Source organism: Acomys minous, assembly GCF_964271855.1.
Source record: "Acomys minous genome assembly, chromosome: 13".
In the NCBI taxonomy this organism is placed as follows: Eukaryota; Metazoa; Chordata; class Mammalia; order Rodentia; family Muridae; genus Acomys; species Acomys minous.
Genome location: NC_140495.1, coordinates 112,851,028 through 112,994,644, shown reverse-complemented (window position 1 = coordinate 112,994,644; position 143,617 = coordinate 112,851,028). Strand labels below are relative to the sequence as shown.

The 143,617-nt window shown below is 43.8% G+C and overlaps 8 protein-coding genes and 3 pseudogenes across 18 annotated transcripts in view; 7 read left to right on the top strand and 4 right to left on the bottom strand.

The window, feature by feature from the left end:
• Positions 1-683, top strand: part of LOC311580353 (CD99 antigen-like) — a 2,895-nt gene extending 2,212 nt beyond the window's left edge. For all 6 annotated transcript variants that reach the window (XM_084751844.1, XM_084751842.1, XM_084751840.1 and 3 more), the window contains 3 exons: positions 73-132; positions 262-381; positions 467-683. In XM_084751844.1, coding sequence (XP_084607970.1) covers positions 73-132; positions 262-381; positions 467-483 — 197 coding nt within the window. In that variant the 3' untranslated portion in view covers positions 484-683. The remainder of the gene's footprint in view (positions 1-72; positions 133-261; positions 382-466) is intronic.
• Positions 684-772: 89 nt separating this feature from the next.
• On the top strand, positions 773-3,644 carry LOC311580355 (glycoprotein Xg-like). Its single transcript, XM_084751846.1, has 8 exons — positions 773-989; positions 2,075-2,116; positions 2,209-2,232; positions 2,307-2,444; positions 2,868-2,894; positions 3,022-3,060; positions 3,292-3,423; positions 3,532-3,644. The coding sequence occupies exons 1-8, from the start codon at positions 911-913 to the stop codon at positions 3,549-3,551; spliced, it is 501 nt and encodes a 166-aa protein (XP_084607972.1). The 5' UTR covers positions 773-910; the 3' UTR covers positions 3,552-3,644.
• LOC311580352 (olfactory receptor 2G3-like) lies at positions 2,684-18,478 on the top strand (annotated as a pseudogene). Its single transcript, XR_014783553.1, has 4 exons — positions 2,684-2,808; positions 8,477-8,594; positions 9,575-9,645; positions 14,334-18,478. The product of XR_014783553.1 is annotated as an olfactory receptor 2G3-like (transcript).
• A 12,650-nt stretch (positions 18,479-31,128) lies between these two features.
• On the top strand, positions 31,129-32,132 carry LOC311581849 (olfactory receptor 12D3-like; the record flags this gene model as incomplete). Its single annotated transcript, XM_084754366.1, is given in 2 exon segments — positions 31,129-31,861; positions 31,864-32,132. Coding segments are annotated over 2 exon segments (1,002 nt in total).
• A 4,891-nt stretch (positions 32,133-37,023) lies between these two features.
• LOC311581848 (saoe class I histocompatibility antigen, A alpha chain-like) lies at positions 37,024-40,640 on the bottom strand. The gene is given in 7 exon segments (XM_084754365.1): positions 37,024-37,474; positions 38,407-38,508; positions 38,628-38,724; positions 38,728-38,903; positions 39,531-39,806; positions 40,034-40,303; positions 40,495-40,640. Coding segments are annotated over 7 exon segments (1,026 nt in total). The 5' UTR covers positions 40,568-40,640; the 3' UTR covers positions 37,024-37,442.
• Positions 40,641-53,363: 12,723 nt separating this feature from the next.
• On the top strand, positions 53,364-53,912 carry LOC311581847 (olfactory receptor 5V1-like; the record flags this gene model as incomplete). Its single annotated transcript, XM_084754364.1, has 1 exon — positions 53,364-53,912. One exon carries the CDS (start codon positions 53,364-53,366, stop codon positions 53,910-53,912), a length of 549 nt encoding a protein of 182 aa, XP_084610490.1.
• A 15,537-nt stretch (positions 53,913-69,449) lies between these two features.
• Positions 69,450-71,987, bottom strand: LOC311581846 (olfactory receptor 12D1-like; annotated as a pseudogene). The gene is made up of 2 exons: positions 71,957-71,987; positions 69,450-70,475 (listed from the first exon to the last, which is right to left on the bottom strand). The product of its transcript is annotated as an olfactory receptor 12D1-like (transcript).
• A 9,025-nt stretch (positions 71,988-81,012) lies between these two features.
• On the bottom strand, positions 81,013-81,939 carry LOC311580573 (olfactory receptor 12D1-like; the record flags this gene model as incomplete). The annotated part of the gene is made up of 1 exon (XM_084752216.1): positions 81,013-81,939. One exon carries the CDS (start codon positions 81,937-81,939, stop codon positions 81,013-81,015), a length of 927 nt encoding a protein of 308 aa, XP_084608342.1.
• A 16,588-nt stretch (positions 81,940-98,527) lies between these two features.
• Positions 98,528-99,454, top strand: LOC311581930 (olfactory receptor 12D1-like; the record flags this gene model as incomplete). Its single annotated transcript, XM_084754463.1, has 1 exon — positions 98,528-99,454. The coding sequence occupies one exon, from the start codon at positions 98,528-98,530 to the stop codon at positions 99,452-99,454; it is 927 nt and encodes a 308-aa protein (XP_084610589.1).
• Positions 99,455-100,240: 786 nt separating this feature from the next.
• On the top strand, positions 100,241-107,488 carry LOC311581634 (olfactory receptor 2H2-like; annotated as a pseudogene). Its single transcript has 2 exons — positions 100,241-100,355; positions 100,894-107,488. The product of its transcript is annotated as an olfactory receptor 2H2-like (transcript).
• A 1,416-nt stretch (positions 107,489-108,904) lies between these two features.
• On the bottom strand, positions 108,905-138,760 carry GABBR1 (gamma-aminobutyric acid type B receptor subunit 1). 3 transcript variants are annotated; one of them, XM_084754084.1, is made up of 23 exons: positions 138,487-138,760; positions 137,997-138,240; positions 137,149-137,352; positions 136,203-136,388; positions 135,038-135,058; positions 133,713-133,873; positions 130,614-130,748; positions 130,023-130,193; positions 128,792-128,893; positions 128,406-128,471; positions 127,779-127,970; positions 121,961-122,203; positions 121,144-121,207; positions 119,923-120,000; positions 117,448-117,598; positions 116,905-117,037; positions 114,866-114,982; positions 114,671-114,778; positions 114,020-114,113; positions 113,147-113,274; positions 111,122-111,250; positions 110,790-111,002; positions 108,905-110,386 (listed from the first exon to the last, which is right to left on the bottom strand). In XM_084754084.1, exons 2-23 carry the CDS (start codon positions 138,079-138,081, stop codon positions 110,213-110,215), a joined length of 2,955 nt encoding a protein of 984 aa, XP_084610210.1. In that variant the 5' UTR covers positions 138,082-138,240; positions 138,487-138,760; the 3' UTR covers positions 108,905-110,212. The 3 variants fall into 3 exon arrangements, with proteins under 3 accessions (XP_084610210.1, XP_084610212.1, XP_084610211.1); XM_084754086.1 differs by having other exon boundaries at positions 137,997-138,081; XM_084754085.1 differs by having other exon boundaries at positions 110,790-110,933; positions 138,487-138,754.
• Positions 138,761-143,617: the final 4,857 nt, after the last annotated feature.

The following is a 143,617-nucleotide window of genomic DNA, read 5'->3' as shown; positions in this document are numbered from 1 at the left end:
TCTGGCTCCACCCTCCCCAGGCCCTGGGGTCAGTGAGTCTGTGATGTCAGCAGTGGCCATCTTGTCTTCCAGGAGGAGGAGGGGGCGGGGCCAAGAGGGACCATGGCAGCGGAAGTGGTGACCCAGAAGCAGGTGAGCATGGCCACGTCCAGCCAGGAGCGCTGAACACAAGCCCCGCCCTCTCAAGTGACGTCACTCCTCCACCCTGCCCCTCAGACTCGCCCCTCCCCACGTGACCACGCCCCCTGCCGCCCCCCACAGGCCCCGCCCAGCCCCAGGGCCTGGTCCCCGGAGTTGTGGCAGCTGTCGTAGCAGCGGTCGTGGGTGCCGTGTCCAGCTTCGTGGCCTATCAGCGGAAGCGCCTGTGCTTCCGGGAGCATGGTGAGTGGGGGTGGGACTTCCTGTGTCGTCACTGGGGCAGGACTTCCTGTCAGACGTTCTCACCACCCCATGTTATTCCCTGCAGAGTCCTCTGTGGTCTAGGGCAGGACCCTGGGTCATTCCCATGATGCTCCTCGTGATGTCACACGATGCCGGAAGGGCCCTGCTGAGATGACTGAGTGATGTCACCTCTGGTCCTGCACCCAATTGCAGTGCCTTATGGGAAGGAAGGAGACTCTGGGGTGGGGGAGGGATGGGGAGGAGCATAACCAGGAACTTGAATAAAACCACCTCATTCCCCCCACATGTCTCTTTCCTCTATCAATTGAACTGCTGAGGTGTGGGCGGGGCTTCTGACATGATGTCACCATGACATCATCTCACGCGGGGAGTACCCAGCACCCAGTTGCTGGCCCTGCTGACTCAGTCCCAGCACCCACCCCAGGCCTGGCCTGACCGGTCTGAGCAGCCTGCGCACAGCACCCGCCTCCCACTGGCTCGGTCTTTCCTCAGTCGGCGTCGTGAGGCCATGGCAGAGACTCCGACGGCCCCGGGGGCCCGGGTGCTGCTACCTGTGCTTGTGCTGGGGCTCGCGGTGCTCGGGGGCGGTGAGTGCGGGCAAGGCAGTTCCAGCCGGTTTTATTTGTTTTTGTCCTGTTCCGGCCATTTGGATCAAGTTTGATGCAGTCCGATCCTGTTTCTGTCAGGGATAGACAGTGGCGGGGAGAGGGGAGGAGAAGACAGGGGTTGGGGAGCAAGGGGGGCATGTGATAACGTCACAGGTGTGGTGGGGTGTGGCAGTCACTTGGGGGCATTGGGGTTCCCAGGTTGACAGTTTCAGGGCCCTCGGGCGGGAGGATGGAGGAGCATGGGTGTTGGGGTGGGAAGAATGGTGTTAGGGAGCCGCCCTGAACCGGTTCAAATCGGTTTCTGGGATGTGGATGAGAAATTAGATTTTCCTCTTCTTGGGAGACTTGGGGGGGGGCGTAGTTGGCCCCGGGGTGCAGGTGTATGTGACTGTGAGAGGCTTGTGCCCAGGGGTGGGGCCACACCAGGAAGGATGCACCCAGGAAGTAAACTGAGGCAAAATTAACGCCAAGGGAGTTGAGATGGTGCCAGTCAGGGCAGGGATGATGGGCAGAGGCTTTGGCTTCGCACTGAGGGTGTGGTCAGGGACGGGTAATGATTGACAGGGTCAGGAGGAAGTCCCGCCCCCTCAGGGAGTGGGATCAGGAAATCCACCCCCCCCCCCCCCGCCCCGCTTCCTGTCTCGCTGGTAATACAGAGATCGTTGTTAAAGCCCCTTGGCGGAGGGGCGGGACTTCCCGTCTGAGGTGTGATCGGCAGGGACAGGCGGCCGCCTGGTTCCACCTCTTGTCTGCACAGGAAACAGCATTCACAGGCCGGGTGGGGCAAGATGGAAAACCCTCCGCTGAAAACTAGGAGAACTAGGGCAGCGGGCGGGACTTCCTGTTCCAGGAGTGACTGGCAACCGGACATCGCCCCCTTGGTCCCACTCCTTCCTGTCCGCGGCAGAGAACAGAAAAAACCAAACCGGAAGTGAAACATTTAATTAAAAAAAAAAAACGGGAACAGCAGATTGGGTGGGGGGCGGGACCTCCCGTGCACGTTATGCGATGGCGCCCGCTGCGGTATGACATCACCGCCGCTCCCGCCCCTTCCCCCCACACAGGAGACGACGGAGACTTCGACCTTGCGGACGCCCTGGATCCCGGTAAGAGTGGTGGTGGGCGGGGCTTCCTATGTGTTGGGGGCGGAGTCACGGGGGCGTGAGGAATGCATCATGGGAGCTTTTTCCCTTTCCAGACCCAACGCAGAAGCCCAGCGGGGGTGAGTGACATCACGCGGGGGCTGTGGGGGGGGAGACTGAGCCAGGCCCCGCCCCTCACGCCCCCTCCCCGCAGGTCTCTACCCGAAGCTCCCGGAGGATCCGTTTGGCGGCGGCGGAGGGGGCGGGGGTGGGAACATCTACCCGCCACCCAGGCCCCGCCCCCCGCAGCCCCGCCCCCCGCAGCACGGCGGTGGGTACGAGGGGTTCGGAGGTGAGGACGAAGGTGCAGCGAGTGGGCGGGGTCTGAGCGGGTGGGCGGGGCCCCGAGCGGGTGGGAGGGGTCTGAGCGGGCGGGCGGGGCCCCGAGCGAGTGGGCGGGGTCTGAGCGAGAGGGTGGGGCCCCGAGCGAGAGGGCGGGGTCTGAGCGGGCGGGCGGGGCCCCGAGCGGGTGGGCGGGGTCTGAGCGGGCGGGCGGGGCCCCGAGGAGCAGCATCATCCCGATTCCCCCACCTGGTGCTGCTCCGCGTCTTGATTTGTACCCAGGATCCATAAGTAAAGTGAAATGGAGATGGGCTGCAAGGCCGCACAGGATCTGTGGGGCCCCGTGGAAACTGACAGTTATGATAAATACCCAGGTAGGGCGTCCGTGCTTCCTGTGGGCGGAGCCACCTGACCCGTCCCGTCTCCCCCACAGGTAGCAGCAGCTACGAGGATTCCCACGGTGAGGCCAGGTGGTTCAGGGGGTGGGGCTGGGCTCCCCACTTTTGGTTCCTGTCTCTGCTCGTCTCTGGGGGCGGGACTTCTGGTGACGACACCCACCACTAACCTATCCCACCCCAACCACACAGGCGGGAACCGACCCGCGGACCACAGTGGCGGTGACCACGGTGAGTGTGGCGCGTGGGGCGGGCGGCGTCCACCTCAGTGCCCAGTGTGGGGCAGTGGAAGCCCCAGGAAGCGCGTGGGCGGCGAGAACTGGGGGCAAACAGGCACGCCCGACCTCTGCCTCCCGTGGGTGACAGGGTAAACTGGAAGGTCCGGAAGCGAGACACCCGTGGGTAAACCGAGGCACAGTGGGTGTATGGTGTGGGGTAACCCGAGCCCCGTGGACCACGCAGGGAGCAGCGGAAGCGGCACCGTCGCCTCCATAGTGTCGCCCATCGTGTCAGTGTTAGTCCTGGGCCTGCTGGGCGCTGGCGTCAGCTACTTCCGGTCCTCTGGCCGCGGAGGGCGGTGTCTACGGGGGCGCGGTGAGTCCCGGCCACCCCCACTCACTCCTCCCTGCCTGTCAGTCGGGTGTGCTGGTGGGCGGGACTAACTGCTTCCTGCACTGATTTGTTTCCTTGCTTTCTCCACAGAGACCTCTGAGCCTGTGTGATGTCAGGACCCAAAGCGGAAGCCCCGCCCTTCCCACCCAGGCTCTTTGCTATCCTCATGGTGTCACTTCCGCCACCTCCCCATGGACTATGATGTCAGCACCTGGGCTTTGGTGGGAACCGTGGGTGGGAGTGGAGGAGGAGTGGGGTCACGGGCAGGTGACATCAGAGTGTGTGACCACGCCCACCCCCAACCCCCCGACCCATGACCCTGGAGATGAACTCTGAGATCAGGTGCCACCCATGTTCCTTCCTCCATTTTTGACATAGAAAAATCCTCTGGGCCGGGCGTGGTGGCGCAACCAGTGATCCCAGCTCTCAGGAGGCAGAGGCAGGAGGATCGCTGTGAGTTCGAGGTCAGCCTGGTCTACAAAGGGAGTCCAGGACAGTCAAGGCTACACAGTGAAACCTTGTCTTGGAAAACCAAAAATAAAGAAAAACAAATCTTTGTCATCTCAGAGCGTCTCCCTGTCAGATGCCTGCGGCCTCCCGGGCTCCTACCCCCCCAACCCTCTAACCTCTAACCCCCTAACCCTACCCCTACCCCCCTACCCCACCAGAAGTCTCTGGATCCACAGCGATCCTCCTGCTTCCACCTCCCAAGAGCTGGGGTCACAGGCTGAGTCACTGCACCTATTTCTTTAAGGAACAGAGCTAGGGATCTGCCCAGTTTGTTTCTCACTTTCTCTCCTAACACGGCTGCCACGCAGATAACCAGGGGTCAGGGGTCTGAGTCAGGAGTCACGGTCAGGCAGCCTACAGAGGACACCAGAGCAAACAGCTTCCAGCCGCATCACTGCCCATCACAGCTGTGCTTCCCTTTTCTGTGTCCGCCCTGGGAGTCAGACCAGTCAATGTCTGCTGTTCTGTCTTCTGATAGGATCTAATATAATCTGATATAATCTAATAGAATCTGGCGTAAATTTCTCTCATGTTTTCCTGAGTCCTTTCTGCTTCAAGACACTGAAGTTTTGAACAGGACAACCTGATAGACTCTAATTCAGTGGTTTGTGTTTATTTTGACGATTTCTCTTAGAGCAGGAAGATGCTCCTAGCCTTGCAATTATTTGTTGTGTAAATCCTTCTAGTTTAGTAAACAAATTCCAGTGTCTGACTGGAGGAGTCTTATGTACAAAGTTTCTCAGATTTAGATGTCGTGTCCCCGCCTGACATTTGTTCTCCAGCCTTAGGGCTGTTTGTGCACTGAACTGTAACAGCTAGTTCTCAGGGCAGTGGTGTGTTAGCCTTTGCTCTATGTACCAGTAGATCAGTCCGTATTCCAGGCTTTGGGCACCCAGGGCCTAGAATTATTGGCACAGGAATAGCTACCCCCATATGATTCCCCTAGGTGGGTAAAGGAACATCATAATCTCAGATAAACACACACATAAATATAAATATATTTATGTTACATATAAGTATTGAAAAGATCAAGAGACAAGACTGAAATGTCAGAATATGTGTGGAGTGGGACCAGTCAGCATTCCACCTGAGTTTTCTGTCCGTGTGAAGTGGGTATGTAAGTCATGAAAGACGAATGCAAAAGGTCAGCTGGGGAAAGGGGATTGCATTCTTGTTGTCATTCACTAAGAAAACAAACCAGAGCTCCTTTATCAAAGATAAAGCAAAAGACCCTGGGTTTCACAAAGCACATGCAGTCCTCTGAAAAACACACCAGAGCCAACACGAAGGAGCTTTCAATGGCCAAAAACTGAGGCAATTTGAGCAGCAAAATAATTAATGGTAGAAACTGTTATGATCCATAACATTAAATGAGTAACTTGAGTCTAGTGCATAATGAAATTCCAATTAAGTGTGCAGAAAGTTTGGAGGAATTAAATTACACTAAAATTGCAATTAGTAACTGTTGCAGGCCTGATTCACCAAAGCCAAAGCAGAGGGGCTGTAGGTGTCCACTCCTCAGACATGTTGTTCTGACCTGCTTACAGGCAGTAGTAACCACTGACGCAGAAGTGTGGGGGAAATTCACTTAGGTACTCTGTACTTAGGTACAATGCGTAAAGTTTTGAAGAGACAGAATATTGTTATAGTCTAAGTATTTCTCATATGACTTCCATTAGTTTAAAAGCAAATACAAAAGGAAAATGCTTTAAAACAATTTCCTTGCTGCTTAAGTGATTGAGGCACAATGCACGCTCCCTAATGCTGAGCTGAGATAAGCAAAACAGGAAGTGCTTGTAGTGTTTGTGCTAAATATGGGCAAATTTGATCCAAAAAGTGAGAAATTACTAGACAAAACAACAAATTCAGACATCCGAGAAAAAATACGCGATGATGTCTCTTCGCTTGTGGGGTCACAGAAGATAAATACTAATAAGCTATCACAGACTAGACTTAACTGAATCCTGGAATGTACTAGAAATATTATTGTAGTTATAATTAGGTCTATGTATCATGGGGCTTTTAGTATTGTACTTTTTTCAATTTTCTGATTTTGATAATTAGTAATACAGATTACAGAATATAAAATTCAGAATTTTGGGTAAAACATAAAACATCAGTTTTGTTTCCTATAAATTAAATCTGACTTTTCTGTACAGTTTCATTAATTCCTTCTTTTAAAAAAATCGAACAGGGGGAGGGGACAAGATGGCAGAGCACAGTATGTACCATGTCTAGAGGGCAGAGAAGCAGAGGCTGGGAAATGGATTTAAGGGAACCGGTTCAGAAGGCACAAACTTCGAGCACCCTGCGCTCTTCCAAATACACGAGAAAGCCAGAGCCACTGGGGAACAGAGGGTCTGTGGTGGCAGCAGATGGCGGCAGCTCAGCGCAGCTACTATCCAAAACACAGTCATGGAGAGTTCTCAGACTGAACAATTGGGAAGGTTCAGAAGAAACCTCTCCCCATCCCATCATGGCTCCACTTCCCCTGGGTTTGAGAGTCACAAACCCTGAGCACCCTGCACTCCTCCAATACTGGAAGGAGTGTAGATCCCCTGAGGAACAGAGATTCAGAGGCTCAACAATACCCTGACTGAACTGGATGCTGACCCAAACCACAGTCTCGGGGACTTCTCAGACTAAGCAAGTGGGGAGGACAAGAAGAAGCTCCCCAACACTCCGATCCCAACCGCTGGCTGGGAGCCACAAACTCCAAGCACACTGCATGATTTTGAGTACTGGAGGAGCATAGGTCCCTGCAGAACAAAGTATCAACACAGTGGAAGAAACACAGCATTCTGGCATCTAAGCCACTGCCCTACTCTGGCTGATTCCTCTGAGAACAAGTAGTCAGAGGAACCCTAAGACATGGAGTGGGAGAGCGGGCCCTGCCCTGAGGACAAGGGAGTGGGTGAGCCAGCCCTGCCCTGATGGCATAATTTAAAGAAGCTAGCATCAAGAGGTTGTTAAATTTATCTGCCTACTTTTATTTAGGAGTTTTGGCTATAAAGGAAAAGAAAATATATAGTTATATTATGTCTAACAATCTCCAAACCCTGAAATATTGTGAGAGACTGTCTTATTTCTCCTTAACTTGGATCTCTGGTCATGAACCTTTTTATTGCCCAACTAAATTTTTTGTTTCTTTTTCTTGTTGTTTGTTTATTTTAGTTTATCAAGACAGGGTTTCTTTGTATAGCCTTGGCTGTCCTGGACTTACTTTGTAGACCAGGCTGGCCTTGAACTCACAGAGATCCACCTGCCTCTTTATTGCCCATGTAAATTTTGTTTCTTGAGGAGTAGTAGATCATAAGATTAACTGAGGGTGTCACTACTGTGTAGAGAAGTGAGAAAGTGAGAAAGATTCTGTCCTTGTATATATTTGCTCTTGGGTGCATGTAAACAGAAGCATCAGATGGGACCCACTGCTACCAAATGCTTTCTTCCTCACATCCATGAACTTTATATTCAGTACACTATTAACAATGAAAGCAATAAGCTGATCCCCTTGATAAGCCACTGCCTAGAAGAAAGTAAATGCTGAGACTTGTCTAGGGGTGTTGCGTCTATGCAAGTAATTTCCGCTAGGGCAGACTCATCACACATAAAAATCATCTACTCTGTGGTGGCTGAACAGAGGTAGTTGGAAAACCAAAGTGATTTGAATTATGGACACTTCAAAACCACAAGTCCAGGCCACAATAGCCATCCTCCAGTAAAACTTTTGGTGCATGAGAACCACATATAGATCAGGGGTTGGCAGACAGCAATGATAGGGTCATAAATCATCAGTATCAGGACAAGTTCTGTGGAGCCAGTCACTGTGTAATGTAGAGATGGATCACCCAGCATAGCTGATTGTCTTCTTTGAGTCCTTAAACTTCTAGACCATCTAGAACCACACTTGTCATGTAACAGGCCTAGAAGAAATTCGGATGGAAGAAGCACATAGGTGTGCTGACATTGGAATTAAAAAATAACACATATATGTAGGCTACTTTTTTCTTAACAAATAAATTTTATTACGAACTTATTAACTGAGCATACGTCCCTTATAACCCGACTAATTGAAACAGTAGGAAAAGAGGATTAAAGAATAACAAAACCGTAGGGATATCAGTTCTGAGGAACGATTCTCCTGGCATAATCAGCAGGATTTCTTCTGCTGGAACCTGGAGTAACCAGAACCCAGAATCTCAGCAGGAGCCGGATCCCGGAAGCCTTCCCTAGAGCGGTTCTCTCTCTAGGAGCATCTCAAAGTGGAGTGATGAACAGTCCAAAACTATCCCAAGTCTCCCAAGGCCCTGCCTCCTGTTCTGGGCTCATTTATATATCTCCTCCCAGAGTCTGTTCACAGGTCTTTTCAGCTGGCAATAATCAAGTTGCCACACAAGGTGGTTTGTCTTCTAGTGGATTAACCTCACCTGCTCTCTCACAAGACTGTTCCGATCCCACACTTGGGATCTTAACAAAAGCAGATTTATCTCTCCTTCACATATATGATCATTGTGTTTTCTGTCAGTGTAACAGTGTCAGTGACAGAGGCGGCCAGAAGAGAGCTGAGTGGCCTGAAGCTGGCATAGAGGCCTGGTAAGCTGAAACATGCTGGGATGCAAAAATTGGACCCTGTCCTTGTTTCTGTGAGTCATCTTTCTTAATAATTCTGATTTTATTAATGTAAGAAGAAATTTAGATAGTATAATCAAAGAGAACAGTCTGAAGAAACTGTTTTAGCACTGCACTTAAAGGAGAAAAGCAAAATATAGATGTAAAATAATACAAAACATTTAATGACCCACTACATGAAATAAAAGGTATATGCAAACTGTGGACACAGCAAAGTCAAAGTGTTTAAATTAGATTCATGTAAATATGTGATTGGTAGGGATTGCACTGAAGCTGTAGATTGCTTTTAGTAAAGTGGCTATTTTCAGAACACTAGCCACACCAACCCATGGACATGGAAGGTCTTTCCATCTGCTGGGAGCTTCTTCAATTTTGTTCTTCAGCATCTTAAAATTTTCATTGATAAATCATTCGCTTTTTTATACTTATTGCAAGATACTTTAAAAACTATTGTGAATGAGGAATATCTATGAATAGTCAATGCTTCTTATTGGTTACAGAATACATGTAATTTAGGACTATATGCCGTTCTTCATATGACACGAATGAAGATTTGCAGATCTCTTTCTTCTGCTCATGCAAAGATCAGAGAACTACCCTTAATTGTTATGTGCACCATGCACACCTCATACGCTCATAATTTTAGGATGGTATAATGCTTGTGAGAAATTATATGTTTTCAAAACAAAAGAACCGGACTTTAAAGCTGGATCAGACCTGACAGGATTCATTCCTCTCAGCATGCTGGACGCTGACATCCTGCATCCTTCATGTTCCAGCACCAAGTGCTTCAGCTGCTGTTCCCCGTCAGAACCCGACAGCTCCCAGGACAGCTTTGAAGAATGCTCCTGTACCCAATTGGTCCAGCATTTCAGACTGTTACACACAGGACTTTTATTAAGCCTAGAAGTTCTCAACATTTAGAAACTTGACCACAAATGCTATTCCTAGCTTGTTTAACCATTTTCCTCAATTTATTTTGGCCCCTACAAAGGTATAATTTGTCCAAAATCAGCTGGAAGAAACCTTAAGAGAACAATGCCTGTATCCCTTGAGAGGGGTTGGGTAGGTTTTTAGATGCTTTCTTGGGCTTTAGGTGTGTATTTTCACTGGGAGTTGGTTATAAGTTACTATTGGTCTTACCCGGAGAGAAAAGAGGTTGGACTCAGGGTTGTCTCTTTGTTACTTTATCATTCTTTCTTGGGTTTGGAGATGGGGAATGAAAAGAGAGAAGAGGGAATGTGGTGACGCATGGGGAAGTTAAGATAAAAGGTGGATTGCTGTTAAGGCCTTAACTGTGCACACAATGTTGGTTTTAATTCATTGGTATAAAAATTTATATGTTGATGCAAAATAAGTACCATATTTTCTTTATCCTTTCCTCAGTTGAGGGACATCTAGATTGTTTCCACTTTCCGGCTATTATGAGTAAAGCTGCTATGAACATAATTGAGCAAATGTCCTTGTTGTGTGGTGGGGCATCTTTTGGGTGTATCCCCAGAAGTAGTATAGCTGGGTCTTGAGACAATTCTATTTCCAACTTTCTGAAAAAGCACCAGATTGATTTCCAAAGTGGCTGAACAAGTTTGCACTCCCACAAGCAATGGAGGAGTGTTTCCCTTGCTCCACATCCTCACCAGCATGTGCTGTCACTTGAATTTTTGATCTTAGCCATTCTGACAGGTGTAAGATAGAATTTCAGAGTCATTTTGATTTGCATTTCCCTGATGACTCAGATGTTGAGCATTTCTTTAAGTGCTTCTTGACCATTCAAGATTCCTCTCTTGAGAACCATGTTTAACTCTACCTCGTTTTTAATTGGATTATCTCTAGAGGTACCTCCACCCTGACCTCAAACTACTACAGAGAAATATAAAAGTTCCATGGTATTGGCATAAAAACATACAGGTTGATCAATGAAATCAAACTGAAGACCCATACATAAATCCATACGCCTATGGACATCTAATTTTTCTTTTATAAAGAAGCCAGACATACACAATGGAAAAAAGAAAGCATCTTCAACAAATGGTTCTGGTCTAACTGGATGTCAACATGTAGAAAAATGCAAATAGATCCATATTTATCACCCTGCACAAAACTCACATTCAAGTGGATCAAGGACCTTCACATAAAACCAAGAACACTAAATGTATTAGAAGAGAGAGTGGGAAGAGTCTTGAACTCATTGGCCCAGCAGACAACTTCGTGAACAGAACAGAATAGCTTAGGCTCTAAGACTGACAATTAATAAATGGGGCCCTATGAAACTGAAAAGCTTCTGTAAGGTGAAGGACATTGTCAACAAAACAAAACAGCAGCTTACAGATTGGCAAAAGATCTTCACCAACCCTACATATGACAAAGGGATAATATCCAAAGTATATAAAGAACTCAAGAAATTAAATACATATTAATTTTCAACCATAATAGCCATCACAAATGTTAGAGGAAAAAGAGCACAAGGAATATTAATTAATTTGACTTGTCTGACTTCGTCCTACTATATCAGTTTATATCCCCACAAATTTTACTTTATCCTATGTGATCATTAAGGGACACCTGCTAGTCTGTTACTAAAAAAGAAAAAGAAAAACTTTTTCACCAGCTATTGCCCTTCTACACTCTCCTTCTATGTTTTCAAAGCTAAAACTTAGTTTCCTAAAAAATAAATTTAGGAAAGTCTAGAGACACTAAATTCTCCTCATGACCCAGAAAAGACAAACTAGTCAACTACCTTGGTCATCAGGGGTGTGTAAATGAGGATTTTTTAGCATGATGCCCTTTGCACACTATCAAAATACTGAAATTAAAAAGGCAGAGTACTAAGTGTGACCCAGATGCTGGGCATCTACCTGCAGAGTGTCAATGTGATCTGTAATAGAGGTGACACTAGTTCCCATAAATTTATCAACTCTAGATACACACATAATTTGTGACAACAATCCTATGCCAAAAGCTACTACCAAAATACTCAACATTTTATTTGCTCAAAAATACATGCAAAAATATCCAGAGCAGCATTCTTTATTAAAGACAAAATTCAGAAACACAAAATAGCCATTAGCCTCATAGTAGATAAATGGTTTATGTCATATTAAAACAGCAATATCAAGTTTGGGGTGGAGGTTGTACCCTTCTGTTAACATGGGCCAAAATGAATGATTCTCAGAAAGATGGTGTTAAATTAATGGTGGCAGAGATAAACATAACAATATCCAATTTTGTTTGTACCTGGTTAAATTCATAGCAATAGCTACAGAGGGCTTGGTAAAATGTTTGCAAATGTTCTAGAGTAGATATGAAGAAAAGATGTAATAATACAAAATTTAGTTATGGTCAAATGAATTTGAAATTATCTGCAGGATAAACACATACACACATATGCTAAATAAATTATTGATAGATATTTAGCATGAAGATAACTAAAATTTATACTATTCCATATAGGTGGGTTATGAAGACAAAAGTTATTAGCTTCAGTGTTTTTCCTTATATTTACATAACTGACAGATCAGAGAATCAACAGAACCTCCCTCTGAATGGCCTTCTGGGAAAGTTTGGCTTTGGATGCAGTGTAGCATGAGGTTAATTGCCATAACGGGAGCATTTCCAGCACAGTGGCCTGTACCTTTGCACAATGTCTCCTGATTTGCTGGTCTTCAGAGAATTACAGCCTCAAATAGTAGCCCCTACAGCAGCACAGGTGGAGACACTGATTGTCATTCAAGGCAATAACACTGAGCACTGAGGCTCAGGCTTCATCTATTCTCCATGTGAAAGAGTGAGCAGCATTATCTTCTGTCACTGGTTTTCTACCACATGACTTGGCTTGTGTCTATACCTGTGTGTGATTCTTAGCAATACTTGGGCTTGAGAAAAACAATTCTTCTAAAAACCAAAGATAGGCATATTCTAAAAAATAGAGAATGTGCTCATGGCTGTTAGCGTGTTTTGTCACACTCTCAGGAGGATGCCTGTGTTTCTGAGTGCCTGCGGAGTGGTGTAGGATGCTTCCTTTGACCAAGTGGGTGTGATGCGATGAGCAGGAGTAGACTAGAAGTGGTGCCTGCCCTCAGTCCATTCCTTCGATGGCAACAAAGTGAGAAAACGATGCCCATCTATTATGCTTCTTGGGGTGCATATCTTTGTAACTGCAAGTGCATGTATTAGGATTCGAAATATATATTCTACGTATGTTATGATTATTATAAGATAATGCAATATATGTGTGTACATATTATGTCTATTCACATATAGAGTGATGTCTACGTGTATATGTCCAGATGTGTGCATATTATTAGTAAATGTGTGTCTATGCACACACAAGATGGTTGGCTCCTTCACATTCTGTTTTTATCACCGTGTCTTCCTCTTCCTACTTCCCAGTCATCACTCACATTAATACTTCACATTGATTTTTGTTCCTGCCTGTCTAGATCCCTTATCTGACCCTCGCTAACTTAATTTTCACTAGTTCTGAAGTCATTTTACATGGCAAATGAAATTTGTTAATAGTTAAGAATTATTTTATATTGGTTACATACACAATTAGTCTTTTTTCAAAAAATAAAATAAATACAGGATGTGAAATTGCAATTAAGGAAGAATTTTAAGGCCTGAGAGATTGTACTGATATCAGGTACCAACTGCGTTACACATGGCATAGTAGTTACAGTCTTTGAGCACAAAAGGAAGCAGCCACCTTAGATGCTTGTATTTGTAAATATTTCAAGTTTCTTGAAGTTGTTTCTTTAATCTTCTTGAGGAAAAATTAATGATGATTAGGTACACAGTGAAGCAGCTTCTTTCATCTGCCTGAAGAGCCCAGTTATACAGGCAAATATGCCCTACAGTCAGAGTCAGTCACCTTCTTATTCAACATATAAAACCATAAAGCCAGTAACTCCACCAACCACCACACAGCTGAGGAGGGAGCTGTGTAAATGCACTGTCTAACTCAGTTCGCCACCAGCTGGTAGCTGGTAGGCTGGATGCACTAATGATTCCCATAGGAAATATGTTTCTGAACTCATGTATGCATAAATTTGAAAATCCTGAAATAAATGGTAATACAGTTTTATCAATACAAAAATGTTTGGAGTATTACATCAAAAGTAGCCTTTGTAATTTCCAGAACCCGTTGTTCATTTTTTTTTTTTAACAAGTGAAAAAAATGCTTAGTTTAAGACTTGTAGTTGGGGCTGGAGAGATGGCTCAGTGGTTAAGAGCACTGCCTGCTCTTCCAAAGGACCCAGGTTCAATTCCCAGCACCCACATGGCAGCTCACAAGATCTGTAACGCCAAGATCTGACACCCTCACACTAACACACACAAATTAAAATTAAATAAAAGTTTTTAAAAAAGTTGTAGTTGAAGAAACTAAAATTTTTTATGATTAATATTGTACTAAACATCAAATACACTAAACTTTTTATTAAAGTTCAATGAGTTATTGCTAATTATAAATGAATAAAATATATTTATTCCTTTGAAGTGTTTTCTTCTGTGACAAACTGTCTCAGCTTCTAATAGCTCCTATTCAGGCAACGACTTTGCTTCTACAGTAGCCTCTTTGTGCCTCATAAAGACTCATATCCTTCCTGTAACAAAATCTACTTCAGCTTCTACAGGACCCTGCGCCATAAGTCACTGTAAAGTTTTTTAAGTATCAGTAGTTTTAATTATTTTTATGGACATTGATATTGTGACCTTCTCATAATTTGTAATATTTTCTTTCTTGTCTACACCAGGTGCCAGGGATGATTAACAGCAGTGTCAAAAGTGACTTCATTCTGGTCGGTTTCTTCGACCAGCCCCAGCTGGAAAGAGCACTCTTTATAGTTGTTTTCATTTCCTATCTTCTCACTCTAGTGGGAAATACAATAATCATTCTGATCTCTTTAATAGATCCTAAACTCAAAACCCCTATGTACTTTTTTCTTACTCACCTCTCATTCGTTGACATCTGTTTCACCACCAGTATTGTACCCAGCTGCTGTGGAACCTGAAAGGACCAGCCAAGACTATCCCAGCTGCTGGCTGTGCAGTGCAGCTCTCCGTCTCTCCTAGGCTCTGCTGAGTGCATTCTCCTGGCAGTAATGGCTTTTGACCATTACGCTGCTGTCGCAAACCTCTCCACTATGTAGCCGTGATGAATCCACAGCTCTGCCGGGCTCTAGCAGGAATCTCGTGGCTCAGTGGACTAGGAAATGCTCTCATCCAGGGAATGGTCACTCTTTGGCTCCCCCGTTGTGGCCACCTGTGGCTCCACCATTTCTTCTGTGAGGTCCCCTCCATGATCAAGCTTGCCTGTGTGGACACTCACACCAATGGGGTCCCGCTCTTTGTGGCCTCGTTGGTCTTGCTGCGCTTACCCTTAGCGTTGATACTGATGTCTTATGGACTTATAGCCAAGGCCGTTATAAGAATCAAACCATCCCAGCCATGGCGCAGAGCCCTGGGCACATGTGGATCCCACTTGATGGTGGTGTCCCTCTTCTACGGGAGCATCACAGCCATCTACATCCAGCCGAACAGTTCATATGCCCACACCCACGGGAAGTTCATTTCTCTCTTCTACACTGTCATGACTCCAACACTTAACCCTCTCATCTACACACTGAGGAATAAGGAGGTGAAAGGGGCTCTGGGACGTCTCTTTAATGGAGACTCTGGAGTGTGCAAGTGAAGCAGAGCACGTGGTGAAAGCGTTTTTATGACTAGAGGATCCTGAACATATAATCCTGCACTGGCATCTTCTTGGCCTAAGAGTCTCATTATAAGCTTTACCAGGGTAACATCGCACATGGTCTTGGGTCTCTCTTCTCAATATCTTCCCAGGATGCTTTGGGGCCCAGGAGAGGCAACATTTCCTCTACATCCCTGGAAGTCCATGACTCTTCTCTTTCTTGCCCTCTCCTCATTCTCCATTCCTTTCTTTTTTTCTCCTTCACGTATGAACTCACCAACATTACCATGATGCCCCACAGCAAGTCCCTCCCCAGGAATATTCTAATAATCCTAGAAAGCAGCTTTCCCTGCTTTTACAGCAAACCCCCACCATCAATACTGCAGAGAGCAGTGGAAAAGTTAAACTACAGACTTGCGATTTTAACTCCACTACTCCTTCTTTGAGCTTGTACAACTTTCAGTCAAATCTTCATATCCACATTGAATTATGAGTTAAAAAGTAATGTTCATCATTATGATAACCAACATATTTTGTACTAAAGGATAAACAAATAGAAAGTTTTCAAACTTGTATTTTTATAGATATAATATTGTTGATTATCTTCAATTAAATAAACTAATATTTCTTCCCCAGTTTGAAATTATAAGTCACTTGCATCCATGTGTGAATGGATAAAAATCAAATTGTTTGAAAATATGACCAAAATGAGCTAGCCTTTGTTACTTTCTTCTTTGTAAAATATTTTAAAAGGAATTCTTTTGTCATTCAGTTTTTAAAATAATTTATTTTTGAGATTATAATATAATTAGATTTTTCTCCCCTCCAAGCCCTCTCATATACTCCTTCTTGCTCAGTGTGTCCTATTTGGTTTTACTCATGGCAATGGGATTGAAGACATCATTCCAAGACAGATACTCTACGTATGGCAATAAATAGCAGCATCTGGACTAGGAAAGACTGAAGTCTTGGCTGCTTCATTTCTAACATGAATCCAACTTTATGCTATATTAGAATAATTAAGACATTTATAAAAGAGTGATATTTACCATTAATAAACTGTTTCTCTTCCTAGTCAAACTCATTCTGTCAAGGAAAGAGGCCTTGATGGTCAAATTAGTGATTTCCAGAGATAAAGCATCCAAGCAGTTACTAGTCATTATTGAGACCTTAGTCAATCCATAATCAAACAAGTTATGCTTTATACATCTCAAATAAATTTCTTAGTTTTTTATAGAAATGCATTGCTGCAATGAGATTATTTGGCTCTGGTGCAATCTGATGGTAGTGGCTTACTTGAAGCATGAAGCTTGATTTCTGACTTACAGGTGCAGGGAAGATGCATTTCTCACACTGACAAGAACTTAAACTTTAAAAAACATTGTCACCAAACAGTATGGACTATCCTGTGTTTAGTGACCTAGTTCACCTTCCAACATGGAAGGTGTTCACCCACTACAGCTGTAACACAAATGGCACTTACTTAAATTTATTCCTGAACAATATACTAGCAAACCCCAATTTTCACCCCTCACAGTTATCTATTTTTATGATTTTTCTCATAGTTCTTATGAGTTACATATTTCTTTTTTCTTTCTGTCTAATTTTTTCTAGTATCCATGCAGTCCTTCATGTTAAAACTCAATCAACAATAAATATATAAAAACAAATCTTTGACTTTCCCCCCTTAAATCTTGTTTCTAGATAGAAATATGAATGGAAAGAATGGCTTATCAAGACATCAACAACTTATTATTCAATCCATAACAGCTTATGAGCCCCTGGAAGTGCATCATCACCATAGGCTGTCAGAAGATGCTTGTACTGCCCACACTAATACATAATTCTCCTTGGAAGATAATATCAACAAGAAAAAAACAAGTAAAACTACATATACCATTAAATAAGAAGTTCACCGAGTGTCAGGATGTCTGAGAAATTAACAGTAAGTGATAGGTATTCCATTGACCATTATTACTTTGAAGGTAAAACTGCAAATACATGTAAACAGAAGGAAAGTGTGCTCTAGTTAAGAATGTTCTGAAAGTGCTGAAGAATGGAAGTCAAGTCCTTGACTTCTAATGATAAAGATCATTAAAGATTATAAATAATAATATAATGTTTAAGAATACTTAGAGCCAGAAAGGATCTGAGCATGGAGACTATACCAGCAGATTTCTGTAAGATTAGCAGTGGATGAGAGGAAGTGAAAGGCCGGAGATGGCAGCTGAGTTCTGGAAGATAATTAGGCCAGGGAAAGAGACACAAGTAGGATAAAGGGACTGCTGCCACAGGATCCCAAAAACAGGACAGTGAGGTAAAAACCATCTTAGAAGGCACAACGCAGAATGAGATTAAAATTACAATGTAAAATCTTGTCCAAAAATGGAGAGTCTCCAGATCCACACACCCAGGAGAGGATGCTACGGTGTCACAGAATTTGGAAGGAGAACTTGTCCTTCAAGGGCGGGGTCAGGAGCCCGTGGAACTCCTATGCATATCCTGCTAGGTCTGACTGACATACTGATGGTGAAGACGCTCCTATACAGTGCATGCAGCCCTTTAAATGGCTGTTTCCTCATTTTGCTCCCAGACCCAGTCTCTGTGACACTCTGTGGAAAATCCACAGCAAAGGACCTGAAGGATGCTGACATGTGTCTCACTCCAGGAAAACCCTGAACCTTACCAGGAATCTCATTCAGCAAGTGTTGCATTCCTGTTTGTTTTGTGGATATATCATCTCACATTTGTGTAACACCTAAGACCCAGACACTGGCATGAGTAACAGAACAGCAGCAGCAGCAGCAGCAACAACAACAACAACCAACAGCAAAGTTTTTATGGACCTTGATTATTTTTGATGGGAGACTTAATTAATTCAATATGATTATACATTACTTCACAATTCTATCTTATGTGTGTGTGTGTGTGTGTGTACCTTAAATACCAACTTCAATTTTTTATCTATAAATTTGTTTTAATATTTTCAATGAAATAAGTACATTACATTACAAATATGTAGTGAATAATCTCAAGGTTAGTGAGCATTTGACACATCTTATTCTGTGCTTACGTAAAGAATATTGCATGTCCCCTGGAGAGGGAGACCTGGTGGCACTCAGAGGAAGGATAGCAGGCTACCAAGAAGAGACTTGATACCCTATGAGCATATACAGGAGGAGGTAATCCCCCTCAGGAACAGTCATAAGGGAGGGAAATAAGGGGAAAATGGGAGGGAGGGAAGAATGGGAGGATACAAGGGAGGGGATAACCATTGAGATGTAATAAGAATAAATTAATAAAATATTTAAAAAAAGAAAAAAAAAACAAACAAACAAAACAAAACAAAAATTTTTAATATCAGCAACAGCAAAGATTAAACAGTCTAGGTCAAGACACATTAAATTACTAATCATGAGTTTCTACTACTGCAGTTACTAAAACATTCACCTTACTTGCTGTAAGACATAAATTGTGCCTTTGGAATTGCAAAACAGTAAAAGAAAATTAACTTAGTTTTTATATATTTTGATGGAATATTTGAGTCTATTGAACTAGAAAAAACATATTAATTTCTAATACTACTACTATGGCTTCAATTCTCTTTATATTGGTATTTGGACATTTTTACTGAACATCTATTATTACATGTTGATTGTTATATTAGGTGAATAGGAAGGCATTCTTCAGTTGATAAAGAACTTTGAATGTCTTTCATTAGTCACAGAGAAACATGTAAAATGACTTCATTGATGTTAACAAATAGTATAAATTATCCTTAAAAACTAAAAATATTCAAGATTTATAAATTAATTGGAGAAATGTGGTGCTATGCAAAATTAATTTTTCCAAAATACTAAAAGAGTAAACATTAAATTATGTGATTGCCTGGGTTTTTTTTTTCTTCATGAATCCATCATGGTGACTTCTAAGCAATATTTCTCTTGGAACATCATGTTTTTATTCTTTCATCCATCTCCATCCCAGTGAAATTATTTAAATGTCTATTGAAAATCTGCGACACATTATAGATAGTATCCACCCTCATGTGCTCACACACTGCACTGTTATGCCCCCAACACTCAGTCAGGCATCTGTAGGAAACAAAGGAAATCAAGGAAAGCTACACAGAGATGCTTCAAAAAAATTTTTTTTCTCATGGAAAGATGAGCTTAAAGACAGTGTCTAATCTTTGATTAGGGATTCAAATGAAAAGGCTTTGTTATTACTTTCCAGATTAGAAAAGAGACAAATCTGATTTCTTCTATGACTCGCTTGCAGTTTTCTACAATCTGTGACCTTCTCAATAATAATTCTACTAAATGTAAAATACCTTACTTCCAAGGATAATGCCCCTTCTTATTCCTTCAATTCCAGAGGTATTTTAAAATATCTTTTAGGAAAGTCTCTGATATTAAAAAAAGATAATACTAGGTGGTATAGTTAATATAATTTAAAGTTTATTTTAAAAAGTGAAATCATCTGTGACAGCAGGGACATATAAATAAGTACAGTGCCCAATGTGCTCAGTGTTTGGCATCTTCCTGTGCCTTCCTGAAAGGCCTTACATTAGATCTCCCATCTGATGAGAGACACTCTGGCATCTATCTTTCTTTTTTAGATGTCTTATTGCTCTAGTTAAAACTTTGAGTGTTATAATGAATAAATAAAGAGAGGATGGACAGCCTTGTCCTCTCCCTGATCTTAGTGGAATTGCTTTAAGTCCTTTCCCATTTAAGTTGATATTGGCTATCAGCTTGCTGCATACTGACTTTATTGTGATTAGGTATGTGCCTTGAATCCCTAATCTCTCCAGGACTTTTTATCATAAAAGGGTGTTGAATTTTGTCAAAGGCTTTTTCAGCATCTAAGGAGAAAATCATGTGTTGTTTTTGTCTTTCAATTTGTTTATATGGTGGATTACATTGATGGATGTCCACATGTTGAATGATCCCTACATCTCTGTACTAGACCATGATGGATGTTTCTGGTGTGTTCTTGAATCTGTGAGCATTTTATTGAGTATTTTTGCATCCATGTTGATAAGGGAGATTGGTCTGAAATACACTTTCATGGTAGAATCTTTGTGTGGTTTAGGTACCACGGTGACTGGGGCCTTATAAGACTAATTTGACAGTGTTCCTTCTGTTTATATTTTGGATTGGTATTATCTTTTATCTGAAAGTCTGGTAGAATTCTTACTAAAACCATCTGGCATTGAGTGAGTTTTGTTATGGTTTCATTTGGTTTGAAGACTTTTAGGACTGCTTCTATTTCCTTGAGGGTTGTAGGTCTGTTTAGATTGTTTATCTGATCTTGATTTAACTTTGGTAAGTGTTGTCTATCAAGAAAACTGTCCATTTTGTTACAATTTTCCAATTTGGGGAGTACACGTTTTTGAAGTAAGACCTAATGATTCTTTGGATTTTCTTGATGTCTGTTGTTATAACTGCCTTTCATTTCTGATTTTGTTAACTTGGATATTCTCTCTTCCTTTTAGTTAGTTAGCCTAAGGGTTTTTCTATCTTCTTGATTTTCTAAAATAACCCAACAAACTCTTTGTTTCATTGATCCTTTGTATTGTTCTCATTGTTTATTTTTTATTGATTTCAGCCCTGAGTTTGATTATTTCCTGAACTCTACTCCTCTTTGCCTGCTTACCTCTTTTTGTTCTAGAACGTTCAGGTATGCTGTTAAGTTGCTAACATGACATCTCACTAACTTCTTTATGAAGACAATAGAGCTATGAACTCACTGCTTTTATTGTGTCCCATAAGTTTGGGTATGTTGTGCATTCATTTTCATTGATGTAAACCAGACCCAGAAAGACAAACATGGTATGTTCACTTATAAGTGGATATTATCCATGAAGCACAGAATAACCATGCTACAAGCCATAGGACCAAAAGAAGCTAAGTAACAAGGAGGGCCCAAGGGGGAGACTCTTGTATCTCACTGAAAAGGGGAAATAGATCAGATATAGGGGGTGGATGGATGGAGGGGACTGGGTAGGAATGGGCACAGGAGGCATGACGTCATGGGAGGACAGAGGGAGAGAGCACTGGTTGAGACAACTGGATGGGGGCATCATTTCTGGGATGAGCTAGAAACCTAGAACAATGGAAACTCCCGGGAATCTATGAGGGTGGTAATAGCTAAGATTCCTAGCAATGGGCAATATGGAGCCTAAATCAGCCATCTCCTGTAACTAGGCAGGACTTCCAATGGAGGGATGGGACACTAACCCAGCCACAAAACCTTAGACACCCCAATTTGTCTGGCCTACAAGATGTGCCGGGGTAAATATGGAGCAGAAATTGAGGAGAGGCCAACAAATAAGTTGCCCAGTGTAAGACCCATGCATGAGAAGGAGCCCACCCAATGCTGTTAATGATAATCTGCTGTACTTACAGACAGGAACCTAGCATAACTGTCATCAAAGAAGGTCCAACTAGAAGCTGATGGAAGCTGATGCAAAGACCCACAGCCAAACACTAAGTAGAGCTGGAGGAATCTTGTGGAAGAGAAGGAATAAGGAACTGAAGGAGCCAGAGGGGTCAAAGGACACCACAAGAAAACCTACAGAATCAACTAACCTGGGCCCATAGGGGCTCACAGAGGCTGAACTGCCAACCAGAGAGCATGTATGAGATGGACCTCGCCTGCCTCCCACATGTGCAACAGTTGTGCAGCTTGGTCTTCACATGGGACCCTTGATGTAGTGCTGTCTCTGACTGCATTGCCTACCTTGGATCCCTTTCCCCTAACTCGGCTGCCATGTCTAGCCTCAATAGAAGAATATGCACATAATCTCACTGATATGCCAAGGCTGGTTGATATCCATAGGAGGCCTCTAATTTTCTGAGGAGAAGGGGAGAAGGGATGAATGGAGGGAGATGAGAAGGAGGGACTTGGAGGAGAGGAGGGAGGGGAAGTTGTGGGCGGGATGTAAAGATAATCATCATCATCATCATCATCGAAAAGAGCAAGATGTTTTCACAGTCAGGAAGGGATGCAGTCTGTGCTAATGAAGAAGAGTGCAAGCACATGCACATCAGGCCAAGCATGGAGGTTTGAGAGGCCTGACTAACTTTTGAGTAATGACCTAACATTCATTCTCAAAGACTCATCAGATACAACATGATAAGACTGCAGTATCTTCCTTAATTTTGAAGCAAAGGAAAGAATTGTCTTATTTAGAGTTTTTATGTCTGTGAAGAATTAATCAATGTATGAATTTGGACGTGAATTCTAATATGGACAAACGGCCTTTAGAACAGCAGATCTTAACCTGTGAGTGGACACCCCTGTGGGCTTCAACCCTTTCACAAGAGTTCACCTAAAACCCTCAGAAAACACAGACAAAGTTACAAAAAAATTTAAATTGTAAACAAATAAATTTTAAAGTATAAACCATAAGTGAACTGTAACAGCCATAATGTCATTATTTATTATTTGTTTCTTGGTATTTGTCCATTTATGTGTATGCATATGCTTATACTACATTGAACCCATATATGTAATGATCAATAAACACTTTTGCTCTGAAACCACGTGAGAAGACTATTTTCAGATTAATATGTGAAAGCTTCTTAATATTTGTATTTAATTGAGACACTACTTCAAATACTTGGATTTTTGTTGTCGTTCTAAAATAGTGGAATTCAACCTTCCTAATACTGTGACCTTTTAACATAATTTCTTATGTTGAGATGATCCCCCCCCCAGAATTATTTTCACTAACACCTCATAGCTGTAATCTTGCTACTGCTATGAATTACAATGTAAATATCTGTGTTTTCCAATGGTCTTAGGTGACCCCTGTGAAAGGGTTGTTGGACCTCAAAGGACTCACAACCTACAGGTTGAGAACTGCTGCTCTAACCTACTTAACTTAAACAGCCTGCAATAGCACTTTCGAAGTATTGGAAATAAGCCTTGTATTAAATTGAGCTGTATGGGTACAATGCCTCCTACTAGAGTAGAAACACACATGATGTGTGTGAAGAATAATCTTAAATTTGAATTCTATACCAATGTAACTCAAATTAAACTTATTTTGCATCTATATAAAAATTCTATACCAATGAATTAAAAATAACCTTGTGAGTAACAATTAAGGCATTAAGTCGAGGAGTGGATTCATTAATCTTCTTTTTGTCCTATCATTACTATATATTTCTAAACTCCTCCTTCTTTCTTTTCAACCCCTATCTCCAAACCTAAGAATGGAAGATAAAGGAAAAGAGAGACATCACTGAGTCCAGCCTTGTTTTCTCTTTAAATAAGACCAATAATAACTTATAGCCAACTCCCAATGAAAATAAACATCTATTGCCCAAAAGAGCAACCAAAAACCTACCCAACCCCTTTAAAGGAAATAGAGTGTCATTCTCTTAAGATTTCTTCTGGCTTATTCGGGACAAATAATACCTTTGTAGGGGGCCAAATAAAATTGGTAAAAATGATTAAACAAGCTAGGAATAGCATTTGTGGCCCAGATTCTAAATGTTGATAACCTCTAGGCTTAATAGGAGTCCTTTGTATGACCTGAAATGCTGGACCAATTGGGAACAGAAACTTTCTCTGAAGCTGTCTTGGGAGCTGTGCTGTTCTGATGGAGAACAGCAACTGAGGTGCCTGGAGCTGGAACATGGATGATGTAGGATGCCAGCGTCCAGCATGCTGAGAGGAATGAATCCTGTCAGGTCTGATCCAGCTTCAAAGTCTGGTTCTTTTGTTCTGAAAACATAATTTCTCACAAGCTTTATGCAGTCCTACATTTATAAACGTATATGGTGTGTGTGATGCACAAAACAACTAAGGCTGGTTCTCTGCTCTTTGTGTGAACAGAAAAAAAGACATCTGTAAATCTTCATTCATGCCATATGAATAATGGCATCTAACAATAATTCACAGGGGTTCTGTAGCCAACAAGGATCACTGTCTGTGCCTAGACATTCATGTCTCAGCCAGTCTCAGAGCTGTTACCATGTAGTGGGATTATCAATACAAACTGCCTGCTTGTTCTGCAGGCTGAATTGTCCACATCCCAATTGTGTCACCTTCCCTCATCCCCTCCCGATCCGTCCTCCCTCCCTCACCCCCTTCCCTCCCTCCCCTAGTCCTCAAATAGTCGATCAAATCATGGTCAAATCAATTACTATTCTACTTTTATCACAAAAATATACATCCTAGATGTAACAGATAGATATGATTCTATAGAAAGATAAGGTAAAATATAGAAGGTCTTCAAAAACCTCAGAGACATACATAATATGGCATTTAAAGATATTTTTATAGTTTTAAAGATTCATTTACAATGAGACAGGTTAACTTCTGGAAATACTCAGCCTGTCTCAAAGAAGATGATGAGCATCAAAGGATCTCCTTACGGAGTTGGTTTCAAATGTGAAAAACCAGCCACTTGGCAAAATGTCCTCATTTCTGCCATAGACAAACTTCTGTCTAAAAACAGGCAAGCTTGGATGCAGGAAGATTCTATGACCAAACTCTGCCAAGACAGGGTAAGCAAGTCCTCAATAGTTCCTGCCTCACAAACATGTCAGTCAGATATATTGGGCCAGAAGGCTGAAGATGATGCTTCAACATTATAGAGAGCTTTGGGTGACTGTTCAGGTAGCAAACTGTCTCTGTCATCTTCTCATCTGGGAAGCTGCTAACCTGCACTCCAGATTCACTCAGATAATTAATTTTATTCCTTCTCAAGTCTCTCATGGGGTTGAAGACCTGAGAGTTTAGTTTTACAATTAAGCTTAGTGTTTAGGGGTTAAGATGTTTTTAGGTCTAGATAGATGATGATGAGACATATTAGATATTGATTTACATTCAGAATTTTTTAGACTCATGAATATAGAAAAGATGTTTTCTTCAAGGCTGCCAAATACAAATAGCTAAAACACTATGAATGTAACATTTATATAATTCCTGATTGTTTCATGGTTCTTCTTGTTGTAGGTAGCTTATTTTATGTGTGTGCAATAATATAAATGTATATGTAAAAATTTTAATACAAAATAAAATTAAAATAAAAAGAGCCACTGCTCTAAAGGATATTTGTCCATGCTATAATTTACTTGCAAATTCATACACTGATTAATTCAAAAGGCTTTGTTTTATATAGCAGAATTGCTTTTTGTACATTCTTCCATCTCATTCTTCTTCATATATCACTGTGTTTCCCTAGATGCCCATTGGTCTTCTATTTTTACATCTCTGAAACAGAAAATATTCTATAGGATACATTAATAATAATAATATTTAATTACATTTGGTTTTGTGCTTTCATTGAAAGAAATTTAAGAGTCTCAAGAAAAAGAGAAGATGACAGTAAATTAAGATAACATTATAGCTTCCTGTTTCCTTGGCTAAGATAATGTGGAGTTAAATTTAAGTGAAGATGTCATTTAATGATCATGGCAAATATTAGTCTAATTTTATCACAATAATATATATCCTAGGTCTAACAGATAGATATAATTCTATAGATATATAAGGTAAAATAGTTAAATATGGTCTTCAAAAGCCTCAGAGACCTACAGAATATGCCATTTAAAGATGTTTTTATTATTCTAAAGATTCTTTGACAACAAGACAAGTTAAGTCCTGGCAACACCCAGCCTGCCTCAAAGAAGATGATGCAAACTCTTATAAAAGGTAAATATGATCTCCTAGGCCTGTGCCAATGGCAGACATCTCTGCTGCCTGTGTTGACCAGACATATGTTACCAACTCAAGAGGCAGTCTATTTGCTGGTACAACCAATGTTAAAAATGTAGAAAACAAATCAATGAAGCATTAACAAACACAATATCATGTATTTGCCAATAAGAATTTATAGCTGCAGTTGCACTGTAGTCCCTTAAACACCTCAGCCTTTCCCTCAGTAAAATGAAAATCTTATACAGTGATGTTTATAGAATAGTCATTTATAAAACAAAACAAAACAAAACACAAAAACTCAAAGCTGGTAGATTTGGACCCAGGGGCCCTGAACAAACTGATGCACCAACTGAGGACATTACAAGCAGAGGGTCTAGACCCCCTGTTCAGATATAGCCAATGAACAGCTCATTCTCCAAATGGGGACGTGCAGGGAGACTGAGGACTGCCTTTGACAAGAGCTTTGGTGCCCTTGATTTGTTCACTGGCCCTTAGCAGTGGGAACAGCACAGGAGGGGGATGCAGGCTATTAGAGGAGACCTGACCTGTGGTCAGAGGGGAGGGGAGGAGGTGCCCCCCCCCCCCGTCAGAGGTCTAAGGGAGGGGAATAGGGCGCAAGAGGGAGGGAGGGTGGGAATAGGAAGATAAGAGCAAGGGGATTACAATCCGGATGTAATGTGAATAAATTATATATATATAAACTCAAAACATAACAGAAGTCCTTTAGTGACTGAATAGCACATCAAATTGTATTATAAGTTAGAGAAAACAATTCTGCAATAACAGGAATGAACAAACTGGATGTGGTGCCTCATACTTGCAATCCCAGCATTTGAGAGGCTGAGGCAGGAGGATTGCCATGAGTTCCAGGCCAGCCTGGGCTACATAGTGAAACTCTTGTCTTTTAAAGCCAAAACCCACTACAAGGAAGGCATGAACAATCCAAAACCTGGGGAAGATGTTTAGCTTTAGCCTCCCCCAGGAGGATTTACACTCAGGGTTTGTGCTTGTGTAGTGCGTTTTTAGAAGCTGAGAGCAGATAAGACGTTTCCAACATTGTGGAATGAGGTGTAAGAGGGGCAGCAGTGTGGCTGTGGACATAAAAGGGAATAATGACTGGCCCTGTGGTGAGCACACTATTCTGTATTTTCCATGGAGTGCTAAATTTAGGGACACACAATGAAATTGCAAAGAAGTAAAGACAGACACAGAATGGATGAGTGCAAGGACAGCTGGGTGATCACTGGACTGGTGAATTGCAACAGTTTAATCATCTGGCTGTGCCCTCTGTCATATTTGTTACACAGCATTTCTGCATTGTTTAGCCATAATGGCACGTTGCAAAGATTACGGTTAGGACTGTAGCATCAGCATGTTAACAGAAAAATTATATTTCTTTGAGGATATCTAAATAAGAATTTGTCATGATGGAATTTTGTACTATTTATATGAAGATAAATTGTCAATTCTATTAGCATTGAAAGTTTTCAATTGCATGCATTATAATTACACCTTACCTGGGCAAGTTCCTCAACATGTTGAAGATTACATATTATACCATTATGCTCATTTGACCATTTTAAACACAAGTGAATGGAAATAATCTAAATACCCCAAACCACGACTAAATTATTACATTTATAAAATAAAATAGTATTAGAATTTAAGTACATATGCATATATAAATATGCTCAAAATAAGACTTAACTGCCAGATAAACTCAGAAAAATTTAGAAATCCTACCTGCTTTTAGATATGCATACATGGAGACATAAACATAAGGGCATACGTTCAGAATTCCAGGATGCTTAAAATCAAGACCCAGTACGAGGTGATCAACGTGCTGAGTTTCTCACTGGATCTTATTTGTGGGTGGACAGTCCCTCTGAGCACACCAGGAGCAACCACTACCAGTCATGATCTCAGTAAAGGGGCCTGGATGGCAAGTGGACTAGGGTACAGGGAATGTATTTCTTTTAGAACACTTTTTAATTTTGTAAAATTAAAATAACATAAAATATATTCAAAATATAAAATCATTTGTTTAAAACAAGAAGGGGGAAACTGTGCAAGACTAGAGTGTTAAAATGGAGAAGTGGGTTGAGTATGCACAGGCTTTAGTCCACTTATCTCATTCAAGAACATTGAGATTCGGAGTGAGTCATGCTCTATACTGTGCAATCTTTGAAAGAGAGATTATTTCTGCATACCTCTTTCTCTCAAGAGCAATAACTTGAAAGGTATAAACTAGAAATTTCACTAATTCTACAGTCACGTACTCTTCTAAGTATAGACCCACATTAGTCTTCTTCGCCACAGCACTGTGGTGACCTAGAAGACCCAACACCACCTTCTCCCTCTTTCCTTTCACATCCCTCTCCGCCCTTCAACTTCTTGTCTTAACCACACTGAGCTCCAAGTCAGTATCAGTTCTCTACTGGGGCGAATGTTCTTACACTTGATAAATCTACATGGATAATTTCATCATCTCTTCCAGGTCTTAATCCTAAATTCTGTGTTTTCTGACTACTTCATGTGAAGACACACACACACACACACACACACACACACACATGCACACACACGCACACGCGCGCACACATATGCACACACGCACACTACACACCACACACGCACACACACACTACACACACACCACACACACATACACACACACTACACACACACACCACACACACTATGCACACTACACACACACACCACACACACACTATACACACTATACACACACACCACACACACATACACACACACTACACACACACACCACACACTATACACACTATACACACACACCACACACACATACACACACACTACACACACACCACACACACATACACACACACTACACACACACACCACACACACCACACACTACACACACACATGCATACACACTATACATACACACACTACACACACTATATACACTACACACACACACTATACACACACTACACACACTATACACACACACCACACACACTACACACACACACTATACACACAGTACACACACGCATACACACACACTACACACACTATATACACACACTACACAATACCACACACACACACACACACGCACGCGCACACACACACACTGTTGCCTTTCCCTGCTCTGTTGTTATGAATAGAATGTATCTTAATTTGGTGTACTGCATCTTACTATACAGCTTCAACTTAAATGCAAGTTCTAGAAAGAAGCAAAAGTGTTTTCTGTCTTTACAATACTGTAACACTGGCATCCAGAACAACACCTATTATTTTTCCCTCCCTTTGTGCACTTAGTGGGTTCACTAACAGCTTAATATTACCTGTCAAGTGTTTGTAAACAGACCATGTATTTACCTTTTATAATAGTTCACGTCTATAATTTATCCATAATATTCCCCTGGCTGTGGTGCTAAACTTAAAAAACATCACAGTAGATGAAAATAACACATCAGAACACAAACAACCTATGCCCTGGATTATGTAAGTGACTTCAGCAACAGAGCAGTAGTTGTTTTGGCATTTTGTTGTCTGGCATGGCATATTCAGATTAGTTAACATTAGAAGCAAATATGGAAATTTTTACACGATCAGTGAGTCAACACAGACAGCGATAATTTTCTCTCTCTTCCTATCTCCCCTTCTCTCCTTAAAAAAAAAAACAGATCTTTCTTCGGGTTTATTTATAGAAACAGCATAGGACACTGATAATCTGTAAATAGTGTGTAGGTGGGTGTGTCACACCTGTCCATCTGTCATTGCATTGGCAGATGTCTTTTCTATGGGGCATTCACAGGGACCTGGGCACTATTGGGAGCCTGAGTTGGGGCTGAAGCCTGGGCCTTAGCTGGAGCTGCGGCCTCAGACTTGGTTTGAACCTTGGGCTTTGGTTGGCAGAGCCTGTGACCCTTGGCCATGTAGCTTCAAATCTGCTTCACAAGCTTGGGATGAGCAATGGGAGCAAGATGGTTGAGTTTGCAGCTGGGACAACAATATTATGAATTCCTTTGTTCAGTGCTTTACATGTGTTAACCAAATTGTTACGATGTTCAGATGTTCATAGTCTTACATACTTTTTGGCTGGTTGTATAGAGAAGTGTGTTAAAACATCTGATTGTAGATTTGACTACATATTCTTCATTTTTTTTTTAAACTCTTAAAGCTATTTACTGGGAGTTTGTATTGAATTCTGATATTTTGGACCACTAGCTAGAAGAGACTCTTCCTGTGAGTGGTAGGGGGAAATAGACCATTTTCTTTTCCCAGTGCCTCAGCACAGCCCAAGGGGTGTTCCTTCTGTCAAGCCTGTTGTTGCTTTCCCCCCCTCAAATAGCAGTACCCTTAGTTCTCACTCTGTGCTTCTTTTCTTCACCCTCAGTGTTTATGTTGTCTTTTTCCTGCCAGCTCCCCTCCTCTCAAGAAAAATCTCTCTGTGAGGTACGTTCCTGAGCTGAAAATGGGGTGTTGTCATATTGGTAGACCCCTCAGTATTTCGAGGTTTTCTTAGCTATACTCAGAGCTGTGCTGCAGTCTTGTGATGCAAATTGCTCTACTTTTCCTTTACTCACAAGATATTTGAAGTTTGTATGCTCTCCCTCCCCCCTCCCTATACTTTCTGTTGTCTTCTCCTGCTTATTTCTCTTTCTCCTTCTATTGAAACATGGTCTCAGATTGTAGCCTATGGTGGCCTCAAACTTAAAATTCCCCTTTTGTCTCATGAAAGATGCAGGTGGCCAAGGAGGGTGTAGGGATTCCATGTTGACTGGGTTCAGGAGAAGTAAAGCAATTCTCACTAGGCCATAGATTCTCCGGACCTAAAACAGAAAGCAAACAATTACTCCCTTATTTTGTGTGCTTTCAACAGGTGCAACCCTTGATCCTAGTGCTGTGTATGAGGTTATGGTAAGATCCTGTAAAAAGCACCCTTATTAATCTGGTTTAGTCCTAACATGATTCACTGATTAGTCGGACACCATCTCACCAGAGCAGAATTCATCCCTAAGTCCACTGTAAGTAAATGAGCCCACGACCCCTAGATAAAGACGCAGGAGCTCACCCTCCTCCATAGAGTCAGCTCAGTCTTCACTTAGTTGCCACAGAGTAATGTTTTAAATTCAGGAAACACAATCCATTGTTTTCCTTGTTTTCCTTTAGTGATGGAGAACGCCTCTTCAGTGGATGAGTTCCTCTTGCTTGGCCTAACCAGTGTTCAAGAGCTGCAGCCCATCTTTTTTGTGGTGTTTTTAACCATTTACTTGCTGAGTTTGGTTGGAAACGGAGTGATATTAATGACCATCACTTTGGAGAGAAGCCTCCACTCCCCTATGTACTTCTTCCTAGGAAACCTTTCCTGCCTGGATATTTGTTACTCTTCGGTGACTCTTCCCAAGGTTCTCATCAACCTTCTCTCCAGACACAGGGCCATATCTTTCCTAGGCTGTATCACTCAGCTACACTTCTTCCACTTCCTGGGAAGCACGGAGGCCATCTTGCTGGCTGTGATGGCCTTTGACCGTTTTGTGGCCATCTGTAGCCCACTCCGCTACTCTGCTATCATGAGTCCTCAGTTGTGCGTCCTGTTGTCAGCCATGACCTGGCTCACCAGCTTCCTCTACGCTCTGATGCATTCTGTTATGACTGCTCATTTGAACTTTTGCCATTCTCACAAACTCAGTCACTTCTTCTGTGATGTCAGGCCCCTCTTAGAAGTGGCCTGTGGCAACACAGCGCTAAACCAGTGCCTTCTTTCCATTGTTACAGGCAGTATATCTATGGGCGCCTTTCTCCTCACACTCCTTTCCTATTTCTACATCATTGCCTTTCTTCTGCTCAAGAACCAGTCCTGCAGAATGCTTAAGAAGGCTCTGTCCACTTGCACCTCCCACTTTATGGGGTTTGTCTTTTTTATGGGCCGGTTGGCTTCACATACATCCGCCCTGCTACAGCGTCAGCCTCCTCCATGAGTGAGGATCGGATGGTGGCTATCATCTATAGCGTGGTTACCCCCGTGCTGAACCCACTGATATATACTCTTAGAAACAAAGAGGTGATGTTGGCTCTGAAAAAGATCTTTGGGAAGAGGTTGTTTAAAGGCAATTATAGAAGATGGCAATGTACATCATATCTTATGTACATGAAGGGACTTCAATCTAGTAAATGATGCCTTAACTTGATTTTCCCTCTATCTCAGGAGTTATGAACATTTCAGGCAAGACAGGAAGTTCGAGTCACATGGGAATTAAAAAAAACAACTCTATAGTATATTTTTAACTCTATAGTATTTTAAAATATGTATTTTAGTATGTCAAAGGGGTTTCACAATATCCACAGTACATATACCAGGATAATTAAGTACTGTGGAAATATGAAAGAAGGCAGAAGTGACTGAGAGATGAGACCAGATTTTTGATATATTAGATAACTTGTCTGGTCTTTGCCCGGGGTTCTTGGAATAGAGCTTCAAAAACCTTAAGTGTTTTAGTAACTCATGGGTCATTTGGTTCACACCTGAGTTTATATTCACAACGGGCTTTAAGGTAGGCTCCAAGCAACCTCAGATGGGCCATTAGTTATTACAGAAAGATTATATGATTAGATCTGGGGATTGGGACTTGGTGACAGCAGCTAGATTCTTTAGTGAGGGAGATTAAAAATTAAGTTCATCTATGAGGCCAAAAGTCTAAATGAAGCTATGTAAGGAAGTCTCAGTAGAAACTCAATATCAAGGTGAGGTCCAATGCTCGAACATTGGTGATTGGAAGGGTTGTGCACCTTGAGAAGCTCACAGAAGTTTCTCTGCATCCTTTCCACCAGCTCTAACGTGTATCCTTGTCTATGATAAACTAAAATAACAAGTGTAACACTTTTATGAGTTCTGTGAGTCTTTCTCTAAACAAAGGAAAGCCATTCAATGGAAAGGAGGAAGAAACGTATCATTATAAGGACATAGACAGAGCTGGAGATTAATGTGAAATGACATATGCCAGGCATACAAAGACAGCAGGTGGTACTGTAAGAATGGAATCTACTCGTGGGTAAAGACATGCCCTACTTTCCTTCCTTAATGGTTAGTCTAGTGCGGCTGGTTAAGAACTTGGCTAGGGACTAACCCTAAGAAGGTGTTTTCTCTTAAGATAATGTATTTTTCTTTTCCAGAATTCATGCCCATTAGTATAGTTTCTTAAGCCTAGGCTAGTCCTCCATGAGACTGGGCTGGGTTTGCTACCTTTCTGACTCCTCATTCAAAAAAATGTAACCATTTATTTTTCTTCTCTTCAGCTGTTTTCGTTTGAATGCTGTCCAGAGCCTGCGTGTGCCTGTAAACTCTGTAACTATGACATTTGTGCTGCTTTATCTCAAGCAACATGGCTTTTGTTTCTTTGCTTCTCCTTGTTCTTCCTTCCTTCCTTCCTTCCTTCCTTCCTTCCTTCCTTCCTTGCAGCTGTGAAATTTGCAACTTGCCTGCTCTGGCATTTTCTCTTAAGCACCAATAAATGTCCCTCTAGCTCCCACTTGAGTTGCTCTTTTCCTTCCAGTTTCACTGTCCTGATGGTCAAGGACAGAGGAGGTGAGAGTGGCCTGGTTAAGGATGACTACATGTAGGCTTCGACCTTTTCCAAACCTACTTTATTTGGAGTTCCTTAATTCTTACACCTCTTTCCAGCCCACATACCCTAGATAAGAGAGAAAGGAGGTTTATGGGAACAGGAGAGGTAGACCTTTTTTTATACTCTGTTCCTTGGAGCGATTTCCCTGGTGTAGTAGGCATGATTTCAGCAGACCAGCAATTCCACCAAAGTTGCTGCTGGAACCTGGAACAGCAGCCAAAGCCCAGAGCAGCAGCCAGAACCTGGAGCCCCAAAGTGTTCTTTGGAGCAGTCTCTCTAGGAGCGTCCTGAAGTGGAGGGATGAACAGTCAAACAATACCAAGACCAAAAAAAGGCCACCCTCATGTTTTGGGCGTATGTCCTCTCAGAGTCTGTACTTTTAGCTGGCAAAAACCAAGCCCCCACATGAGGTGGTTCATCTAATGGATAAACAGCACCTGTTCTCTCACGAGTCTCTTCCCCATCCCACACTTGGAATCAAAACAAAAACATGGGCACATCCACTACAACTACATCCAAAACCACAGAAGACAGAGCACTGACCACGCCCAGCCACATTCTGCAGCCTTACTCTTTTCTCATCAAATCTGTAACACACTCAATACATCAAACACATGGGTCTTGGATATCTTCAGATTTTATTCCTTGTCAGGTTTTGTGAATAGCCGCCTCTTTCAATGAATCTATACACCCCACCTTATATCCAGAAGTTAAAAAGCAAACCCATACCTACAGCTGTTTTTATTTTTAAAACAAGGTCTCACTATGTAGCTTTTGTAGGTCCAGAGCTTGCTATATAGCCCAGGCTGCTCTCAGACTCACAAATATCTGCCTGCCTCTGCTTCCTGAGTGCTGAGGTTAACGGTGAGTACCACCATGCCTGGCAACATCCCATAGGGAAGCAAGAAGCCGCAACTCAGGGAATGCCAAAGCTCGTAGGACATGGAGACTTCCCAGCCCTGCATTTGCTGGGACGGGAGTGGGTGGTAGGTCAGTGTTGAGATGGGGTTTGGTGCTCTAGCCTGGGCTGGGCTCCTTATTTTCTGACATGGTACTACAGTAGACAGACACTTGAACACAGTCAAATTGTAACTGGTTACATAAAGAGAAGTTAGGAGTTCTTGCAAGCATCATACCTAGGATAAGCGATCCAAACAAACTCAGTGTGGCTGTGTATAACACACAGCATGACTTTATGCTGTGGAGAAAATAATTAGAAAGTAACTCAGGTCAGTCACTGTGATTGGTGATATTTTGAGTAGACTGTTACAAACTCTCAATGCCACTTGAGTCCCCATGCCACAAACCGGGAGTCTGTTCTCTGCTCCACCCTCCTTTCACGTCATATCCTCTACCCTATGAGAAATGCATCAGAGCCTTCAAGAGCCAGAGGTGGAACACAAGACCTGGTCCAAGGGGGTGGGGCTAAAGGAAGAATTATCAGCTGGCTGAGCTCCTCCGTGCACATCCCCCCACCCTCCACCATAGCACTGACATCCTAAGCATAGCTCTGTTTTCTTCTGAATGTAGGAAGAAAACAACCCATGAAAGGCCAGGGAAGCAGCAGGGCCATTAGGATGTAGAAAAAAAATAATAACCCTAGTCCTGACACCAGGGAACCTGAGAATTCTGACTGCAGATCCCAAGGAAGAATGAAGAAGTAAGTGGAGTGATGTGCAACTGCTCTTCTGGAGCCTGCTTCGGAGGGGCCTTCTCCTCTGACCGCTGTCTGCTGGGAACCAGGATCACAACACACATAGCAACGAATCTGTCCTGCATTTCCTGTGTTATTTGTGATGGAGTGTCTGCACAGAGGTCCAAGTTTGCACATGCATGTGATGTAGTCATTACATCTCAGTCTGTGCTGATCATAATTCCTAAAGGCTGCACTGAGTACCACAGACTCTAATACTGAACATTTAGTGTGTGTGTGTGTGTGTGTGTGTGTGTGTGTGTGTGTGTTGTGTGACCTGAAGTGACCTGTACAGGCACTCTATCATAACAGAAAAATGTGTGTGTGAACCTCCTAATGTGGGTACTGGGAAACAAACCACAGACCTCTGCAAGAGCAGTCAGCACTCTTTAACCACAGAGCCTGCTCTCCAGGCCCAATAGTGAACATCGTAAAGGATTTAGAACTTCATGTGTCTGAAGGAACTGAGATGTCTGTGGTTTGTTGGCAAACAAATCTGTGCATTGAGGATGTCTTGGCTGTCGGGTCCCAGCCCGTGGGAAAAATTGAATCAGGGTTCACCTGAAAGAGGGAGTAGGGATTGAAAGTAGGATACAGAGACGTGAGAAATAACGAATCAAGTCAGGAAATTTCTGATCAAGATTCACTTTATTGACGACGAGCAGGAACATATATAGGGCAAGGTCAATAGGATCTGTTCTTATCTCACTCACCCTAGCCCCCAGGCAAGAATGCAATAGCCTAAATCGCTCCCTGTAGAACTTCCTAGATCCTCTGGGTGGTTCCAAGTTGGGATTTCCCTACTCTTTCAAAGGTAAATTGTCCAAGGATAGCCTGGAACACAAGACCTTGTGGTGAGGTAAAGGTCAGCAACTCGAAGGTCACAGCATACAGCCTAAGCACAGGATTTCTGATATGGGCTCCCACACTTGGCTAGTCAGGTGTGTGTGTGTGTGTGTGTGTGTGTGTGTGTGTGTGTGTGAACTTGATGCACTCTAGAGTCATTTGAGAGGAGAGACCTTCAGTTGAGGTCTAGCTGTAGGCAAACCTGTAGAGCATTTTCTTTTTTTTTTTTAATTTTTTATTAATTTATTCTTGTTACATCTCAAAGGTTATCCCATCCCTGGTATCCTCCCATTCTTCCCTCCCTCTCATTTTCCCCTTATTCCTTCCCCTATGACTGTTCCTGAGGGGGATTACCTCCCTCTCTATATAGAGCATTTTCTTAGTGGTTGAGAGGGAATGGCCCAGTCCTAGGTGCTGACTGAGCAAGTCAACATGTCAGTAAGCAGCGCTGCTCCATGGCTTGTGTATCATCTTTTACCTGTCCTGTGTGAGTTTCTGCCCTAACTGCTTTCAATGACGAACTGTTATTGGAAGTGTGAATGAAATAAACCCTTTCCTCCCCAGGTTGCTTTTGGTCACGGTGTTTTCTCATAGCTGTACAACCCTAACTAAAACAGAGGGTATGAAAGAACATATGGAGCTATGTTGCCCCCTCCACATCTCTTTATGCCAACTTGTGGTGCACGTAGTTGCACAAGTGCATGTAGAATGGGCTTCTGCATATGGAGAAGTGTGGCACAGCAGACTGGCAAGCGTAAAGGAAATGCTCAGCTCAGGGTCTGTTATTCATGTACACAACTTGAAACTCAGCAGTAACACATGGAAGCAAATGTGCACATATTCTCTAAGGACAGCAAGAGCAAGGAAGAAAGAGCTGCTTTTCATTTAGATTGATTCACTATTGTTCATGGTCATCAAGGATAAGTCCCTGAGGGCCAAAGGGTATTGCGTTCCCCTGTGTGGGGAACCAGGACTGGGTGTTTACACTCAAGAGTAGTGCAAAGACAGCATTTCTTATTTTTATTATCAAAGCAAGCAAAACATGATGGGATGTTTACAGTTACCTTAAACACATACAAATACAGTGAGGGAATACACATAATGTTTTGTCTAATCATCTTTGACCATGCGAAAGGAACCATGAACATTCCTCCCAGGCCTTTCTCTTTCCCGCAGAGATAATTGGAGATGCCAGGGCATTTTCCTCATGCTCTTGCTTTGAAGTACATTCATTTATCATAGTTTGTGCAATTCTTTTTAGAAGGCCACTTTGTGGGAAGAGCATTCTTCACTCTGTCTGCTTCATCCATAGTTCACAGTTTTCTTACACAGATTCACACACATTATGACGTAATCCTTCAAAGTATAATTGACAGTTACTAAAGCCCACCAGCTCTATGAACCATCCCTGATCTAGCCCTGTGATACCTTTTTCCTCCCCACATCAATTTTAGTTGTTTCAGTTTTATTTAAAATCCTTAGCATTACATAAATAAGGATTATTTATTCCATTCTTGCATTATTTCTAACAATGGAGGTTCAAATTGTGTAAAGATTTTTTTCCTAAGGGTTCTAATCCAGTTTACATATCTGGCAAAATTGAGTCTATGAAGATGCATTAAGTGTGAACTTTGTGAGCATGGTACAATATGAAAGACGGAAACGTCGTCAATATGTGGAGATGGCCTTTCTGTATGTCTGCATCTGTATAAGATAAAATTTATCAAGACCTTTGGTCTTTGGTGACTGGATATTGGTGGTGGTACTCCACTATGGATTTTGATTAAATTTCCCAGAAGACTTATATTGTCTGTCCCAGTAGTTCAGACAACTTCAGGTATAACGCTCCTTGCACACAACTGACAGCCATAGGGATATGTGTTTACACATTTTGTTTGTCCACCTAGGCCTTTGTGAATATGGTTCATATGATTTCAATGCCACATGAGTGTGACTTTTATTAGTGTGTTTGAGTCCACACACATGCAAATGTTTATGCTAGTACTGATTTTATTGAATAATGAGGCCCCTGTTCTGTCATGCTTTTATTTCTATTTTTTTAAAATAACTATCCCTTTAAATATAGCTTAATGTTTTTAGCTAAATTAAAAACATATTGATTTGGGGGATTTTGATCCTTGGGGATTTAAATATTTGTGACTATGACATTCAGAATGATGCCTTTGGGAATAATGGGCCGCACTCTTCCCAGTAAGGAGGCCGAGAAAACTGTCTGGGGCTTGGAGTCCCTCGGTGGGAAAGAAAACTCAGGCTTCCCCCTTCCCTACCTGAGCTCTTCTTCCACATTACAGCAGCAGCCACTGAAGCTCCCAGGAGAACAAGGCCAACAGCAGCTATTATGATTGGGATGAAGGACTGAGGAGGCCTGCCTGGAAAGGAAAGAAAGATGTAGGACCCTGACCCAGATCTCAGCCTTGACCCTGCTTAGGGTCTCCAGAAGGGCTTGTTCTTCCCCCGACAACAGATTATGTGCCCACACCCTACTTACTCCATATCACGGTGATGGGCTCAGGCAGACCCTCATGCTGCACATGGCACACGTATTTCTGCTCTTCTCCAGAAGGCACCACCACAGCTGCCCACTTCTAGAAGGTTCCGTCCCCTCCAGGCCTGGTCTCCACAAGCTCCATGTCCTGGGTCAGATCCTCCCCGTCCCTCTGCCAGGTCAGAGTGATGTCAGCAGGGTAGAAGCCCAGGGCCCAGCACCTCAGGATGGCGTCTCCTTCAGGTCTGGGATGATGGGTCACATGTACTTTGGGGGGATCTGAGAGGGTAGAGTTGGAAATTTTCTCAGGACTAAGTGCTATTCTTGTAATCAGTTTAGGAACAGACAGAAAATAGGGTGGGGGGTATGCAAACCTACCCATCACCCACTACTCAGGCATCTGGGGAAATAGATTGCTTGAAAAGTTCTAGAATCAGGGTGAACTAGCCTAGGGTAGGAGATTCTAGGCTAACAGGAAAAATACACCTCTTGTCCTGACTGAGTGGGGCTGAGAAACTCCACATCATGGCAGCCGTACCATACCACCGAGTGTGGGCAGAGAATCTAACCCGAGACAGGCCATGGTTCACAACAGACTACAGATGGAAGGAAACTCAGGATCACGCTTCCCTCTCCTGGTGTGTGTGTGTGTGTGTGTGTGTGTGTGTGTGTGTGTGTGTGTAGAGAGAGAGAGAGAGAGAGAGAGAGAGAGAGAGAGAGAGAGAGATACACACAGAGACAGAGAGATGAGATAGAGACAGAAACAAACAGAGAGAAACAAAGACAGACAAAGTCAGAGACAGACAGACAGACAGACATAGAATTCTAGTTGTTACTATTTTCCTTCCTTCTCAGGAGACATGTGCTCCAGTTAATTAGGAGGAGTAAATTCTTTGCTCCTCTTACCTGCACGCAGTAGAGTCTCATTTCCCATTTCCAGGAATTTAAGGAGCCACACCACACAAGAGCCCTGCAAGTAGTCCCTCCAGTGCACAGCCACATTAGCTGCCTCCCACTCTTTCTTGGAGATCTCAGCAGCCATGTCTGCTGCAGTCCAGGTGCTCAGATCTTCATTCAGGGTGAGGTAATCGTGCCCATCATAGCCAAACTGACGGTGTGCATGAAGCAGGTGCCCATCTGGTCCAATGTAGCAGCCGGTCATCCTTTGGATGGTGTGAGAACCTAGCCCCATCCCACAAGTCAGTCCCATGCATTTGCCCTGGTCCTTTAGTCCTCCCTACCCACCCCACCATATTTGGACCTAAACTAAGAACCATAAAGGGCTCATGGTCCACTTAGCTCTTCTGGGTTAAGGCTCTCTGTGGTCTCATAGCCTCAGCATGAACCTTGCACCTGGGGATGTTGGGAAGAGGCTTGACCGGCCGTCACCTGAGCTCAGAGGCACTTACTGTTCTGGGTCTGATTGTAGTAGCCTCGCAGTTTTTGAAAGCACCCTTGAATCTGCCGTGCTGCACCTATGCCAACGCGTGTCTGCTCATCCCAGTACCTCTGTCCCAACTGCTCCATCCAGGGCACCCGGGGCTCGAACCTAGGATTTGCTGACTCAGTGGTGAAACGCATGATCTCTGTGTCGTCGACATAGCCAATAGTTATGTAGAGGGGCTCCTCTATGCCAGGTCTTGACACCGCGATGTCGAAGTACCGCAAAGAGTGGGAACCTGAAGGAAACAAGGGGCTGATGTCTGGTTTGACTTTCCTCCCACGGGGCCTATGGCGGGTGGTGGAAGGGAAACAGGCAATGCAGGGCTCAAGGGAATCCGGGTGTGGGCAGCCCAGCTGGAAGAGTCTGGCTGTGTGGGCTTCCCAGGTGCTCTCCTTGTTTAATACTCCCCTCAAGACAAGCACTCACCTTTAAAGGTCTGGGTCAGGGCAAGAGAAGCCCCCAGCAGCAGGTGCACAGTGAAGAGTGCTGAAGTCGCCATTCTCTGGATTTAGTGAGAGCCCGTCTCTGTGGGTTTGTGGTGACTATATAACAGGGAACCACTGCAGTGTTTCTCTAAGAACCTGATACCCAATGGGAAAGAAAACTGGAGTCTAGTCATCAGTGTCCATGCAGAAGATCTTCATCTGGCTTACAAATGAAGAAGGGAAACTCCAGGATTGTGAGGAATCCCTCTTGCTAAGCTACCCAAGGAGATCTCAGGAACCTCTGCCTGTGCCCTGGGCCCTTCTGCCAGACACCTAACCTGCACCCAGTGCTCATTGTTACATTGTTTCCCCCAAGTCTTGCTAAGGTTTTAGTCTCTCTTCCTTTAAGAATTAGGGTGAACTCCTAATTGTGGGTTTTCTCTATCAGTGTTTATCACATTGGAAATAAAACTTTAAAAGATAATTCACTTGTGCTGGAGAGATGGCTCAGTGGTTAAGAGCACTGACTGCTCTTCTGACACCCTTACACAGGCATACATGCAGGCAAAACACCAATGTATATAAAGTACAAATAAATACATTATTAAATTATAATTTACTTAAGAGATTTTAGTAACATATTAAGAAATATTGTTTTGTGAAAGATAACTACTACCCAAAATATACTGAGAAGAGTGGATATTTTTTATCACATGCTGCAATTTTGCATGTCTTTCACTGCTGGATTTTTATATATACTTCTGTCTTTATTTAACCTGTTATGTTACAGGTTGAAGTATATGAAGGAAATCAGTAAAAAAAACAGTATGTGTGGGGAATTATTTTCAGTAATGTGGATGTCCATCTTTGTTGTGACAATGAAAGGACACCAGCATTAGCTCATTCAAGGCTATTTACAATGCAGAGCCTCAAATACTACATGTGAATCCATCCAGGAAAGATGGCGACTCACAGACACCTAGAGTCTGAAGCAGCATGTATGGGAAGGAAGAAGTGAAAGGGAGGCACGGAGGAGGTGAAATCCAGACACACTGGCCCTTAGGTTGGTAAAAGAATACAATATACCTTGACACCAAGCACTAGACAAAAGCAGCAGAGAAGGGGAGGAGTATGCATTGGGAGGACTTTTCATCAGATAGAGATGGAAAATGTTTCCAAATTCCATAGGTACAAAATGTAGGACTCTGCAAAAACATGGTTTAAGATATGGGCAGCAACTGAGGGGGACCTCTTCCCCCTGTATATGTTCATAGGGTATCAAGTCTCCTCTTGGTAGCCTGCTATCCTTCCTCTGAGTACCACCAGGCCTCCCCATCCAGGGAACGTAGTCAAATATGGAGCATCAGAGTTTGTGTGAAAGTCAGACCCCACTCTCCACTCAACTGTGGAGAATGTCCTGTCCACTGGCTAGATCTGGGTAGGGGTTCAAAGTTTACTGCCCATATTGTCCTTGGCTGGTGCCATAGTTTGAGCAGGACCCCTGGGCCAAGCTTTGCCCATCATAATGTTCTTCTTGTAGGTTTCTAGGATCCTTCTATTTCCCCATCCCCCCAATCTTCTCTCCCCTAGAGTCCCAATAGGATGTCCTCCCCTCTCACCCACTTTCCTGATAAGTGAAGACTTTCATGGGACATGCCCCTTGGGCTAGTGTCCAGATATAAGTGAGTATGTACCATTTGACTCTTTCTGCTTCTGGGTTAACTCACTCATTATGATCATTTCTAGTTCAATCCATTTGTCCACAAATTTCAGGAATTCCTTGTTTTCAATAGCTGAGTAGTAGTCCATAGTGTAAATGTACCACAATTTCTTTATCCATTCTTCTACTGAGGGCCACTTAGGCTGTTTCCAGGTTCTGGCTCAGTCACAGTCACAGGGGAGGGGAGTAAGGGGAAAATGGGAGGGAGGGAGGAATGGGAGGATACAAGGGACAGGATAACAATTGAGATGTAATATGAATAAATTAATAAAATATATTTTAAAAAACATGGGCAGCAAACAGCACTGGCAAGTTCCTAGTGTATTCACAGCTGGTCTTGTGGGAATCATCTTCAAAGAAGATTATAAAGGCAATTCTTTTGGCCATCAAGAACAGAAGCCCATACAGTTTTTGTCTTAAAATTATAAATGTCTCCCCCTCTCCAGTCGATAAGCAAGTGAACCTTTATACCCCCAAAGAAGCATTATATCCCCTGACTTGGGCACAGAGTCACAGACACATGTCAGAGGGAGTAGACAGTGCTGCAGGAGATGCTAGGATGCAACTAAACAGGAAAGGCTGCTGTAGCCCTGGGAAAATAACTCTTAGCTGTATTTGAAGAGTGAGGGTGGTGACACCGACCAGGTAAATTCAGTTCCTCTGCCTTGTGAACCAGAAGAGATTACCTGGTTTCACTGCTTTCTGTACTCTCATAGACCTAGAAAATATTTAGTGGAAACTCAGCAGTTGGAGAATTTCCCGTGCCCACACTCTTAGTGGTGTGTCCCTGTTAGCATGCGGGGATGGAGAGTGGATGATTTATGAGAGAAGGTGGAAGGTGACTTCTGAAGTTGTAGCATTGCTGAAGGCATTCAACTCAATATAGAAATCTGCCATCTGCATCAGAAAATACACCCTGGCAGGAAAGTGGGAGAACCCTTCCAACACACACACACACACACACACACACACACACACACACACACACACACACACTCCCTTTTTCATTCAACCTGTTAAATTTCCCTCTGAAGAGAGGGAAAATAACTTCATGTTTCCTCATCTGCTTCTATAAAAGTAAGCTACAATAAAGGATACATGGGGCAAAACTATAGACAACATTACACTAAAAGAGAAAAAAATACAAGCATTATCTCTAAAATCAAGGACAAGACAAGGCGTTCCTCTTATGCTTATTCAACACAGAACTTGAGGTTGAAGCTAGGGCAATAAAGGAAGAGAAAAGGAGGAAATACAAATAGAAAAAGAAGTCAATTTATCTTAATTTGTTGAGGATTCATATAAGGATGCATATAAGATGCTAATGGCCAAAGCAAAGCAGGCAACATGCAAATCAACATACAAAAATAGCTTTCAATATACCAGTAATGACCTTGCTGACAAGTCATGGAAAATATCTCATTTATGCTGGTTTTCTGAAAGATGAAACATGTAAAAGTGAATCTAATGAAGGAAGGGAAAGACCTCTACACACATATGCTCAACCATGTTCATAGCTGCTTTATACACAATAGCCAGAACATGGAAATAGCCTAAGTGTCCCTCAGTAGAAGAATGGACTAAGAAACTATGGTACATTTACACTATGGAGTATTACTCAGCTATTAAAAACAAGGAATTCCCGAAATTTGTGGACAAATGGATTGACCTAGAAATTATCATAAAGAGTGAGTTCACCCAGAAGCAAAAAGAGACAAACGGTATATACTCACTTATATCAAAACACTAGTCCAAGGGATACGTCCCATGAAAAACTTTACTTACCAAGAAAGTGGGTCAGAGGAGAGGACATCCTAGTAAGACTTTAGGTGAGAGTAGCATGGAAGAATGGGGAAATAATAGGACCTACAGTGTCCTGGAAACCTACAAGAAGAACTTTATGACAGGCAGATATGGGTCCTGGGGTCCTCCTCAAACTAAGGCACCAGCCAAGGAGAAATAGGCAGTAAACTTCGAACCCCTACCAAGACCTAGCCGACGAACATGATATTCTCCACCGTTGAGTGGAGAGTGAGATCTGATTCTCACATGAACTCTGGTGCTCCTTTTCTGACCATGTCCCCTGGATGGGGAGGCCTGGTGGCACTCAGAGGAAGGATAGCAAGTTACCAAGAAGAGACTCGATAATCTTAGAGCATACATAGGGGGTGGAAGTCTCCCTCAATCACAGACATAGGGGAGGGGAGAAGGGGGGAAGTGGGAGGGAGGGAAGAATGGGAGGAAACAGGGGAAGGGCTAACAATCAAGATGTAATATGAATAAATTGGTAAAAAAAAAAAAAAGAAAAAGAAAAAACTTAATATACCAAAGAAAGAAACTGGACACACTAGGAAACAGAGTGTTCATGGATTGCCAGAATTAATGTAGAAAAATGGATATATTGCCAAAATTGTAAAGTTTTAACCAAACTATAAAACAATCCCAAGGTCCATACAGAATCACTATAGACTCAAAGAGCCAAAAGTATTCTAAACAGAAAGACAATCTTGGAGACATTACTATGCTTGATCTCAAATTGCATTACAGAGCCACCATTACAGACAAACATGACAATAACAAAAACCCACACTGGAACAGTGAAATAGAATTGAAGACACAGAAATAGTCGCAAACCCCCAGGGTCATTAATGTTTGATAAAGATATAAAGAACATGCACTGGAGAAAGCTCTTTAACATACAAAGGGTGCAGAATTGGATTTCTTCACAGACAAACTACTAGATCCATATCTCGCACTCTTGGTGGAAATCACTTCAAATTGGAGCAACAATGTAAGACTTAAAGCTTTGAAACTGTTAGAGAAAACCGTCAGGAAAAATACTTCAAGTTTTCTGAAAAAGATGGTAGTATTATATTTTTTAAAAATCCCAAGAATTGGCAAATGGGATTACGTGGAATAAGAGAGTTTCAGTGCAGCAATTGTAACCATCACAGAATGAAGAAAGAGGCTGTAATACGGAAAACCTTTGCCAACTCTGTATTATAAAGATACATAACATACATAAGGAATTGCAAAGTTAAGCACCACCCCCTTCCACTGTGCAATCAATAGACAAGTTAGGGAGGTGAACAGGAAGTTCCTAAAAGGAGAAATAAAAGTGGGCAATGATACTTGAAGCAATGTTTCACTTCCAAATCCTGGGAGATTACCTGTTAGAATTGCTTTGAGATTCCATCTTGTCCCAGTCAGAAAGGCTATCATAAAATATACGACAAATAATGATGGCGTCGATACTGTAAACTGGCGCAGACTCTATGGCGATTGTTATGAAACTTTCTCAAAAACTAAAACTTGAACTACTACATGACCCGACAACCGTCCATCTCTTAGGTAGGTGTTAGAGGAATTTAAGGCAGCATGTGAGATACTTGCACATATTTGTTTGTCTTTTGCTACACCTTGTCTAAAATATCTATGAAACAGAACCAGCTCAGATCATATTAGCAGATGAATGAGTGGAGCAGGTGTGGTACATATACGTAGTAGACTTTTTAGACTTTTACTTGAAATGAAACCACAGCATTTGTAGAAATGTTGTTAGAACCAGATATGGTCATTTAGTGAAATCAGACAGACTCAGAAAAACAAATACTGTATGTATAATCTCTCTGTCTCTGTCTCTCCACCCTACACACTCACACAGACAGACAGACAGACAGACAGACAGACACACACACACACACACACACACACAGAGGTCATGGAACTATAAAGGAGATCATGAGAGAGAAGAACATTTTCTTAAAGGAGGGGGCAGAGGGGAGACTTGGGAACGGCTCACATGTGACATAGGTATGAAACGCGGGACTATTTTGTGGAGAGGAAGTAGATGAGCAGCTTGTGGCTTTGGGTATGAGGGAACAGAATGTAGGAGGGATGACAAAGTGGAACAAATGTGTCACATGTTTCTCAATGTAAGAATAAGTAAATAATTCCCCCATGCTATCCTAAAACATTAAAAAAAAAAAGAACAAAATCTGGGATTAATAGGGATATCAAAAGAGAAAAAAAAGAAAGAATAACTTCAAAAATAGAAGCTTGCCAGGTGGTGGTGGAGCACCGCTTTAATCACAGCACTTGGGAGGCAGAGGCAAGTGGATCTCTGAGTTCAAGGCCAGGCTGGTCTACAGAGAGAGTTCTCGGACAGCCAGGGTACACAAAGAAACCTGTCTCAATAATAGAAAGGAGGGAAGGAAGGAAGGAAGGAAGGAAGGAAGGAAGGAAGAAGGAGAGAGGGAGGGAGGGAAGGAAGGAGGGAGGGAGGGAAGGAGGGGAGGAAAAAGGAAAGGAGGGGAGAGGGGAGGGAGGAGGGAGGGGGAAGGAGGAAGGAGGGAAGGATGGGGAAGGGAGGGAGATGGAGGGGGGGGAGTGAGTGAGTCTTTCCAGGCCATTGACATTGGTGACTGCCTAGTCAGCTTGACTAAGAAGGGGTCTCATCTGGAGTGTACTGTGCTTCGCACTTCTCACTGTACAGTGTATACTGTTCGAGGCTAGACGCTTTAGAGCATGTTAGTGTCAGGGCTGCATTATCTTTAGAAGTTTATCTTGCTTTGCATTCCACAAACTACTGGTTGGTACTATGATCTTTGCAGCCCGTAAGTTAGACTAGCTTTCACCTGTTCCAGGGTTCCCCCGTTTACACACCCAGTGGGAGCAAATGTCTAAACCAAAGTGGATATAAAATAGGAGATATTTTATATACCTATTTCAGGGCAGAGGATAAAACTGTAATACTGAGCTCAGCATTGGATGGGGAGATATAAAATGTGTGGGCACTATGTTCAATTTTATATATCATCTTCTTTGTAAATGAATCCCTTCACCACAATTTAAATATAAAACAAACCCATATCCACATCTTATTTTCAACAAGGAATTTGCTGCCCAGAGAATCCTAAAATTTTCATCAGAGTGTCAGCTGGGGAAGAGAAAAGGGGAAGTGTGGAGAAGGGCTCACCGCTCAGTGGTGTCACTTTCTCACACTGTACTGACAAGACTGACACTTGGGCAGCCAAGATACCAGTTTATGAAAGAGAAGTCAGGGGCTCTTGATGCCACAGCAGGGAAGAGGGAAACCTGAAAAAAAAATTCCCTGCAGCTCATTTCCACATAAGGCAGATGTCTCATCCTGTGGAAGAAAATAGGAAAAACCAAACAAAACCAGGATGTGGGACTCTCTGCGTCTGGAGGGTCTTGTCTCGTGAAGTTGCCTGCAGAGACTGAGGCTGCTCGTGGCACTCTGAGTCTCTCCAGGGATTACTCTGCACCTCTTAAAAGCAGAACTGCACCAGCTCTTGGAGTCTGCACTGCGATCCCTGTTGAGTGTTTTTGATCACAGCAAAGAAAGTAGTTTTTGTTTGCTTAGCTATAACTCCATTACTCTCAGAGATAGAGTTTTCTGCCCTGATCTGTTGATGAAAGACTGAGTGCTGGGACAAAAGGAAGGTGTAAGAAGCAGAGGGCTGCACAGGTGAAGAATCCTAACGTGCGGGTGTTCCCTCAGGGCATGAGTGGGCTGGTGTGCACACCATGGAGCTTCTCTAACTTTTGTTAATTTCTATGGAATGCAATGGGATATCTTTGCCAGATTGATGATCACTTATTCAATAAAGGACACTGAACTACTGGCTGGATTACAGACAATATCAGGAAGACAGTTTGGGTCTCTAAGTACAATTGCCTGACACTGTTGCGTCTATCTCTTATTTAGTTTTGGGATCTTGTAATGACAATTTTACATGCCTTCGGTGACAAATAACAGATAATTCAGCCCCCTGCCACTTGCTCTGCAGAAGACATAGTTTAGATTATCTGTGTTATGTAAGAGTCTGCATTTCTAAGGGTGTCTTCTTGAGCACTCTTTAAAGAGATATTAGATCCCTTTGAATTAAGAGTCCCCAGACAAGGAGATGCCTTTTCTCATGACTGTTTTGAATACATATCCATGTGAGTGCTTAAAGTCATTCTTGAGTTCTTACCATGTAAGATTCCGTTAAAAACACTCTGTTTTCCTCTTGTGTTATACTGTTGTCTAGTTTTGCAAGAGGAGAAAGGCATCGTTTCTCCTGTATCTCTGAGTGAGTATTTCTTCTTTACGTGGTGATTCATTTTGTTCAGGCTGTTTCGTGTTGCGTTAGCCTACTTCATTTGGGGCCACTTACAGGATCTTTGCTGTAGATTTGGAAATGAAAAGATTGTTTTTCTGTTTTTACTGTGAATTTATTGACTGTGTGACCTCATTAATTTTTTTATAACAATATGTTTTTAACTCCTTTGGTTTATGTGAGAATAATGATGATGTGCCTTTTTAGGAACTTTCCCTCATTCTACTGACCATGTAAAAGAGAAGCACATTACCTCTCTCTCTCTCTCTCTCTCTCTCTCTTTCCCTCTTGGAAATCTTACTAATGTCTGACATTCCAAAGGGTTTGGGGTATTACTAAATGTTTTCTTTTAACACATACGTACATTATCCTATTAGGAAATACATAAGAGAGGGTATCTATTCTGAAGAGAGTTATGGCCAGAATTGGAGATGAAAGTCAGAAAAATAAACAGATAAAACTTGTTTTATAGCTGATATTGAAACAAAGCCCCCTAGAGTTTCCAGGATGGGAGAAACATCTTTTGTAACTGAAGAGAAAGGTGGCATTTAAGTTGAGGTTTGAATAAATAGATTGACAGACAGAAACAGGGTTAAGGAGAAGCATACAGGCCGAGTGTCTGTAAATACTAAAGTTGTGAATCCTGTTCTAGGAAAAGTTACAAGGCAAGTAACCTTGCTGGAGAAACATTCATGGTTTCACTTAGTCTATCTGTCTGCTTTATTAGTATATATCCACCGTGTGAGAGCTTGCTCATGGACTGGGCAAAGGAAGAGAGGAGGAGCTCAGGGCGCAGGAGACTTGGGCATGACCCTACTTGTCAAAACATGTGCCTCAGGGCCTTACTGGGAGTTTGTTCTCTGTGAGGCAGACACTGACGTGGGAGGTGGAGCTGTGACCCAGTTTCTTTCTCTGTCACTCATCTGTAGGTGGATTGCGGCTGCCGGAATATAGGAAGGGACAGCCATCAGCAGGAAAAGCTCCTCGTGAGAAACAGTCACGCAGGGCACCTAGGGATTTTCTTGTATTTACAAACAGCTTCCAAGTTTATACTTTAACCCTGATTCAGTGCTTTCCTGGACTTTTTCATTCTATTACTTTTGTTCCTCATCTGTCTTTTGTTTAGTTAATCAGTGTGGCAAGTTCTTTGAGACCTTCAGAAATGTTCAAACCCATGTTCCTGTCGTTACTCGTCCTCTTTCGGTCACATGAATGTTGATGTGTTACATACATACATTTCTTCTGAAGTTCAAGAACCAGCTCTTTTAAGAAATATTTTCTTGGGTACCTTAAAGTTGCCTCCAGTTTAACATGGCCACAACTGAACCATGATCTGCCCACTGCTTCCTGCTGTCTTTGTTTCAGTGAGAAACTCCACAGACCATTTGTTAAACCAGGACCACAGCCTACTCACTATGGCTTTAAACTGACTGAAACTCAACATTGCCATTTCTATCAGTATCATTTTAAGAAAATGATTTAATCCTTGGAATTTATTTAACCTTTTGATTTTAACATGGTATATCTATTTTACATTTTTTTGTACTGTGTGTTTCTTAGAATGAGATGCCCTGAGACTTATCACATGGTACTTTTAAAAAGTGTTTAACTTGTTAAAATTGTTAAACTTATCTTTCTTCCCCATTTTGAATTTTAAAGATTGCATCCCCTGATGTAACCCAGCTCCTCCATTTCTTTCCAACTCAGCTCTCTAGCGTGAAGTTCCATGACCCGTCCCCGAATGACTGAAGTAGCGAAGCCAACGTGCTCATTTTTTCCTGATTCTTCCCCCTTTATTTCATTGTCCACATTTTTGACTTTTTTTTTTGGACAGATATGTAATGGTTTTTATTTCGGAACACAGTTTTTTCCCCTCAGAATAAAGACATCTCATGTCTGATCTTTTCCCTGTTTCTCTTAGGTCCTAACAATTCACTCTTTCCCAGAAGAGTCTCCCCTGCTTTCTGAAGTGCAGCGTCTTTGCCTCTGTTAAGGTCTCATGCTTCCCCTACACCTGGGTCATCTGCATGTGCCCTTCTTTTTATGTAAAGAGATTTGCACATCCAGCTTGCCTGATCCACTCAATTGCTGTTCACCCATGGGGCTCAAGTGAATCTTTTCTGGGAAGTATTGTTAAGTAATTTCCCAATAAGGCATGTCCTTTACTTACTGTTCTCCTTTAAAGAAATAACTATGGTCAATAGATATTACAAATCCTAATCTATAAATTGATACTGTAGAGTCAATATAGCGTGCTAGCACATGATCAAATGCTGGATTTTTGTCATCTTTAGTAAACATGCCCATGTGTGGCAGGCAGAAAGTTATAAAAATATGCTTGCTATATAAAATGAACAGAAAACATGAGCTACAGAGTTGGATTAATTCTGAAGTACAATTTTTAAAAACACCATGAAAGCAGAGGCAGAAATGAGAAGTGGGATAAGTGCAGATTAGAGACTAGTACTTGGAGATTCTTCCTTTGTGGAATGAATGTTGTACTTCAGAATTCATTTATTCTGGTGGTGAGAGATATTACATTATGAAAATACAATTTGCATTTCCCACCACTGAAAATCTTCACAGTTAGTTCACAAGAAATTAAGGAAGCAATTAAAAATACAAACTGCCTTTCAAACGTGTGATTAAAATGTATAAAACTGTGTATAAGTCAGGGAAAATCAATAAAATATATATTTTGAATAAATATATATTATCTTTCATTGAAAATTCTCAATTATTTCTGTAATTTGTGTAACAAACACCAAGCACATGAATATATAGTACAAATCGGTAGATTGTTATGTGATAATTCTTCTTGGAATTAAAATATTTTAATTAATTGACTTAGCCTCGGCTCTGAAAAAGTATAACTTAGTTAGTAACACAAACATAAAATTTGAAATAATGTTCAGCTTGGCCAAGAAATGCAAAAATGCACTAGAGTTTGATTCTTTAAAATAAACATTCAAGTAGAACATTAGATGCCTGGTAACAATCAGGTTTAATTATTGGTTCTGTGGAAGTGTGCATAGAACATTAATAGTTATAAGGACAAGTTATAAAAGGTTGTAATGCTGTGGCTAAAATATGCAATTCTATGATCTTTAATTGTGTTAAAAGCAAGAAAAATGTTTTAAAAGGGGATTCTGTTCTTACTAGGTAAAATTAACCAACTGTATGTACATCCTTGTGACAGAGAAGGTCTTTTCATCTGCTGTGTTTCTTATCCCAGAATTTATCTTGCTGAGACTATGATTCATTCTAGAAAAAATAGGCGAGGTAATGCTGGGCACACACACCACTGTGTTTGTGTAGCAAGTCAGCTGGAGCAAGGGGTGGTGGCAGGTGTCTTTAGTTCCCGGGCTTTAGAGCCACAGGCAGGCAAATCTCTTATGAGTGTGAGGCCGAACTTGTCTGCATAGTGAGTAGTGAGGCTAGCCAGGGCTATAGGGTGAGACCCTGCCTCCAAAACAAAACTAATCAAACAAAAGTGAGCAGCTGAGATATTATGTGGAAAGTTCTTCAAAATGATCAGAAAACTCCATGTAGTACTTTCAATGGCTCATCAAACAGAAAAGGAGTCTTGAATCAGCCAATGGCTCTTGAATTTTCCAGAGTGCTATTGTGTTGGTTAGTTTTTTTGTTTTGTTTTGTTTTGTTTTGTTTGTTTTTTGTTTTTGTTTTGTTTTGTTTTGTTGTCAGCTTGACATAAGTTAGAATCATTTGGGAAGAGGGAACTAGATTGTGAGAAAGTTTGTAGAGCAGCTTTTTTGTGTTTTTATTAGTAACTGTGTGGTAAGACCAGCTCAGTGTGGGTGGTGCCGTCTCTTGTTAGGTGGTTCTGGCTTGTATAAGGAAACAAGTTGAACAAGCCCTGGGGAGCAGCACTTCTTCATGGCTTCTGCTTCATTTCTTATCTCCAGGTTCCTGCCTCGAGTTCTTTATTTCCCTCAGTGACACACTATAAACACAGCTGAAATAAACTCTTTCCTCCCCAAACAAAAAATTCAAGAGGCATTGGCTGATTCTAGATACCCTGTTTCTTTGATGAACCATAGAAGGAACTATATGACTTCTCTGACCATTTTGAAGAACTTTTTACATAGTATCTCAGCTGTTGTTTTTGTTTGTTGCTTTTGGACATGGAGCTTATCACAGCAATAGAGATCTAATTATAGCAGGCATCGATATTTGGAAAAATTATAAAAGTACAAGTGACAAGATTCTAAAGTCATGGAATCTAATTTAGCATGCTCACTATTGAAATTTATCAGATCCCAAGTAAATTAAACAATTTTATTGATTTGTAAAGATGGGAGACACAAAAAGGTATAATATTTTAAACATTTAAAAGTTTAATAATTTAAATAACTTCTATTACCAATGCTGTTCAGTAGAATCAGAAATATAAATAATACAGGATAAAAGCAATATAATGCTTTACTATTTATTTAGTTGTTTGTTTTTAACATGGGTGTTGGTGTGTTTCATGGCATGTCTGTGTGGAGGTCAGAGGACAGCCTGAGGGACTTTACCCCTTCTTTCTACCTCATGGGTTCTAGAGATTGAACTAAAATCCTCAGACTTTTCTGCAAGGCCTTTTACTTGATGAGCCATCTCTCTGGACCTGTAGTTGCTTTATAAAACTACTTTTCCTTAAATAACTGAAGCCATTTGGTGTACCTAATGTCAGACCAGCATTTCCAATTCATTTCTAAGTCAGGAATGATCCATTTATGTGAGATATCATCAACTGATCCTTTACCATAAACTTTCACTGCATATATGTACCACATTTAAAAAGAATATAATCATCTGTTGATGGATATCTAGGCTGATTCCATTTGTAGTTATTGTGATGAGTACAGAAACCAACATGGACGTGCAAATATCTATGTGGGATGTGGACTTGAGTCTTTCTGCAAACATTAATTTCTAATGAGAAAAAGGAAGACACTTATTGTGTGTCCTTACCCAAAGATAGAAAGGAGGCGCAGAGATGACTGAAGGTGTTCGTTGATCATGAACACGGCCCTGTGCAGCCGGTTAGCAGCCTCGTGCTGGACAAGTGCTTTTCTCAACTCTGTGGTGCACACAGTTCTGACCTTCCACCTGCCCTTCTGTGGTAACCACAAGATCAATTATTTCTTCTGTGACATACCCCCTTTGCTGATGTTGTCTTGTGGGGATACTTCCATCAATGAGTTGGCTTTGCTGTCCATTGGGGTCTTCATCGGTTGGACTCCTTTTCTGTGCATCATCCTTTCCTACCTCTACATTATCTCCACCATCCTGAGCATCCGCTCCTCTGAGGGGAGGCACAAAGCCTTTCCCACCTGTGCCTCCCACTTGCTCATTGGTGTTCTCTATTATGGCAGTGCCATATTCACATACGTGCGGCCCATCTCATCTTACTCGCTAGAGAAAGACAGATTGATCTCGGTGCTGTATAGTGTTGTCACGCCCATGCTCAATCCTGTAATTTATACCCTGAGGAATAAGGACATCAAAGAGGCCATGAAGACCATAGGGAGAAAGTGGCAGCCACGAGTTCTCTCTTCTGATTTGTGACCTCACTTGCCTGTAGTCAATAACCTTACATTAGAAAGTTAACATTTTCACCACTCAGTTGTTGCTGATATATTTCCTCAAAATCTGATTGCAACATTTGGAAACATAATGAAGAGTTGTCACACTCAACCCCAAGTGCACACGCCCAAGCTTTCATTAGTCTCTTATGAAGTTTCTTCTTTTAGTTTCTATCATTTTTGTTTTCTTTTCCATTTTGAAATCCACATCCAAAGATGGTTCCTCTCTCGTGCCATATTTGCACGACAGACTTCATGACTTATTACTTGCCATGAAAGACTGTATTTCAGGCCAAGCAACTGCCATCTTGAGACATGCAGCTGCACCCTCTTGCAAGTGATCATCACATGTGGGACTGTTTACTCTTTACACCCTCTCACAGAGGGGTGGGGAGGCCGCTGGGCCCCACCTCAACATCAAGGTTCTCCCTGCTACCTGTTATATACAACGTGCTCTCAGGGAGGGGCTAACATAGGTTAGAGGAATTAGGGAAGGCAAGGGGAGGAGTCTCCAACTATAGGGCTGTGGATACTTCATTCTTTCTGGGAAGTGCAGGTAAAGCCTATTGGAGGAAGCACATCCACACCACTGTAAATTATCCTGTAAGTAAACTCAGCAAACTAATTCCCAGAGTGAAACACGGCAGAATTGTGCCTTCATTTGCTCTTGGGACCTTAGGAGAAAGTGTAGACATTGTTTATACTTCCTACTGGTAAGGAATTTTAGCAACTCTGTTTCCTATGTGTAAAAGAATGAGAGAGCTGTGAAATGACCCAGCAGGTAAAAACACTTGGTGTCAAGCTTGATGGCCTGAGGTTTTGATCCTAGAGTCCCACATGACCACCTGAAGTTTGTTCTCTGGCCTTCATTCACACAATGTGGCATGTATGTGAATGCACACACACACCCCCACACACACACATCTGTACTACGTGAGTCATGAAAAGTTAAAAAATATGAGTAGCATTCCTTGTTTGTCATATTTATTTCCATTTTTATTATGTTTCTTTTTTAACATAAACACTTATAACATTATACATAAATAAAATAAACTACATACAGCTGGGAGAACCACGACACAATCAGGAATTATATAAATGTTATATTCAGAGTGATTTGGCTATTTGTATTTGGCAAACTTGAAGTAAACATCTTTTCTACCTTGTTGAGTCTAAATTTCTGAATGAAAATCAATATCTATCTTATATCAACTCTATTAACTTGGAACATCTATCTAGATCTGAAAGTATCTTATCCCCTAACCAACTAAGCTTGACTGTGAGACTAAACTATCTGGTCTTCAACCCTGTCAGAGACTTGAGAAGGAATTACCTGAGTTAACCAGAAGTACAGGTTAGCAGTTTCCAAAATGAAAAAAAGAAACGACAGAGACAGTTTACTGTCTGAACAGTCACTCAAAATTCTCTATAATGTTGGAGCATCATCTTCAGCCTTCTGGCCCAATATAGCTGACAGACATATTTGTGAGGCAGGAACTATTGAGGACTTGCTTACTCTGTCTTGGCAGAGTTTGGCCATCAATTCTGCCTCATCTAATCTTGCCCCTTTTTAGGCAGAATTCTGTCTGTGGCAGAAATGAAAACATTTTGCCTAGTGGCTGGTTTGCCACATTTGAAGCTAGCTCTGTAAGGAGGTTCTTTGATGCTCATCATCTTCTTTAAGGAAGTCTGGGTGTTACCAAGAGCTAACTTGTCTTATTGTTTAAAAAAATCTTTGGGAGGATACAAGGGATGGGATAACCATTGAGATGTAACAAGAATAAATTAATAAAATTTTTTTAATCTTTAAAATAATAAAAACATTTTAAATGCCATATTCTGTAGGTCTCTGAGGTTTTGAAGACCTTATTTAACTATTTTGCCTTATATATCTATAGAATCATATCTATCTGTTAGACCTAGGATATATATTCTTGTGATAAAATTAGACTAGTATTTGACATGACTATGATTTGTTCACTAACTATTAGCTTGTATTACTTAATTATACTAAATAGCCTGCAGCACCACTTTCAATGTAATGGGAATAAACCTTGTATTATAATTGACTTGGATGGGTATAATACCTCATATTAGAATATATATGATCTTAGATTAGAATTCTATACCTATATATTAAAATTACACTTATTTTGCATCATTATACAAAGTTCTATACCAATGAATTAAAAGTAATCTTATTTGTGAGTAACAATTAAGGCCTTGAGTTGAGGAATAGATTTAAAAATCTACCTTTTGTTCTATCCTCCCTCTATATTTCTTTATACCCCTTTTTTCTTTTAAGCTCCTATCTCCTCACATACCAAAGAAAGATAAAGGAAAAGAGAGATGTCCCTGGGTACAACCTACTCTTCTCTCTGTATAAGACCAATAATGACTTGTAACCACATCCTGATGAAAATAAGCATCTGTAGCCCAAACAGAAACCTACCCAACCTCTCTTAGGGAAAATGGGACATCATTCTCTTAATGTTTCTTTAGGCTGATTTAGGAAAACAAAAAACAAAAAAAACTTTTAAGGGGCCCAAATAAAAATGGGGGACTTGGTTAAGCAAGCCAGTGAGAGCATGTGTGGTCCAGTTTCTAAATTTTGAGAAATTCCAGGCTGAATAGGAGTCCTGTGAGAGACAGACTGAAGTGCTGGACCAACTAGGACCAGAAGCTTTCTACTATGCTGTCCTCTTTTGAAGAATACAGCAACTGAGGTGCCTGGGGCTGGAACATGAAGGATACAGGTTGTCAGTGTCCAGCAAGCTGAGAGGAATGAATCCTGTCAGATCCAATCCTGGGTCAGTGTCTGGTTCTTTTGTTCTGAAAACATAATTTCTCACAAGCATTATACAGTTCTAAAATTACAACGGCAGTGCCTAATGCACACCTTGTTTGATCAGCAGCACAGAAGTGACTATTCTACAACCTAAGGACCAATATGAGAAGCACAAAACACCCACACTGGTGACTCACAGGTAAGAGGGGTCCAAATTTTGTGGAGGAAGGTTGGGTACAGCCTCTGGCCACCTGGGAAAACCACAAAGTCCCTGGTCCCCACAGAAATGGGCACACAGCCTCCAAAGTCTACTGCCACACACCTGATTGGTGGACAGCTCTTGAACTCTCTGGGGCACAGAACTAGTGGAGGACTGCAAAATTACCAGCATCTGTGGGTTCTAGCACCAAGGAGACCCTACAGGTGGGATTACAAGTTTGTCATTTTAAAAAATTCTTTTTGTAGGTAATACTTTCTATATTTATTTTAAAAAATGATAGCTTAACATATAGAAGAAATGACAGCTATTATATTCTGTTATATAAGCGTATACTAGTTTATGCACTGTTTACCACACCATATTAGGAAAAATGAATAACAAAGAAATTCAACAGTTAGTTTCTACCCATTTTTTCTTTTTTAGTTAAAATTTTTACAGCATATTTTGATCATGTTTTTCACTACATCAACTCCTCCCAGATTCTTTCTACCTCCCACCCACCCAAATTTATATTTTCTCTTAAAAAAAAACCATACAGAAACAAACATCAAAACAAACATAGATGTAAGCAAGCAATAAAACAAACAAACAAATAAACCCAGTTAGATAAAAAGACCAAAACAAGAATTACACACACACACACACACACACACACACACACACACAATCAGCCTACACACTGTAATTTAAATAGTTGTACAGTAGCTCTCTCACATCTAAAAGTGTCAAACCTCTGTAGTTTCTCAGTCTTTAAGGTTAGGTGCCACAGTGCTTGTAGTAGTCAAACAATGCTGTCTTACAGAGGGGGTGACAGTCCACAGGCTGGTGTCCCAACAGTTCCAATCTGGAGCTGAAACTTGGAGGGGTCTCGGAGATCCACTGGTCCTCAGGCCATGTTGGAAGCCTGAAAAACTTGTCCTAACATCAGCAAAGAAATGAGCAGCAGTAGCAAGAGGGTAAATTATCTCATCAGTGAAAGGGAGGGCAGTGGGCAAAAGGCAAACAATCTTCCCTCTTCCTCTCTCTCTTCCTCTCTCTCTCTCTCTCTCTCTCTCTCTCTCTCTCTCTCTCTCTCTCTCTCTCTCCAATCCAGGCTGCCACCCAAAAGTGACACTCACTTATAAATTAAAGCAGTCAAGACAATTCCATAATTGAGGATTCCTGCTGAGGTGGTTCAAAGTTGTGGCAAATTGGCTTTAAAAGCAACAATCACAATGTGCAAATTAAACATATAAATATACAATATTGATAGACTATTGGCAAAAAATAACACAATAATCACAAGAGATGTAGAAAAAGCATCTGCCAATGTACAACAGCTTCATGAAGAAATTAGGGATATGTGGAACATATCTCAAAATAATAAAGGCTGCGCATGTGACAAATGCATAGATGTTATACTAAATACGGGAAATTGAGAGCATCACTTCTGACATCTGTAACAAGACAAGGATGACAAACCTTTCTACACTTATTGAATACAGCAATAAGTTTTAGTTTGAACAATAAAATATGAGAAAGATATAAAGTAGATAAAAATTAAGAAGTAAGGAGTTAGCTTTGCCTATTTGTAAATGGCATGTTTCTATACTTAAAATACCCCATCAGAGTCACCAGAAAAAAATTAGATATGATGAACACTTTCTTTTTAATATTTTTATTAATTTATTACTATTACATCTCAATAGTTATCCCATCCCTTGTATCCTCCCATTCCTCCCTCTCTCCCACTTTCCCCCTACTCCCCTCCCCTATAACTGTGACTGAGGGGGACCTCCTCCCCCTGTATATGCTCATAGGATATCAAGTCTCTTCTTGGTAGCCTGCTATCCTTCCTCTGAGTGCCACCAGGCCTCCCCATCCAGGGGACATGGTCAAATATGGGGCACCAGAATTCGTAAACACTTTCAATAAAGTTGCCTGACACAAAATCAATATACAGAATCAATAATTTTATTTATACTGGTAACAAACTTGGTGAGAAAATACTGGAAAAGATATCTTACTTACAATGGCTTAAAAATAATATAGCTAAGGAAAAAAAACTAACCAAGGAAGTAATTGATCTCTAACAAGCAAATATTTAAGATACTATAAAAGAAACTGAAGAAGACACTAGATGATCGAATGATCTTCCGTGCTGAGAGAATGGCAGAAATAATCACAATTCCTTCCCTTTGTGGGGCAATTTGAGGAAGTGGTGGTGCTAGCTCTTTTTTTGACGATCTCATAGAATTCACCAGCGAATCCACTTTGTTTCGGACTTTGAGATAGATTTTTTTTTTTTAGCTTAATCTGGTCTCTAACTTGCAGCATTTTTTCCTTGCCTCTGCCTACATAGTGTTGGGTTTTCAGGTGTGAGCCATTGCACCCAACTTTTTATGTCCTTCTATATCCACTTGGGTTGATTTAGGAAGTAAAGATTTTCATTATTCAGTTCCTAAGCATGTGCCCTTTTGATATATTTTTCTTTAATTCCTTAAATTTAGTTGACTTTTCTATTTCTTCAGGTCAACTTTGGTTATCAGTTATCAGGATGGCTATGCCTTCTTGGCTTCCATTTGCTTGATATGCTGGCTTTCATTCTGCAACTCTCGTCTGTGGGGTCTTTGGCAGTGATGGGCATTTCTTAGAGATAACAGATATTTGGATCTTATTTATTAATGTAGTCTTCTAATCTGCATCTTTTAATTGGAGAGCAAAGGGAGTTTACAAGTAGTGATGTTTACTAAAATTCTGTAATTTTGTTGGTTTTTTTTTATGTTTGGTTGCACTATTTTCCATTCTTTTTATTCTCTCTTAGTGTTAGGTATTTTCTGGTTTATTGTGCAGGAGATAATGGACATTTTCTTATTTCCCCCTTGCTTACCCACTCCTCTCATAAAATATCTAGGAATAAACCTAACCAAGAAGGTAGATGACCTCTACAAAGAAAGCTTTAAGATACTGAAGAAAAAAAGAAAACACTAGATGATCAGGGACTTTCCATGATGAGATGTGGGCAGAAAGAATAGTACTCTGTGCACAGGGGAAATAGAAGAGGGAGAGCCAAGGGGGAGATGAGTGTCAATGGGACTGTGATTTCTTCATCTCCACTCTAGTGGAGGTGTAGCTCTGTGGTGTGAATTGGTAGCTTTCACTCCCTGAGTACTGTTCCCACCGCAATCCATGCTATTGATACCATGGAATTGCATAGGCATGGAGACACACACAGCATAACATGGTAAAACAATGTCAATAAAGAAAAAACAATTACTTGAATCGCAACACTTTCTTTTCCTTCGTGTTCAGCCTTGGAGCCTTTGGACATGTCTTGCAACATCAACTCCGTTCTGGGTCTCCTGCTCATCTGCTCTGTGGTTTTGAACTTGAGAATCTCTGAGGCCAAGTGAGCCGATATCTTAAGGACCCACTGCTTCCCATGCGCCCTCATTCGTCCTCTGGTTCGGCATCTCTAGGGAAATGGCTGCTTATAAGAATTACTTTTCAGGTTCGTTCGTTCGGAGTTAGAGGGCTTCTTCTAGACTTTTCTCTCCCTCTGCTTTAGAGCCTAGCTGCACTGCTTTGGTCATTCTGATTGTGTTAGACCCTGGCCTGAGAGAGGACGGAAACCTCTGGTGGTTCCTTAAATTCTTACAGTTTTCCCCATTCTGGCTGCTCATCTTTATTTTCCAACTTGCTCACTTAGGTTCTTTAGTTTGCTCAGGCTTTCTGGATACATTATTTGGAATATTCAGGGTGAGATTAATTATGCAACCATTAACTGGAACATTTATTTTACATTTTAAAACTTTAAATGAAACAAACTATCCAGTGCTTACTTTTCCCAGGTGTAGTTTCCAGTCCTGTTTTAACGCTGGACACAGAAAGCGTTGAGGTCACTGGCCACTATGAACGACTGTGAAAATAGGCAAGGGAAGAATTACTCTGATTAGACTTACAGTCGGAAGACATGGAGGTTAAGTTGGAAAAACATGGCCAAATACCAGTACATTTCTGTAAGGGCTTTTAATGTTTGTAAATTGAAAAAGATAAGAGGAAAATAAGGCCCAAAATTCTTTAAAAATTATTTTTGAAGACAACACATGGTTATTATGTTAGCTGACTGATGACAAGTGCTTCCAGAAGATTCATTGTTTGTGACTCTGCTTAATACGGTTAATTCATACATTAACTCATTTAACGTTCATAGCAGAACGGGGTTCCTGCAACTGTCACCATTCTTAATAAACAGTTGGGTTGCATAATTTTTACCCAGATCAGAATTGTTTTCTCTGGTCGTACACCCAATGATTGTGTGTGGGGGGGCACATTGTCCACATGCACACAGTATTATTAAAAAATCTGTAACCTTGGCATTTATATTATTTTAAATTGTAAATTATAAACAGAGATTATTGTCATGGGTTGTTTTAATTGTTTTTTATTTTGTTTGTTTGCTTGTTTTCGAGACAAGTTTTCTCTGGGTAGTCCTAGCTGTCCTGGATCTTGCTCTGTAGACCAGGCTGAACTCGAACTCAGAGTCCCACCTTCCTCTTCCCCCTGGGTGCCTGGCTGATTCTTGTTTAGTGAAATATTAAAAAAATAAAAGACTGAATAAATCTATTAGAAATATCTTATTATATTATTTCAACCAATTTAAACATAAAACAAAAGTGTAACATTTTGGAATTTGCATTCTTTGCTCCAGTGTAAAGCAGAGGTCACAGCACAGTCTCTCTAAAACATTGCTAAGCTGCACTGAGATTCTGTATTCCCTAGCATTTGTACTGGGATGTGATGCACTCACTGTACAGAGCAAACACAGCTGATTAGAGCCTTCCATTTCTCTGTTTCCTGCAACTAGAAATGGTCTCCTGGAGATTTGCTTTTGTGAAGAAAGTTTGTTTTACTAGTGGGTCCCTTGGGGTTCATTAGGGAGCTCTCAAACACCATGCTCTTAAAGTGATATAAATGTTTTAATAAGGTCAGCAAGTGTGTAATTGCTAAAGTACAAAACTTTCCTCTGAAGAGGTAGGAGACTTGATGGGTCACACACTAATGATCCTCGGGGGCAGCTTCCTGGTTAAGTAGCCCTGGTGCCTCTGTCTCAATTTCACTTCAAAGTTTTAGCAACTACTCCCAGAAGAGGCCTTTGGGGGCAAGCCGCTTAATAACAGTAGTAAGATAAACTCTCTGAAAGTTTAAATTCTCCTCAGAGAAAAAGAAATAGGTGACTGTGCACAAACCTCCAGTCAACTGTACACAAGAGACTTTTCTGTTGAAAAAAGGAAGGAAATTAAAGAAACCTCGAAGCTGCTTACTTTTTTATTAAGGCCGCTTATCTCAGAATGAACACAAGTTGAAACCTAATTGATAGGAAATGCATACATGTATATAGACGTGTGTGGAAATATGTCTATATGTCACTACAACAAATTAATAAATTCTATGTATTCACATATATGCCTATGCATAATGTGTACATACACTTATTTACTAATTCATTTTATTTAGTTTGTTATTTAGGTATCCTAAAGAATTGCTATAATAATGTTATAGTGATTTCCTGTTGCTGTAATAAAATGCCCTGAAAAGAGAAACTTAAGGAAAAAAAAGATATGTTAGTCAGGGTTTTTAGAACAATATTAACAGAAGAGACTGTTAGATTGGATTATGTGGTATGGTCTCAATAGCCCAACAATGGCTGTTTTCACACTAGAAAGGCTGAGATTGGCAGATGCTCAGTCCAGGTGTCTCAGTGGTCCCAGTCTGGCTCTGAAGGCCTGGGGACACTCAGAGAATCAAATGTCTTCAGTTCATGTCGAAAGGCCACAGAGGCTGGGTTCTGATGTCAGCAAAGGATGACACCATCAGAAGCAGGGTAGATGAAAGAGTAAATTAACTTAATTCCAAATACAGTTAAATCAGCAACTGGGATAAATCATCACAGAAAGGCTTGTTTTGCCCACAGTTCCAGTCTGTGGTTCATCTTTCTCCTGAAACCATAGTGGTGGAAGTTTGGGGCAGCTGGGCACATTGTATCCACAGTCAGAAGCAGAGAGCGATGAGAGCGTGTGCTCATTTTACTTTCTCATATTTTTATTGCACATAACTCCTCTGTTACACTGATCTGGAAAGATATAGTTCTGAACCCACATGGTAGGGTCAAGCAGATGGAATGTGATTCACACAGTGAAAGACACAAACTCAGACACGATCAAGGTGCCATTCACCCCTGCACATCAAGGAAATGAGATCCTAACACATCAAGAGGTCCTCTGCTCCTCGAGGATAAGAACCATATCTGATTTGATAGGAGGGATGTCTTACTTTCCAGTGACCACACAGGATTGTTTCAACCGCCACTGGAAACCTCAGAGGGGCTTCTGTGTGCTGGTTGATGCCATGGACAGCAATCAAGACCCCTTTCCCCACCTTGATCTGGGAAACAATTTCTTTTTAATTTTTTACATACACATTTATATCGTTTCATGTATATACAATAAACTACCTATAGCAAGAAGCACCATAACACAATCAGGAACTATATAAATGTTAACATTCTTAGTGTTTTGGCTATCTGTATTTGACAGCCTTGAAGAAGACATCTTTCCTATCTTGGTGTGTCTAAAATTCTCTATCTCATATTGTCATTATCAACTTAAAGCACCTATCTAGACCTAAAAACATCTTAGCCCCTGAACAACTAAGCTTCATTGTAAACCTAAGCTAACTGGACTTTAACTCCATCAGAGACTTGAGAAGGAATAAACTTGATCACCTGAGAATGCCAGGAGTGCAGGTTAGTAGCTTTCCAAATGAGAAGATGACAGAGACAGTTTGCTGCCTGAATAGTCATCCAAAACTCTTTATAATGTTGGAGCATTTTCTTTAGCCTTCTGGCCCAATATATCTGACAGATATATTTGTGAGGCAGGAACTATTGAGGACTTGCTTACCCTGTCTTGGCAGAGTTTGGCTGTCGACTCTGCCTGCAGCCAAGCTTGCTCTTTTTTAGGCAGAATTCTGTCTGTGGTAGAAATGAGGACACGTTGTGTAGTGGCTTGTTTGCCACATTTGAAGTCATCTCTATAAGGAGGTTCTGCAGTTCTCACATCCTCTTTGAGTTAGGCAAGGTGTCACCAGGAGTTAACCTGTCTCATTGTCGGTGAATCTTTAAAATAATAAAAACATTTTAAGATGACAAATTCTGCATGTCTCTGAGGTTTTTGAAGACCTTATCTAACAATTCTACTTTCTCTTTCTATAGAGTCATATCTATCTGCTGCACCTCAGATGTATATTCTTGTGATAAAAGTAGACTAGCAACTGACATGACCATGATTTGATCAACTAACAATTAACTTGTATAACTTATTTACCCCAAACAGCTTGATAGCACTTTCAAAGCATTGGAAGTAAACCTTGCATTATAATTGAGTTATATCAGTGCAATACCTCATATTAAAGTAGAAATATATGCACATATATTATATATAATGTGTGTGAAGAATAATATTACATATGAATTCTATACCACTGTATCTAGAATTAAACTCATTTTGTGTTGATATACAAAATTGTATACCAGTGAATTAAAAATAACCTTGTGAGTGACAATTGAGACATTAAGTTGAGGAGTGGATTCACTAATATACTTTTTGTTCTAGCTTCCCTATATATTTCTATATTTCCCCCTTCTTTCTTTTCAAACCCTTTCTCCAAACCTAAGAATGTAAGATAAAGAAAAACAGAGACATCGCTGAGTCTAACCTTGTTTTCTCCTTAAACAAGACCTATAATAACGTGTAACCAGCTCTCATCGATAAAACAACCAAAAACCTACCCGACCTCCCTTAAAGGAAATGAGGTGTTGTTCTCTTAAGGTTTCTTCTGGCTGATTTGGGATGAATAATACCTTTTCAAGGGCCCAAATAAAAATGGGGAAATGGTTAATCAAGCTAGGAATGGCATATGTGGTCCAGTTTCTAAATGCTGAGAAATTCAATGCTTTATTAGAGTCCTGTGTGGGACAGTCTGAAATGCTGGACCAATTAGGATTGTAAGCTTTCTTTGAAAGTGTCCTGGGAGCCGTCTTATTGTGATGAGGAACAGCAATTGAAACACTTGGTGCTGGAACATGAAGGATACAGGATGTCAGAGTCCAGCATGCTGTGAGGAATGCATCCCGTCAGGTCTGATCCAATGTCAGTGTCCGGTTATTTTGTTCTGAAAGCATATAATTTCTCACAAGCATTATACAGTCTTAAAATTATAAGTATATAAGGTGTGTGTGATGCACAGAACATTTAAGGCTGGTTTTCTGCTCTTTTATGAGCAGAAAAAAAGCCTTCTGTAAATCTTCATTCGTGCCATATGAAGAATGGCATCTAATAATTCATAGGGGTTTTGTAGCCAACAAGAAGCATTGTCTGTGCCTAGACATTCAGGTCACAGCCAGACTCAGAGCTGTTCCCATGCAGTGGGACTAGTAATGTAAGTCACCTGCTTGTTCTGCAGTTTAAACTCTTCACATCACGATTGTATCCCCCTCCCTCAATCTCTCCCGATAACCCTCCTTCCCTTAGTCCTCAGACAGGGGACTACCTAACACTGCTCAACTGACCCCTAGTTTTAGTTGCCCCTCCTCACATTTCCTCCCTCACCCTGTTTGTTACTCCTGTCCCAATGCTCTCTCCACATCCACCCAACCATCTATTCTGTTTTCCTTCTCAGGGAGATCCATTTTCCTCAAGTCCCTTGCTCCAGAACTAACTTCTGTGTCATATGGATTGTAGCTTGCTTATCAATGACTTAAGAGGTAGCATCCACAAGTGAAATAATACATACCAACCATATTTATCTTTTTGCATCTGGGTTACATTAATCAGGACAATTTTTCTAGCTCCATCCAATTTACCTCTGAGTTTCATTATTTCATTTTTTAATGACTGGGAAATATTCTATTGTCTAAGTGTACCATTTTTTTGTTTTTTATTCATTCTTGTGTTGACAGATCTCAAGGTAGTTTCCAATTTTTGGCTATTATGAATAGAGCCAATGAACGTGGGTGAGCAGGTGTCTCCTTAGTAGGATGTACAGTCCCTTGGGTGTATGTCCAAGCTACAGAGCCCGACCTTGAGGTATATCTAGTCCCAACTTCCTGAGGAACCACAACACTGATTTTCATAGTAGCTATACAAGTTTGACCTCCCACCAGCAATGGATATATGTTCCCTTTACCATAAATCTTCATGAGTATGAGCTTTCGGGTCTGGACCCGGTACATAGTATGCCTTTCAGTATATCCACTACCTTATGATGTTTAATTTATAAGTTTGGTACAGCAAGAGATAAGGAACTAATAATAAAACAGAACCATCAGAGTACACTGAGTTAAGTCATCAGTACCTCACTCCTGTTATTTGTAAACGTTGTTAAATAAAATAAAGTGTGCTGGAAACAAGCACAGCACAAGTGCTGCAGTGGGCATGAGAATAAGAAGACGGCCAGACGGCTGAAGCAGAAGTGCTTTAGGTATTACTGATATTTGGCTTTAATTATTAACACTCTGAATAGGATGAAGTGAGGTCGGGCAAGATTTCATCTCTCACAGAATGCTTCTCAGTCATTAAAAATTACATCATGAAATTTACAGGTGAATGGATGGAGCTAGAAAAAAATCCCCAGTAACATAATTTAGACCCAAAATGACAAATATGGTGTGGCATGTATTCATTTATATGTGGATGTTACTGAAGTCAATGATAAGTGAGCTACAATCCATATGATCCATATGGGAAAGATGGATCTCCCTAGGGAGGAAAAATAGAATAGAATAGAATAGATGGAAACGGAGGCTTGTGACATTCATGTGCTCACACAAAAAAGAGGACCAAATCAATAGTAAGTATTTCAGAGAAAGTACTGTACACATTAGTTCCCTTGAACTCAAACTGTCATGAGAGTGTCATGTCCAAGTGTTCGTCCGAGGCGGTGTTTGTGCATGTTCATGTCCTCTGCAGGCAAATCCCTATCCTTCAGTAAAGACTCTGTAAACATGAAAAACATTAAGAAGTGAACAGCGTATCCCCAAAGCAATAAATGAACCACACAAAAGCCTTACGAATTGTTTATCCCTGCAATTTCTGTTTAGTAATTTTGGGTCCAGAGTGGGGTATAGGGCTGGTTTGGAGGGAGGAATGGAATTGGAGAAAAGATGTAATTATATTATAAATCTCAAAAAATTAAAAGAAATAATTGAAAAAATAGAACTGAAAAAAGTAAAGCCAGGTGAAAGGCAGGGTGCCTTCCAACTCACTTTTTAAAAAATTCAGGCCAGCATCTGTTTATGAGAGTAAAACATGGACAAAAATTATGCTTTTGTTTCACTTTTACAAAACAAGTGAAATGTTTACAATAGCAACACTTTAAGTTCGTGTCAGTGTAGTGATGCAGCCAATGTGTTTTAGTGGAGAAGTGTGACAGGACATAGAAGCAAGTAAGGGGAACAAGATATGCCTGCACAGTCCAATTGAGGGGAAGATTCACTTCATTTTAAGTATATAAATTATCCTGAGTGAGGTTTAATATAACATGTGGAAAATGAATTTAAGACATCTCATTGAAACTCAGGCTTCTTTCAGCTCCCCTTGGCCATTAACAGCATTACCACCCCATGGATTTATTAAGTTATAAAACTACTTATATATTAGCTCTCTCCTCTCTCTCTCTCTCTCTCTCTCTCTCTCTCTCTCTCTCTCTCTCTCTCTCTCTCTCCCTCTCTCTTGTATTATACCAGATTTGAAGCTATCTCTTATTTTATTTTTCATATTAAATTAAACAGGATTATTAAAGAATGCCGGGTACCTCACAGGATCTCTTTGGAAGGCAGGTAACCAAGCTTGGAAGAGAGGAGCCCAAGGCCATAATTGGCCCAGCACAGACCATGATGCTGACATAACTGGACTCAGATGATAATTGTGATTCCACTGATTCAGGGACTGGATTCTGGACTCCAAGAGACTGCTTTCCAAAGCTGAGCACCTAAGCCACCAACCGTGGTGGAAGTGACTCTGCTGTTTAGGGTCTTCTTTCCTGCAGTATTTTTGTAAGCTGGTGTCTCCAGCTGCAGCACCTAATGCTGTACCCTAGGTCTTGTGCCTACATTCTAGATAAGGGCGATCAGAAAGAATAGTGTTTTCTCACTGGGAAGGAAGGGGTAGTAATATAAAAATTCTCAAGTTTAAGGGCTTCAAAGGCCATCAGTTGTTCATCACAGGATTAGGGTGAAAAAAAAGAAAGTTATATGTAAAGGAACTACGTAAATGCAATTATATAACAACTATTGAGAAATATATTATCTTTTAAAACTACCATTTTTTAAATTTGGGGTTTATAACAAAACTTTTTATACTTATGAATAAAAGAGAATAATTTAATATCACAGAATACAACATTCCCAAAAGTATTTTATACTTCGAAAGAGCAGTGATCTCAAATAAAATATCTTTATTAACTAAAATGAAGACATTCAAAATATCTAGTACAGAGGACAATAAAATACTTATAAACCAAAGAACAGTTCTTTACTTTAGTTACTTGGTAATGATAATCCAATATTTTGTTAGACAATTTATAAATGGATGCTTCTATAAATAAATTCAAATTTTAAGTCCAGAAATAGAATTGTTTTGCTTATGTTATATTCAATCAACTAATAAAATAACAAGGTGGTGCGGAAGTATCTCAGGAAGTGCGTAACTCAAAAAGAATCAAACATAATTTACATGCTTCTGTAGATGGATTGAACAGTCCAGAGTCTAAAGAGGTAAAAAGTCTGGTGATATTTTGTTACACCGTGTCCATTGTGCACCATGAAGAAGGGAAGAGAAAACACCCGTGGGCTTGTGTGCAACAGCAAAGTCTTTTATTATTCTCGCCACTTAAGCAAAGTCACTGATCTATCAAGGCCACCAGACAAGCACTCAGGGAGCCTTGTTTCTTCCATCAGTCCAGAATAGTGGCTGAAACAGGGTTTATAAGCACAAAACCTGCAGGAATCTGGGCCAAGTTACAGTTATAATTTTTACCAATCAGAACTTGGGGAGCAGGGACTTTCCCAAGTGTTCCACCATTGTCAGCTGACATTGGATGTAAGTGGTTTTGCCCAACTAATCAAATTCACTTGTCCTTTCTGTTGTTAGGAACAGGCATTATGTTTTTGGGGAACTAACGTTGCTTGGAGAGGGAGTTGGACATCTTAGATAAAATGGAGTCTGATGTCAAAATGGCAGTACTTAATAAAAGTTCTTTTGTCTGCTCTCAACTATGTGCATACTTGATTTTACATTCAAATGCATATAACAGGATTCAAAGTCAGTTTCATCAATGTTTATCTCACAAACAAATTAATCATTGGCATTTTATAATGAGTACCTGGTTTGTTTTGATTTCCCTTTTACACAAAGATGCAATTAGAAAACCAACTGAGCCATATTTTCTCATATATTTATTCTCTTTACCTGGTCATCTTTGTTATATCGATCATAAACAATTGCAGAGTCAACTAACTTTGCACTTAGTTGTTTGTGTTTTAATATTTCAGGATGATTTACTAGATTTCTTCAAGTCAAAGCTGTACTGTGATTTTCCTTTTCAGAGCACCCCTCACTTCCTTATTCCTCAGAGTATAGATAAGTGGATCGAGCGCAGTAGTGACCACAGTGTACACGACAGCAATGACCCTGTCCTTTTCCAGGGAGATCCCTGAAGCAGGATTGATATAGATGAAGAGAACAGGAGCATAGAAAATAATGACAACCATGAAGTGAGAGGCACAAGTCGACAGTGCTTTGTGGAGCTGCAAGACCGGGTCTTGAGGAACAGATGGGTGATGATGTAGAAGTAGGAGAGAAATGTCAGGAAGAAGAGGCCAATGGCAGCGGTCCCTGTAAGAGTATTAAGCAGCCACCTGTTGAGGTCAGTGTTTCCACAGGCCAGCTCTAATAGTGGCTTAACATCACAGAAAAAATGATGGATGTGGTTGGAACCACAAAAGTTCAAACGAGATGTCATTACAGAGTGAAGCAGGGCATAAAGGAAAGGAATGACCCAGATAGTGACAGCCACCTGGACACAGACCTGGTGATTCATGATCACAGAGTAGTGGAGCGGCTTGCAGATAGCTATGAAGCGATCGAATGCCATCACTGGCAGCAACAGGGCCTCTGTGCTACCCAGGAAGTGGAAGAAGTGAAGCTGAGTTAGGCATCCCAAAAAGGAAATTGCTCTGCTCGCAGAGAGGAAGTTCTCCAGCATCTTCGGCACTGTCACGTTGGAAAAGCAGACATCCAGACATGCTAGGTTTCCCAGGAAGAAGTACATGGGTGAGTGGAGTCTTGGATCTGAAACGATGATCATCAGGATGGCGCCATTCCAGGTTATATTGACAAAGTAGATGGTAAGGAACATGGCGAAGAGAATAGGATCTAATTCTTGTACGTCTGTCACCCCCAAGAGGATAAATTCAGTGACTGAGGTTTGATTCAATAACACTTAAAAAGAAAAGATAGCATAATTTGTGGAACACGAACCTTCATGTCTTTCTAGGCAATAATATTCTTGCCAACCCAAGCACATTCTGTGAAAGTAGTTTTCTATGACCCACAAAAATCTTACAAAGATCTTATATATTTGCCTATCAGCCCATTAAGTATTAAGTCTAAATTTCCATTGTATATTCCTATTCAAACATCTTTTAATTTAGTATATTTTCCATTAATAATGTATTTTTATTGAGATGCAGAGCAAGTACCACCCTACCATTCTTTAGCTGTGCATATCTATATTTTTATCCAATCTTCTTTTCATCTCTTTAGTTGTCTCTAACAGGGAACAGCATTTAAAATATCCCACCAGGCAGACAGCCTCTGGAAAGTAAGAACACTCTTGAAGGGTTTTAAGTTGAAGAAAGTAGGAATGTATCGATCTGTTTCAGCCACAGAGTTCATAGAAAGTATACACAGCTTTATCACACAGCAACGCTACCTCATCTTAAGAATGGATAAGAAGTAGAAACAAACGTCTTTGCACTGATTTTGTTTCTTATTTATGACTGAGCCAGATGATGTAAGAAACAGCATCAAGCCAGATGAGTTAGGAATCATGACCACATTAATCTCAAGATTCTGACCAGATGTGTTCATAACATCTTTCAGTGCTGTAGTAAATGATGGGTTAATGTCTTCCAATAATCTGAGCCATGGAGAACTTTAGAAACATGTTCCTAAGTTGTTTTTGAGAAAGTTTCAAAATGTACTCACAGTGACTCAAGCAGTCTTCTCCCTCCATTTCTTCAGTGTTGGGGTTATAGTCGTGCTGCTGTTCTGGCCCAAGACACTTTTTGCATTATAAATTGTACTTTATGGCATTTCCTACTCATGGTTATGCTGAGACTAAAGAAAACCTTTTCGAGATCAGAGTATTTGAATGAGGAAAATCTCTGCCTCTGTGAACCCAGAATTCCCTCCCTCATTTCATCAGGAGGAGCTACAAACACCTACGGATTTAGTCTCCTTGAAATCTTGTCTTCTCTGTTACCTGTTTAAGCTCATTCTTCAAATATTGAGGAGATTTACTTGTCTGTCTTCTAGCACCACTAATGAGATCATGGCAAGTAACCCTCTTGTGTTTTATGATCCCAAATGTCAGGCTGCGTTAAATCAACAAACATACACCAAGTTTCCAGAAATGCTCAGCTCTCCTCATTTTAAGGCTGTTTCTGCTTAATAAAATTAAATCACGGTTTTCCTTCCTATCAAATAAAGTCTTGTTTTCTTCTAAAGAAATAAATATTTTTCATTTTACTTGCATAATCAAAATAACAATGCTATTCAATAAGTGTTAGTTTTTGAGGAATCTGAGTAAATTAGTTGCAAAAGGATTTCTATTTAATTGTATACTCAGACATTACAAATAACAGGTAGCTTTTTAAAAATTGCTTTTCTCCTCAGCATTAGGAAAGCACCTGAATTACCTCCCTGGAATACACTGACCAGAGCAGACATAGCTATGAGAAGCAGCTTCTTCTGGTTCTGTTAATTTAAAGAGGCCTTGGATTCTCTCTGTGTACATAAAATAGAAATCCAAATCAGTGTGTGGAGGGCCCGTGTTGCTGGGCAGCACTAAAGGACCCCGCAAGCTGCATTGGAGTTAGACAGAGGCTGACAATGAGTGAGGAGAACTGCTACTTAGTATCGGCCTGAAAGGGTTAACTAAGGATTTTGGGGAAGAGCTCAGGGGCTGCCCCTCCTGGAAGGGTTGGGTGGCTCTGGCTCTGCTCCCAGAAGTCTTGGCAGTAGCTCCTTGTGAACTTCTTGATAAAGTTAAAACAGTTATTGGTTCAAGGTGAGGGAAGGCTTATAGTTATCTTCTTTCTTGTTAGTGAAATTTTCTCCCTTGACTGATTCCCAGAACGTGTTTAGTCTAATAGGTATGAGAACCAGGTTTGTTATTGATAATGTTAATGAATAACTAATGTTACGCTCCAAGCCAGAATATGCTATTCTAAAATAGTATAAAAGCTGTACTTAAAAAATAAACCATTGCTACTTGCCACCGGAGCAATAGTCCGCCCGTTTCTTAAGGCTACTTGCCACCAGAGCAGTAGCCCGCCTGTACTCAAGACGTTCGCGGAGCTGGTCTCCGTCAACTGAGGTGACTCCTATTGAAGGGAATCAATGTGTGAGAAGTCACTGAGTGAAGAAAACAATTTGTGCACTTGAAGAACTAAATTAATGAACTTGAGAAAAACTGTGAGAATCCCAGGGGATTCTAAGCTTTACAGCGGGGGGACAAGCTGCAACGTGATGGCGTAGCTCTCGGAAGGGCTGCCTTCAACAACTCAGGGCAGTTTTTCTGCGAGTCGTGCATATTTATAAACACAACAGACACTCTTGCTAAAAATTCAATCCCTGTGACCAAGGTTATTTATGAGTCTCTGGACCACAAAACAAAACAGTTCTAAAAATATATAGCAAAAACCAACTTGTTTGCCTATTTTTTAAGGAAATAAGGCAGTTGGTCAATGATAGTGATCATTGTTCAGCCCTTTCAATATCTGGGGACTTCAGGTTGACTTTAGCGGGTGTTTAAGTAACCACGGTGATGAGATGAGAGGCGGTAAGACAAAGCAGAAACCAAACATCCCTCCCAATCCTCACACACAGTGAAGAGTCCATCTCAAGACAGAAAACCAACCCTGAACCCTGGGTATTGATATTTAATGTTGCAAACAGACAGGCCACCCCCTAAAAAAACAGAAAATATAGGAAACTTCCAAGTTTATTCCTAATGCATTCTCTGACCTGGCTGATTGTTCAGACCACAAGTAACAAAGATTCTCAGGTTTATGTACAAACATTGCACAGATTGTAAAATGTTTTAAGTGGTGGCTCATGTTGTGGCTCTAGCCTCCATTTCATCGCCAGAAGCCCCTTTGCCATCAGCAATTCTGCTGGTGTTTTAATGAGACAGGTCTGTAGAGATAGAAACCCCAAGGGTCGTGTCCCCTGTTACTGAGTGGCTATGAAAATAAACAGGCTACTTTTCCCCACCTACAAAAGGAGGACATAATCTAGGGTGACTCCTCTATGTTCCTCCATTTTCACAAGCTACATGGAAGCCTTCCCTATGAACCACATAACCTAAGCTCCCAGCTTGGCTTACAGCTTTGTAGACACCATCTTGAAGGTTTTAATAACATTTTTTAGCATGGGCCTCCTCACGTTTATTTTTGCTTTAGTGCTCCAAATGTTGTAACTTTTCCATTTGTTACATAAACAACTTTACATTTCCTATGTTAAAGTCAAAGTTATTTCAAGTTATTTTTTTGTATAATGAGTTAATCAGTCACAGTTGGCTCTAATTTCTAGCTCTCCTTAACTCATGGATATTTTCCTTACATTCTTTCCCAATGCTATTTATTCACCGGGTTGGTATTAACCCACATAAGGACCTTTTCACTTAAGTAGGTGACACCCAGTGAACTTCCTCTACCCTATACGTTCCTATGCTTCTATTCTTTCTTCTCCGTGTCCTTCCATCATTCCTTCTGCTTCCTCCAGAATCCAGAGCCTACATAGTTTTGCTTCTATTTCATGTCATAAATACATGCATGATTTTCTATATCTTCATAAAATGTAGACATAATCTAGGAACCACAAATGACACTTTCTTAACCCATCCTATATGCTTATTTCTAACTGCTAGGCTAGGTTTTCATGCAAACAACATAATTTTGTTCCTCTTTATAAATGAAGAATCGTGTGTGTGTGTGTGTGTGTGTGTGTGTGTGTGTGTGTGTGTGTGTGTACATTAACTACACCATGTGTAGATCAGAGGACAAGCTTCCAGAGTTGTTTCTCTTCTTCCACCATCTGGATCTCAGGGATTTAGTTCAGATTGTCAGAGTTGGTTGCAAGTGTCTTTACCCACTGGCCCATCCGACTGGCCTTGTTCTAGCTTTAACATATTATAACATAATACAGCCATTGATTCTGTTGTTTCCCCAATATATCTTGATGCGGCTCCCAAAGAGGAAATAATGGATTTTAAAAAAAAAGAGCTAATCTTTCTTTTTAAAAAAAATATTCCTTAGGGCTACCTTTATGGCCTTCTTTCTCAGCCTGTAGATTTCTGGATTGAGTGCTGGGGAAAGAAAAGTATGAAAAACAGTAAGTTTAAGGTCTAATGCTGCTGGGGATTCTGGCTGTGGATTTAGAAACTCAAAGACAATAGTAGGGATAAACAAGATGACTAGAGATATGTGGAATAAACAAGCAGAAAAGACGCCATCCACAGATGGCGTCCTTAGCACAGGAGAGAATATGCACATAGGTAAAATGAATAGATAAAGTAGAAAAGTTCAAGCAATGAGAGGACACCAATGATCCCAGTCTCACTGGCATAATCATTGGGAAAAAGAGAGTTTTAAGACCTAGAGGAAATCAAAGACCTGGTGACTGGCATTGGGCCCATAGAGCAGATGGAGAATGTCACAGCTGTGTGCGTGACTCCCAAGATGATCACACTGGCCCAGATAACTAACACTCCACGTATACATGCGCTGACATCTATGATGACTTTGTTGCACACAGCGACAGAAACACAGCCATGTGACTGTGAGTATGGCCCTTGCAGCGTAACTATAGATTGTGAATGCAAAACCGTGCAGTGTGCATTCCAACAGGGAAATAAATACAGGCATTGTGTGTGAATGAGCTGCAGATGGAGTTTCGCACAGTCACAGAAACGCAGCAGAGATTCAAGGAGAAGAGATGTTTCAAGAAGAAACGCATACATGAACAGAGACTGTACTCCATATAAACAACAGTAATAATGAAGACATTGCCTGTTAAAACCACCAAGTCTAAAGTGAAGAAAATTGTATTACATACAATTCCTACCTCAGGCTTTCTGTAAAACCCCATGAGAAGAAATTTAATCATTGTAGTGAAATTAGCTATATTCCTTCTTGATCTCTGAGAATAGGACAAACCATAAGGTCAGACACTGCTAGATTATGATTTGTGTCATGTACAAATCCAACGCACTTGGTGAGGTTAATTCATGAAGGAAGAACTGTCACCATTAACGTGACTTTCCTTTCTATGCTAAAACCAAGTCAGTAAGTTTAAATGACTTCACTCCATGTAGAAAAGGACCTTTAAAATGTATATTTTATTATTACTCATTCCAATAACAGAAACTAAAATTATAACTCAATTAAAGCAATGTTCAAAGGCTAACTTTATGTGCACTAGAAGTTCATTCAGTAGACATGCACTCGTGAACTTCCTGTTGGAGAAGTTCTTGAAATACCTACTTTTCTCCCTCAGAGTCTTGCACTTTAAAAATTTTAATCTGTTACTATGTAATAATTGTGTACATTTATGGAGCACATTGTGATATTTCAATACATATATAAGATATACAATATTCTATCTAGTTCTTACATTGTCACTACCTAAGTCCTTTATTACAATTCTATAGCCATTTTACTATGACAAGATAAAGTTTTAGGGTTTTTTCTGTGTTAATAACATAAAATTAACAGTGCATACTACGTTAATCATAGTTGTACAAAAATTATAGTTAGTGTTCATTATGCTTAATATATAAATTCAATAGAAAGTTCTAACTTTGCCTTAGAAATATGAAAAAAATCTAGATTTTTTTCCTGCTGTATTTTACAAACAGAAATAAAATGACTACTAAGAATAGTCATTTAATCTAATTTTTAATTAAATAAACAAGGCTATTGTTTATCTTTCAGATACCTGAAGGAAACAGTTAACACTAGAAAGTGGAAAGAGTTATCATGTGAATGGATTATAAGAATTAATACTGTAAAAAGAAAATGATATATTTAGTGCAATTCACATCAAATCAAATCAAAGTTCCAAAACATTTATTCACAGAAATAGGAAAACATTTTAAAAGGAATATTGAGCCACAAAAGATGCATAATGGACAAAGCAATTCTATGAAGAAAATGACAGTGCGGGAGATACATACATACTTAATTTCAAGTTATACTACAGATTCATAAGAATAAAATTATTGACACAGAAAAAGACAGTTAGATCAATGATATAAAATAGAAGACACTGATACAAACCCACTGACGTTTTTTATAAACATGTCGAGACTACACATTGGACAAGAGACACCCTCTTGTTGCGTGCGTGTGTGTGTGTGTGTGTGTGTGTGTGTGTGTGTGTGTGTGTGTGTGTGTTGGATAAGGGAATAAAATGTAATTGGTAGCAAAAGTCTAAAACCCTAAACAAAGCTCCATGGTTTTAAAATGGCGACTCTGCCTACACAGAAGTTCATTGAGATCTTGTCTATATAGAATCTGGGATTGGCCATGTGTTTGATTGAATGGTTACTTTAATATAGATGTGTGGTATTTTTATTTGTAAGATCATTACATTAAAACAATGTTTACATGTCTAAAAGAATTAAAGAAATTTTTGAAAGACATGTATGTATCCAAAATACACAAAGAACCCAAGAAATTAGATATCAAAAACCAAATAATCCAATTTTTAAAAATGATATACATTTATTAATTGTTGACCTTAATGCCTGGGCTGTTGGTGCTCTGTTCAGGAAGTTGATCTTACACCCATCAGAATGGCTAAGATAAAAAATTCAAGCGACACCACATGCTGGCAAGGATGTGGAGAAAGAGAAACATTCCTTCATTACTGGTGGGAATGCAAACTAGTACAACCACTTTGGAAATCTATTTAGCACTATCTCAGAAAACTGTGAATAAGGCTTCCTCAAGACCCAGCTATTCCACTCCTTGGAATATACCCAAAAGATGTTCCACCACACAACAAGGACATATGCTCAACCATGTTCATAGCAGCCTTATTCATAATAGCCAGAACATGGAAACAGCCTAAGTGTCTCTCAATAGAAGAATGGATAAAGAAATTGTGGTACATTTACACTATGGAATACTACTCAGCTATTAAAAACAAGGAATTCCTGAAATTCGTGGACAAACGGATTGAACTAGAAACCATAATAACCCAGAAGCAGAGACAAATGATATATACTCACTTACATGTGGACACTAGCCCAAGGGGCATGTCCCAGGAAAGTCTTCACTTCCCAGGAAAGTGGGACAGAGGGGAGGACATCCTGTTGGGACTCTAGGTGAGAGAAGCATGGGAGGATGGGGAAATAGAAGGATCCAGAGCGTTCTAGAAACCTACAAGAAGAACATTATGATGGGCAGATCTGGGCCCAGGGGTCCTGCTCAAACTATAGCACCAACCAAGGACAATACATGCAGTAAACTTTGAACCCCTACCCAGATCTAGCCAATGGACAGGACATTCTTCCACAGTTGAGTAGAGAGTGGGGTCTGACTTTCACTCGAACTCTGGTGTCCCATATTTGACCACGTCCCCTGGAAGGAGAGGCCTAGTGGCACTCAGAGGAAGAATAGCAGGCTACCAAGAAGAGACTTGATACCCTATGAGCATATACAGGGGGAGGAGGTCCCCCTCAGTCACAGACATAGGGGAGGGGAATAGGGTGAAAGTGGGAGGGAGGGAGGAATGGGAGGATACAAGGGATGGGATAACAATTGAGATGTAATATGAATAAACTAATAAAATATATATAATTTTAAAGGCAAAAAGAATAAAAACAAAAATAAAATGGGATACAGATATAAATTGAAAAACCTCAAAAGAGGAATCTCCAATGACTGAGAGAATGGGAAGCTTGGTCCTCCCCTAGCAAGTGAAGCGGAGGCTGCTTCTGACATGGACTCTGTTGCCTGATTTGGATCACTTCCCCCTAGTGGGGCTGCCTTACACGGCTTCAACGGCAGAGAATGTGTTCAGTCCTGACGTGACCTGGTGTACTAGGGTGGGCTGATATGTGAGGGGGCTTCCTGTCTGAGAATAAGGGGAGGAAAGAAAGGGATAGAGTGTAGGAGGGTGGGACCAGGAGAAGAGAAGGTGGTGGGGGTGCATTCGGGATGTGAAATGAATAAGTGAATAAACATTAAAAAAAAATAACAAGGAAAAAAAGAAATGTTCACATCCTTAGCCATCAGGAAAATGAAAATCAAAGTGACTACTTTGAGATTCCATCTTACAACTGTCGTAATGGCTAAGATCAATAACACAAGTGACATGTCATGCTGGCAGGGATATGGAGCAAGGAGAACCCTCCTTCATTGCTGGTGGGAGTGCAAAGTAGTTCAGCAGCTATGGAAATAAATATGGTGAATCCTCAACAAACTGGGATTCAATCTACCTCAAGATCCAGATAAACTACTCTAGGGCATATACCCAAAGGATGCTCCACCCCACTACAGGGGGTTTGCTCATCTATGTTCATTGTTGCTCTAATCTTAATACACCAAAACTAGAAACAACCTAGATGTTCCTCAACAGAAAATTTGATAAAGAAAAAGGTGGTCTATCTACTTAGCTGTGTTAAAAAAAAAACACACTGTGAAATGTGCAGGCAAAGGGATGCAACCACAGAAATAAAAATCCTCCTCAGTGAGGTAAACCAGACCAAGACACATCAATACGGTGTGCATTCACTTGTTCACAGATATTAGCAATTAAGTAAATAATAACCAAGCTACCTCTGTAAACTCATAGAGGTTAGGCATACAGGAAGGGACTTGGGGGGAAACACATGGTTCTCCCTGTGAGGAAAAATATAATACATTTTGTGGTATCCTGTGAGGAGAGGGAAGAAAAACCATGTTGAGGGAGGGAATGTGAGAGAAGACGCCTGGACTGAGGGGCATGTGAGGGAGGGTATGGAAGCCCAGGGCAGTGGAAACTTGCAAAAGCATATGAAGGCAATGTAATGAGGCCTCCTAGTAATGAGGGAGAGAGAATATCAAGAGACCTTCTCTTATTACCAATCAAGGATTTTAGCAGTGGGACTGAGTTGTAGTCAGTTGAGCTTTTGGCCAAGGGGGCCCCATGGAAATCTGTGAGCAACCCAGGCTGTAGCTAAAACAATGGCTGCTCTCCACAGGCTGACACAAGCCTCATTGTCAGGAACAACACCCACACCACTTACTGAACAGTGAGGAGTCCAGTTGGTGCCTCCATGGAACCTTCACCTCATGTTTTAGTGTCCTTAGTGCAGGAAGGTACTCTGTGGGCTACCAAAAGACAAACATAAACAACAAACCAGCCACAAAACCTTTGAACTAAAATCTTTCCTGGCTGCAAGATGTGCTATGGCAATAGTGGCATAGAATTTGTGGGAGTAGCCAACTACTGTCTGATTTGACTTAAGTCTGCTCCATGAGACAGAACACATACCTGACACTGCTTTGGTGACCAAGAACCAAAGACTGGATAGATCAGTGATCTAGGGCAAAAAGCAAACATTACTGGTCTGGATGAATAAATGAATGAATGAATGAATGAATGCATGCTATCAATAAAGTGACTCCTAATGATACCGTGCTGTTCTCATAGATAAGTGCCTGAGGAGTCATCATTACAGAACCTTCATTCTGCTGAAGACAGGGACAGAGGCAGAGACCCACACACAGATATTACACAGGGAGAGAGTCCTTGAAATGCACAGCTTTAAGTGGGATGGATCCATCAAATCCCATCACTCAGAGCTCACAGAATCACTTGGAAGAGGAAGCAAAAGATGCAGAGGGGATGAAGGGCACCAGAACAAGTCCCTCTAAGTCAACTAAGCAAGGCTCATACAAACTCACAGAGACTGAAGCAGCAAGTGCAAGGCCCACACAGTCTGCGTTAAGTCCTCTCCATAGATACCACAGCCTTCAGTTTAGTATTTTTATGGGACTCTTGAGTGTGTGAATGAGTAAGTCTCTGACTCCTGTGACTTCTCTTGGAGTATTTTTCCTTCTGCTGGATCCCCTTGTCCAGCTTCAGTGTGACAATTTTTGTTTTTTATTATATTTTATTACCTCGTTTGGTTGTTTTCTCTTAGAAGTCTGTTCTTTTTTATTAAAAACACAAAAAGAGAGTGGGTCTTCAAAGGAGGGAGATAGAGTGGACCTGGGAGGACTAGAGGAAAGGGGAACTGTAGTCAGGATATACTGTGTGAGAAAAGACTCTGCTTTAATAAAATGTAAAATGCATAACAATTTTATTCTCTTCACTAATGTGTGTTAACCAAGAGGGATGAAACAGATAAACAAACAAGTGCTCTCTATTTATCTTAAAAATGGATGGTACACACATATTTGTAAACTTAAATATATATGTTAAAATATTAGAATATATCTAAGATAAGCCAAGATAAATAACTTTTTTAGACAAATTCAGGGGCAGGATTCTGTAACCACAGCAATACATGTTCAAGTTTCCCTTGTGTTGCATGAGAAAATATCACTTCATACCACCAGACACATTTCCTTTATATTTTCCATTGTCCAATTTTCTCAATGGTATACATTCACAAAATTGAGAAGCATAGCTGTTTCTAAACTTATTCATTGCATGGTTACTTATGCCTCAGAAGAGGTCTTTAGATGTCTTCAAGTCAGAGCCATCGCCTCACCTTCCTAGTCAATGCTCTCCTCACTTCATTGTTTCTCAAGGTGTAGATGAGTGGATTGAGGGCAGGAGTGACCACACTGTACATGATGGCAACAATTCGGTCCTGATCCAGAGAGCTGCCTGAGGTAGGACGGATATAGATGAAAAGAACAGGAGCATAGAACAGTAGGACAACCATGAAGTGAGAGGCACAAGTCGACAGTGCTTTGTGGAGCATGCTGCAAGACCGGGTCTTGAGGAAAAGATAGCTGATGATGTAGAAGTAGGAGAGAAATGTCAGGAAAAAGGGACTGAGGGCAATGGTGCCCGTTACCGAATTGAGCAGCCAAAGGTTGAGCTTAGTGTTTCCACAGGCCAGATCCAACAATGGTTTAACATCACAGAAGAAATGGTGGATACGATTGGGACCACAGAAGCGCAAATGAGATGTCATTACAGAGTGAAGCAAGGCATGTAAAAAGCCAATGACCCAGATAGTAACAGCCATTAGGATACAGACCTGGTGATTCATGATGACAGAGTAGTGGAGCGGCTTGCAGATAGCTATGAAGCGATCGAATGCCATCACTGGCAGCAACAGGGCCTCTGTGCTACCCAGGAAGTGGAAGAAGTGAAGCTGAGTTATGCATCCCAAAAAGGAAATTGCTTTGCTCTCAGAGAGGAAGTTCTCCAGCATCTTCGGCACTGTGACGGTGGAAAAGCAGACATCCAGACATGCTAGGTTTCCCAGGAAGAAGTACATGGGTGAGTGGAGTCTTGGATCTGAAACGATGATCATCAGGATGGCGCCATTCCAGGTTATATTGACAAAGTAGATGGTGAAGAAAATAGCAAAGAGGATAGGGTTTAATTCTTGTACGTCTGTCACTCCCAGGAGGAGAAATTCAGTGACTGAGGTTTGATTTGACATCACTTAAAAGAAAAGAGAGTTACTGTACAACACTATACTATATGTTGACCAATCTTTCTGGTGATTGATTTTCTTTTTAAAACCAAAGAATTTTGACAGTGAGATGTTATTTTTCATGACACCATTTCAAAATTTCTTTAGTATTTACCCATTGTTGCTAAATAGCAATCCTAAGTATATGCTGTGGATTGTGTTCAAACATCTTTTAATTTACTACATTACCACTAATCATTTCTTTTTTAACTTAGTGATTTTGAGTACATCACCAGGTTACCATATTTTCTAGCTGTGAATATTTACATTTTAGCCCTAATCTTCCCTCATCTCTTAAATTGCCACTAAGAGAAAGCAGTTTTTCAATACTCCACCAGAGAGACATCTTCTGCCAAGCGAAAAGGCTTGAAAGGTCCCAACTTGAGGAGAATAAGAAACTACCTTGAGATTCATCTCCCCCCGGACAAAGTGGCCATCACTAAGAAAGACGGACTTTCAACCAATGACTCTTTAAAGAAAGAAAGAATTGGCAAATATAGTTGCATGAAATTAAAACATTCGGCATAGCAAAGATGCTATCAAGAGAGCCTACAGAATGGAATAAAATATTCTCCAGCTGTACTTCAGGCAAAAGATCAATATCTAAAATATGTAAATGATTACAGAAGTTAACCACAAAAACCCTATCAATCAATAAAAGGTCCAAATACCTAAATAGACATTTTTCAGAAAAAATATATATGTTAATGGCTAATCATAGTTTTAAAGTGTTCAACTTCATTAGCTATCAAAGAAATGCAAATTAAACTATTTTGAGGCTTATCTTACCCTGGACAAAAGCGATCATCATTAAGAAAGCAGATGGTGGGCAGAGGAAGAGTGTGCTGCAGAGACTGCTGCACCAACCACGGACCACGCATAGTGAGGCTACAGACCCTCTGCTCGGATAGGCAGCACAGTCTCCTTGTGGGACCCATAATATGGGTAGTGAGGACTACTTCTGACATGGACTCTGGCCCCCACACATTAATTCCCTTCCCCTTAGCAGAGCGACCTTGCCAGGCTACAGAGGAAGAGGATACAGGCAGTCCAGATAAGACCTGATAGGCTGAGGTCAGATGTTAGGGGAGGAGAGCTACCCTATCTGAAGACTAGGGAAGGGGGAAGGGGGAATGAGGGAGGGAGAGTGGGACTGGCAGACAATGAGGGGCTACAATCAGGATGTAAAGGGAACAAATTAAAAATAAAAATAAGAAGCCAGGCATCATGGTGCACACCCTTAATCCCAGCACTCGGAAGGCCGAGGCAGGCAGAAGCAGGCTGTGAGTTCGAGGCCAGCCTGGTCTACAGAGCGAGTCCAGGACAGCCAAGCCTACCCGGAGAAACCCTATCTCAAACAAACAAACAGAAAGCATAATGAAATAAAAATATGTAAATAAATAAAAAAGAAAGCAGGTGACAACAAATGCAGGTAAGGAAAGTTGGTGAGAGTGTAAACTGGTGCAGCCACTGTGGACATCAGTCTGGTTGTTTCTCTAAAAATTAAATATAGAGCCACCATATGACTCAGCTGTACTGATCCTGGGATATATCCAAAGGAATTTACATCCAACTATATAGATACTTGAATACCCATGTTCATTAATATGTATTCACAATAGTTGGAAAATGAATCAGCTAAGATGTTCAAGTAATAACAAATAATGAAAATTTGGCATATATACACAATGAAATTGTACCCATCTGTAAAGCAAAATGAAATTATGAATTTTCAGGAAAACATGTGTAACTAAAAATGTGATATTAAGAAAGGCAAACCAGGCACAGAAAGATGAATAACATATTTCTCTCTGATATTATCCTTAGCCTCTAATCTGCAGATCCAAGTAGCTGTAAACATGGATAAAGAACAGAAAACTAGAAAGGAGACAATATGACAAGAAAAAGAAAAGCATTAAAGAAAGGAATGTGGAAGACAGTGGAACGATGTGGAAGAAAAATACTGGGGACCAACAGAGGAGGAGACAAGGGAAAGACAGGAGGGGGCAGGGCGCAGAATCAACCAAACTGAAATAAGTATGGAAATCCATTACCTTGTAACTAATTTCAAAAACAAAAATAAAGTATTTTAAATGCCTAATAAATAAAAAATGAAGAGAGCTGGGTGTGGTGGTGCACTCCTTTCGTCCCAGCAACTCAGGTGGCAGAGGCAGGCAGATCACTGTGAGTTTGAGGCCAAGCTGGTCAACAAAGCAAGTCTAGGCCAGCTAAGGCTACACACAGAAACCTTATCTGAAAAACAGAATAAAAGGAGGGAAATATGTCTTTTTAAATACAATAGTAACTGTATTTTCTCTACTTAAAATGTAGAAAAAGTAGAAACACGCTTGTATAGACTTGCTTCTTATCCACAACCTAGGAAACATCATGGAGCCGGAGTTTGATGGTATCTGTGCATATTTTTCTCTACTATGTTTGATGTTGGGGTTCATGTTCCCAGAAATCTGAGCCATTAAATATGTCCAATGATATTCCTAATCCTAATTCCAAATGATATGTGAGTGCATTTAGAGGAATGGGTTGGTATCGAACGTCTTCCTCAGCCTTATTTCTTGAAACAGTGTCCTACTAAATCTAGAACTCACCTGCTCAACTAAGCTGGCCTGACAGAGAGCTTCAGAAATTCTCCTTCTCTGCTTTCCCAGCACTGAGATAACAAACACATTACCACACCCGGTTTCTTATTTAGTGTTAGGGATCCAAACTTGAGTATCCATGCTTGCATAGTAAGCATATAACAGATGGAGCCATTTCCTGAGACCTCTTCTTCTGTTTGTTTGTTTGGCCATGATCTCCATACAAGCACAATTCTCCTGCCTCAACTTCCCAAGTCCTGGGATTATAGTCCCGTGCTGCTATGAGTGGTCCAAGTTACTTCTTGCATCAGATATTGTGTTTTATTGTGTTTCTATTCTCCTAGATAATGTGAGTTTTGTTTTGTTGAATCCCAGAGACCCAGAGAAATGTTCTTCCTCTGTGGACTCAGGAGTCTCTCTCATATTTCACCAGGAGAGACTGACAAACACCCATTTCAGGACCTTTGGAATCCTGTCTTCTCTTGTGATCTAAATTCTTGTGTCCTTTTTTTCATTTATCCTAAGATAAGCTCACTCCGCAAACATTACAGAGGCTTGGCTTCCTCTCTTCTAGCTCCATCAATGTGGCAATGGTAACTGTGCTATCTTCTCTGACCCCAGAAGTCTGTATCCCTCACCTCAGCTTTGCCCCCAGATGTTGGAACTGTCCAGTTCTCTCGTCAAGAACGTGTTTTCTCCTTTCTTCAAATACAATCCTTCTGTTCCCTTATTTCAAAGTCCTGTTTTCTGTAAGGTTTGTATCCTTTTCTTTTCAACTGCATAATTAAAATAACAGTGTTTCTTTCTATGTAAGTAAAATTCTTAAGGAACGATGAATGAATTGATGGTAAAAAGTTTAATATTTGGCTATACTTTCAAATTTTACTAAAAGGCATCTTGTGTCGTTGTTGTTTTCCTCCTCAGCATTAGGAAAGCACCTGAATTGCCTCCCTGAGACACACAGAGCTGACATAGCTATGAGAAGCAGCTCCTCTGGTTCCTTTCATTTAAAGAGGCCCTGAACTCCCTGTTTACACAAATGAAGAATCAGAATTGGAGGGCAGAGGGGGCCATGCTGCTGGGGGGCACTGAGAGAATACCCAGGATGCACTGCGGTTGGACAGAGGCTGACACCAGGATGATTCCTACACAGAGGGAGTCATCCAAGGCGAGAGAAACCACTAGATAGAGAAAATAATTTGTATGTCTAAAAAACCGAAATTAATGAACTGAGGGAATTATAAGGATCCTGAGGGACTCTAATGTTTTTAGTTAGAAGACAGTCTGAGAAATGGAGTAATCACTAGTGTAAGTCTGTGAAGAGTTGCTTTCAAATAACTCAGGGTGGCTTCTTGGATAGTGATACATATTTGTGTTTATAAACACAACAGACATTCTTGTTTAAAATCTGGGCCCATGGAAAAATACATTAGTTTCCCTACACCAGAAATCAAAAGAGCACCAAAACACATATGGGGAAAATACTTTCCTATTAAGAAAAAATATCAATCAAACTGCCATGTAGAATCAGAACTAGTTTTTGTTCACCTTACTTTCAATATTCTCAGCTTTCAGATTTGGAGAATGTTTAGGGAACATGAACTGAGATGAGACATAGAAATGAAATTCAGAGTACAAAGAGCCTTCACAATCCTCACACAGTGAGGAGTCCATCGCAAGACAGCAACAGCCTGCACACTGCCTATTGGTGGCTAACATTACAAACTGACAGGCTGGCCCTAAAAACAGGAAACCTTAGTCCCAATTCATTCTCTTACCTGACTGACTGTTAAACAAGTTTTTTGGGGTGCATGTCCGGAAGATTCGCAGGTTGTGAGGTGTGTGGAGTGACAGTTCATGTTGTGCTTGCTGTCTCCACCTGTAGAACCTCTGTGCCATCCTGAAATTCTGCCAGCATTCTAATGAAACCGAGCTGTAGACCTAAGAATCTCCAGGGAGCGTGTCCCTCGTGCTGAGTGGGATAAATGTGAAAATAAATGGGGTGCTTGTCTCCACCAGCCATAGGGAAAATGTCCTTAGACAGTTCCTCTATGCACCTTTTGTTTTCTTTCTTCTAGCTTCCCCCCTTCATTTTAGTTTCATGTACATGAACAACACAGGTCTTGGGCCCCTGCTCATTAACATAATCAATTTCCTTTATCTTCTTAGAGTTTTGTATTCACTCCTTCACCCATACAACTTTCCTGAAAATGCTCTATGCATTTAATATAAAAATGTGCATAAAAGATTTATAATTGAGGGCAATACATCATTTTGATTTGTGCAGAAAGATGATGTTATTTAGTAGACTTGTCCTTTTTATTTTCCTGCCTCCATCTACCAAGTGCTGGAATTATGGAGATATGCCACCATGTTGGCTGGAGATGTAGCCATCGTCCATGGGAGAATATCCTGTTTCCTTAGCATCATTTGCTATAGTCTACCTTTTTTTTAAACATCTGTCTTGGTGCCTTCAGTGATGGCTGGAGAGATGGCTCAGGGATAAGGCAGTTGCTGTACAAGTGTGAGCAACATAGTTTTTATTTTCTCTTTTATAATATATATATTTTATTAACTTGTTCATGTTACATCTCAGTTGTTATCCCATCCCTTGTATCCTCCCATTCCTCCCTCCCTCTCACTTTCCCCTACTCCCCTCCCCTATGACTGTGACTGAGGGGGACTTCCTCGCCCTGTATATGCTCATAGGGTATCAAATCTCTTCCTGGTAGCCTGCTATCCTTACTCTGAGTGCTGCCAGGCCTCCCCATCTAGGGGACATGGTCAAATATGAGGCACCAGAGTATGTGTGAAAGTCAGACCCCACTCTCCACTCAATTGTGGAGAATGTCCTGTTCATTGGCTAGATCTGGGTAAAGGTTCAAAGTTTACTGCACATATTGGCTGGTGCCATAGTTTGAGCAGGACCCCCGGGCCCAGATCCACCCATCATAACCCATGTTGTTGTGAGTTTCTAGGACCCTCTGGATCCTTCTATTTTCCCATTCTCCCATGTTTCTCTCACCTAAAGTCCCAATAGGATGTCCTCGCATCTATCCCACTTTCCTGGTAAGTGAAGACTTTCATGGGACAGGCCCCTTGGGCTAGTGTCCAGTCATAAGTGAGTATATACCATTTGACTCTTTCTGCTTCTGTGTTAACTCACTCATTATGATCATTTCTAGTTCAATCCATTTGTCCATGAATTTCAGGAATTCCTTGTTTTTAGTAGCTGATTAATATTCCATAGTGTAAATATACCACAGTTTCTTTATCCATTCTTCTACTGAGGGACACTTAGGCTGTTTCCATGATCTGGCTATTATGAGTAAGGCCGCTATGAACATGGTTGAGCATATGTCCTTGTTGTGTGGTGGAGCTTCTTCTGGGTACATTCCAAGGAGTAAAAAAAATGCAGTTAGACCCATATTTGTCACCATGCACAAAACTCAAGTCCAAATGGATCAAAGACCAGAACATAAAACCAGAGACACTAAATTGGTTAGAAGAAAAAGTGAGGAAGAGCCTGAAACATATTTGCACAGGAGACAACTTCCTGAACAGAACATCAACAGCCCAGGCCTTATGGTCAACAATTAATAAATGGGACCTCGTGAGGCTGAGAAGCTTCTGTAAGGCAGGAAACACTGTCCACAGAACAAAGCGACAGCCTACAGACTGGAAAAAGATCTTCACCAACCCTACATCTGACAAAGGTCTAATATCCAAAATATATAAAGAACTCAAGAAATTAAACACCACCAAACCAAATAACCTAATTGAGAAATGAGGCTCAGAACTAATCAGAGTTCTCAACAGAGGAATATCAAATGGCTGAGAAACATTTAAAGAAATGCTCAATGTCCTTAGTCATCAGGGAAATGCAAATCAAAACAACTTTGAGATTCCATCTTACACCCATCAGAATGACTAAGATCAAAAATTCAACTGACACCACATGCTGGTGAGGATGTGGAGAGAGAGGAACACTCCTTCATTGCTGGTGGGAATGCAAACTAGTACAGCCACTTTGGAAATCTATCTGGTGCTATCTCAGTTTTTATTTTCAAGACCCACCTAAAAGACAGAATTGAGTGGTCACTACCTGAAATTCCAGCACTCAGGAGGCAAAGACTGGAGATTCTTGAGGAAAATTGGCTAGCTAAACTAGTCTTATCAAAGACCCCCAGGTTCGGTGAAAGTCCTTACCCCCAGTAAAGTAGAGTGTGATTGAAAAAGACACCCAATTTAAATTTCAAGCCCTCACAAGCAAATGCACAACACAAATACTCATGTGTCTACACACATTCAAACATGTATGCACACGTGCAAAAAGAAAAAAAACAAATAACTGTAGCTATGTGGCTTTTCTTCTGGGATTTCTTTTCTATTTTGTTGGTCTATGTCTCTGTTTCGTGCTAGGAACAACTTTGTTACTATTTCTCTACCGAGTAGCTTGAGTCAAATATTGTAAGATCTCCAGCATTGTTCTTCTTTCTCCCTGTTGGCTCTTCAGGGTCTTTTCTTTTCTTTTTTTTTAAAGGAGACTGAAAAACTCTTAATGATGAATAAAATTGAAGGAATTCAAAACCATTGGAATAGCTCTGTAAAAGACACTTGAAAAAATCTTTCACACTAAAAGGTAAAATAAGTAAAGGAGGCCATAGGAGTATACAGAATGCACTAGATCCAAGAACAGCAAAGGTTAGAGATAGAACAAGCCTTACAAAAACGGACAATTATGAAAATATAAATTCCAGTATTGACTCCAAATATTTTTAGCATTTTTTATTTTTTACATATATACTTATATTATTACACATATATAAAATAAGTTAATACAGCAGGAAGAACCACGAAACAATCAGTAATTATATCAATGTTACATTCACAGTGTTTTGGCTATTTGTATTTGGAAGCCTTGAAGAAAACATATTTCTTATCTGGGTGAGTCTAAAATTCGGAATGTACATCAATATCTATCATAACTTATCACTATCAACTTAAAACATCTATCTAGACCTAAAAGCATCTTAACTTATATTGCTGATCCCACCACACGGGAGCCTCTCTGAGACTGGTGGAGACATGAATGTGTGTGCAATGAAATCATAAAAACAAAATTCCCCCAGTTTGAAGAAGGGCTGCGTATAAACATACGAGGCTACAGAACACCAAATAGAATACACCAGAAAAGAAAATCCTCCCACCACATAGCAATCAAAACATAAAATGTACAGAACAAAAGAAAAATATTAAAAGCAGCAAGGGGAAAAGTTCAAGTAACATATAATGGCTACCTATCAAAATTAGACCCAACCTCACAGCAGAGACCATAAAAATCAGAAGGGCCTGGGCAGAGTCCTGAAAACCCTAAGAGACCACAGATGCCAGACCAGACTACTATATCCATCAAAACTTTCAATAACCATTGATGGAAAAAACAAGATATTCTGTGACAAAAACAAACTCAAACAGCGTCTATCCACAAATCTGGCCCTACAAAAGTTACTAGAAGGAAAACTCCAAACAAAAGTGACAGACTGCAACCAAAATAACACAGGAAATAGATAACCTCAATGTTGCAAAAACATAACCACACTCTACTGCATCCAACATCCAAATCAAGGGACTTAACAGTCACTGGTCATTAAAATCTGTCAACATCAATGGTCTCAATTCTCCAGTAAAAAGGCACAGGCTAACTGAATGGCTGCATAAACAAGACCCAATTTTATTCTGCATTCAAGAAACATATCTCAGCCACCAGGATAGACATTGCCTCAGGGTAAAAGGCTGGGAAAAGGTTTTCCAAGCAAACAGACACCAGAAGCAAGCTTGAGTAGCCATTTTAGTATATAATAAAATAGACTTTTGACCAAAATTAATCTAAAGACATGAGGAAGGACACTTCATACTCATCAAAGGTAAAGTCAACCAAGATGACATCACAATTCTAAACATCTGCACTGCCAATACAAGGGCACTGGCTTTTGTAAAAGAAATACTAACAAAGCTTAAATCACACATAGATTCCCACACATTAATAGTGGGAGATTTAAACACCCCACTTTCACCAAAGACCAGGACAATGAAAGAGAAACTAAATAAAAAATAATGACACAAGCCGATGTCATGAATCAAATGGATCTAACAGATATCTACAGAATTTTTCACCCAAACACAAAAGATTATACCTTCTTCTCAGCACCTCATGGAATATTCTCCAAAACTGATCATAGGGTAGGTCACAAAGCAAGCCTCAACAGATACAAGAAGATTGAAATGATACCTTGCATCCTGTCAGATCACATGGACTAAAGATGGACTTCCAACAACAACAGAAACAACAAAAAGCCTACACACACATGGAAACTTAAAAACTCTCTACTTAATGACACCTGGGTCAGGGAAGAAATAAAGAAATAAATTAAGGACTTCCTAAAATTCAATGAAAATAACTGAACAACATACCCAAATTTATGGGACACATGGAAAGCAGTGCTAAGAGGAAAATTCATAGCACTCAGTGCCTCCATAAAGAAATTGAAAACATCTCATATGGGCAACTTAATGACACATCTGGAAGCCTTAGGAAAAAAAGAAGCAGAAACACCCAAGAGGAGTAGATGGCTGAAAATAATCAAACTCAGGGCTGAAATCAATAAATTAAAAACAAAGAGAACAATTCAAAGAACCAATAAAACCAGGAGCTGGTTCTTTGAGAAAATCAACAAGATAGACAAACAGTTACCTAAACTAACTAAAAGGCACAGAGACACTATCCAAATCAACAAAATGAGAAATGAAAAGGGAGACACAACAACAGACACTGAAGAAATACAAAGAATCATAAGATCCTACTTCAAAGGCATATATGCCACACAATTTAAAAATCTAAGGGAAGTGGACACGTTTCTTGATCGATTCCACTTGTCAAAATTGAATCAAGATCAGATAAACAAATTAAATAGTCCTGTTTCTCCTATAGAAATACAAGCAGTCATTATGTAACAAGAATAAATTAATAAAGGAAGAAAAAAAAGAAATACAAGCAGTCATTAATAGGCTCCAACCAAAAAAAAAAAAAAAAAAAAAAAAAAGCCCAGGGCCAGATGGTTTCACACAGAATTCTACCAGACCTTCAAAGAAGAGCTAATACTGATAATCTTCAAGCGACTCCACAAAATAGAAATGGATGGAACATTACCGAATTCATTTTATGAAACCATAGTCACTTTAATACTTAAACCTCACAAAGACCCAATAAAGAAAGAGAATTTCAGACCAATTTCTCTCATGAACATTGAGAATACACAATAAAATACTCGCAAACTGAATACAAGAACATTCAAAGATATCATTCACCCTGACCAAATAGGCATCATTCCAGGCATGAAAGGATGGTTTAATGAATGGAAATCCATGAATGTAATCCACTATATAAAGAAACTGAAAGAAAAATCACATGACCATCTCCTTAGACGTAGAAAAAACATTTGACAAAATCCAACACCCATTCATGTTTAAAGTTGGGAGAAATCAGGGATACAAGGCACATGCATAAACACAATAAAGGCTGTATACAGCAGCCAATAGGCAACATCAAATTAAATGGAGAGAAGCTGAAGGCAATTCCTCTAAAATCAGGGACCAGACAAGGCTGCCCACTCTCCCCATATCTCTTCAATACAGTTCTTGAAGTTCTAGCCAGAGCAATAAGATAACAAAAGGAGACCAGGGGGATCCAAATGGAAAAGGAAGAAGTCAAATTATCTCTATTCCCAGATGATATGATAGTGTATATAAGTGACCCCCAAAATTCTACCAGAGAACTCCTACAGCTGATAAACACCTTCAGCAAAATGGCTGGATAAGAAATTAACTAAAAAACTCAGTAGCCTTCCTATACACAAATGACAATCATGCTGAGGAAGAAATTAGGGAAGCCACACCCTTCACGACAGCCACAAGCAATATAAAATATCTAGGAATAACTCTAACCAAGCAAGTGAAAGATTTGTTTGAAAAAAACTTCAAATCTCTGAAGAGGGAGATTGAAGATGACATCAGAAGATGGAAAGACCTCCCTTGTTTGTGGATTGTGGGAATTAACGTAGTAAAAATGGCCGTCTTATCAAAAGCAATTTACAGATTCAATGAAATCTCTATCAAACCACTTACAAATTTTTTTGTTGCATGATCATTTAGCTACGGGTTTAATGACAATTATTATATTCGGTTAAATAACAAAATGACAAATCTTTGACTCTATACATTTCTCAGGAATAACTGGTTTTCTCATCTAGGTATGGTGCTCCATATAAAGTAATTTAGACTCTAAGCCTGAATGTTGTTCCTGAGTAATTAGGTGCCAAGGATGGATGAAAATCCATCTTACTAGGATACAGAGCCTGAGAGGTGATGCAAGTATTATCTGACTTTCCCAGACCATGACATTTTTTTTTTACTTTTATTGAATGCCTATGATTTACACGTCAAGCACCAAAATCCCTCTCCTCCCCCCAGTAAAATAAAACAGACAAACAAAAAATCTTGTCACAGAAGCTGTACTGAATGGCACAGTATAGCCTTTTGTTCACATATGTTTACTTTCAAATGTTCATAGCAGCCTTCTTCATAATAGCCAGAACCTGGAAACAACCTAGTTCTTCCTCAGTCAAAGAATGGATAAAGAAACTGTGGTACGTTTACACTATGGAATACTACTCACCTGTTAAAAACAAGGAAATCCTGAAAATTGCAGGCAAATGGATGGAACTAGATATGATCATCCTGAGTGAGTTAACCCAGACCCAGAAAGATACACATGGCATATACTCACTTATAATTGGACACTAGCCCAACAGTGACATCCCCTGAAAATCTTCCGTTAGCAGGAGATTGGAATGGATACTGGGACTTCATATTGGGACACTGGGTGAGAGAAGTAAGGAAGACTGGGGAAATAGAAGGATCCAGAGGGTCCCAGAAACCTACAAGACCATCAAGGCTGGCAGATCTGGACCCAGGGGAGTCTGCTAAAACTACTGTACCAACCAAGGACAATGCATACAGTAAACCTAGAACCCCTCACCAAATCTGGCCAATGGACAGCACATTCTCCACAATTGTGTGGAGAGCAGGGATTGACTATGACATGAACTCTGGTGCCCCCTATTGGACTATTTCTTCTTGGTGGGGAGACCTGGGGTCACTCAGAGGAAGAGGAAGCAGGCTACCAGGATGAGACCTGATAAGATGGGATCTTACAGTGGGGGAGGGGTCTTTTTCTGTCACAGACCTAGGGGAGGGGAATATGATGAAAGAGGGAGAGATGGGGATGGGGAAGATAAAAGTGAGGGGATAACAATTGACATGTAATCTGAATAAATTACTTAAATTTAAAAAATTTAAATAAAAAATCTTTTATGCATATTTTTCTATTAAATGCACAGAGCATTTTCAGGGAAATTGTGTAGGAGAGGGAGTGAATGCAAAACTCTAAGAAGATAAAAGGATATTGATTATGTTAATGAACAGGGCCCAAGACCTCTGTTGTTCATGTACCTGAAACTAAAATGAAGGGGGGAAACTAGAAGAAAGAAAACAAAAGGTGCATAGAGGAATTGTCTAAGGACATTTTCCCTATGGCCGGTGGAGACAAGCACCCCATTTATTTTCACATTTATCCCACTCAGCACGAGGGACACGCTCCCTGGAGATTCTTAGGTCTACAGCTCGGTTTCATTAGAATGCTGGCAGAATTTCAGGATGGCACAGAGGTTCTACAGGTGGAGACAGCAAGCACAACATGAACTGTCACTTCACACAGTTCACAACCTGCGAATCTCCTGGACATGCACCTCAAAAGATTTGTTTAGGTCAGGTAAGAGGATGAATTGGGACTAAGGTTTCCTGTTTTTAGGGCCAGCCTGTCAGTTTGTAATGTTAGCCACCAATAGGCAGTGTGCAGGCTGTTGCTGTCTTGCGATGGACTCCTCACTGTGTGAGGATTGTGAAGGCTCTTTGTACTCTGAATTTCATTTCTATGTCTCATCTCAGTTCATGTTCCCTAAACATTCTCCAAATCTGAAAGCTGAGAATATTGAAAGTACGGTGAACAAAAACTAGTTCTGATTCTACATGGCAGTTTGATTGATATTTTTTCTTAATAGGAAAGTATTTTCCCCATATGTGTTTTGGTGCTCTTTTGATTTCTGGTGTAGGGAAACTAATGTATTTTTCCATGGGCCCAGATTTTAAACAGGAATGTCTGTTGTGTTTATAAACACACAAATATGTATCACTATCCAAGAAGCCACCCTGAATTATTTGAAAGCAACTCTTCACAGACTTACACTAGTGATTACTCCATGTCTCAGACTGTCTTCTAACTAAAAACATTAGGGTCCCTCAGGATCCTTATAATTCCCTCAGTTCATTAATTTCGTTTTTTTAGACATACAAATTATTTTCTCTATCTAGTGGCTTCTCTCGCCTTGGATGACTCCCTCTGTGTAGGAATCATCCTGGTGTCAGCCTCTGTCCAACTGCAGTGCATCCTGGGTATTCTCTCAGTGCCCCCAGCAGCATGGCCCCCTCTGCCCTCCAATTCTGATTCTTCATTTGTGTAAACAGGGAGTTCAGGGCCTCTTTAAATGAAAGGAACCAGAGGAGCTGCTTCTCATAGCTATGTCAGCTCTGTGTGTCTCAGGGAGGCAATTCAGGTGCTTTCCTAATGCTGAGGAGGAAAACAACAACGACGCAAGATGCCTTTTAGTAAAATTTGAGAGTATAGCCAAATATTAAACTTTTTACCATCAATTCATTCATCGTTCCTTAAGAATTTTACTTACATAGAAAGAAACACTGTTATTTTAATTATGCAGTTGAAAAGAAAAGGATACAAACCTTACAGAAAACAGGACTTTGAAAGAAGGGAACAGAAGGACTGTATTTGAAGAAAGGAGAAAACACGTTCTTGACGAGAGAACTGGACAGTTCCAACATCTGGGGGCAAAGCTGAGGTGAGGGATACAGACTTCTGGGGTCAGAGAAGATAGCACAGTTACCATTGCCACATTGATGGAGCTAGAAGAGAGGAAGCCAAGCCTCTGTAATGTTTGAGGAGTGAGCTTATCTTAGGATAAATGAAAAAAAGGACACAAGAATTTAGATCACAAGAGAAGACAGGATTCCAAAGGTCCTGAAATGGGTGTTTGTTGGTGTCTCCTGGTGAAATGAGAGAAGGACAGCCAAGCCCACAGAGGAAGAGCATTTCTGATCCTGGGTCTCTGGGAGTCAACAAGACAAAACTCAGGGCATCTAGGAGAATAGAAACACAATAAAACACAATGTCTGATGCAAGAAGTAACTTGGGCCCTCGTAGCAACACAGACAATGATCCGAGCACTTCGGAGGTTGAGGCAGGAGAATTGTGCTTATATGGAGATCATGTCCAAACAAACAGAAGAAGAGGTCTCTGGAAATGGCCCAGTCTCTTATATGCTTACTATGCAAGCATGGATGCCCAGGTTTGCATCCCTAATGCTAAATAAGAAACCAAGTGTGGTAATGTGTTTGTTATCTCAGTGCTGGGAAAGCAGAGAAGGAGAATTTCTGAAGCTCTCTGTCAAGCCAGCTTAATTGAGCAGGTGAGTTCTAGATTTAGTAGGACACTGTTTCAAGAAATAAGGCTGAGGAAGACGTTCGATACCAAGCCATTCCTCTAAATGCACTCACGTATAGTTTGGAATTAGCATTAGGAATATCATTGGACATATTTAATGGCTCAGATTTCAGGGGACATGAAGCCAAACATCAAATATAGTAGTGAAAACTATGCACAGATACCGTCAGACTCTAATTAATATGGTCATCTGGCTCCATGATGTTTCCTAGGTTGTGGATAAGAAATAAGTCTACACAAAAACATTTATTCTTTTTCTACATTTTAGGTAGAGAAAATATAGTTGCTATTATATTAAAATTTTCGATCCCTTTTATTTTTATGAGACATTTAAAATATTTTATTTTTGTTTTTCAAATTAGCTTACAAACTAATGGATTTCCTTACATATTTCATTTTGGTTGATTCTGTGCCCTGCCCACTCCCGTCTTTCCCTTGTCTCCTCCTCTGTTGGTCTCCAGTATTCCCTTCCATATTGTTCCACTGTCTTCCTTTCTTTAATGCCTTTCTTTTCCTAGTCACATGGTGCCCTTCCTAGTTTTCTGTTCCTCACCCTTGTTTATAGCAACTTGGATCTACAGGTTAAAGGCTAAGGCTGAGTATAAAAGAGAACACACAGTATTTGTCTTTCTGTGCCTGTGTTGCCTTTCTTAATATCACATTTTTAGTTACTTATATTTTCCTGAAAATTCACAATTTCATTTTACTTTGCAGATGGATGTAACGTCATGGCATATGTGTACCAAATTTGGATTATTTATTGTTATCTGAACATCTAAGCTGATTCATTTTCCGACTACTGTGGATACATATGAATGAACAAAGATGTGCAAGCATCTCTGCAGCAGGACGTAAATTCCTGTGGGTGTATCCCAGGATAGCTGGGTCACACGGTGGTTGTACGTAAAAGTTCTGGGGAAACAGCCAGACTGATGTCCTCAGTGGCTGCACCAGTTTACACTCTCACCAACTTTCCTTACCTGCGTTTGTTGTCACCTGCGTTCTTTCTTATTTATTTACTTATTTTTATTTTTGATTTGTTCACTTTACATCCTGATTGTAACCTCCTCTCTCTTTGCCTTCCAGTTTCCCCTCCCTCCATAACTCATGCACCCTCCCACCGAGTCTTAAGAAAGGGGAGATCTCCTCCCCTAACATCTGACCTCAGCCTATCAGGTCTCATCTGGACTGCCTGTATCCTCTTCCTCTGTGGCCTGGCAAAGCCACCCTGTCAGGGAGAAGTGATCAACATATGGGGGCCAGAGTCCATGTCAGAACTAGTCCCTGCTGCCCATACTATGGAACCACAGAGTCCGTGCTGCCTTCCTGCTACATCCGAGCAGAGGGTCTGGCTCCTCACTATGCGTGGTCCTTGGTTGGTGCATCAGTCTCTGCAGCACCTTCTTCCTCTGCCCATTACCTGCTTTCTTAATGATGATCATTTTTTCCAGCATGGGAAGAATCTCAAAATAGTTTAATTTGCAGTTCTTTGATAGGTATTGAAGTCGAACACTTTTAAACTATTTATTAGGTATTTATCTTTTTTGTGAGAGCTATCTATTTCAGGTATTTGGTTCCTTTATCAATTGATAATTTTTTGTGGTTAACTTTTGCAATCCTTTACATATTTTAGATATTGACTCTTTGCCTGAAGTATAGTTGGAGATCATTTTCCCCCACTCTGTAGGTGCTGTTGATAGCATCTTTGCTATGCAGAATGTTTTAATTTCATGTAACCACATGTGCCAATTCTTTTGATTTTTTAAAAGAGTTAGTGGCTAAAATGAGTCTTTCTTAGTGATGACCAGTTTTTCTGGGGTGAGATGTCAAGGTAGTTTCTTATTCTCCTCAAGTTGAGGCCTTTCAAGCCTTTTTACTTGGCAGGAGATGCCTTTCTGGTGGAGTGTTTTAAAACTGCTTTTTTTAGAGTCAACTTAAGTGATGAGTGAAAAATAGGATAAAACTGTAAATGTTCACAGCTAGAAAATATGGTAGCCTGGTGATGTACTCAAAATCACAAAGTAAAAAATAAATGATTAGTGGTAATGTAGTAAATTAAAAGGTATTTGATCACAATCCACAACATAAACTTAGGACTGTCATTTAGCAACAATGGGTAAATACTAGGGAAATTTTGAGATGACGTCATGAAAAAAGAATCATCTCACTCTCAAAACATCTTGGTTTTGAAAAGACAACCTATCACCAGAAAGACTGGTCAACATATAGTATAGTGTTGTACAGTAACTCTCTTTTCTTTTAAGCGATGTCAAATCAAACCTCAGTCACTGAATTTCTCCTCCTGGGAGTGACAGACGTACAAAAATTAAACCCTATCCTCTTTGCTATTTTCTTCACCATCTACTTTGTCAATATAACCTGGAATGGCGCCATCCTGATGATCATTGTTTCAGATCCAAGACTCCACTCACCCATGTACTTCCTCCTGGGAAACCTAGCATGTCTGGATGTCTGCTTTTCCACTGTGACAGTGCCGAAGATGCTGGAGAACTTCCTCTCTGCGAGCAAAGCAATTTCCTTTTGGGGATGCATAACTCAGCTTCATTTCCTCCACTTCCTGGGTAGCACAGAGGCTTTGTTGCTGGCAGTGATGGCGTTTGACCGCTTTGTGGCAATCTGCAAGCCGCTCCACTACTCTGTGATCATGAGTCACCAGCTCTGTATTCAGATGGCTGTTACTATCTGGGTCATTGGCTTTTTACATGCCTTGCTTCACGCTGTGGTGACATCTCATTTGCACTTCTGTGGTCCCAATCGTATCCACCATTTCTTCTGTGATGTTAAACCATTGTTGGATCTGGCCTGTGGAAATACTGAGCTCAACCTTCGGCTGCTCAGTACGGTAACGGGCACCATTGCCTCCGTCCCCTTTTGTCTCATATTTCTCTCCTACTTCTACATCATCACCCATCTGTTCCTCAAGACCCGGTCTTGCAGCATGCTCCACAAAGCACTGTCTACTTGTGCCTCTCACTTCATGGTTGTCCTACTGTTCTATGTTCCTGGTCTTTTTATTTTCATCCGTCCTACCTCAAGCAGCTCTCTGGATCAGGACCGAATCGTTGCCATCATGTACAGTGCGGTCACTCCTGCCCTCAATCCACTCATCTACACCCTGAGAAACAATGAAGTGAGGAGTGCATTGACTAGGAAGGTGAGGCGATGGCTCTGACTTGAAGACATCTAAAGACCTCTTCTGAGGCATAAATAACCATGCAATGAATACGTTTAGAAACAGCTATGCTTCTCAATTTTGTGAATGTATACCATTGAGAAAATTGGACAATGGAAAATATATAGGAAAAGTGGTAATATGAAGCGATATTTTCTCAGGCAACACAAGAGAACCTTGAATGTGTATAGCTCTAGTTACAGAATCCTGCCTCTGAATTTGTTTGAAAAATCATTTATCTTGGCTTATCTTAGATATATTCTAATATTTTATCATATGTAATTAAGCTTACAAATATGTGTGTACCATCCAGCTCAAAAGAGAGAAAAGGGGCAAAGTCACTCGGGTGGCTGAAGTATCTACAGATTTTGAGAAATAAGGCAGAGAAAAGGAGGGAAGGAGTTGCCAAGTTAGATACAGAAAGTTAATAAGAACAATGGTTGATGCATGATGCATTGGGCGCTGCTACAGTAACACTAAAAACTGTATAAAAAGAAAGCCAAGGATGCTTAGGCATTTGACACCAGCCTCCTTTGCCCAGGAAGCCAGTGTGAGTGTCCACCTGTCCCACACCACATTCCTGGTTTCCTCTCAGCTATCAGGCACTATCTGACCTGGAGGAACAACAGAGGAGGAGAAGCTGTTAGGTGTGGGCCTGGAGAAGGAAGCCAGAGAAACATCAGTCAACCTTGTGTGTCCTGAGAAGTGCCCAGGGTGAGTTTTCATCAGGCCCATTGTATCGCTCTACTCTGACAGTCTCATCCCTCCAGCTAGACACAAAAGGCCATGGTCAACCAGAGCTCCCCAGTGGGCTTCCTCCTGCTGGGCTTCTCTGGGCACCCACACCTGGAAAAGATCTTCTTTGTGGTTGTCCTGTGTTCCTACCTCCTCACCCTCCTAGGTGTTAGGGACCAGCTACATGGCCAATGTTCAGCCATCTTGTCAGAACCTAGGTTCCTATTTCTCCAGAAGTCTGCCATTCACCAGAAACTAGCTGACCTTGTCGTAGGTCGGCAGTTAGACACCTGTTGTGGTTTATTGTGGGGGCTGGTCATTCCAGACCCCCGGGCTACTCCCTTTCCGGTGGGACTACTGATAAGATCAGATTAAGGGCCAGCTGCTTGCGAGCAGCAGTTCCGGGAGCTTTTTCCTGACTAACCAGATCCTTCACCACTTTTCTGGAATTTCTCTCCTGCAATTAGCAGCTGTAAAGGTAGATACCTACCTGCTGGAGCATTCCAGATTAGGTATCCATAGCAACCCTTGCTTATGCAAATACCCATGCCTCTGTGCCTATATAAACTCTGTGAAAATTTTCAATAAACGGGGTTTGATCAGAATGCAGACTTGCCCCCTTCTTCGTGTCTAGTGTTCTGTCTCTATACAGGAAAATTCTCCTCCCGAGCGTTACTCGAACCCCGGCAGGCTGGGGCACCTAGGAAGCACACTCGTCCTCCTGCTGTCCACACTGGACCCCAGGCTCCACTCTCCAATGTACTTCTTCCTCTCTAACCTCTCCTTCTTGGACTCTGCTTCACCACAACCTGTGTCCCCCAGATGCTGCTCAACCTCTGGGGACCCACAAAGACCATCAGCTTCCTGGGATGCTCCGTACAGCTCTTCATCTTATTCCTGGGTACCACAGAGTGCATCCTCCTGACAGTGACGGCCTTTGACCCCTATGTGGCTGTCTGCCAGCCCCTGCACTATGCCACCATCATCCACCCTCGCCTGTGCCGGCAGCTGGCCGCTGTGGCCTGGGTCATTGGCCTGGTGGAGTCAGTGGTTCAGACACCATCCACTCTTCGCCTGCCCTTCAGGTTGACGATTTCGTGTATGAGGTCCCGGCTTTGATTCGGCTACCCTGTGGGGACACCACCTACAACAAGATCCAGATGGCTGTTGCCAGTGTCTTCATCTTAGCTGTGTCACCCTCTTCTACAGCTCAGTCGCTGCTGTCCATCTGCAGCCCAGAAACCCCTATGCCCAGGAGAGGGGCAAGTTCTTTGGTCTCGTCTATGCAGTGGACACTCCCACACTCAACCCTCTCGTATACACCCTGAGGAACAAGGAGGTAAAGAGGGCACTGAGGAGGCTGCTGGGGAAGGAAGTGGAGCCCAGCTGACACAGGCTCTGTCAGTATGCTGAAGAAAGATTCTGCAGCCTTCATCAAAAGGTTTACGGTTTCCTCCCTACCCTGCCACTGTGGTGGATGACAGAATTTAAGAGAGAGAGAAAAAAAAAACCCACAAGAAATTCAGTAAAGGCGTTTAACCATGTGAAATATTACATGAGTCAAATGTAATCCATCCATATTTTCCTTTTCTTGATTTTTTCTTTGTTTTGTTTTTTGAGACGGGGTCTCTCTGTGTAATCTTGGTTGTCCTGGACTTGCTTGTAGACCAGGCTGGCCTTGAACTCACAGCGATCTGCCTGCCTCTGCCTCTCAAGTGCTGGGATTACAGGCGTGCGCCACCATGCTGGCTTTTCCATCTGTATTTTCATCGTATCAATTCACCTCTGTCCTCAGCTCACTGATTTGGTTTCTAATTCCCTTCCCTTGCCAACATGTCGCTATTTTTAGTTTTGTCCTTTTTTTTTTTAACTTGAATTTATTTTTTTCTTTGCAAGAGAGTTTCTCTGTGTAGCCTTGGCTGTTCTGGACTTGCTTTGTAGGCCAGGCTGGCCTCAAACTCACATCAATCCGCCTGCCTCTGTCTTCCGACTGCTGGGATTAAAGGCGTGCGTCAATGTTGCTATTTTTAAAAAGATTTTTATCTAAGGTTATATCTGTGTGTGTGTGTGTGTGTGTGTGTGTGTGTGTGTGTGTGTGTGTGTGTGTGTAGGCGGATGTCTGAGGAAGCAGGAGCTACCCAACATGGGTGATTAATTTGAACTCTGGTCCTTTGACAGAGCACAGATGCTCTTAATGCTGGACCATCTCTGTTGCCCTTTGTCACAATATTTTTATTTCTATCTCCCACCGTATTTTTGCTGCATCTCCTTTGAGTTCCCTTGTAATTCTTTATGTCTCTTCTGTTTTATCCTCCCAAAAAATCAGCAAGGGTTGAGGGGAAATGGAAACTTAGCTCAGAAACTCAACCGAAAACAGTGTTTGGATGTTTGCCTAAAATCTACACCGAGACTTGCAGTCAGACCATTCCCAAATGTATGCTGCTGGTCTCACACCACAATAAAATGTTCCAGTATCCTTTTCTTGATGCCAGAACAAAGCCTTGGGAAGCAACCTAAAAAGCAGTTTTAGCATTCCTGCTCATGAACAGAACAATTTGAACACTGGGATTTTGGTGCCATCTACTGGCCACACCGGGAACTACACTGCTTTACCACGTTACCTAAATCCCTCTCTAAACAAAAGGACACACCAGGGCTTCTGGGGGTAATTAACGTTGTAGTTGGTGTGATATACTTATGTCTTGCAATGTCCCAGGTACTGTTTACAGTATTTTAAACCTTTAACCCATTTCATCCTTGAAGCTTTTGCAATTAATGTAGTTAATGTAATGTACTTACATATGACTTGTGATGTTCCAGGTACTGTTTAAAATAATTTACACCCCTTGACCCATTTCATACTTGTGGTGTTATGAAGCTTTTTGTTTGTTTTTCTTTTTTGGTTTTTTTGGGGGGGTTTTGTTGTTGTTGTTTTGGTTTCTTTTGAGACAAGGTTTCTCTGTGTACCTTTGGCTATCCTTGATTCACGAACTAAGTAATCCACCTGCCTCTGCCTCCCTCCCTTCCATGCTGGGATTGCAGGCATGCACTACTGCGCCCACTCAAGTATTATGGAACTGTTTTTGGCTTTTTGGTTTTTGTTTGTTTGTTTGAGACAGGGTTTCTCTGTGTAGCCTTGGCTGTCCTGGAACTTGCTCCATAAACCAGGCTGGCCTCAAACTCACAGAGCTCCATCTGCCTCTGCCTCAGGTGGATCTCTGTGATCTTTGTGAATTCGAGGCCAGTCTGGTTTACAGAGAATCCAGGACATCGAAGGCTACACAAAGAAACCTTGGGGGGAGGCAGGGATGGGGAGGGTTGCCACCACTGCCCAGCGTGGAGCTTTTTCAGAAGCAGCTACTAAGAGTCTGACACCATCATCTCTCAATGCTCTCTGCCAGGACTGGCAGCCAAGAGGCCAGAATACAGATCTCTAGCTATTAGTCCTGCCTCGATACAGAGCCTTCCTAGCCCAAGGAAGAAGCCTCGATTCCTCCTCCAATCAATCTTCACTGGATGTGTCCACACTGAGACTTGCCACCCTGTAGAAAGTTCTCCAAATGTTTCAAAGCATGCGGTGAGAACATCAGAAACAAAGGAAAACTCTGGCAAGAAATTTGAGCCTGGGGTTTGTCTCAGTGAGGCAGCACCAGCAAAGCAAACAAGCATCTCTTCTCCCTGCGGCAACTTAAAATCCTCATCACTAATCCTTCCTGCTTTTCTAAGTTCTGGGAAAACATAACTTCTCTGTTTGCCCTCTGTCTCCCGTTCTTGGTTATTAGCCAAAGTTCTAACCCTGCTTACCCCGACACTCTGGGCAGTTTCTCTTTCTCTGAAGAGCCGTACCCACACCACACACCTCCCATGCAGTTTCTCAAACCACTGCTGAGCCCATGCTTTCTAGATCTGACTCAGAGGGAGCCTAGCCCTAACCTTCTCATAGCTCTTAGGGTTGGCTTCAGTCTGCCTGCCACGGGGCGTGGCCCTGCCAGGCTATATAAAAGGACAGATCCACCTTGCCTCTCTCACCTCTCCTCCTGGCAACAGCTGAGATTTAGGGTTGGCCTGTCTTTTCTTGCCCCCACACCCAGCTCCAAATAGTCCTCAAGTATTCCTCTGAGTCCCCTTATAAGTTCTTTTATCTACAAGACCAAGAGCCCTCAGAAGGAACTCTGTGTTCTCCAACACAGGGCAGACATTTTCCTTGAAACCTGACCCAAAGCAGAGAGAATAAAATTTGAAATATCTGCTGACTTTGGGAGTTGGCATTATCTGAGACGGAACTGTGGCCTTGGCTATGAGGAAGAACCCTGCATGATGCACATTTGGATGGGGAAATAAGAGAGTTAGATATAGCAAGGATAAAATCCTTACGAGTTAATTTTTTAAAAAAAGAGTAAGATAAAGTCCTTATGAAGTAAGGAATAGACTGCTTGGAAAGACACAAAAGCTCCTGAGTCGGATGCAGTTTCTCAAAGGACCTTTCAGTATTTAGGGTCTCCATAGAGTAGGCACTTACCTCCTGAACACATGTCAGTCATTAGGGCAAAGCTCCGGGCTGCACCTGCGAATTGTCTGGTCACTGACTTCTGAGCCTCCAGCAAAGGTAACCCTTCCAAGTCTCACGCTGTGCACAATTAACCACTCCCCCAGGCCTGTCCTGGAACAAACCCTCAAAACACACAGCTTTACTTTTCATACTTGCATTTATTTATTTATTTATTTATTTTGAGACAGGGTCTCACCATGTAGCCCTGGCTGGCCTGACTCTCTCAAGAGAACCTCCAGTGTCTGACTTCTGAGAGCTGGGGTTAACGTCAACCTACACAGCACAGGGCTTTAAGAGGCCTCTTTAAGGAGCGATTACTTGGAGTTAGAGGCTACAGGAGATCAACCGCCTCAAGGCCTGCTGCCTGGCAGGGAACAACTTCCCTTTTCTAAAGGAGATTTGCACCTGAAGGGGCCTTATTCCTGACATCCAGGAGCGCCTTTACTCAAATCTACATAACAAACCCCTATTCACAGGCCAGTACTTACTACACTTTCCCTGGTCTTCCCTCCACCTGCCCACTCAGAAATGAGACCCTTGCCCCTCAGGCGGACTGACCTTCTGTGTAAAGCCACTTCCATCTACCTCCGTGTGTTCATTCCTAGCATCCTAATCTCACTAATCTTTTACCTGCCTGCAGAACCCATGATAGGGGGACGGCTCCTCTACACACATGGTAAGATGCCCACCTACTGCCCCAGAGCACACCTGCCTTCTCTGGCAATCACCTTCCTTCAGGCTAAAGTGGTTCTAACCCCAGCCCCGCCCCCAGTGCTGAAACCCTAATACAATACAGTTCCTCATGTTATAGTGGCCTCCAACCATAAGTGTAATTTTGCTACTGTTATGAACCATAGTGTAAATATCTGATATGCACATCCCCTGAAAGGATTGTTCAATCTCCACCCCCCAAAAAGGGTCATGACCCACGGGTTGAGAACCACTGCATTAGAGTCTAGTGTTGCCTCCTGTTTGGGAGGGGGAGGGGCTATAAAAGTGAATGCAGTTACAATGGCAGCTAATGTGTTGTTGCTTGGTTGTTTTTAATCACATGCTTGAGGCAGCATGACTTGGAGCCCACTTTTATGATTGCCTTTTGGCTAAAGGACAAACTGTTTGGCTTGGGCAGCCTATGGTTCCCAAGCACTGTCAGGGGGAAACTTTTATTTAGCACAGCCATCTTCAAAGAGGCAGAAAGGGCAGATCTAGGGTGGCAGCTGGCCCTGAAGCTCCCAAATTATGGCCCTAGTGAAATGCTGAATATCAGATGAGCAAGACTGGTTTGAGCAGGCTGGGTACAATGGTACACACAGCTGCAGTCCCAGCAACACAGAGGCAGAAGAAGTGGGCGGGTTTCTGGGTTTGAGGCCAGCCTGGCCTACATAGTGAGTCACAGGCCAGTCAGGGCCTTGTCTCCTGCGGTTGGGGAGAGAAACCTGGTACAGTAAGGTTATGAACACCATCTTTGTAGATCACATTTCCTGATAAAGCAGCAATGATTTATTACTCCATTCTAAATGTTCTTCCCGAGTAACAGCCCAGCTCTACCCCTTGAACACAGTAGAACGTAGCAAAGAGCGCGCAGAGTGTGACTTCCCAAGGCTTTGCTGTGCGTACCTGTCTCTCCCACCGCCTCCAGGGACACCTTTGGGATCTGGTTTATTACAACATCAGAACAAGATCCCATGGAAAAGCCCTGTGTAGGGGTTTCAGGCCACATCGCAGGCAAGGAGCCTGCCAGGCCAAAACAAAACCCACCAATAGAGGTTATGAAGGACTTAATTGACTCTGGCTGTTTTCTTTTTCTTTCTTTCTTTTTTTTTTCATGACAGGGTCTCTCTGTGTAGCCTTGTCTGTTCTGGACTCGCTTTGTAGACCAGGCTGGCCTCGAACTCACAGCAATCCACCTGCCTCTGCCTCCCAAGTGCTGGGATTAAAGGCGTGCGCCACCACCTCCTGGCTGATTCTGGCTGTTGTGCGACGTGGATGTTTGGCTGTTGTGGGCTACACAGCAGTCAACGCGAAGTCTGGACATCGTCTCAACTCCCTATTGCTGGTTCTCCTCCTGCAGGTGCAGGCTCCTGGCCAGGTAAACAGCACACGACCCCCTTCCGTAAGACCATCCTGAGGGGGTCTCTCTGTTTCCCTCCTCTCATGGAAGACATCTTGCTCACTTCTCTTTCCCAGTTCCCAGAAGCACACCATGTCACAGTAACGTCCCAACAGTCAGGTGCAGTGCTGGCTCATGGGGAGGACTTCTCTATATACATCCCAGCCTGGACTACCCAGCCAGAACCACATAAAATAAAATTGTTGCCAGGTGCAATGTTTAATACCTATAACCCAACACTTGGAAGGCTGAGGCAAGATTACCATGAGTTCAAGACCAGCTTGGGCTATACAGTAGGTACCAAGCTACCACAATACAGGATAAGATCCTGTATCAAACAGAACAAAAAACAAAAGCAAAAACATACCTGTTAACAGGCATGGTAGTACACACCTGTAATCTCAACACCTGGGAAGCAAGCGAACAGTCCAAGGATAGCATGAACTGCAGAGTGTGGGTGAGGCTAGCCTGGGCTAGAGATGAAACCCTATCTTAAATGGATTACAAAAATAACAGTGTCGGGCTGGAAAGATGGGTCAGTGGTTAACAGCATTGACTGTTCTTCCAGAGGTCCCGAGTTCAATTCCCAGCAACTGCATGGTGGCTCACAACCATCTGTAATGAGATCTGGTGCCCTCTTCTGGTGTGCATGAAAACAGTGTACTCATACAAATAAAGTAAATATTAAAAAAACACACACACAAAAATAACAGTGACACAGCAGTACCGCAGGGGGCTCTAGTGATGGGCTAGGGCAGAGAAAGGACCACAGGTACGTGACAGGGCGCTGAGGTAGTTGCAAGTGCAGCCCACGCTGACCGAGGCGAGGCTGCGGGTGCAGTCCGCCCCAGTGAGCAGAGGCAGATGCTTCCCTAGCTCCCTTGGGTCCCTGAGCCAAGCACTTCTGTGAGCCCCGCTACTTGGCTGGGGGCCTGCACTCTCTGCTGCAGTCTACCTCCCCGCTGGCCATGGTGGAACTCCTGACCCTTGGTTTGCTATTCATGTCCCACCTAAATGCAGTGCAGGCTTGGGAGGCAATTTTAGTCCACGTGGGGCCGGTCTGTTTCTGAGGCCAACAGTTAATTTCTACACTGCAGGTCTCTCTACTCCACAGGCCTCTCCGTTCTCTGAGACTACTCCACTGCAGGAAGAAGGGAAACTCAAATTAAATTCAATTGGCCCAAGGTAGATAATCACTATGGGCTGTCTTCAAAGGAGGCCTAAGATTTAACCTGCCATAAACTGGACAGTAAAATGACAGGGCCCATCCAACCTTGGTGGCTTTCATGCAGAGAGGAAGAATCGCCTTCAAAGGGGAGTGGAGGTGAGGCACAGTACAACATGAGAAAGTGTAAAAAACAAAACAACAACAAAAAACAAACAACAACAACAACAAAACAACAGAAATCCCCAAAACCCTATCACCAAAAGAACACTACGAATTATGAAAATTCAAGGTTTTCTCCTCCAGGTCTTTCAAACATTCATCTTGATGAAAAACCCTTCCCAAGATGCTCAGAGCTCTTTAGATGATGACTTTCAAGTTCGGAGGCATTTATCCAGGACCTGGCAATGCTCCCTTTCTGAGGGGACTCCTCACATCTGCTCAGCCACCTGCTCCGGGCTCCCAGAGCACGCCCAACCCTGTCAGTGAATCCAGGAAGAGGCAGCAACAGAGGCGACCAAGGCCCAAGCAGATCCAGGCACTGGGTGCATACTTAGCCCAGTTCTCGCCCGCACTCCATGGGGAAACGCGTCATTACTGCTACATCATAGAAATTAGGGGTCCACTCTGCATGTGGTGCAGGTCAGCCACGGGGCAGTCTCACTCCAGGGCCCACACTTGCAACCACTGATGTCATCGGTCACTAATCAGCGCCTTGGTCTTGTCCTGCTTTGCCCTCCTAATCCCTCCTAATCAATCACACAGTTCTTTGCACCTCTCCGCTTCAAAGCCTTTTCATTAACTCCAGGCCTGAGAGTCTGGGCTTCTCCCTTCCTGGCCTGGAGCCCGCTCAGTTCGCAGGACGGAGGAGGAGGAGGAGGAGGTGCTGAGTCACACTGTTCACTGGTTTATTGAGATTCAGGGAGATCCTTCTCCAAGCGACAGCACAGTGTGAAGGGGACACTGCCTCCCGCCCCGTCAGTCCCTCTGTCCACGCCTTCACCTGGTTAGGACGTGCACCCACTATCCACTGACCCCATTTCTTTTCTCCTTAGTTCTGAAAAAAAAAATGATGATGATAATAAAGGAAAGTAAAGTGCAGCATTTTTGAGAGGTGGTTGTGAGTACACATGCGTGTGAGACTGGGGGTGGTGCACGTGAGAGCGAAGAATAGGGGGAGCATTTGAGAGTAAACACAATGGCAGTGAGAGGGTATGGACGGCTCAGCAAGCATGAACTATGGGCATTTTGGGTGCACATGGCTCTGCTGGATGAAGACATCAGCTAGGCAGACAACTGTAATCCCAACACTCAGAAGGCTGAGGCAGGAAGGCCGTCCATGAAGGGCAGCACACAACACAACACAGACACACACAGACACACACACACACACTGATGTTAAGATGCAAAAAATATATACAATGCCCTGAGGCACACATGTATAAAACATAGACATGATGTGTGCACATGAGAAGACAGCTTCGTGTGTTCAACACACCATACACACCTAGCCAAGCACACCACAGCACAGCGCACACCCGTAGCCACTGTGCACAGTGTACAGAGAGCACAAGTGACGGCAGCATGAGCAAGCACTCAGGAAAAATCCCACTTGCACAGGACCACACCCACCTGCCTCAGGAGAGGGGAGGATGGTGTGTGTTTGTGTGTGTGTGCGTCCCTCGAATCAGGAGCGCACACAGCAGAGGTGAGGAGCATGTGTGAGCCTGGGCGAGGAATCCCCTGGAAGGAGTAACATTTAAGGAGAGGAAAACGTGGGGATGTTTCTGGTGCTGAGAAATGGAGAGCCCTGCTAGTGTGGGAAGAACACCTGTGGGGCGGCCCTTGCTGCTGAAATGGCAGGAGTTGCTGTGGTAACTATACAAGACAGGCTATGAGGGGGAAACACTGTGGTGAGCTGCCCCTCTGGGGTTGTGAGTGCAAAGCTTCAAGCAGAGTTCAGACTAAACTGTGAAGTAGCAACATAAACTTACATGAATGAATGAGAGAAAAAACAGTCTGTTTCCTGCAGCACTGGAGACCCAACAGCCCCAGATGCACAGGTGACATGTATTTATCAGAGGGGGGTTGCAGCATGTCCTCCGGTTGGAGGTAAGAGTCCTTGCCCTCCTCCCAGTTCCCCGCCCTCTTCTCACGCCCTCCCCTCCTCCACTGGCCTTTATCCTTCTTGGTGCCCCCTCACTTGTAAAGCAAATGCACTCGACTCCCGTCACAGCTAAGCCGGTCAGGGGGCTCCGAGGGTCCCCTGGGAAGGCCCCCAGAGGGGTCTGGTGGTGTTGGGGGGTGTCGCCGTGAGCGCAGCTGCTGCCGAGACTGGAGCTGATGGCGCAGTTCAGAGACTCGCTCCTCTTTCTGGAGGAAGAAACACAATTGGGAGTGTGGGAGGAGGGTGGTGTAGAATGGGGAGACATGGAAAGGGTTACACAGGCAGGAGGAGAAAGACATTACATATGAGCCAAGACAAGAACAAAGAAAGCCACAGAATGTAACACCACCGAGAGGATGGAGCAAATAAGCGAATTTATAAAAATTTTAAAAAGGAGACTAAATAGACGACAGGAAGATTGCATCGGACAAGTTGGAGTGCCACGCCCCACCCCCAGAACTGCACGGTCCCTAACTACAGCCTGGACACGGTGACACTGTGTGACTCAGGGCTGACAACAGCCTCCCCCAAACTACTGCCAGGAACCGCTACCTAAGGCTACAGATGACCTCAGACCTGGGAGGGCCCTGAACGTCAGTCAACACACACCTCAGCAATGATCTTTTCCAATTCGCGGTTTTCTTTCTCCAGCAGCCTGGACTTCTCTTCCTCGTTGTTGTTGGTAGACGACCCTGTTTTCATGGTGTCCTGTGCTTCAGACTGCCACTCCCCTCGAGTGATCAACCTGCGCATCTGGGGGCAAAGGTTTGGGCGCGGGGTGGCTGAGCAAGGGGGCTGTGTGAGCGGGCAGCCGGTAAGGGGCTGGAGTAAGGGGCAATGATAAAAAACAAATAAACTGAAAGACAAGCTGGGGCAGAGCAAGGACAGAGTGCATGTCCCCGCCCCCACTTAGGGAGTGCAGGGGGAGAGCCAGGCCTCACCTTGGGCACAAAGAGCACAACCAAAGTAATGTAGGACGAGAACACGATGGCCAGAGAGGCGAAGGCGAAGGCTGCGTCCTGCTGGCTGGAGAGGATCATGGTCACGGGGGCAGTGATGAGACACAGGACCTGGGAAGACAGCATTTGGGGGGAGACTCGGATCTGTGCAGGGTTTTCTTTCCCCAGGAGAGAGCCAGTAAAGACAGGCTCACGGCGCACCTCCCACAAACAGACGCAGGGCGATGCACAGCCTCAAACAGTTAAGTGCTTTCCCTCAGGGTCTCTGCACTCAGTCTGCCCTTAAGGCGATTTCACTAGGTCACTGCAAAATGATCTAGTGAGCTTTCCTCCCTTATCTTATGTGTATTATATATGTGTGGTACAGGAGCACTCTGTGTGCACATGAAGGCTAGAGGGAAAAACCTCAGCTGTCATTCATTCCTCCTTCTCTTTGGTTTTTCATGGAGGGTTCCTCACTGGCCAGAGGCTGCCTGGCCACTGAGAACGGAGGATCTACCTGCCTGCATCTCCTCAGCGCTGGGGTGACAGGCACATGCCATGATACTCAGTTTTCCTGATGCGAGTTCTGAGGTTGTCTTGTGGGCATCAGGACCTATCACCCCAACCCTCAATGCAGTGTGCTTTCTAAACTGCTGTGTACTGAAGGAAAAATAAGCATGTTTTTTGTTTAGATCACAAGGATAAGAAAAAGACTAGTGAGAGAGCAGGTGATGTTTATCCCCTTAGAAGTCGAACCACCATGTGGGGGAGATTGGTTGTTAACCAGCTGAAAAACATCCTCGAACAAATTCTGAGAGGAGGTATAAATGTGAGCAAAAAAACAAGAGGCGGGGCCTTTGGAGACTTGAGCTAGTTCTGGCTGTTCATCGCTCCACTTTGAGACGCTCCTAAGAGAAGGCTCCAGGTTCTGGTGGCTCCAGGTTCCAGCAGAAGAAATCCTGCTGACTACGCCAGGAGACTCGTTCCTCGGAACTGATATCCTTATGACTTTGTAGTCTTTAATCTCCTTTTCCTATTGTTTAGGTTATTCAGGTTAGAAGTGAGGTACTCTCAGTTAATTAGTTTGTAATAAAATATATTTGCTAAGAAAAGTGAGCCTACAGTGTGTTTGTGTCCTCTGAACTCAAACATCCCTTCCCCAAAGAAGGAGGGAGACATGTGAAACTCAAGTCAGTTACAGCACACAAGGAGGACCATCCCCAAAGTTTGTAAACAGCAGCCAATTCCTGGTCAGAGAGTGGTCTCCTGCGGAACTGCCTACAAGCTGGGCAGGAACTCTAGGTATGCAGTTACTTTGAGTTTGCTGTGGTGGAATTTTTAGATGTCACACATGCCACTGAGTGCCTCATGTGCCTGTACAAACTCCAACAGATGCAGTTTCACCCAGTGTTGAGGGTTAGCTTTGCCAACTTGACAGTCGAGATTCTAGACTCTAGGACTGCTCAGGTGATTGTCCAGAGCATGTTCGTTTGCCATGAGAGCATATTTGGGGGTGGGGGGATTATCTTGATTTCTATTGTTAAGTGATGTGGGAAGACTCAATCAACACAGAAGGCACCAATCTCTAGGAAGAGGATCCAGGACTGGACACGAGTAAGCATGCATTTCTTTCTTTCTTTTTGCTCTTAACTACTTCAAGGTCCTGTGTTGACTTCTCTCGATGATGGACTATGGCCTGGAATTGTGAGGTAAAATAAGCCCTTTCTCCCCTAAGTCGCTTTTTTTTTTTTCAGAATATTTTACCACAACAACAGAAATGAAAGTAGAGCACCGAGTTAGACTTCGGTAGAATCAATTTTTTTGTCTGTGTGGTGCCCTATCTAGGATGACATCTGCTTACGTCTCCTCAGGAAACTCATAAACAATGACTTTATAAATCAGAAATGTTTTTACGACTTCTACACAAATGATCTCAGATCTAACTTTCTGATTCTTCCAGTCCCACCACCTTAACAAGGCCATGGTCTGTCTCCAGGACCAACACCAGGTGTCAAGGGAGCTTACCGCAACATTGTAGATAGCCATGCCCACAGCCCGGTGGTCGTTGATCTTCTCAGTGGATACACTTTTAGTCTCATAAGCAAGAAAGATTCCAAGCAGCAGCAGCAGCCCCTTGTAACCATAGAAAATGCCTAGGACAGCAGGAAAGGGTCACCCGGGCAACAAAGGCTATCACACTCCCAACTCAGTCCTGTTGTCCTCACCTTACTACTGCTCGGTGTAGCTCCTCTGTCTAAAGAAAGCCCTCCCCTCCATCCCAGACACTCTAACACAGCAAATTCTCAATGTGGCCCCACCCATAAGACCACCATCTGGCCCAGACCTCACCACAGCCTCCTAGAGAGCAGCCAGTAAAGAACCAACAGATGCTACATTGTTTCAACTGTTTCCCTCCAGACAGGAATGTGCAGTCCAAGCTAAGGGTTTTGGTTCACGGAATGGGTTTGCGACCCAAGGAATGTTAGCCAAACTGGTGGGATTGGCTAAGCTCATGACATCACAGCCTTGGCCACTTACTCTCAGACCCAGATGAATGAGTCACCTACCCACACTGACCTCTGCTGAGCTCACAATAGAAGACCAAAGCACTCCTACTCTTTGAAGACTTTAGTGCAGTAAAGGCACCAAAACTCTTTCTTCTGAATGGTCCTTCTCCCTTAGCCTGCTGCTGCTCCCTGTTCCTCGGGTTTGCGCTTGCTCCCTTCCCCCACGCCTTCCCCCTCCCCTCCCCTGCCCCCTCCTCCCCCCTCTCCCTGCCCTGCCCCCTCCCCTCCCCTGCCCCCTCCTCCCCCCTCTCCCTGCCCTGCCCTGCCCCCTCCCCTCCCCTCTCTCCCTGCCCCTTCCCCTCCCCGCTCCCCCTGCCCTATTCCCACACACCAAGCCATGTATTCATCTTGTTGGAGCTGCAGTGCTCCAGCTGCGGCAGAATGGAGACATCGATGTCTTCCTTTGGTTCCTCTTTGGCAAAAGTCTGAGGGAGAAAAGGAGCAAGATGAGCAGCTGTACCCTTCTCCAGCTCCCGAACCCCGAGCCCTGCCTGTCTTCCCCATGAGGCTCAGTGCTATGCTGGGTCCTGCTCCAGGCCTGGGGTCACTCCCCTGACCGCACTGGAATGGCTTGTTCCCACCCTCCCTGACGCTGGCAAACCCTACACATCCTCCCAGACGCCCCTTCTTTAGATAGCCTAGAAAGCTTCCGATAAGGCTCCATCTGGGAGTAACAGAAGTGCCCCTTAATATACAGAAGACTGTAAAGTTCTACTCTCTGAGTAGTCTCCTTTTGTTTTTAAAGGCAGGTTCTCACTATGTAGCCCTGGCTGGCCTGTAACTTGCCATGTAGACCAGGCTAGCCTCAAACTCACAGAGAGATCTGTCTGCCTCTGCCTCCTGAGTTTTAGGTTGAAGGCATGCTGGAATTAAAGGTATGTGCCACCACACCCCGCCTTCCTTCAAGACCACACAGCCATGGAGATGCCAAGCTGGTGTCCAGCTTCCTGACCCCAGCAACTCCTCTCAAGTGACAAGATACCTCAATGGTTCGATGCAAGGGGTCCACAATCTGCCAGATGGCAAGAGTCAGGACATCCATGCCCACCAGCAGGCCTACAGTGGCATACAGTTTCCAGGGCTCCAGGGTCTGAGTAGGCAGCCAGAGAACACAGGTCAGAAACAGGCCTTCTCTTCTCTGCCCAGGGCCAAAGGCTGGGTCTGGGGCTTAGCTCACCTTCCTCCATTCCTTCTTCTCCTCCTTCTTTGTGAAGACCGTGTGGACCCACCAGATCTTGGTGAACATAGAGCCATAGCCTAGACTAAAGCCCAAGCCCAAGAGCCAAAGGCGGGCCTAGAAGGGGAGAAAGGACACTGGAAATAGGTGGGACTCGGGCCATGGTGGGCGGACCTGAAGGAGGCAGTGGCAATAGTGACCAGATGACAAAAAGCAGGCAGGACATAGCAAGGGGAGTACAGAGGGAATAAAGGGGAGGGGAAGGGGAGGGGAAAACTGTGCATTCATCCTTCCTAACCTCTCTAACTCCTGCTGCAGCACCAGGGTATTCTTGCTAAAGCCCACTGATCTAATCTAGCGCCTACTGCAGGCTCACTTTTCTTAACAAATATATTTTATTACCAACTTATTAACCAAGAGTACCTCACCTCTAACCGAACTAACCTAAACAATAGGAAAAGAGATTAAAGAATACAATAACAAAACCATTAAGGATATCAGTTCTGAGGAAAAATTCTCCTGGAGTAGTCAGCAGGATTTCTTCTGCTGGAACCTGGAGTAACCAGAACCCGAAACCTCAGCAGGAGCCCCCAAAAGCCTTCCATCGAGTGGTTCTCTCTAGGAGCTTCTCAAAGTGGAGCGATGAACAGCCAAAACTATCCCAAGTCTCCAAAGGCCCCGCCTCTTGTTTTTGGCTCACATTTATACCTCCTCTCTGAATGTGTTCAATGTTTTTCAGCTGGTTAATAACCAATTTCCCCCACACGGTGGTTGAACTTCTAAGGGGATAAACATCACCTGCTCTCTCACAGGTCTTTTCCTCATCCCCCACTTGTGATCTAAACAAAAAACATGTTCATCTCTCCTTCAGCCTACAGTTACTACCTGCACACCTCTGAATGTGACACAGCATGGTCCACCCACTAGCCTGGCCCAGCTCCCAGGCCCTCACTGACCCTGTGCCCCACACAGCTACACTGAACCTGCTCAAGCAGGCACAGTCTCCTTCACCTACTCTCTTTCGGATCTCGTGCATCCTTCAAGGCACAAACGCCACCTCCTCCCCGAGGCCCGCTCAAACACGGCCTGTGAGCTGTTTCCACAGAGCCCTCCTTGGGTGTACCTCCTGTGGTACCGCAGCTAGCTGCCTATCTCGCCTGCGGCACGCTGATCTCACTGGGAACAGGCACTTTGTGAAAAGGTGAGTGCATGTCTGTGTGCACACAGTGCATAGTCAGGACAGATACCCCGGGGAGGAAAGACAGTGCCAGGGAAAGAGTGGGTACTCCACACAGCAGAGGAACATTCAAACCATGGCTGAAGCCAGCCTCTTGTCATAGTCCCAAAAACTCCATGAGCTGAGTCTCCAAGGCCCTGCTCCAGCTCTGTGATGGTATATCTCTTGCCCCAGCTCCATCTGCTTAGATTCTGCCTTTCAAACTTACTTTCTTTCTCTTCTCTTCTCCCCTCCCTCCTTCTCCCCCCCCCCCACCTCTCTCTCTCTCTCTTGGTTGTTCAAGACACGATCTCTGTGTAGCCTTGACTGTCCTGGACTTGCTTTGTAGACCAGGCTGGCCTCGAACTCACAGCGATCCAACTGCCTCTGCCTCTGCCTCCCAAGTGCTGGGACTAAAGGCGTGCACCACCACCGCCCCGGCATCAAGCTTACTTTCTTTCAAACCCTATCCAAGGCTCCCACAGGAAAGCCCGGCTTTATTTCTTAGCCCGCAAATCAGAGACAAGCCACCGTTGTTCACAAGTCCTGTATGCAGACCCCTTCCTTTCTCTTCGGTACTTCACCCCTCTCCCCTGTGAGGCATGCCTAGCAGCCTTGCAGCCAGCCAGAGAACTGCAGAATGGAGTAGGCCTGGCACCCAGAAAGAAGGGACAGAGCCAAAGAGAGACCAGAAGGGTGACGCTAGGAGGCAGGAAAGCAAGCACTCGTTAGGGAAAGAGAAGAGACAGGGAGGGTGGGTGCTCCTGAGAGGGCTCGCAAAGCTGTACTCCGCGGAGACTGTATTGGCTCACTGCCCACTTACCTGGCAGACAAACGGGAACTGGCCTTTCTCTATGTGGTAACCATCCAGCCCGAGGGGAAAGACAGCAGCTAGTGCCAGTGAGCAGCCCACAGCCGTCAGATTGTTCAGGTTGGGCTGGGAGTTCTGGATATAACTAGGGCAGGGGCGGAGAGGGTGGGAGAAAGAGCAGAATTACCCACACACCTCCCCCAGGAAGGCTTGGCTCTCCAAAAATGCCACCAATGGCACAACCCTAAGCCCAGAACTGATAAAGGAGACAGGCTGGGAACAGGTAGAGAGGAACACCCAGGATAAGAACACTGTTGGGCAACAGGGCCTCTGCAGCCCTCGCCCCTACTGGAGTGTTTTTTTTTTTCCTAGCTGACTGCTTTGAAGGGTAGGGGGGTCACACCTGGCTTACCCCTTACATTTTTTTTTCTGAGTCATTATGCCACTCTCTGTGACAAAATCGCCTTAAGAGTCAGTTTTCTTACTCTCCGGGGAGCACAGGTCAGTATGTGAAGAGGCAGCCAGGCCAAGGGTCAAGTCGGAAGAGAAACTTACCGAACGTGGGAGTTGTAGATGTTAAAGGACAGACAGACAACAGCAAGGACAATGCCCAGGCTGGAGAGGACTGAGACGGAGATAAAGAGTTTCTGTGACAGGAAACGGAATGTCTCGAAGACCAAGGTCTGGTCAGCTGGAGGAGACCCTCCTGCACGGCACAGGGGAGGAGGAGGAGAAAAGAAAAAAGGAGGCAAAAATGGTGGCATGAAGGCAGGATGGAAGAAAGTGAGACAAGCTGCTGAGGGGTAGTCAGTGTGGGCAGAAGACACAAAGAGGCTACAGTGGGCAGGATGGTGGAGGACCCTGGGGACCTTGAGAAACAACCAGAAAATAAGAAGATGGGATCTGTGCTGAGGAGGGTCTTGCTCTGTTTTGCTTGTTCCTTTCGGGTGTTTTGTTTTGGGGTTTGGGGTGGGGGTGGGGTTAGTTTTGGTTTTTTTGGTTTGGATTTTTGTGGTTTGTTTTTGTTTTGATTTGGTTTTTCAAGACAGGGTTTCTCGGTGTAGCCTTGGCTGTCCTGGACTCGCTCTGTAGACCAGGCTGGCCTCGAACTCACATCAATCTGCCTGCCTCTGCCTCCCGAGTGCTGGAATTAAAGGCATGAGCCACTACATGCAGCTTTTGTTTCTTGTTCCTTTTTGTTTCTGTCTTACAGCAAAGGAAAAGGGGGAGATGAAATAAGGGAACAGCCGAAATAACCCTATACAGGGCTGCCTATCACCCTGATTAAAAGGTGTAAAAGATTAGGGTTAGAGTAAGCAGACAGTCAGAAGCACCCAGTGGTCTTTTAATCTCCAGCAAAAGACACAAGAACAGCCCTAGCAGGGTAAGTAGTCCCCAAAAGTGTTTTCCAGTTACTATTAAAAGGAAGCTGAAATTTGTCAGGGGGTGGAGGGTGGTGGGGAGACACAAAACACCTACTTAATTTCAATTTGCTTAGCTTAAAAAAAATTAAAAAGCCAATTTAGGCCACGCAGCACATTTATAACTACACAGAAAATTGCCCTAAATTCAAGGCACAAAAATAAATAAATAATAAAAAGACGAAGCAAAGCCTAGGCATGCCAGCTCACACAGTAAAGGGGGCAACACTTGGGCGTCTGAGACAAAATCGACACCACTTTGAGGTCAGTTTCATCTACAAAGCAAAAGTCTGTCTCAAAGCAAATAAAATAAAATAAAATAAAAGGGCACTGCAGAGACAGCTCAGCAGTTAAAAGCACTCACTGCTCTTCCAGGGGACCTGGGCTCAGTTCTCAGCACCCATGTGGTGGGACATAACCATCTGTAATTCTAGCTCCAGGGACTCTGGTGCCCATATCTAACCTCAGAGGGCAGCAGACACACACACACACACACACACACACACACACACACACACACACACACACACACACACACACACACTCTCTCTCTCTCTCTCCAGCAGTGCTGGGAATGAGACTTTACTGGGTCAGCCTGCCTTCAGTGGTCTTTTCCATATTTCCTCATCAGTAGGAACTTCCTCTTTCCCTAACTCCAGTACCTTTCCCATTTCCTGTCATTTAGTACGCCAAAAATGACTGCTTTCTTTTCCTCCTTAAAGAATGCATGATAGGCCAGGTGTGCACACACCTTTAATCCCAGCATTCAGAAGGAAGAGGTAGGCGGACCTCTGAGAGCTGGTCTACGTAGCCTGGTCTACATAACAAATGCCAGGACAGCCAGGACTACATAGTGAGACACTCAAAAAACAAGCCCTAAAGAACACAGAAACCTGCAAGGTAAGTCAGGCACGGCGGTATACACCTGACATCCTAACACTTGAGGCGATGATGAGCCTCAGCTACATAGTGAGTTCAAGCCCAGCCTGACCTATAGCATGAAGCCCTGACTCAAAGATGGTGTGTGTGTGTGTGTGTGTGTGTGTGTGTGTGTGTGTGTGTGTGTGTGTGTAAAACAGAAACAAAAGCTGGTGAGTTGGCTCAGGGTATAAAAGTTCTTGCTACCAAGCCTGATGACCAGAGTCTGACCGCCAGGACCTATGTGGTGGTAGGAGAGGCATCCTGTGAGTCGTCCTATGAACTCCACGTGCACACAAGGGAAAAACAAAACACAAAAGCAGAGCACAAAACAGCCAGTGAGGACGACGTGAAGTTTTGCCTGTCTCCTACAGTTAAGCAGCTGCTTTCCTGATAGGGAACCTGACATCCCTGGCTCTAACACATCAAGGCCTGAGGACAGTGTCCATTTCTTGACGCCTCCGTGTTGCCTTTAATTTCCACTCGCTGCAACAAAGCACTATTAAAAAACAGGGTGGCTGGTGGCCTGTTCCGGCTTCATGCCAACTCACCTCTCCTCCCTTCTTGGAAGCCATTTTCACTCCCAAACCCCTGCCCTGACCCATCATCTGCCATGTCAACCCAACAGCACGCTCCCTCGTTCAAACGACCAACAGTGAAGTGCACTCAGAAGCACTGAGGAAGAACTCACCTATCCACTTATCTGCTTTGGTCCAGGAGAGAACGTCCTTGGTGCTGTCATAGTAGCCAATCTTCTTGTAGACACCACCTGAGCAAAGGACAGGAGCCACCATGGGTAGGGAGACTCCACCTAGGCATTTTCAAGCTTCCGTTTCCCTCAAAGTTGCTCCCCGTGGTAGCATATAACGTCACTGACCGAAGCAACTCAAGGATGCTATAAAGACCCAAGTCGCCGATGGGCAACCTAACTTCGCGGCAACGCAAGGTGGATCCCAAGGCAATCTGAGTAAGTGACATAACCCTGAGGCCTTCAAGGCTCTTCACAGAGGAAGGCGCCTTGGCACACTGACCACCTACTCGACAGCCTCACACCTCTCCCAGCAACATGTCTCTCACTTCCAAAGCTTTAAACAATTTCTGCCTGTTCTCCCTCTTCTGAAAGACAGAATTGCACAATCCCTGCCCCCCACCACCACCATCACAGTGGCTTTAGAAACCTCTCTCCCGTTGGCATGGGTTCTAATACCTCCGATAAGATACATCTGGAAGTGCCACTAAGTGAAATGCAGCCACTCCTAAGACTTCCCTTCCAGAATGGCCACAGTTAATACAACTTAGCTTCCAAACACCCAACTCACACCCACTTCACCCTGGCTGAAGTCCAGTCGCACTTGTCCCAGATACAAAGTGAGCCGGGAGGATTTGGTGGCAGAGAATGAAACTTTTCACAGGAGGCTGAGAAATGGGCCTCTTGGCCACAGCACAAGAGGCTGAGTCGGGAGGAACTGAGAGACTCCTCAGAGAAGCTCTGTAGGCCCTCAGTATTAAGTCATAGGGAAGTGCTCTCTAGAAAAGGCCCAGCCGTCTGTTTGCCTGGAATGCTGTGCTCACATGGCAAGGAGCCAGCTTCCCAGGCCCAGCTTCCACGATCTTTCAGGGCACACCAACAGCTCTCTTAGCACCCCCAACCCAGCCTCAGACAAGCAACTTCTGGGACTAAAACGGAAGCCACTGGGAAAAAAGAACATCTCTTCTTTAACCTGCATGCCCCTCTGAAAGAACAGAATTGCTGAGAAATACTGTTTCTTTTTATCATTATTTAAAGCCCAATGAACACAGTGCACTGTAGCCAAAAGGTACCCGGCTGTCTGGGCGAGACTCCTCACTGCTCTCGAGAGCACTTAGCCCAGACCCCGCCTGCCCCCTTCCAGCCTCCCAGGCCTGGGCTCACCCTGTAGCTGCTCGATAAGTGTCCATGCCATCCGGGAGCCGCTGGCATCAAAGACCACATGGCCCTGAGGAGAAACATGTGGAGGAAGAAGGGGGGGGGGAATAAAGGCAGGAGGAGAAGAGAACATCAGGGGACTCGGAAACCTTCTGGTTTTGCTGTAATTGAGCTTCTGAATGAAGGCTATTTCTGGCATCTGCTGCATGTAGGACACACCCCAGATGCACATACCCTAGATTCTGGAAACAGAGTTCTTCTGAGAAGAAGCTTCAGCCCTTGAGATCTGAATGAGAGAGTCCCCAGACAAAGGGCTAGGCACGACCACCAAACCCTACTGGGTGCTAATTTCTTTACTTTAAAGGAAGGCAATTAACTCTCAAGATGCCATCTCTTTTTTTAAAAGTCCTACACTTCTCATCTGCCCCATACACACCTGGTGCAGCTAGGAAAACACTAGACAATATCAGTTCTCTCCACTGTCATCTTCTGCATGGTTTTCCAGCTCGGGGGTTCCCGCCTCCCCTAGTCTAACCCTGACTTTTAAAGAAAAGCAACCAAGAAAGCGGGAGATTGCATGCATCTGGAGGTTCTCCAAAAGGATCCCTTTCGCCAGGCATGGTGGCGCACGCCTATAATCCCAGCACTCGGGGAGCCAGAGACAGGTGGATGGCTGTGAGTTCGAGGCCAGCCTGGTCTACAAAGTAAGTCCAGGACAGCCAAGGCTACACAGAGAAACCCTGTCTTGAAAAAACTAAAAACTAAAAAAGGAAAAAAAGTGTCCCTTTCCATAGGGTGCATGACAGAAGCTGCTGTAACTCACAGAAACACCCTCAAAGGAGGAGGAGTTCATAGCCCGGTAGATTTGGTCTGTAATGGTCTGGTTGTTGTAGTTAAAGTCCTCCAGGCGCACACCCGAGCGGCCACCTCCTCCCGAGGTCTTGTTCAAGGCCAGAGCCAAAGCCCATATAGCATCATAGGCCAGCGGCGCCTCCTGGAAGCCTCCAGTTTCCTCGGGGTGTCTTTTTAGTCTCTTGGTTAGTTTCTCCACAAATTCCTGGGATGTCTGGGTGAAGGAAGAACAAGAGGAAAGCACTGAAAAATGTGTGTGGGTGCAGGGGGGAGAGGCCTCGGTTCTGGCTCAGACACTGTGACTCGGAGCGGATGGTTTGTGTTTCGTGTTGTCGGGTAGACCATATGTACAGACAAAATCGTTAGCTATACCCATGTGTCTATCTTGGGTTGGAAGCTACAAGACTAAAGCGGGGATTTAGCTGAGTCCAATGGTCTTAAGAGTGTACAGCTGCTAGCTCAGAACTACAAACAACAGAGAAATCTGATGAATAAACACTCTGGAAAATGAATGGCAAAGGAGAAAGAAACAGAGCCAAGGAAGAGATGGGTAATTGCAAGGAAGAGTAGCAGTGCTGGAGCTCTCCCAACCTCCAGAGTTTCACAGCAGAGTTGACCCAGGAGCTAACAGCTCCTCCAATTTTAAAGATCCAGAAAAGGCCTTTTGCACTCTGCCTGCCAACCGAGAGGATTGTTCCTTAGGGTGCTAGCTGCTTGCTATCTTGGTATGACTTCCGTTTGCTTCCTCCTTACACTGGTGACAGCCACCGGAAAGACCCTTCACAACACAGAAGTCCATATTTAGTCCCACTCACAACCCACTCAGCACCCAGGCTTCTAAGAAATCCAGAACAGTGACAATCCCTTTAGCTCTCACGGGTGGAGGAGACCGGGCTGTGCATCTTACAATAGTAACCATGCTTGGCTTTCTACTTATGAGCGGATAGATTCCTGACCCTCTCAGAACCGCCGTCCACGTAACAGAGAGCATCACACCTCCCCTTCCTTCCTCACCACCACAGACTCACAGGAAAACATTTAACTTTTTCTTGGCAAAACGTGTGTACGGCGCAGAATCGCCACACAGACGGCTGGATTTAGACCGTGCACAGGCACACTCTAACGAAGGAATGCTATGTGGCGAGGAATCTTTGCTCCCGGCCAGTGAGATGACTCAGCACACAAAAGCACATACTGAAGCTGGGTTTCTGGAACACACATAGTAGAGGGAGAGAACCAAGACCCAAAAGTAACCTCTGTGAGCCTTGGTGCGGCACACATATGCAAAATAAGTGGATAAGATGTAATTTTAAACATTTTTAGCCTTGTTCCCATGCCCCTCCTCCTTGAAACATTTTTCTGTTCAGTTTTCTTTCTTTTTTTAAAGATTTATTTATTATGTATACAGTGCTCTGCCTGCATTACACCTGCAGGCCAGAAGAGGGCATCAGATCACTGATGGCTGTAAGCCACCATGTGGTTGCTGGGACTTGAACTCAGGACCTTCAGAGGAACAGTCAGTGCTCTTAATCCCTGAGCCATCTCTCCAGGCCCCTGTGTTCAGCTTTCTAGAACAGCCCGGGCCTTGAAACACAAAGGCGTAGGCTCAGCTGCCCCAGGGAAGAACTAGGCTGCATCCCTCTCGCAAGCACGGGCACCTAGCACTGCACACAGCTCACAGCAGACGCACTGTAAACACCCTGGGACTCTATGCACTGCATGACACTGCGAAGACAGACAGAGCGCAAAGCACCAACAGCTGGCCCTGATACAAGCCAAGGGCTTTGGGTGACAACACCTGTTGATGAAGATCCACTCGTGTGGTGGTAGAATCTGACAGTAGAGATCAAACGGAAAGGTGATACACGGACACCATGGGGACTCGGGACCATCCATTCAATCTTGCTGTGAATTTTAAACAATAACGTCTTTAAATGAAAAGGAAGTCCATTGGATGGATAAGTAGATGAATGGGTTCTAATTCTAATTAAACCACTTACCTACTAAGAAATCTCAAGCAAGTTATTAAATCTCACTAAACTGGCTATTCGGCTCTAAAATGGGAATAATACTGCATTAAAGAGCTCCTGTAAGGATTTAGTAAGAACACATAAAACGCTGGATATGAAGTACATTACACTTTCTCTCCGTGAGTTTCCCTGGTTGCACCCTAGTCTTTGTTCCCAATGCTCAGGCCTGTAATTCTGGCCTGAAACCTTCCATCTTACAGGCCCCATTTACTCTAACACATTGTAGCTATATATGACCACGGCTCTCAAACTCAAAGAAAAACAGTGGCAGCACCTGCAGTCCAAGCTGCTTACCATGCTATGGAGCAGGATGAGGTCACGTAAGTCTGAGTGTCCTGGGCAACAGGGTAAGACCCACTTCAGAGAGAAAGGGGGTGGGGGGCCCACAATGGTGCACACCTATAATATCAAATTTAGGGGGCGGACAGAAACAGTCAAGATTTCAAATTTGAGATGCTTCTGGCGTACTTAGAGAAGTTCAAAGCCAACCAGAGCTACAAAGTAACACTCTAATCTCACGACAAACAAAAAGAGGCAGGTCGGCTGGAGAGATGGTTCAGAAGTGAAGAGTGCAGATGCCACTGCAGAGGACCCATGGAACTCCAGCTGCGGCGGATGTGATGCCTTTCACCTCCACTCTCCATACACATACTCAAACATGCTTAAAAATAATCAAATCAAATCAAAGACAGGAAGACAATACAAAACTTAGCTCACTTTTTCCTCATACTCCCACACTGTCCAGTGCTTAAGACTGAAAGCAACTACACATTTCCAATCCTCTTAAACTATTTGTTCTAATGTTTCACTAACACCACCCCTCTCTATACAGGAGGAGGGAAAAAGGATGCTGCTGCTGCTGCTGGGGAAGATGGTGCTGGTGCTGGGGAGGCTAGTGGGGTGACTGCTAACATCCATATTGTCCTTACTTTGTGCCAGGCATATAAGCAATGTATTTAATCCGCAAACACTTCAACAAATGGACCGTATGATTATCTCTATTTTAGAGATGAGGAAACAGGGACACAGGCTCCTGTAGCTGCAGCTGAGTGGTGATGCTGGGATTCCAGCCGAGGGCGTCTGGCACCAACTGCTGTGCGTACTGTGCACTACCCTGAGCCTCTGCTGTGCTGAAAGCCACTTGAGGGACAAGTGCTCACAGACAGCAGAGAGCTAACACTTTCTGAGCAGTAAGTCCTTCAGCTTTAAGGTCTAGCCAATCCTCAGTTCAAAGTAAAGATTACATCAGAAAATCACCATATTGGGAAGGGATTAATCTGGCCGGCATGATATTATCCCTGGGGTCTCAGCTCACTCAGGACGTACAGCCAGCCAAGAAGCACACGAAAAACCAGTCTTTCCCTTTTGAGTCAACAAAGACAACAGCTATACTTTTTTCTTCCTTTCTATTATTATTATTATTATTATTATTATTATTATTATTATTATTATTATTATTATTATTATTTTTGGTAGAGGGCACAGGGTGGGGTGCATATGGTCTCACACTGTAGCCCAGGCTGGCTTCAAACTCTCCATTTCCCAGACATGGTGCCTAAGATTCTTTCTCTAAACCAAGTTCTCTCAACTCCCATGCTGCTGACATCTTATGCAGGAGAGTCTTGTTGCTGGGGACTGAACTGTGCACCATAGGATATTTAGAGGCACCCTTGTCCTTCCTTACACTCCAGACACTGCGACTTCTGTAAAAACTACTGCCCTATAGTTCTCATGGTCCACCAGATCATCAGCATCATAAACTCCAGGAATTTGCTAGAGATGAAATGCTCAGGCCCCAGTCCCACCTCTAGGGATCTAGGCACCTCCAGGGAAAGGGTTCAGAAACCCATGTGCTAACCTAGTTTACCAGGTAGCCCTGATGTAAGTCTGGGAACTGAGCCAAACACACCTGAGCTACCCTTCTGGGATGAAGGCAGCTCCGTAGCTTTTCTAGGTCCCCAGGCTTCTGCTCGCTGTCCCTTCAGTCCCACTCCTGCCCTGACCCATTGTTAGTGCTGTTTGACTCACCTATAATCTCCCCTAGTCACCTGAAAAAGCTGTTTCCCCCTCTATGGAAAAACCTGGGCTTTTCCACCTGACATCTTCAGCTGGGGTCTCCCGAAGGTCCTGTGCACCATTTTTGTAAAGGTGCTTTTAAAGCCAGAAAAAGCATCCTACCCCAAGGCCCAACTATCAATCAACACCTTCCCTCACCTCTAAGCTCTCTTGTCAGTTCTGTCTCAGTGTGAGATGGGAGCCTTGGAGCGCACACGAGTGAGCCTTTCTGACTTTGGTCACCTACTCCACTACCCTGGGTTCAGGAAAACTACTGCTTGTCCTGTGTAGGAAAGTGTTTCTCTAGTGTTTCCTCACCACAATCTTTAATTGAAGTAAATTGCACATAACGCCTCCTTAGATCATTCCAGAACACAGTTTATAGCCAGAACCCACGGGTCAGTCCACCTTTTATCACAACCTAGTGCAGGAGCAGATTCCCGAATCTCATTTCTCCTTTGATCAGACACCATCGTTATCTGAACAGCATTTATACATCATAACGATTTTGGTGAGGCTTTGTATTTTCCCATGGCAAGTGATGATGCAGAGCAGGTTGCAGTTCAACTCAGCAGGATACTAGGAGATGCACAACCCAGGACAGGTCGCTACTAAGCCCTCCTGGTTCCAGTTTTCTAGTTCATAAGATGTAAATAACAGATCTATTTTAGAGTACTGTTCTTAGGATCCTCAAATTATACATCAAAAAAAAATCCTGATTTTCCTCATAAAGCCAACCGTTATTAAAAGAATCATTAGTCCACCTCTCTGAAAGCAAGTATTTCACAGCTGGAGTCACATCAGGGATAATAAAGAGACGCACAGCCTACCCTACCTACGGAGCTACCGAGACCCCTGCACTGTGGGTATGATGCTGGGCGTAGGTCGATGGTTTCTATCCCACATATCCACACCACACTCACTCATGGCCCCAGACACAGCGCTACCCTGGTCCTCACTCTCAAATCAAGACAGTGACAATGTGCCTTCACAGTGCCTACCTAGGGCTAAAGGAGTTCTGACATTCCATGTACACCCAAAATTCCTAAAAAAAAAAAAAAAAAAAAAAAAAGCGAGGATATTATTAAAAACTAATTTCACATCGATAAAAGGTGAATATTAAAACCAGGAATGCTAGCACATGCCTTAATCCCACCACTAGGGAGGCAGAGGCAGAAGGGTCTCTGAGAGTTTGAGGTCAGCCTGATCTACATTTCGTGAGTTCCAGGATAGCCAGAGGTAGAGAGACTCTGTCTCCAAAAAAGAAAACCCAGAAAGTGAATATTAACCAACCCTCTGAGGTGCGAACATCAGCCACACACATACAAATAACAACAACAACAATGATAATGAAAACACATCTGTGCCCAAGAGAAGCTTTCTGGAAAAGGTGTGCGCTTATATCACCATTAACCTCCCTTCCACATTTGACTCCTCGCTAACTGCTTATTTCCATGGCAACAGCCCTTCCACTCACCAGAAGCCTACTGTACATCCCACTGTTTTTCCCTCTCGCCCAAGGAAATCACAGCACAGGTAGAACCCACGAGAAACATGACGCAAACAGGCACGGGGTGGGCACCGGCCCCTTCCTGTCACCTAACTCCACTGCTATCCTCACTTCCTGTGCCCTTCCCCCCTCCCCCCTCCCCCTTCCCACAGTCCCTCCCACCCCGGTGCCAGTTTCCAAGTTCCCCCCCTCACCATGTTGGATATGCTCCGGGTGTTGGCAGGGTTCAGCATGACAATCTCGGTAGTGATGTGGCCCTCCACGGCCTCCGTCATCTCATCCACCGTGCAATTGATGGACGGGTCATAGGTTTTGAACCAGTTGTCAGCGTACCACCCGATGAGGAACCAGACATACTTCTTCCCAAAAAGGCGTTCCTTATAGACCTGCACGCAAAGTGGGGAGGGGAGCAGTCTAAGGGACTCGGTTTGGTTCCGGGGAGGTGGTGTTATCTCTCACTAAACACTGTTCGGCCTCTTGAGAATCAAAGAACAGGATTTTTTCTTTTTAAATCTTCAGTGAAGCCCATTATTTTGCATGCTGATCTAAAAATTTAACAGTATTAAAAAAAAAACTCTTCAAATCATAGCAAAGGCTCAGCAAGATGCCTCCCTCACCCACTCAGAAAAAATGGGGTTAAAACACAAAGGAGTAAAACAAGAAAGTACATGCGAGTAGACCAGTGAGGGAGCCGCAGCCTACAGACGGGCCTGGCATTCATTACCACCTCAGGCCATTTGCTCTCAATTTGAGCAGAGAGGCAGTGAGGAGGACCCAGGAGAGCCCACCCAGCCCCTCCCTGATCCAGATCCCATCTCCACCTCACAAAAAACTTTCCGGGCTTCCGTCTCATAGAAAAGTCCCACGATGATTCGAGCATCTTGACGCTATAAAACAGAGACAGAGACAGAGCTCCCGAGGGACGCTGAACGCGCCTGAGGGGTTAAGCCACAGCTTCGGAAGCGTTGATTTCCACAGCTTCGGAAGCGTTGATTTCCGCCGCTTCCAAGCGCTTAGCGCGAAGAAGAAACGTTCAATGGGCAGTGGATAAATGTCAACTGGAAGATGTTAACTAAGCCTTCCCGGGAGACTTAGCTGCCACACAGAATGAGCAACGGCCTCTACTGGGCGCTGCTCTCCAGCCGACCCACCTCCCACACTGACCCCCGCGGCAGGCTGAGCCCACCCTCCATCCTGCCCCACCCACCTTCAGGTTTTTCACAGGCACGGCTGGGTCTGAGAAGAAACTCTGCCGGAAGGTGATCTCAATCCCAGCCTCCTTCACTCGCTCCTCCAGGTCATCCAGTGTCTTGGGTGGGCACACACGGGGCAAAGCAGAGCTCGTCAGTGAGAACAGGCTGAACACTCACAGCAAAGAAGTAGAGTCTGAACCTTATCTTGCACCCCATAAGGAGAGGATGAAAGAAAAGCGCCCCAAGTCTGAGGAGGCGGCTCCCAAGATGCATGAAGAACCCCTCCTCAGCGTCTGTTTCCTGGGACAATGCCCCTCCCGCCCCATTCCTGACACTGAGAAGAAAACACAAAACAAAACAAAAAAGCACGGCAGGTTCTGGAATAGACAGAGTGATGCTAACTGCAGCCGCAAGTGGGCAGACAGACAAAAGGATCACAGGAAAATGGACTGAGTCACTGAGGAAGGAGGAGGAAGGAAGGATTAAAGGGCCACTCAGCGTAATGAGTTCATAGAAGACCCAAAGAGAAGAACTGGACTGTTTTCTTTAAGTGTGGAGCCCTGCCATTTCCTCTCTACCTCTGCAAACCTCCCTCTCCCTCCTGTCTGTAAGCATCTCCCTGTGTCAACTCCCAAATGCACACATTTGCCAGTTGTCTTTCTGTCTGTCTGTCTGTCTGTCTGTCTGTCTGTCTGTCTCTCTCTCTCTCTCTCGGTTTTTCAAGACAGGGTTTCTCTGTGTAGCCTTGGCTGTCCTGGACTCGCTTTGTACACCAGTCTGGCCGGGAACCCACAGCGATCCGCCTGCCTCTGCCTCCCGAGTGTTGGGATTAAAGGCGTGCGCCACCACGCCCGGCCGCCATTTGTCTCTTATCTGCCTGCCTGTACGATCTTCTATCCCACCCCACTTAGCAGCTCCACATTCAGAGGCCAACCGCTCTCCACCCCCGAAGGCATGGAAACCCGCTGCTTCCCTAAAACCAGACTTCTTATTCCCTCTTGCCTCAATCTGGAATTAAACCTGCTTTCATAGAACAGAGTCCTATCAGTCTGGGGAACAAAACAAAACAGTGGCGAGGATTACAAAACCCCCAGCTCCTGTGGTTCCCCAGGCTACAGAACGAACAAGCACCTCCGCCCACTTGGGATGTGTTCCCTTTTGATAAAAAGCATCAAGACGCCCCCCCCCCCTAGCAGAGCAGATGCCCCGGGACCTCACATCCCATCGTCCCCTGTCGGGACTCACGGAGGTGAAGACCTCTGTGGTCTGCTGGATGGTGGCAATCTTCTTCCAGCCCCACTTCTCAAAGAGTTTCACCCTGGTGGGATTGTGGAGTGTGGCGGAGGGATGTGTTCGGAAGAACGTTGGAAAACGCTGTCGGTTTGACAAGGCTGGCGAGCTGGAGCCGTATGAGAGCTGAGGCAGAAGGATGGGAGGTGTCCATGAAAAAAAAAAATGAAGAAGACCCTAGGGATCTTTAGCCCTTTCTTGGCCGTGACTTTCCCTCTCATTACCTCCAAACTTCCTCACCTTTGTCCCAGGAAAAGTGATTTTTCAAGAACAAGCACACACACACATGCATGCATGCACACGCGTGCGCACAGGTGCACATGCACATATGTGCACACGCAGACCCCAATCTGAGTCCCCATCAATGGGTCCCCGTCGCTCCTTCAGGAGATGCTACCAGAAGGCCAAGCAGCTCAGGTTCCCAACAGGCTGAGTCCTGACAGTGGTACCCCTCACTACACGAGTCCTCTTCAACATAACCACAACCTCTCTGCTTTGCACAGCCCTAAGAGAAGATGCCGCCCCCCCCCCCCCCGCCTTGCATACCACAATAAGGTTCCACATCCGGGCAGCCTCAGCTACGAGTGTAGAGACAGAGCTGCAGCCGGGCATGAGGATGATCTTGATGGGGTCGTTGTAGAGCAGCTCATACAAGTACTTGGTGGCTTGCCCTGGGTCACACTGAGGGAGGAAGGAGGAGACGAAAGCTATCCCCCCAAATCCCCAGCACCCACCCCTCTATATTCACATCTTGCAAGGCCTACTGCCTTGGACAACCTAGCACCTTCCTCCATTACTCACTTCCACTGTTACCGTCACATTCTCCTCCCTGAACATCTCCTCAGGTCAAGTTTCTCTCCTTTTCCTTATGCTCCCTTCTCTGGTCTTCCATCTGGCGCCTTAGCCATACCACCTACCGCATGCCCTGCCCTCTCCCACTCCTGCTCAATTCCCAGCCATTCCTGAGCTCACTGCCCCCTCAGCCCCGTCCTGTCCCATGTTCATAGGCCCTGATCATCTGCCCAGAAAGTCTGCGGGGAACACAAATGCTTCCTCTCCAGATCCCCAGACAGCTTCCTCAATTCCCACCTTCAATTTGAGAGAACAAGAAAAACGAGATGGGGGTGGGGGGAGGTCTGCTCAGCAGCCCTGTCCTCTCCTGCTGTGCCCTGACATTTGACAAGCCCACTGGCAAAGGGGAGAGGGGCGGTGAGGAAGAACCTAAAAATGAGGAAGTTCAGAGAAAAATTAATAGAATGGAACTCTTTACAAGCCAGATGATGTCAGAGGCACCTGAAAGAAACGCAAAGGCAGTGGGGGAAGCTGAGAGGAAAAGAAAGGCAGGAGGAGGGGAAATGGGGTGGGGAGCCAGCCGTGGGTCCCCCACTGTCTGTTCCCCTCCTGCTGACACATGACATTTCAGAAGCTGCTGGAGCCCCGCCCCCCAGCACCCCTCAAAGAAGGGGAGAAGAAACGACTGCCAGCGGGGAGTCAGAGCAGAGAGGACAGGCAGGAGGCGCAGGGGGCTGGAGAGAGTGAACTTGGTGCAGGGGGTAAGCAAGGAAATAAAGATGCCTGGAGTCTGTTTGCTCCCCCACTGAGGCCTGACATTTGAGGCGCTGTGGGAAGCTGGAGACACAGAGCCCAGGGGGCCCAGAGGGAGCTGGCAAATCTGAGCATCCGAAAGAAAATGTACTCTGAACCCTGCCACGCCGGCTCTGCTCTCCCGCCCTATTAAGCGCAGGGCTCACCTGTAGGTCTGGAACACTTCAGGCCTCCTTACTTAGCATCTTTACCTTTTTCTTTCTTTCTTTCTTTTTTCTTTCCTTTTTTAACCATTTGGGGGAGGGGGGCTTCTGAACTTCCATTAGAGCAGATACTGAGCACCGCTCCTCCCAAGCCAATAAGTGCCCTCCACTATTTTTCTGAAGAAATGATTTAACAGGATACTCTGAAACCTACAGTTACATAAAACAGTGTGTGTGTCCTACTGTGTGTGCCATCTTCTGCTTCACTTCTCCACCTGTTCTTACATCCCCCCCACCCCATTTATCACGGCAAAGCCCCCCTCCACGGAGTTCCCACAGTGGCCAAGGATCTAGACCTACCCTCCGCCACATGGCCCCCTCCTTCACTTCTACCTCCTTCTAGGTTCCCCCCCACCCCATTTGCTCCCCCAACACCTCTAGGGAATCGATTGTCATGGAGGATGAGTTTGAGCTCGAGTCAGGCCCCCCCCCCCATCTTCCTGCTCTCTTTACAGTTTCCCCGAATAGATCAAGACCCTTCCTCTTCCTGCCTCACTACCCTCACAATTAATGCTTTTTTCTTCTTCTTTTTTCTTTTCCCTGCACCCTGTCTCTCTTCCCTGGCATCCTGGGGTAAGCTGTATGCAGGCATCTCCTTAGACAGGGTCTCTGTGGATAAAAATGAAGACGCTACTTGTGATTCCTTCCTGACGAAAACTAGTGTTTTCACAAGTGATGAGTCTTGTTCACTGTTGTTTGAGAACCACAGAAAAGGCAACAATCCAAGGGAAGTTTTGTTGTTCGTTTTGGTTTTTTGTTTGTTTGTTTGTTTTTGGTTTTCTGTTTTTTTCCTCTCCAAGCCCCTGACAACCCTCCTCTAGAACTCTGCCAGCAGGCTCACTTCTGCCCCCTTTGGAGGTACATGTCTATTTTTAGGTGCATACCAATGTTCCACACACACACCCCTCAAGAATAAAATGGCCAAATCTCCCACCTGTACTGTTTTCCCAACATCAAGTCCCTGTAGCCACATGTCACAAAGGGCCCAAACCTTTCTTCCTTCTGACATGTCGGGTCCCACTTGGGGAGAGACTTGGATCTTACGATAGACCATCCTCTAACACGGAGATTCCCTTCACCATGACCCTCTGCTGTCCTCCTCTTCCCAACCCTACGTCCTGTTTCTCTTTTCAGGCCCACCAGGCCACGATAATAAACCAGAAGCTAAAATCAGGACCCCCAAGTTCCACAGGAAGTCCAGGGTTCTTCCCTGTCCCCACCCTCCTCCCACCCCTTCCGGCTCCATTCTTTTCTGACCTCCCTGAACACTGCCTCTCCACCCCCAGTGCAGTGGTAGGGGCTCTTTATGGACCCCCAATACCCTCCCAGTGCCTCAGTCCATCTCTTAAAGCTTTCCCCAAGCTGTAGGCCACGCATTCTCAAAGGAATCCCCCACAAGGTAGATAAGAGGAGACAGGCAGCCTTACCTCGCTGTTTGTTTTGGTAGAAAGTAGAACCCTCGTCTCTAAATCCTGCCCCCCTCTCTCCCTATTCCTTCCAGCCCCAACCTACGCCAAGATTTACCTTGTTACCATGGCAAATGTAAACCCCTGAGCCAACTGCCCACCTCTGACGTTTCTTCCAGCCCCCAACCTTGGCCAGGGATAGCTTACTCCAGAGGAGCAGCACCTAAGACCCCCCAACCACTTCTGTGAGTCTCTACTGCCTGCACAAGAATCGGCCTTGACAGCCACTGAGCCATCCCTAAGCCCCTGCACCTCCTGCGCGTCTCCGGCCAGTCACTTTCGGGAGGGGTCTGCTTCGCAATCCTAGAGAGGATGGATGCACAGCCCCATCTTCCCACCATCCCAGCCGGTCTGTCCCTCACCCCAGCTACCTTGCTGTCGTGGTGGATAAGCTTGAGCTCGTAGTCAGGCAGGATGTCCCTGCGGCTGTTAACGTCCTCCAGCGCCATCTCCACCGCGGGCTGGCAGGCCTGGCCCCCTGGCCAGCCCCCGCTCATGGGAAACAGCGCCCCGATGTACACCGCACGCCGTTCTGAGGAGGGGTGCGGGGGTACCCTCGGGTGAGGCCGCGGGAGATGAGGGGAGTGAGAGGCCCACACCGGAGCCACCCCAGCCGCCATCACCAGCAGAAGAGGCAGCGGCCACCCCACCGGGGGACAGGGGCCCCCCGGGCCCATGGTGAGGAGGGGCGGGGGAGGCCTCCTTGGGGTGGGGGCAGCTCAGGGGGGACACTTCTTCTGGGGAAGGCTGCTGGGAGGGTGTCGGGGAGGCGCCTCCATCCCCGGTCTCATGGGGAGGAGGGGGCCGGAGCCCGGGGAAGGCTGAGACGTGGGCTTCCCAGGGCCAGGCGGCGCTGGCTCCCGCCACCGCGGACTCTCCTCGCCGACTGACCGACCGACAGAAGGGAGGAGGGAGAAAAGGAGCGAGGAGGGGGGCCTTGACGTCACGGGAAGGGGGCGGGGATAGGAGTCAGAGCCGAGGCTCAGAGAGGAGGGGGAGAGGAGGGAGAGCGCAAGGAAGGGAGGGGGTCTCGGCCTAAGGAGACTGGAGGGGAGGGTACGGAGTGGATTTGGAATGAGAGGCAAAAATGATGGGAAGCGAGGTGGGTAGGATCGGGGCTGGAGGGTGCTGGTGACAGTTCTGAAAGGGGGCTAAAGGGAGACGGAGCGAAGGACTAATGGTGGGAAGAGCGAGAGCGCTGGGAAAGGCTTTGCAGAAAGATACGTGTACAGAAAGAAAAGGCTGGCAGGGAGAAGTGAGGATTAGGAGAAGGATAGAGCGGTTGAGGGAAGGGTCTACGGAGGATGGGAGGCCCCGAGTGGGCGGGCTGAGCTCGATCGATGGGAGGACCTCGCCCGTAAAACCTACGTAGGGGGTGTCAGGAACAGGTCCCTGAACCCCAAGGAGAGACCTGGGTCCTCCGGCGTGCGACTGCCCCCTACCGGGCCTCGCGCTTTTGGAAGCTGCGCCCGCCGGAGAGGAGCGCAAAGCCGGGGAGGAGCGTGGCCAGGCAGGGAAAGGGGCGGAAAACCGCGATTTGGTGGTAGGGAGAGGAGAGCCTGACCGCAAACTAGAATGGGGTGGGGTGAGGAGATGAATAACAGGTCACCCACAAAATACGGAAAGAATTCCTGCCGGTGGAGGGTGGGGAGTGAGGGGATTGGGGCGGCCGTGCACGCGGGGTTTCCGATCTCACCTGAGTGTGGCGTTCGATTCACTGGCAGCAGGAAAGACGGGGATCAGAGAAGAGTTACCAGTGGCGCCCAGCTTCCCAGGCCTGATTCCCCAGCCCCCTCCCACACCTGTTCATGCGGAGCGGAGACTGCGTAGAGGGAAGGGTGCCTGGGGATAAGAGCAAGGCGGGGCTGCGGGTCAGGACTTGGTGCTTTCTTCTAATTTTCAAAGGCCAACAGAATTTGTGCCAGCAAGTAAAGGGGGGGGGGGGTGTCGGCGTTTGTAGAGCTTGAATATTATATATATTATATATATACTTATATATATATATAAATCTATGGTCTCTTTAAGTTAAAACATTACAAATATAATTGGGTTTAAACGACTGCTGTTTAAATACCTTAATTTAGTAAATTCTCCTAAAGTTGGTTAGCACATGAACACATTCTTAAGAGCTCAAAATGAAGACTTAGTCAAAACTGGGGGACCCTAAAGCTTCATTTTCATTCCAGGAGAGAAGAGTATATACAAGAGTTTGGGTGCCCAGAAAAGGGAGATGTTTGCAGAACCAGATGGCAAAAAGGTGGCAAATACAGAAGCAATTATTCCTTCAAGGGACGATTAAGGCATAAAAGGTATACACAAGACCCATAGTCTTCCCAAAACTGTCTTAATCGCCACCTCTGCCTTTTCCATACGTTCCCAACCCCAGATCTCACTGATAGTTTTTTTCCTAAACATAATGCATTACTTAATTCTGAATATTTGCATTAATCCCATTATAGAATGAAGCAAAGGATCAATTCTAGAAGAGTGATGTCCTAAGTCTATGGAATAGGGATGGCTTTCCCGGGGGGGCAAAAAAAAAAGTCTTTAAACTTTAAGAAGGTGAGGGAGGGTGAGATTAATAAAGAAAGGAGAATGGGGGAGCAAGATTTGAAAGCAGGAAGAGCACACTAAAAGAAAAGGGAACGGAGGGAGACCCAACGAAGTGACTACAAAGGACTGCAGAGCCAAGCCTAGGCAGGTGGGAGGTATAAAGAGTTGGCTTCCACCTCTATCTTCCCGAAGTCCTCCCGGGACATTCTTCATGACACCCATCCTTTCCCCCTGTCCCTTCCCCCACCCCACTCCCGTTCTAGCACAAGCACCCTCATCAGCTGCAGGCAGGCAGCTGTTCCCCTCACCCTGGCAGTGGGGCTTGGGGGTGCTCCACTGGCCCTGACTACAGATGCTGCGGGAGCTGCCCACCAGATGGAAGTCGGGGTCACACCGGAAATCCACCCGGGCTCCATCCAGAGCTGGGAGGTCCCCACCCGTCAGGAAAACCTTCCCATTTTCCAGGGTCAAATAAGACTTGGAGCAGATTCGGACTGTGGAGAGACAGGGAAACAAGAAGAAAGGCGAGATGTAGAGGGTCCTTCCACTTGGGGAGTACGGGGAACTCAGGGCTGAGTCTGGGTTCACAAGCATGCTGCTCCGCTGGAAATCAGGGGTGCAATGTCTATGCCTCCCCACCTCCCCCTTTCCTCCCAGCTTCTGAAAAAAGACACAGCATTTCTATTGTAGGAACCCCAGATGGAGCTATAAGCACACAAAATAGGAACTGCTCACAGCACAGTAAAGTGGTAGCTCTCTGCCTCTGAAATGTGTAGATGTATGTTAATTTGGATGCATGGTCAGGCATAATTTTCTTATTATGTATGGCTGGTCTAGACTACTACAAGACGGGCTTATATTGACATTGGCTTATATTGCCTGGCTTATAGAGACAAACGTGTCAGAAAATGTAATAAAAATCGTTTTATGACTTTAAAAAAAAACCTCTCACTAATGATCCTCAAAGAACAACTCAGATGGAAAAAAAAAACCAAAGTTATTTCATCCAATGATGAATGCCCTCATGAAGAGGATGAAGTCAGTGTGCTGGCTCTAGCTTGCTCCCGCCCACTAGCTGCTCACAGCAACACCCTCCTCCTACCTAGTGCTCATTCATTAATCGTATTTGTGACTTTTGGTTCCACTGGGTTTAAAATTGCTGACTTGCAAAACAGCTAAGGTTGCCTTGCGACCGAGAAAGGAATGGCCGGAAGGAAGGGGGTGGGGGGTGGGGTGGCTTCCCAGGCTACTCACCACAACGGCTGGGTGTGTCCATATCCGTCCAGGAGCCGTTGGCCAGGCACTTGCGCACCTTGGGCCCCACCACTTCGCGCTCCCCCCGGCACACGTATTCAATCTCATAGTCCACGGGCAGGAAGTTGATGGCCTTCACCTGGTCGCGAGTCAGGCCGCGGTACCTGATGCCCCCTTCCCAGGGTGGATGTATGATCTGACAACCTGAGAGGGAATGGGGGAGGCACAGGGGAACCGTGGGAGCGGGAAGGCAGAGCCGCAGTGAGGGGGTGGGGGGAGAGCAGGGCGTGGTCAATGCTAGGGTCGTGGATGGGGACAGAAGGGGGTGGGGCACAACTGGAAGGTGGGAGTGGGAAGAATTAAGAACCCCAAGCTGCAGGACCCTAGAGTCGGGGGTTAGGGCTAAAGCTGATGCGGGACTACACCTATAGCGAAGTGTAATCAAGAAAAATAGCTAAGGAGAAATCATATGTTCGGTGCTTAAAAAGAGGGAACGGGGGCTGAAGGGGAGTAAGACCACACAAGCCCATCTGAGCAACAAGGCGGAGCAAGGAACGCGGGGCGCTGTAGTAATGTGGGGCCTGGAAAGGGAGGTGGGGCTAAGAAAATAATTCGGGGTCACAGAAGAGAGGTGTAGTGTAGCAACGTGAGGCGGAGGAAATGGATGCTGGTGGTGATGCGGGGTGACAGAAAGGAGGTCAGGAGTAGTGAAGTGGCTGAGGGACCAGGCTGTCGGAGGAGGGTGGAATGGGGAGGTTGTCCTGACGCGAGAATGGTGAGGAAAAGGAGACGTGCAGGACAAGGAGCTGTAGGGTGGAAGACGTCCGGGGCGCCGGAGAAGGGTGCACCTTCCGAGGTGGCGTTGGGGGTCTGCGCCCCGCCAGCGCCCAGGGGGCGGAGGAAGAGAGGCACCAACAGCAGCAGCAGCAGCATCTGAGGAAAAGGCGGCCGTGAGAGCACGGCGGAGCCCGCCGGCAGCGGCCTGGACCAGCCGACGGACAGATCTCGCTCTGCGTGCCTCACAGGCTCCGACCGCGCGGCTCGGGACGCGGAGGGCGCCCCGCGGAGGAGGCGGAGGCGGAGCCGCACGGGCTGGGGGAGAGGAGGAGAGAGCGCCTGTCCCCACCCTCCTCCGGCCTCCCTCAGCCCCCCACCCTCCCGGGACTCCACCTCTCTCCACCTCCTTTCCGCGGCCCCTGTGGCTAGCGCTAGCCCAACCTACCCACGCTCCAGGGTCCCGCAGCCCCATCGGTCACCACCACCCCTGGCCGTGCCCTGCGTCCACCGGCCTCCTCTCGCGCCCCTCTCCAAGCCCGGCTGCTGGGGCCCTGCTCTTACCTCGGCGGCCGGTCCGGCTCCCCGGCTCTCCCTGGGCCTCAAGGCCCCAGGCCGGGCCGCTGATCCCGGTTCTCCCTCCCGGCCCTCCAGCTTCCCCTCCCCCTGTCCTTCTTCCCCAGGAATCCGGGCTCCAGCCCGGCCGGGGTCTCTCCCCTCCTCGCTCGCTACCCGCAAACCCCACCCCCGTCTCTCCTTCCCCGGGGCGACGGCGGCCGCGAGAGCGCGGTGCCGGGAGGGAAGGAGGCGGCGCCGGGGACCGGGGAAGCTCTCGGGCGGAGGGAAGAAGGAGGGTGCAGGGGAAGACGGGGCGGGGGTAAGGGGGGAAGAGACCGGGAGAGGGCGCCTCCCACAACCCGAGCCCATGGAGCCGCCCCGGATCCCGGCCCCTCCCTAGACCGCCCACGGCGCGGGAGGGCGTAGAGGTAGGATGGAGGGGACACTAGCGCTCACGCACGCGGGCGGGGACTAAGCGCTGCCCAGAGACCTGCGGTCTAGACTGCTGGAGACTGGGATGGGGAGCGGGGTGGGGGCCGGACCCTACCCGAAAGCAGAGGAGCTGGCGCCGAGACAGGAGCCTGGGTGAAGGTGGAGAAAAGGATGTTTGTACAAAAGGAAGCAGACAGACCTGGATGCTGGGAAAGGAGGGAAGCAGATGCCATATACCTGGAGAAGAGACCTTGAAGAGGAAGGGAGAAGCAGGGGTCGGAAGGGCAGCGGCCGAGGGTGGAGGGGGCCGCCGGGAGGCACCTAAGCGGGAGGAAAAAGGAATGAGAGAGCCAGAACCGGGAGCCCAGGGTGGCTCTGTGGTCCAGCAGTAGGCGGCTACTTGCCGGCTTATGGCGGGAAGCAAAAGACCAGGGGCATCAAGGAGAGAAACTGAGGGAGATGGAGAAAGGGGGGGGGGAGCGGGACACAAAGAAAGAAAGAACCTCTACGCGAGGGGGGGGGGTCTGTATTATCATACCGGGCGGGTCTTTAACTAAAGGTAAACTGCAGACCCTGGCTGAGAGGTCTGACAGCCAAGGCGATAGTCATTAATAATGATGATGGACGGAAGGACACTCCTTTGCTGGCTAGTTTTTCCAGAAAGGTGGGAGGAAACCAGATGTGAGACCCAGGGGAACCGAGGCTCTCAGCCTTCAACCCTGTGTTAGAACAAATATTTGTAACGACTCCTATACCAAGAACTTATCATCACAGATTACATCACTTCCCTGCTCACGTGACTAAAAAGATCAAAATATTTCCTCATTTTTAAGGAGGAGTATAGCAATTTGTATGTAACAACAGTATTTTAGTGTATGAGTGCCCAGTTTCCCTCGAAGCAGGCAGATGCCTACACCTCTCCATAGAATCACGGAAATGAAACGTCTACCAACACCCGCTGGTACAGGTGCACAGCCGGTGACTCAACTACCTCCGGCATGTTGCCTTCAATGAAGTCACTTCAGAAAAAGCCGAGCATCTCCTGGTAGCAGAGTCAAGCTTCCGTAAACTCACACTGAACGGTAATTGCATTCCTAGAAAGTTCACTGCATATTCAGACCATTAAAAAAAAAACCTTATTACGTTCTAAGCTCGGATAATTAAACACAATTTTCACCTACATGAATGTCCTAGGAGACTTCTGAAAACCTGCATAAGAGATAACTCTTTATCTGACAGGAGAATAGCTTTTACACCGCCTCTGCCTGTGAGTGCACCACCTCTCACACCACTAAATACGAAAAGAAAGAAATTCCATAAGCTTGTAAATATTGCCTGGAGAGAGACTGAGAACCACTGCGCTAGACATCCAACAGGAGCGCAGGAAAGGTTTCTAACCCCTGGAGATGACAGACACTCTTCTCTGAGTGGCCTGCCCTCTCAATAGGACAGAGCCAAAGAAATTTGGCCAACTGACGTTTGGTTTTTGGTTGGTTGGTTAGTTGGTTTTTCGAGACAGGGTTTCTCTGTGTAGCCTTGGCTGTCTTGGACTCGCTTTGTAGACCAGGCTGGCCCTGAACTCACATCGATTAAAGGCAAGAGCCACCACACCCAGGGGCCAACTGACGCTGTGGGGACACCAGTAAGAGAAGTCTCCCAGACAGTCAGAAAAGCTACCTGACTCTGTGCCAGGTCTGAAGGCTAGACCTGCCTAGCCATACACCACCCATCTTGAGTGTTACCATGTGATCCTGGCAAAGCTGAGTTCACAAGACCCCTGGCCAGAACCAGCAGGACCCTGCTACAGTAGAACATCTGAGCACGCATGCCCTCTGGGATCACAAACTGCTCTCCAAACCCTTGGATGAGCACTCTGATTTGCTCACCTCTAGAACTCTCCGTAGCTGCCATTTCCTCCTTTCATACCTTTTTGTTCTCCAGTATGATTTCCAGAATTTCCTGTCCATCAAGACATCTGTTTGGAACCTTCCCCCAAATCGCAGCGTGCTAGCCCTGCACTTCCTGTAGATAGTGTGTTTAGCAGGAGCCACAATGTTGGGGATGAGCTTAGCACTTCATGCATGCTAAGAGCTTCGTGGTACCTCTAGCCCTCCACCTCCTCCTTTTCCTTCTACAACAGGTATAAAAAAAACCTTCTCTCTTCTGCAAAGATCTTGAGCACAGTCCATTCTACACCAGGTGTGCCTTTGTAGTGCTATAGCTCCCGTTTGCGGTTTTCCGGCATTTTCCACAGAAACAAAGGCGTTTCTACTTAGATTCCCTGAGAATGGCCAACGTTCTAGTTCACTTCATTTCCCATATTCCCTCTCCTAGTTCTTTCTCTCCTTTTGCCCATCCCAGAGAGCATAAAGCGTAACAGTATCAGAAGCCATGGAAACACAATAACCAAAAGTAGCCCGATTGGCTGATGATCTATAAAATGCTGGGCTCTGGGCTAGATGCCATTTAACCCTCACACCACCACATGTAGTAAATAGACGTCACCGCTGATGCTCTTATATTCGACTGAACTAAACTGCTTTAGAGAAAGTAAAAAGCAAGCCACGGGTAGCACAACCAGAAATCAGCAGAGGCAGTCATTTGGCCTTCAGCTCATTACTCTGCCTCCAAGTTAATTATTCTGTAGACAGTATCACCGTTTAACCTTGTCTGGATTGGAGCTTGTGGTATAGAACAGGACAGCCTGGCTTGTGGTGACCCTCCAGCCTCTTATGTGCTGGGGCTACAGTTATGTACCATCCTGCCTAGCCTTGTATTCAGATTCCTCATGTTACATTTCCAACTTTAGTTTTGCCCGAGTACATGCCTGTAACCCTAGTGGTCAGGAGGATGGGGCCGGAGGATGACTAGCTCAAAGCTAGTCCATGTTACACAGAGTTTGAGGCCAACGTGGCCTACAAAAAAAAATTTTTTTGTTGTTGTTTTAAGTTAGAGCTTAGTCTTTGTTTTGGGCTTGTTTGTCTGTAGGGTTGTGTTGTTATTATTGGGTTTGAAGTATTGGCTTTTTGGTGTTTTTGTTTTATCGAGAGGGTCTTGAACATGCAGCCCAGGCTGGTCTCAAACTCTCAAATTTGATGGGTAGCCAAGGATAACGTCAAACTCCTAATCCTCCCTGCCTCCACCTCCTGAGTGCTGGGATTGTAGGCGTGTGCCACTGACGCCGAAACTCTGGCTTGGTCTTGATGCACTGGTCTCCTCCAAAGCCCACTCTCCACAGAATTTTCCTCCAAAGGCTAAAATGCAGTTCTGTTCTGTTTTGCTTTCTGGCCTGATGAGGAGTGGGAAGTATTCTCATCTATAAGGTGAAAGATGTGTCTTCTGGGAGCTTTCTGTCCCATATCACTTGTATTATTTAAGACTTCAGAATTAAAGCATTGGTCTTATTTACACTCTGGGCATCACTGTGTGTGTGTGTGTGTGTGTGTGTGTGTGTGTGTGTGTGTGTGTGTGTGTGTGAAACTAAACACATTCAGAGAGGTGTGTGGTGACTAGTGCCTATAATCTCAGCACTTGGCAACTTGAGGCCGGAAAGATGACAGAGTCTGAGGCCAGCCTGGCCTACATAGTGCGTTCCAGGCCAGGCTGCTGGACTTCAGTGTGAAACAGTGTCCCTCTCTCTCACCCCGTGGCAGTCCTCAAAAAAGTCCCAGAAATATTTTTTGTTTGGTTTTGGGTTTTTTGTTTGTTTGTTTGTTTGTTTGTTTGTTTCAAGACAGGGTTTCTCTGTGTTAGCCTTGGCTGTCCTGGACTTGCTTTGTAGACCAGGCTGACCTCGAACCCACAGCGATCCACCTGCCTCTGCCTCCCGAGTGCTGGGATTAAAGGTGTGCGCTATCACGCCCGGCAAAAAAAAGTCCCAGAAATGTATTGGTGACATATTTGGAAGTCAAGAGTACAACCTTGAGGTCCCACTGCTTCCTCGTGGACAGCACCCTCCTAGTTACGTGCCTACAGTGTGCTCATGGCAGGGACACACAAGCTCCTCTGTACCCGCTGCACCCCCACCTCCTGCTGAGGAACCCAGCCCAGGCCTTGAGTTTGCTAGGCGATCATTCTCCCTCTGAGCCAAATCCCCAGCCCAAGTGGGCTTTCACTTTGAGAACACTAATCCCCTCCAAAAATGGCCCAGCTCTGAATACTACCATACCGCGTGCCTTAGCCTCAGCATGTGAACTGCAGAAGCAGAGGTCACAAACTCTCAGACACAGCAAGTCTGTGTCCTTGACGCTTCTGACCTGGCAGCTTTGTTCCAGCCTAGAACACAGAAGCATTGTGCCTAGGCTGGAATTCACAAAACTTCAGTGAAATTAAAAAACCACAGTGTGAAACCTTTTTTCCAGCTCACGTCTCTCTGTCTCGGGGACACTCGGAGCCAATAACCAGGTTACCAAGTTGGCAGAGTGAAGCTCCTCTATAAATAATGTCTCCACATAACTCTTATGTAATAAGTGAATGAGCATGATGTAATTAAGTGTTGGAGTAACCAAAGCAATAATAAATCAGCAAAGCGTGTCTTTCTGGATAGGTGAGTGTAGGTAACTGACCTGGACCAGGTTTTACCAGGCTCAGTTTTTACCAACACAAACTTAGTGAGCATTTACACTCCCAGAACTGTGAAAGTATCAGGTTTTTAGGTATTTTAAAATAAACTAAGAAATACATATATTAAATATACATAGCTAAG

Coding starts and splice junctions, on each gene's coding strand:
- GABBR1 (XM_084754084.1), bottom strand. CDS start 138,081: ATGCTGCTGCTGCTGCTGTTGGTGCCTCTCTTCCTCCGCCCCCTGGGC. Junction 130,749..133,712: donor TTATCCACCACGACAGCAAG/GTAGCTGGGGTG, acceptor TTCCTCCCTCAG/TGTGACCCAGGGCAAGCCAC. Junction 114,779..114,865: donor AGAAGAAGGAATGGAGGAAG/GTGAGCTAAGCC, acceptor CTGCCTACTCAG/ACCCTGGAGCCCTGGAAACT.
- LOC311580355 (XM_084751846.1), top strand. CDS start 911: ATGGCAGAGACTCCGACGGCCCCGGGGGCCCGGGTGCTGCTACCTGTG. Junction 2,445..2,867: donor TGGGTACGAGGGGTTCGGAG/GTGAGGACGAAG, acceptor TCTCCCCCACAG/GTAGCAGCAGCTACGAGGAT. Junction 3,424..3,531: donor GCGGTGTCTACGGGGGCGCG/GTGAGTCCCGGC, acceptor CTTTCTCCACAG/AGACCTCTGAGCCTGTGTGA.